General features: G+C 53.4%; 1 protein-coding gene across 1 annotated transcript; it reads right to left on the bottom strand.

Moving 5' to 3' along the window:
• Window positions 1-2,027: 2,027 nt before the first annotated feature.
• HCN4 (hyperpolarization activated cyclic nucleotide gated potassium channel 4) lies at window positions 2,028-97,973 on the bottom strand. The gene is made up of 8 exons (XM_063412717.1): window positions 96,391-97,973; window positions 68,829-69,252; window positions 41,050-41,211; window positions 32,831-33,049; window positions 21,296-21,442; window positions 19,910-20,150; window positions 16,833-16,997; window positions 2,028-6,103 (listed from the first exon to the last, which is right to left on the bottom strand). The coding sequence occupies exons 1-8, from the start codon at window positions 97,086-97,088 to the stop codon at window positions 4,548-4,550; spliced, it is 3,612 nt and encodes a 1,203-aa protein (XP_063268787.1). The 5' UTR covers window positions 97,089-97,973; the 3' UTR covers window positions 2,028-4,547.
• Between the last annotated feature and the right edge of the window lie 23,923 nt (window positions 97,974-121,896).

The raw sequence follows: 121,896 nt of genomic DNA, 5'->3' as shown, positions 1-121,896 counted from the left end.
GTGTTAACTCCTCCTTTGACCCAAACCCTAAAACTCCGCCCCTAAACACCCGATAAAATCCCAGGACCGTGCTCCTGCAGGTTCTATCCCTCTTCCTCTTCACCTTCCTCTCCCTCCCCGGTCCGGGGGCAATCAAGATGGATTCTCGAGCTTAATAAAACAGACTTGTCTCCTCTGTTTCCCTGCCGGCACCTGCACCTCCCTGGACACGATGATTGCTGCTGCCATTCGAGGCAGCAGAGCTCAGCCCCAGGCTGGGGGTGAAAGCTGTCAGGTGTTCTGTATTTCAGGTAAAATACACACTCTGATTGCTTTAAAGGGGTCACTCCCAACTTATTCATGGCTGCCCTGGCAGGGAGGAAAAAGCTGCAGCTCCCTTTTCCTTCTGGGTGTTGCCAGGCTTACCTTGCAGGGTACCTGAGCTTGCTGGTCCCGTGCCCAGTGCTGGGAGATCCCTGGAACTGCAGAGGAGATGAAAGAGGACTCAGCCAGGACATGCACAACCCCAGGCCCAGCATGGGCCTTCCTGGGGACACCCCAGAGGCTGGCAGGGTGTCCCTGGTGGTGGCTGTGACTGGGGGACAGCGCTGAGGCTCCTGCTCTGTCACAGAGCTCAGGGAGGCTGCAGAGAGGAGAAGAAACCCCTTCCCAAGAGCTGAGCCCCAGCCTGCTCCTCCCTGCAGCCCTGACACTGCTCTCCTTCCTGCCCAGGGCTGGCTGGTGCAGGCTGCAGACAGTGCCAGTGCCCTGGGAAAGCACTGCTGGGATTGCCGGGTTCTGGTGGCTCCGACACCCCAAGATCTCCCACAGGGTGCCCGTGAGTGTGGGAGCTGCTGCCTCTCCCAAAGCCAGAGACTGCTCTTGTCGAGGGGCTGGGCAGCCAGGCCTGGCCAGGCTCCCAAGACAAGGCTGAAATTGCCGTGAATTCCAGCCCTGCCAAACTGGGGCTGGGCAAAGACTGCCGGAGCTGCTGCTCCTGCCTTTCCCCCACGCTGCGGGAGGGCTCCTGGGGCTCTGTGGGGCAGGCAGTGGTGATGAGGGGGCAAACCCGCCCTGCTGATGGCAGTGACCTGGCTCTGGTGTCTGGGGATGTTTTCCCCCCCAGCTGGATCACCCCAGTGCTCTCTGAGTCCTTGAAGTGAGGCACAGAGGCACCACCACGTGCTGAACCAGTCAGGCCTCCCAAGTGTGCTTGGAGAGCTCCAAACTTGCATTTTGCTGCAGCCCAACCTTGCAAGTTTACAAATCTTCTGTGAAATTTTAATTTTAAAAGAAATTGGCTTGGGCAGGACTAAATAACAATCCATTCCCTGTGTTATAGGAATGGCACAGAAAACAGCCTGGCCTAAAAAGCTGTTCCAAAAGGCAAACCAAACATTTTGGTGCCTGAATTCCCTCATGGAAGTTCCAGGACAAGGTGATCCAACAGGAACCTTCCAGCAGGGTTTGGGCAGGGCTCTGAGAGGGCCTTGCAGTGAATGGAGCTCAGAGCTGAGGCCAGTTTTACCTTCCTACACCTCCTCAGCTGCTGCCTTGGCATCTCCTCCCGTGTGGTTCCTGGCTCAGTGCCTGTCCCGCTGCCAGGGCTGTGTCCTGTGCAGGGCTCCTTCTCCAGGGATCCCACAGGCAGCCACAGCTTCCATGTCTGCATTAAAGTGAAGGATTTTGTGCACACATCTGCAAAACAACTCCACATTTCTCCCTTGGGCTGATGAAAATTCAGGTGTAGGTGGAAGTTTTAAACTTTTCCTGTCAGTGGCTGAATACAGAGAACGTGTGAGGTGGTGAACCCCCTGCCAAAGCTCCAAAAGCAGCAGGAAAATAGAGCCAGGACAACGCACAGGGCTGGAATGGGATTTTCCTTCTTTAAAGCTCATCTCGTGTTGCCTGGAGCTCACCACGTGAAGCAGACAGCAAATCACAGGGGTGGGTTTTCCACGTTTTTATTTACTAAGGTTTTTATTGTGTGTTTTATATTGCAAACCCCACCCCTAGAACTCTTCCCCTCCCTTCCCCCCAAAAGAAACCAGAAAATAATAGTAATAATAATAATAATAATAATAATAATAATAATAATAATAATAGTAATAAATATAGTTCCACCTACTGAGACAAGCCTAGTGTTGACTGGGGTCCAGTCAGAATAACTCAATGTTGGCTACTGCAGTGCTGAGAGCTGGAAACCCACAGAAGATCCCCGAGGGAAGCAAAGCCAAGGAGGATGTCCCGCAGTGAGGAGGGGTCCCCTGAGGGCTGGGTGGCCCCGGGGTGGCCAGGATTGGGCCCCAGTGCAGCAGCCACGGGACAGGAACCCAGGAGGGCTGGAGGCCTTTCCCCCCTGCCTGCCCAGCCCAGCCCCACATGGAGCCCCCAGGCTCGGCCAGGGGCCCTCTGTCACAAAGGGGAAAGGTCTGCTAAAAACCCAAAAAACTGAAAAGGATATTGTGAGTCTTCCTTCTACCTCTGAAAACATGAGAGGGTCTGTGAGTCTGCTTCGATTCCTGTTTCAAGATGAACCTGTACATATTTGGAAAAGCAGGATCTAGAGGTTATAATTGTCACCTGCCAATCAGCCCTGCAGGAAGGTCAGAACTGACACGTATTTTAAAACTAGGATATACATATATATATATAAATATGTGTGTGTGTGTGTGTGCTGACACATGTGCATAAATAGACTACAGATGTGTGTGACTACCCTACAGATAGAAAAGCAGGTGTGTAGATATAGATACATCTATAAAATCTATACAAACACACACACACACACACTCGCCCTCCCACCACACTCACACAGACAGAGCTGTATGGAGCCAGTAGAAAAAGCATTTCCAGAGTTCCCCTGACCCTTTAAGGAAGACCAAAGCTGATCACGTCTGGATTCGGAGCCACCAAAGCAGGGTGAAGCAGGAGTGCCCAGGAATGCAACATTCAAGGTGCAGGCACGTGGCAGAGAGTTCTGCAGACAACTCGGTATAAAAACAACTGCCAGCCAGGGCGTGGGGGCAGAGGGAGCTGGAGGGGCTCAGGACTGGGGTGCTGAAGTTTTTGGCACTGCTGCATGGAGTCCTGCGTCCCCCTGAGGGCTGGGGCCCGGAGAGCTGGGGACAGCGGGAGGCTGGATGTGTCTCTAACCAGTGTTAGAAAAGTTGAGCACCTGACTTGGACAGTGAGGTGGCCACAGACACCCCTTGGCCTAAGAAAACCCCAAACAGAGAGAGAGGAAGGACGAAGTGACACAAAAGGAGATGTCTGCCCTAGAGGTAAAGGCTGGGGCTTCTCAGTGCTGCTGGCCCCGCTCTGTCCCCGCCCCAGTGTGAGTGCCCCCGGGCAGGGAGCCCAAAGCCCAGCTCCAGGTGCCCCAGGCGTGCCCAGGGACGCTGCAGGTGTCAGGGGAAGCCCACCAGGTGCAGGCTCTTATTGCTGGTGAAATCAAACAAAGGATTTCGGTTCCCCCAGCTGGGGACAAGCACGGACCATGGCTGGCCAAACTTCTGGGCTGATCTGGTTTTAATGGTAAAAACAGAGTTGTAAATCTGGGCTGGGCACCAGAGCTGTCCTGGTGCCTCACACTGCCCTGGGCTGAGGAGGAGGAGGGCTGGGGGCTGCAGCCCACTGCTGAGTCCTTTCTAGCTCTCCTGAGAGCAGTCACCCACGGACACGGAGACACTGACGGGACACAGGGGACATTAAAGCGCTGCCTCTTCCCTCCCGTGCTTTGCACACACCACGGAGAGGCTGGAGCTTGGGGCCTTCTGCCTGGTGTGCTGGCAGAGCCAGGGCTTCTCCCACTGCCCACATGCCAGAGCACAGAGGGGTGATCCCTGCCCTCCCTGTGCCTTACAAGGGATTGCTCCTTGTTCCCACTGGGCCACCAGCGGAGTAGCAAAGGGACAACCTGCAGCGAGGCCTGTCCACCTGCTGGTCACCTTCATCTTCCTCAGCTGGAGTCCAACCCAAGCCTCAGCCCTTGGGAAATCCCTCGAGGGCTCTGCAAGAGTGAACTCGGCCCTTCCCGGCTCCTCTGAGCACAGGAGGTGACCCGGCAGGGAGGGAGGGTGTCCCCAGCCCCAGGGTCACAGCCAGGGCTGCTCTACAAACACCAGCCCCAGGCCTGACCCCACAGCACCTTCTGTGTCAACCTCGGATCTTTGTCTCAACAGGAAAACCTTTTTTGGTGGCTTCTATGGCTGCTCATTCATGTGTTCCAGCTCAGGCACACACCCCGGCTGTGCGTTACCTCGTTGGATTAAATTTGCTCGTATCCTTTTTTTTCCTGTGTATTAAAATATTCTATAAAATCAAGTGACCAAAAATCTATAGCTCTAAGAATACCTGGTTATCTTCTTTTTTTTTTTTTCCCGTTGTTTTTCACGTGTTTTTTCTTTGTTTCTAAGCACAGTTAAACCTAAACAAAAGAAATGGAGGAAAAAAAAAATAAAAAAGCAGGAGTGGCGCGGTGGGGAGGAAGGAAAGGAAAAAACTGCTCGGTGAACTCATCAGGAGGTGAAGGGCAGAGCTGGCTCGAGCAGCTCGTGCAGGAGTCCTCACAAATTGGAGGGCAGTTTGGACCTGACGGGCTCCAGATCCCCCGTGAGCACTATGGACTCCTTCCGCCCGCCCGCGGCCCCCAACACCAGCGGGTGCGGCAGAGAACCTGAGGACATCTGGCGCGGCAGAGTCACCCGCCCGGGGATGGAGCTGCAAGGCCTCCCCAGGAGTCCGCCCCCGCCGCCGGGGAACGGCGAGAAGCTGGAAACGGATTCTCGAGAGGAATGAGGAGAGCTGTGGTGGCCCAGCGTCTGCGCCAGCTCCTGGGGCAGGGAGGGCTGCGACGCAGAGATCAGCTTGATGTCCTGGTTGAGGCGGCCCGGCGGCGCCGCGCCGCGCGCCGGCAGCGCCTGGGCGGGAGGGCTGGAGGGCTGCGGCAGCAGCAGCGAGCCGTGAGAGCCCGAGGCGCCCGCGGGGCCGCTCTGGAAAGTTCTGGTGGCCACCGGGCTCTGACTGGGAGGACTAAGGCCAGAAGGGGTGTAAGAGGGAGAGGCGATGCCGGGCTGCTGGAGCGGGGACGCGGAGGCGAAGGGAGGCCGCTCTTGGTGGAGCTGGGCTATCGTTCCAGTCAGAGATCCTAAAGCACTTGGATGTGTTTGGCACAGGCCTGCGGACGGCCCGCCCGAGGCCTGCGCCAGCTGGCTGAGGCTGGAGGATGGAGAGCTGGAAGCAGGAGGGGCTTGGAAGTGGTTCATTGCCCCCAGGGTCCCACTGCCCGAGAGCTGCTGCGACTGTCCCCCCTGCAGTGGTCTCGTGGTGGGCTGGAACTGGTTCAGGAGACTGGGGGGGGAGTTTGATGAGAGCTGGGTGAGGGATGTCGATGGGGAGCTGGCTGTGGCTTGCTGGAAGTGCCCAAATCCACTGCTGGAGAGGGCTGGCTGCTGCTGCTGCTGCTGTTGCTGCTGCTGCTGCTGTTGCTGCTGCTGCTGCAGGGGCTGAGCTGCGCCTAAGGGTGACCCAGAGGATGCATTCTGCAGCTGGCTCAGCCCTGCCGAGGAGGTGCTGCCGAGCCCCGGCTGGCCGGAGCCCCCCAGAGGGGATCCCACCTGGAACTGGCCCAGGCCGGCGGCGGCCGAGAAGCCGGCGAGCTGCTGGATGTGGAAGGACGAGGACGAGGGCGTCTCGGCGCCCGGCGTGTGCAGCTGGGACGGCGTGCTGGACGGCGAGCCCACGGCCGAGGGGCCGGCGGACGGCGCCAGCGGCTGGAACCTCTTCAGCTGCCTGGGCGTCTGGTTGGGCTGCTGGCCCAGGGAGCCCAGCACGGACACGGGCGGGCGGAAGATGGCCGTGGGCAGCCGCGGGTGGTGGGTGAGCGCGATGGCCACCGAGGTGGTGGCGGCGGCGGCCTGCAGCGGCGCCTGGATCAGCGGCGTCCAGATGACCGGCGTGGGCGTGGAGGCGGCGGCGGCGGCCGCCTGCACGTTGTGGGCGCAGTGAGCCATCTCCCGGTCGTGCTGCACGATCTGCTGGATGATCTCGTTCTCCTGGTAGTTGAACACGCCCGAGTTGAGGTCGTGCTGCACTTTGTGCAGCAGGATGGAGTTCTTCTTGCCTGCGGAGGGAGGGAGGGAGGAGAGAAAGGGTCACTGTGGGGTTTCCTGAGACATTCCCGCCCCACTTCCCTGGAATGCCTCCCCTCGCTGCCCCCCACCGCCCTCGGGGGATCTGGGCACGGCCTCTGCCCCAGCAGCACGATGGCTGAGGGCAGAAATGGATTTGTAGAGGGTTCTCAATGCCTGACTGAAAGCTCACATAGCCTTGTGCATCTGTGTGCAAACTGAGATAAAATACACCGACTTAGAAAGGCCGTGGGATAGGGAGGACATTGCTGAGACAGAAATGGAACTGGAAACAAGTTTCAAACAATGGCCTTGCAAACAGACCAGCTATTTTGGAGAATTAGAACTGTGGAAGATGCATTGTAGCAAGACCATGTGGGGTAAAATAATAGGTGGTTGGTGTTAGAACTATTAGCAGCATTGTGTGGCAAAAGTTAACAGGCTTTTGTTAAAAACATTTATGAGGTATTGTAACAAAGAAACAGTTTGGCTTCTGACAGAATGGCGTTGAGTTTTACATCTCCTGTGTCCCACCCTTCTACAAGATTGAGAATGGAATAAAATCTTTAAAAACGGCTCTCAGTTGCCCTGTCTCTGTAGAGATTGGTTTTTCCAACAGGCAAACTCCACATCTGCCTCTGTGAACAAACAGCCTCAGGTCCCACGGAACTGTGTCCAGCAGGACACCCATCCTTGGACAGTAACAACACCTCTGTAAGCGTGCCAGACTGCAAGAAGCTGATGGATTCAGAAGATTCTCATTTTGCACCTGAGCCTCCATCAGAAAAAGAGAATAAAACCTCAAAATATAAATCCAGTGAAGTCTTCAGCCACTCTCCTTCAGCTTCACCTTCTCCTCACCTGTCTCAGGTGCCTTGGTCACTCTGAAGTCAAATATAGGGGTTCACTTGAAAGGAAATGTCTCTGTGAGTCAGGACTTGATGATCCTGGAGTCTTTTCCAACCTGAATGATTCTGTGGTTCTATTCCATGACTTCATGAGCTGGAAAAGCTCAGCTGGGCCAGGGAGGGCCCTCAGGCATCCTGCAGCTCCCGTCTGAACCCGGCTGTGCCCTTGAAGCCCCAGCTTTGGGGAATGTTCCAGCTGGATTCCCAGCCTGCAGCCAGAGGTTAACTCAGCTCTTTGCCCTTGCAATGGGCTGGAAAACGCTGTGGAATGGTTTGTCCAGCCTGGGAGTGCACCTGGTACTGGGGGGATGCTCTCCTGGTCTCAGGGACAGAGACAGCCAGGGCAGGGCCTGGCACCAGAGGAATTTCCTTTTGATCCCACCCAGCCAGCTCTCAGATCTTTCTGATCTGAGGCACATCTAGATGACATCCAGATGGTTGTTTGGGTTTTTTAGTGCATGATGTAGCTTTTAAATGTGCAGCAGATGAAAGAGTTTAAGGACATGCCTCTTACTGCAGCCAAATGGAAAATCAAACATCTGGCAGGAGTGAGCTGGAATGACACTGAAGAGGGACGGTGGCATCCTGCTCTCCTAAAAAGCCACTCTGAAACAGCAGAGCCGTGGATATAACTCACTGAGTTCCAAAACCACCAGCAGAAAAACAATTCTTGCAGCAATAAAGAGGAAACTGTGAAACAGGAGGGAGATCCCTGTCTCTCCCACCACGATGCTGGAGGGTAGAATGTGTTCAGTTCTTGCTGCAGAGCACGGAAAGTACAGAAAACACCCCGTGAAAAACATCAGTGAGTGAGTACAGCACATTCAGAACAGAGGTGATCTCACAGCAGCTGAGGAGGGAGCTCAGGGACAAAGGAAGCTGCTCCCAAGCGTTCCCTTCCCTTGCAGGAGGAACCAGCAGACACGGATTTGAGCCAAGCCCGTAAAAAAAGAAGGAGCAATCTGACTGTAATTGCAGATACTGCAAGAACACGCTGAAGGTTTTTCCCTCCCTCCCCTTTTTCAAATGGAGCCTTTGTCACCCCACAGAGGACAGGGGGTGGCTCCCAGGGCTCTGTGGGTAAAGCTGCAGAGGGCTGAGTGCACTGACAGGCTGCCAGAGCTCTGATCCTGCACGTGCACCCGGGACGTGGCTGTGTGGGGATGCTCAGTGCTCTGCTGCCCTACCTACTGCCAATCACTGCCTGCAAAAAGAGGCAGAAAGGCTTTTGTTTCCACTCAGAGCAAGATCCGAGCCCGGGAAGGACGTGATCCCAAAGGCAAGCGGAGTTTGGAGCTGCTGAAGTCATTCCATGCTGAAGTGCATGTGTAGGGATTCTCTAATGCTGTTTGTTGTGTGCTGGGCTGGAACAGCTCTGGGCACAGAGAGACAGAGCCCAGTCCTTCCCACGGCCTGGCACAGCAGGGGCAGCACCAGGGGCACCTCTGAACGGGGCTTGGCAGTGACTGGCACAGGAGGTCACTGAACACACACAGAGATCTGCTAAAATCACACAAAATGAGCTCCCAGAGAGCTGCTTAAACACACTTGGAGACACAGACGGCCTGTGGGCAGAGGAGAGGTTGGGAGAGGAGAGGAGATTCGAGGAGAGGAGAGGAGATTCGAGGAGAGGAGATTCGAGGAGAGGAGAGGAGATTCGAGGAGAGGAGAGGAGATTCGAGGAGAGGAGAGGAGATTCGAGGAGAGGAGATTCGAGGAGAGGAGATTCGAGGAGAGGAGATTCGAGGAGAGGAGAGGAGATTCGAGGAGAGGAGAGGAGATTCGAGGAGAGGAGAGGAGATTCGAGGAGAGGAGATTCGAGGAGAGGAGATTCGAGGAGAGGAGATTCGAGGAGAGGAGAGGAGATTCGAGGAGAGGAGATTCGAGGAGAGGAGATTCGAGGAGAGGAGATTCGAGGAGAGGAGATTCGAGGAGAGGAGAGGAGAGGAGAGGAGAGGAGAGGAGAGGAGAGGAGAGGAGAGGAGAGGAGAGGAGAGGAGAGGAGAGGAGAGGAGAGGAGAGGAGAGGAGAGGAGAGGAGAACCTGCCTGCCTGCAGCTGGCAGGTGAGGGAGGCGCTGGCCAGCACCGGAATTCCAAAGGGATTCAGACTGCAGCATTCCAGAGTCACAGAGGGACTCGGACTGCAGCCTTGCAATGCTGCCCTTCCTGGAGCCGAAGGGACAAATCCCAGCATGGGCAGTGTGCAGCTCCTGCAGCACTGCAAGGTCAGGCTGTGGCTGGGGACACGCTGAGCTCCAAGCAGCCAGGGACAAAGCTGGGACAAAGCTGCTGTCCCCAGATAAGCCCGGGCTGAGGGGAAGGAGGGGCCGGAGCACCGGAACGAGGAACAACTTCCCAAAGCTCCACAGCAGCCACGGCTCTGTGCAGGTACCACCACACCTCATTCAGCAGCTTGGGGCTCTGGGCGTGCTCTCTGGGTGAATCCCCAGCAGAAGGATGGGATGAATCTCCCTGGATGTCTCCCAGGCTGAGCTCCCAGCCGCACTCAGGAAGCTCCACAGCCCCTGGCACAGCTGAACACAGACCACGCTGAGGCTTTCCAAATGTGCCTGGTATTTACTGGAAATGGTTTGATCAAAGCTCCTTAGGTTTGTGTCATTACTTCAGCTGATGAAGTAATACCAGTAAAAACCTTGGAATGATTCTTTTGGTTGTTTTTTAAACCAGAACACTCAATTTTCCCTTTGAAATCACATTACACGTCACTGTTTTTCTGAGCCCAGCTTGCATCTATTAACTGTTTCATTAGATCACATTTTTCTCTTCTGTTTTGCCAAGAAAATATCAAATTTCTCCTCCAGAACACTGCAGAAGATTACTGAAAACATTCTTCCAGCCATGGAAGGGGAGAGGAATTTTTCAAACCCATTTTTCAAAATTGTAACTAGTTGGCAAACTGAGAAATTAATTGACTTCCCCATTCTAATGAATTGCCTCATTTACACAATGTTTCCACATGCCAACAGAAGCCCTGTGGGTTGCTTCTGGAGAAGATCCTGCTTGCCACCAGCCCCAGATGGGGAGAGGCCCAGAGCAGGGTCCTGCTGGGATGTGCAAACATTCCCTGGCAGGGCTGACCGAGGTGGGACAAGGAGTAGGACTGGCTTTGCTTGGGCCAAGATTGGTGCTGAGATTATTCCTCCTCATGGGATTGAGGAAGCAGTTCCCAAGCCCTTTTCCTGCTCTGGATTCCTTGTCCCAGAGGAGGGGGATGCAGCTGATGGGTTTGGCTCTGGGGATGGCTCAGGACCCCCTGAGATGAGGTTCTGCCCCCAGCCATGCTCAGTGGCCTGCAGGGAGTCAGTGCTGTGTTGCTGCTCAGCCACGGGGAAGCTTCATCAGGAGAAGGCAAAAGGGCTCCTGGTGCCCTGCAATCCAATCAGAGACGCCGAGCTTGTCCTTCTGGGATGTTTATCCCACAGAAATTAAAGTCCTGAGATAAACAATCCACCCAAAATCACTGCTAAAGGCTCCACACAAACTCACTGAGACACCCCAGAGCAGAGGAACCATCTGCAGCCACCCCAGCCTCCCTGCCTTCAGAACACCCTCTGGGCTCTGAAAACTCCCTATTTGCCTCACTGCAACAATGGGCTAAATATAGGGGGAAAGGAAGATATTCAGAGCCTTGAAGACGTTCAGAGCAAAGCTCCCGGTGCTTTGAAGTGGAGCGGGGTATGTAAAATTATGGAAACGAAGCAAACAGATGTTGCTCCCCTAATTAAGAACTGCAAAGTCAGATTTTCCTCAACTGTAGATAGCACACAAAAGAGCAGGGAGAAAGGCTCATGTGATTTCACAAAAGGAGCCAGCACTCAACAATAATTCTTCTATCAAACAATCAAAATTAGCTTTCTGTTGTTAAAATTCTGCCCAGACACAGGGGAAATTAGCTGTGACTTTCTGTTCCTTTCTCCTTTCAGTTCTCTCTGAGCCCACTGGCTGCACTTTAAGAATTCAGGTCATTAAACTGCTTTCCGAATTTGCATGTATTTGAAATAATCTCATTTTATTCGGCTGCCTTCTGCCCTGGCCTGCTGTCAGCGTGGCTGCTCCCACCACACGGGCGCTTCTCCCAGGTCTTCACTGATTACTGCTGACACCGAGGGCTGGGTTTGGATCCTGCCTGCACATCCCAGCTCTGCCCCGGGGCTGTGCCTGCCCTGCCGGGGGTTCCCGGTGTCCTGAGCTGTCTCCTGCAGGAATTCAGCCCCAGAGGGGGAATCCAGGCAGCGGCAGCGCCGGCACAGACCCTGCCCAGCCTCCGTGTTTGCCCTGCCCCAGGAGTTTCCCGGCTGGGAGGAGCTGCTCCAGCTCCGGCCGAGCTCTCAGAGTCCGTGTGTGCAGGGAGATGAGCCGCAACAGGGAATCCAAAATGATTCTTAACCCCCAGAGTGTGGGCTCTTTCCCTCTTGGAAAAACGCAGGTGAGCCCCCAGTGAGCTGCACTCCCTGCTGCGGGAAGGTTCCTGCTCAGGACGAAGGAGCCCTTGGCAGAGAGCTCAGCAAAGCCGGCTGGACCAGCTCTAGGAGCATCCTCAGAACTCTCCCTGGCCCTGCTGTGGAAGCTCGGAGTGACTCCCCCGAGAGCCTGCCCGTGTGAACCCTTGGATGTGTGAACTCTGCCAGGGCAGCTCTCTCTGCATCCTGTCCTTCCCTTTCTCCCTTGATGGATCCTCTTGACGCTGGGGATACCTTTGAAATGGACAATTCCCTCTCTTCCCTCCCTGTACAGCTCAGGCCTGCCTCTGATTGCTTCCCCTCTTCCATAAACTGAATTATCCCCAAAGTACGTGGCATCCCTGTGCACAGGAGAGCACAGCCACACTGCTGCAGGTCCAACACACACAGAATAATGTTACCTGACGAGTCTCAGCACAGATAAATGATGCTCTTCCCTCCCACTCTTGACACAGAGCCTTGCAGAATGAAAAAAGATGGACAATCTAGAGCTGGGTAGGCTGTGACTCTCCACGGAGGGGTGAGGAGCTGTGGCATTCCCGAGGCTGGGACACCCCGAGGGCTCCTGGCTCACTCATCAGTGCACACTGAAGCCAAGAGGTGCCTTCTCCTCGGGTGGCACCAGTGCCAAGGCCCCTGCAGGCCCTCCCCAGAGCCCTGCTGGAGCTGGCAGCTGTGACAGGACACGCTCTGGGACACTCTGGACACGCTGGCACTGTCAGCTGCTGCTCTGAAGCGTGGGCTGGCTGCAGACAGCTCCTGGAGAGCCTTCAAGGCAGGGAGAGGCCCCCGAGAGGAGAGGTGTCACTGGTGAGCAGCTCCTTCTTCGTGTGATTAAAAAGAGGGTTGGAAATTATTTATAAAGTGCTGGAATGGTGAAATGTTACCTGAGCAGGTGTTTTATCTTGATGCAGACAGCAATGAGCTTTGAGGACAGCAGAGAGCAAGGTCAGGGATGGGGCTCCTGAGGTCTCCTCAGCAGCCCCCACTGCTCCTTCTCCTGGGGTGTCTGGGGCTGTTTTCCTCTGGAGCCACAGCAGAAATGGCATTTCATATTCAGGTGAGCAGGGCTGCCAGTCCCCTTCATTAAGCTGAGTAATTTACAGCCCTACAATTCCCCCATGGCTGGCGAGTTACTGAGCCCTTTCCTTAGGCTAAACACAAAATACTCCGAGTCTGAGCCTTGGCTTCCACAGAAAACTCAGATACTCAGCTCCTGCTGAAGTCCAAGCTCCCACCCTGTGCTAGGGAGCACTTCCAGGTGTGATTCACCTGGGCCACCTCAGGAGAGACCCCGAGTGCCTTCTTCTCTCTGTGGGCAAACCCAGATCCCCACACTGCACTGCTGAAGGGAGAGGGTTTCCAGACACAGAAATGCACGAGTGGCACTTGATCTTTGACTCCTCAGAGTTACATCTGTGGTTATTCAGGTGGTGAGAGAGGACACCACACTCGGGTAGGAACCCCACCTGTGCCAAGGGCTGGGATTTGAAAGGAAGCTTTGTGCCAAGGCACACATCCTCTCCCACTGCACACAGGCACTCTTCTCCTTGCACCACTGGCTCAGCAGCCTCAAATAAGAACTGTTCCTGTATCTCTAGTTGTTTATCTCCTGATGGCCAGATCATCCTGCTCCTCTGAGCAGGTCTGTGGGGGTTACTGCCCTGTCCATTGAACCAACCTGGGACTTCATTTGGCTGAAGTGTAAAGCTGGTGCTGAGCACACACTGCTGGAGTTATTTGCATTCAGTGTCATCTATTCCCAAGATTCCCACGAGAGCAGCCCCGAAACATCCCAGCTCCCCTTTGTGAGGATCATTATCCCTGCAGAAGGGATGAGGAACTGAGGCTGGGAGCAAAGGCAGCACAAGGACAAGCAGGAATGTGTGGCAGAGCTTGGCACGGCTCCCAGCTGCTCTCCTCCCTGCTCACCTGGGCCAGGCCAGCCCTGCCTGCAGGCAGCACAGCCCAGGGGATCTGTCAGGGCCAGACAAGCAGGGCTGCAAACCCAACAGCATCTCAGCTGCACAAGCGTGGTCACCAGCTGGCAGGCCAGAAGTTTGGGAACAGCTATTTTTGTGGTTTGTTTATAGACAAATACCACCACAAATTACCGCTGTAGTATGTTGAACAGGCACTTTCATACTGCAATAATATCATAAATTATATTTAGAGGCTGCATTTGTGTTGTCTTGGCTTTTCTTTGGTTTTTTAGCATCTGCAATGCCTGGAGGAGACTCAAGGCATCTAATCCTGACTTAACCGGGATCCTTGTATCAAAACATATGCAAGTGGCATTCAAAGTATATGCATTTCAAACCACGTGGCAAAGAATTCCTGAGGAAAATGAAAACAAGAACTTCCTCTGGATCCTAGGAGGCTGCCAGCTCTCACCCTGCAGTGGGTGGGGAGGACCTGGGACAGGCATTTCTGGGCTGTGTGAGCCACTGCTCCCTGCTTTGACAGCATTCACCACCGTGCTGGGCTTGCTTTCAATGAGCAGTTAAGTGGTGGTGTTTTACAAGTGCAAATACTTGTGGAAATCTAATTTTAAGCTCCAGTGGTCACTGAAAGCCAGTTTCAAAGGCAGGCAGGAAGAGGATGGTGTGACTTACGTAACGGGGCACGGCAAACTGGGGCGCTTCCCAGCCTGCCAGAGAATCACTCACTGCAGAAAGCACAGCAGCACTGCAAAGCACAAGCACTGCACACAACTCCCCAGCCCGGGCAGCAACAGGGGACAGGGGCGATTTCATCAGGGATAAAATGGACATTCATCAGTGATCAGCCCCATTTCTCTGAGTGGCAGCCGTCCAGCCCTGAGCCTGTGGAGTGTCACGTGTGTGACGTTCTGCAGGATGAGGAGTTCTCAGAGCCTGAAGTTGCTCAGACTTAAGCAGGGACATAAATCTTTGCAGCACCCCAGCCTGTGTCAAGTCCTGGAGATGAATCCCTTCCTGCCCAATCCAGGCAGGACACCAGGATCAATCCTGTTCAAGGATACACCTGAGCTCTTTGCCCAGGGGTCTGTGTGCCTGCCAGCTCCACGCACAGCCCATGTTCCTGCAGGAAGCCACGGGAGCACAGGCTGGGGGGCTCTGCCCTCCTCCTCCCCTCCCCTCTGCCCACCCACTTCTTCCAAACTGCTCAGCCCTGCCGTGGGACTGCCTCAGCCCACCTCAGTCAACCAATCCTGCTCCTGTTGCTGATGGGCTGAGCCCCTGCCTGCTCGTTCTGCTGCCCACACAGCTCAGCCCACGCTTTCCAAACCCCCCTGTGGCCAGAAATCCCACAGACATCTCTCCATGGACTGGATGGGCTGAGATTTTCCTCCCTGCTCCCTCCATGCACAAGGGTAATATTGACTGGATCTTACCCTGGTACCAGAACAGTGTCAGGGCCCTCTGAACCATCTCCTGTACTCACTGTGGCCTTCCAGGAACATTGTCACCCTGGGCTTCCCAAGGACACTGTCACCTGGGCAGAAGGGAGCCAGTGAATGCACCACTGACTTGGGAAGAGGCTTCCATTTGATTCCTCCTTGTGCACAGATCCTGAACTGGAAGGCACAGGAACAGAAATGCTCCTGCTTCTGTTCATCCCTGCTTTTCAAGAACTGCTGTTCCTCAGCTTCAGAACGATTCCTGCGCTTCCAGAGCGTCTCAGCAGAATGCAGTGACCTTGAATTCCTTCAAAAGTCACACGCTGGTACAGAACTACTGCACTGCTCCCTCTGGACAGTGCAATTCCAGAGGAAGGGAAGAAATGCCTTGTTTATAAAGTCAGGGAATTCCATGGGACCTGCCAGCTCCAGCAGGGTGCCCAGAGCTCCCCTGGGCTCTGTGGGGCCATGACAGCCGAGGGGAGCTGGGCACCACCAAGGGCTCTGCAGGAGCCAGGTCACAGGAGTGGAGATGTAGAGTTAAGGGGGCAGGCAGCTCTCGAGGGCGAGTGCCAAGGACAGCAGGGCACAGCAGGACTTCCAGTGGCATGGGCACCAAGGCTGTCTCAGGCCAGAACAGCAGAAGGAAGGGGGGCCGTGGCAGAGCCCTGCAGCAAAGGGCCTGTTGTTCCACTTGCTCTGTGTCACCTTCTGACCTTCTGCTGACATTTGCAGCTGTCTGTGGGAGTTGTCCCTGGGGAAGAGGCACGTGAGGCTCTCTGTGCTGGGTCAGAATTTTCCATGGGTTCCAGGTGCGTGTGCAGGGCGCAGAGCACAGCACAGGAGGAACAGGATGCTCTGCCCAGCTGATCCCACGGGCGCAGAGAGCACCAGGCTGGGAAGCTGAGCACCACTGAGCACCCAGACCTGCAGAACTTTAGATACAGCCAATTGGCCCAGCCCTGCGTTGATTTTACATTTTCTCTGTGGTTTGTACAGCCTCATTGAAATGACCCAAGTGCTGGGCCTGCTGCCACTTCCACCTGGGCCTCCTTAGCCTGGGCTTTGCCAAACCGTGTCTTCAGCTCAGAGACTTTTCCTCAGGGGTGGCACTCGGATTTGCAGCAGGTAATGAGATGCACAGAATCAAATGTTCCTGGCAGGAGAAGCCCCAGAGGCACTGCACCCCTTGCTGGTGTGCCAGCTTAGTCCCTACACCCCTCATCACCCTCCTGGCCCTCTGCATTGTGCTCAGAGCTCCTGAGCTTTCCATGCAGGAAGCAGTGGGAATGCAAGCACTGTGAAGGGATGGATAAGGAGATACAGGAGTTAGACTGGGACCCAAAATGCCCCTCAACTCTGCAGCCTTCTTGCATGGCCTCGCATAAGTCACTTCATCTGTCTGTTAAACACCTCTGGCTGTGACCAAGGAATGTTATCCTGGTCTTTAGCTGGGGAAGACACACCTGGACAAGGATGTTTGCAGCACAGCTTGTGTCTCCCACGGGACAGGGAGCAACCTGGGGTGGGGCACTGTGAGCTGGAACAATCACAGAATCCCAGAATAGTCTGGGTCACAATGGACCTTAAAGGTGACCTGGAGTCCAGGCCCCCTGCCATGGGCAGGGACACCTTCCACTAGCCCAGATTGCTCCAAGCTCAGTCTAACTTGGCTGTGGACACTTCCAGGGATCCAGGGGCAGCCACAGCTGCTCTGGGCACCCTGTGACAGGGCCTTACCACCCTCACAGGGAAGGATTTCTCCCTAATATCCAACCTAAACTTACCTCCAGTAGGTTTATATTGGAGTTCTTGAGGGAGCTGAAGTTGGACAAGGAGGGTCAGGCTGGGATCTCCTTCACTTCCCAACTCAGCACAGACCTGAGCACCAAGCCTGGAGGGGGCTGCCAAGGCAGTGGGTGAGGAAGGAAACTCTGCCCCTGCACTCACCAATCCTGTCCAGCCTGTCCAGAGCCACGGTCTCGAAGGCTCTCCTCATCATGGGGTACTCCTCCAGCACCTCGTTGAAGTTGTCCACGGACAGGGAGTAGAGGCGGCAGTAGGTGTCGGCGCGCACGCTGGCCGTGCGCCGGCCACGCGTCAGCAGGCAGATCTCTGCAAGCAGGGAGAGGTGAGACAGGGCCTGCACACCTGCACCGCCCTGCAACCCTCCCTGCACCGCCCTGCAACCCTCCCTGCACCGCCCTGCAACCCTCCTGCACCGCCCTGCAACCCTCCCTGCACCGCCCCTGCAACCCTCCCTTGTGCTGCCCTCACAGCCTCCCTGCACCGCCCCTGCAACCCTCCCTGCACTGCCCTCACAGCCTCCCTGCACCGCCCTGCAACCCTCCCTGCACCGCCCCTGCAACCCTCCCTGCACCGCCCTGCAACCCTCCCTGCACCGCCCTGCAACCCTCCCTGCACTGCCCTGCAACCCTCCCTGCACTGCCCTGCAACCCTCCCTGCACTGCCCTCAGCCTCCCTGCACAGCTCCCACAGCCCCCCTCCCTGTGCCACCCTCCTGTAGGAAATGGATTTGTAGAGAATTCTCAAAGCCTGACACAAGGCTCACATGGTCTTGTGCATCTGTATGCAAACTTTGAGATAAGAAATGCTGACTTAGAAAGGCCAGGGAATAGGATGGACATAGTTGAGAGAGAAATGGAACTGGAAACAAGTTTCAAAGGATGGCCTTGCAAATAAGACTGGATACTTTGGAGAAACAGAACTGTGAAAGGTGCATTGTAGTAGAACCCACATGGGGTAATTTTAGATCATTGGCTTTAACGCATCAACAGCACTGTGTGGCAAAAGCTGATAGGCCAAGAAACGCTTATAATGTTTTGTAATTAGGAAATAGTTTGCTTCTGATTGTGAAGGTGTGAATTGTAACACCTGCACTGTGTCACCCTTCACATGAGACCAAAAATGCAATAGAAGTTTTTAAAACCCCTCTGAGTTGCCCCATCTCTGGGTCAGAAGGGGGTGCAATCCAACACCCTCCCACAGAAAACGCAGGCAGAGTTAACACTCCATGTGTGCACCAACATTCCAAAAAACGGGGCGCTCACTGGGGCAAGTGCCACCCACAGCTGCCCCTCGGGGTCCTGCTGCTCCAGCCAGGCAGGCAGGGTCTGTTCTGGGGGACCATTAAAGGCAGCACTGTGCGCTCACACTGGAGGAGCTGAGTTTCCCCAGCTCCTCGTGGGCGCTGGGAGCAGAAGGTCAAGCCGTGCTCTCACTGAAGCCAGTTCTCTCTAGGTTTGTAGAGAGGCTCTGTGCTGATCTGTGCCTTTGGTGCCTGGCTGTAGTTTTGATCCCTGGACCTGGAACATTTGTCTTTCTGCAGTTTCCAAAGATCTTCGTGTCTATGCCACAGGCACTGTCAGGGAAAGTACATCAGGGGCACCTCCCAGCTCTGGGTGTATTTCCACTGCTGCCATGCACTCCTCAGTGCTCAGCTGCTTACAGAACACAAAGCCCTGCATTCAACCACAGCTCCCTGAACACTCAACACAGAGCTCCCACACCCTGCTTTTGTGCTGCTCACACAGAGCCTGGGCAGCAGAGACAGGCACTTCAGGACAGATGGTGTGAGCTGCAGAGTGACAGCACTCTGCTCCCTGCAGTGCTGGGTGCCAATCCTCCTGCACCATTCCTTGGATTCCTGCTGAGCCTCCCAAAGCCCTGGCACAGCAGCAGCACAAGGTTATGGGAGTGCTCCTAGGCTGCTTTCCCAAGGAATTGATGCTAGGAGACAGTGCCACGTGTGTGAGGAGCTGTGATGGAATGTCACGGGCAAGTTCAATGCCATCTGTCAGTCAGGGTATCCTGACTCCAAATGCCAGGCTGGGAATCCCTGGACCCACGCAAGGTGCAGACAGGTTGTTTCACATGAACCAGGGGTAACAGGAGAGTGGGAAATGCATAACAGGAATGTTTTAGAGGAAAGGCCTCCCAGAAGGGAAGGCAAGGCAGGTTTTGCTCTGTCTCCCCTCAGATCATCCAAGCTGGTGCAGTCAGAGCTCGCCCTGGAGCCTGCCTGTGTGGGGCTGAGCTCTGCACAGGCTCTGACAGGAGAGGGGCTTTGTGCTGCTCATGAGAGCAATGCCCGAAATCCTTCCCAGCCTCCTGTGGTCCCACTGCTCCAGGGCTCTGCTGCTGAGACACTTTGCCTGCCTGCTGACCCCAGGACACTTTGCTGAGCCACAGGCAGGGCAGGTGAGGGACTGGTTTTCCCTCTGTGTGTATCCAGCCCCTCCAGGCAGATGCCAGGCAGCAGGAGTAGGAATGTGCCTGCAGAACTGAGAACAGGCCATTTTTTATCTTTAGGGTCTCAGCCTCACCAATCTGTCAGAAAGAAACGAACCTGCAAGAACCAAGTTTCCCTGCAGTGTTTTGCTGTTATTTATGACCCAGGTTCTGCAGTGCCCACCAGCCACCTCCCCCTGCACCATCCCCTCTCTGGGAAGATGCCCAGAGATGGAGGAGGAGGTGCTAGGGGTCAGTCCCACATGGATCCAGGAATGCCTGAGTGTGGGAAATGGATTTGTAGAGGATTCTCAAAGCCTGACAGAAGGCTTACATAGCCCTGTGCATTTGTATGCCAACTTTGAGATAAAGTATGATGACTTAGAAAGGCCAGGGAATGGGACAGACATTGTTGAGAGAGAAATGGAACCAGCAACAAGTTTCAAATGGTGACCTTGCAAATAGACCAGATATTTTGGAGAACTACAACTATGACGGATGTATTGTAGCAAGATCCACGTGAGGTATTTTAATAGATGCTTGGCTTAGAAGTATTAGCAGCATTGTGTGGCAAAAGCTGACAGGCCAAAATATGCTGATAATGTATTGTAATTAGGAAATAGTTTGGCTCCTGATTTTGATGGCCTGAATCACAAAATACCTGTACCTGCTCACCCTTCCCACGAGACTGAAAATGCAATAAAAGCCTTCAAAGCGCCTCCCAGGAGCCCCGTGTGTGAGCCAGCAGGGTTTGCCAGCCCCTGGCCAGCACGCACCTCCAAAGTAGGAGCCGTCGGCCAGCTTGGTCTCCTTGTTGCCCTTGGTGAGCACGCTGACCACGCCGTGCTGGATGAAGTACATCTTCTTGCCAATGGTGCCCTCCCGGATGATGTAGTCCCCGGGCTGGAACACCTCGAACTTCAGCTTGGTCAGCATGGAGGTCACAAAGTTGGGGTCTGCGTTGGCAAACAGGGGCATGGAGGCCACCAGCTTGCGGCAGTTGAAGTTGATGATTTCCTGAGCAGCGTGGGGTGAGGCAGACAGAGGAGGAGGAGGGGACAGGCAGCAGAGAGGACACACATATGGTTAGTGAGCACCTGATGGGCTGGGAAGATCCCCCAGCTGACCTGTGCATTTACAGGGGGATGAAGGGGCTGTGCCTTGCTGGCTGCCCTGATGCAGGCTGGATGGGCTCGGGATGCTCAGAGCACGGAGCAGTGCTGGAGCCAGCACCACGCTCACTGCCTTCATCCCTTGCCTCCCCCGAGCAGGGACCACGCTCCAGCCTCCAAACACACCCAGCATTCCTGTTCCTGCAGGAAGCCCTGGGCTCTGAGGGAGCACAGCAGCGGTGAAATGTTGTCTGACAAAGCCCAGGGCTCCTCTCTGGCCAGGTGTCAGAACTCACCTTTTGGCCCCTCATTCTCTGCTACCCTTGCTTGTCAATGAGCTGCTAAACAGCACAAATGTGCCCGGGAGGAGAATGATCCTGGGCACTGGGGACAGTGTCAGGAGAGGAGGAGAGGTGCTCACCAAGCACTGGGCAGAGGCTGCATCACCAGCCCTGGCTGAAGAAAGCCCCGCTCAGCTGTCACCAGAGCGGGCTGTGCCTCCCCTGGGGCTCCGTGTCACTGCCAGGGGTGACAGCTCAGGAGCTGCTCTGTGCCCTGGCAGCTCCCACTCAGGACGTGGTGCTGAGCCCGTCACCCCAGCCAGCTCTCCATGGGAATGGGACAACTGGAGCGGGAAGAAAGAGAGCTGGGGAAGCATCTGCCTCCCCCACGGGGGTTTTCAGAGGGGTGCCCTTTGAGACTTCAGCAAAACCAGTCCTAAATTCTGGCTGGCACTTGCTCAGCTCTTCTCTCTCCCGTGGAGGGACATTGCTGGGGGACAAAGACAGAAGGCAGGCCCCTTCTGGAGCTGGTGGGTGACACACTGGTGACAAACTAGGGACAACCTGGCTTCAGCTGGGAAGGAAAGGGAGCCACTCTGAAGGCTACTTCTTCCTGTGACTCCCCCTCTTACAGCCGGTGGATGGGGCACGGATGAGGCCAGCACTCCATGCTGAGTTTTATCCAAATACACGAGGTGGGAGCTTCCTGAGGAGCTGCACAGCTGCCAGCGGTGCTGAGAGGTGCCCTGCCCGTGCCCTGCCCTCTTACCTCGCGCAGGGGCTCGCTCAGCTCCCCCAGGATGCTCTCCTCGTCGAACATCTTGCCCTGGTAGCGGTGCTCGTAGTAGTCGTGGATGCGCTGCCGCATGTCGGCGGGCAGCTTGTGGAAGGACATGTACTGCTCCACCTGTTTGTACTGGGCAGGGAGACACAGGGACACAGTTACCAGCACGTGCCACACACGGGGCTGCTCACCGTGTGCTGGCCCTGCCTCCTTCACCTCAAGCAGGGCAGTGTGGAGCAGCAGGGAGGGCCTGTCCTGTCCGTGGGGAGTCGCAGATTACCCGGCTGTGTTCCCCAAATGGCTGCCCCATGTTTTAACTCTCAAGCTCACCCTCAGCCAGGTGCCCTGTGGAGATGCCTGCTCATTGCCTGGGTGCTGAGCAGCCTGTGCTCCCCTCCACACAGCCCCAGCTGGGAGCAGGGCTCTCCCCAGGCAGTGCTGAGTGAGGGCTGTGCAGGATGGGAGCAGGAGGGTCCAGGTGCCCCCAAGGAAGGTTTTTTCATGGCATGTGGCAGGACAGGGGCCAGCTGGGCTCCAGAGCTGTCACAGAAGTGCAGCCCCAGGGCCTGCACCAGGGGAAGCACAGAGCGTGCCCTGGGTGTGTGCTCATAGCCAAACAGAGGGGCACACCACGGATCAACAGCCCGGTTACTCAGCTGAAGCTGCACTACCCACCCTGCTGCTTCTCCCCTCTGTGTTCCTGCTGCCCTGCCACGATGGAACCTCTGCTTTCCCATGACTTTCTCCCCCTTTCCTTCATTCCTGTGCTCCATGCACTCACCCTGATCCATCCACATTTTTACCTGATGTTTCTCATTCCCATGGAGTCAGTTCCAGCGGAGTACAAGGGCATGCTGTGCCCGATGGCAGAGCAGCTTTGGGGATGAATGGTGATTTCTGTGAGCAAAGGACACCTCCCCAAGGGCCAGGGCCCTGCTGCCCTGCAGGTGCTGCAGGCCAAGGTGTGTGCAGGGAATGGTCACGCTCCTTTCACTGGTGGCAGTACAGCACACAGTCCTTAGTGAGTACTGCACTAATTGCTGACAAAAGGACTCTGCTGCACCTTTCCCAGCCCTATTTCCCCTCTCCTCCCTAATAAATGTGTCCCTGAGCGTCCCTGTAGTGCAGCTTGAGCTGGAGAGCCTGATTAGTGAAGTTGTGCTTGTCACAGCCCCGGGTCCTGCTGCAGGGACAGCCTGTGCTGGCACTGCCAGCTCCTCTGCACCACGCAGCAGAGGGCAGCCCTCCAAGGAGCCAAGGTGGCAGAGGGACACTCGGGGCTTCCTGGCATTCCCAAAGCACAGGAGCTGCCTGGAAATACTCCTGATCCCTCCAGCCTGACCATGGGCAGGGCAGTCACCACGTCCCACAGGCACGGGCCCCTGCCCTTTGTCACCTGCGTGGCTCAGGCTCTGTAGGGACTGGCTGTGGCAGCACAGGGTGTGCTGGGAGCCCAGAGAAAATGAGGGAGGGAAAGGAAAACAGCAGCTCCCTTGTGGGCAACTCACCCAGGGAGAATTTTGGAGGTTATGGCCTCCCAAGCAGAAAGTTCCAGGGTTTTTGGCTCATCTAACCATAGATGTCCCCTGCCACTGGAGAGGCTGTGCAGCCTGAGACACCCATGGGACCTGGCACACCAGGCATGGGTTATGTGGGGCTCTCATATGGACAGGGAAATCATCAGGCACGAGCTTCTGCTGACTCAGGTTTGTTAAATTCATCTAAAATCCACAAAGAGCTCTGCTTGCTTTAATGCTGCATTTTTGTTGAATAAAATTTGCTGAAAATATCCTCTTATGCTCTCAGCTTTAGTGCCGTGATCGAGCTGGAGCAGTGACCAGTGTCCCCAGTGTCCCCAGTGTCACCAGTGTCACCAGGTGCCTCTCCTCACCTGCTGCAGCCACCTGTCCCTACCCCTGCCCTCTCTTCCACTGGCACTTGCTGTCCATCTTCAGCTGCTCTTTGCTCCCTGGGAAAAACATCCCCACGCTCCAAAAACCCAGCAGCACGGGCTGGATGGGGTGACTGGGACTCTGCTTATTCACCACTGAACGTGGATTTATGGCTTTGCAACAAAGAGCAATAAATTACTGCTCTGCAGTGTCCCCGGGGCCTGTCAGAGTCCCCTGCCACCGCTGTCCCCAGATAAGGCTCCCAGGGAGAACAGGACAAATTTACTTCCCCACAAATAAAGGTGCTGCTTCCAATTGCAAATGAAAATCAGGGTTATAAAAGCAAGCTGTGGGATGAGGAACCATCACTCTCTGTCGTGGTTAAGGAGAGGGAGATCTTGTCTCTCCTGCCTCTGCTGGTGCTCCCTCCTCTCACCATGAGGGTTTTGGGGCCCTCAGCTCTGCCTTGTGCAGAGATGGGGTCAGAAATGAAAGCACCGACCCCTTCTTTCCACGTCTGAGAAAATGCAGATTCACTGGGGCTTTCCCCCTTCCCCTGGAGCTGCTGAAGGCCCCACTCTGGCAGCGCCAGGCAGGTGAGGCCACGCTCAGCTGGCCCTCTCTAAAGCCACTTGGTGTCCCTTTGCTGCCTTCCAGTCGTGGTCAGGCCTTCCCCTCCTCCCTCCTCCTCCTCCTCGTCTGCTCAGCCTCCCACTTGTCTCCCTGTCCCCAGCCTGACCTGAGCTCAGAGCTTAGTGGCCTCTCTGAGTTCAACTAAAAACACTCATTTAGGAATTATTTAAATCTCTCTGAAGACAATTGAGCCCATTTAAATCCCAGCTCATTTTCTTAAGTCTGTTTTTCCTCAAATAGCCCTTGAAGGAGGTATTAATATATCAAAAGGAAACCATTTAGCTGAGTATTTTTGCTTCTATAGCTGCCCACTTTCCTCCTCTCTCACCACTTCCCCTCTACCAAAGCTCCCATCACTCACAGCCCAAAGTGAACTAAATATTTTTAACTCTTCCACGCCCTCAGTATCCCTCAGGAGGGATCCTCCTCTCCCTGGCAGGGATAAATTGCTGAGCAAATCCCTTTCCTTGCCCCAGTTCTGAAGAGGGAAGCCACCACGCACAGAGGGGGATTGCTGGGGTATCCTGTGCAGGCTCCACGGCCCCCGAGGGTCCCTTCCCACCCAGCACATTCCGTGATTCTGGCACTGCTCGGACCCTGCCAGGATTAGGCTGAGATCACCGTGGCACAGGGTTTAATTCCAGTCACACATCTCCAGACCTGGAGCCCATGGAGGTCACCAGAGATGCACCTGTGGAAGGAGGAGGAGGCTCCAGGGGAGCATTTCAGCTCAGGGCAGGATTGGGGTGCTCTCAGCAGGGTATCCCTGGAGGCTGGGGTGAGAGCCCGTCCAGGGCTGGGGCTCTCCAGGTGGATCAGTGCTCCACAGGGGAAGCATCAGCTCATGGGAGTCACCACATGGAGGGTCCTGACAGTGGAATCTTTGTTTGATTTTCTCTGATCTCTGATTAGAAGTCCAACAGTGCAGCTCCCCAGCATTCAGGAATCATCACACCCAAGGAAATGCTCACTTCTGGAGTTTTTTCTCTCCTAAGCCATTCATATTCCCACCCTTGGGATCTGTTCTATCCTACATCTTACTCCCCATGGCCATTCTCATGGAGTCATAGGGCTGCAGGAGGGGTTTAAGGGAAGAACAGTTCTGTGACAAAAAATCTAGAAGCTACCTCCCCCCTGCAAGAGCATTATGTGATGTCCTGGTTGTGAGCCTTTCCAAAGGCTGGATTAATTGATTCCTGTACCGTGGCCCTCGCTCATTTTGCCACCAGAAAATGAGTTTGAAGTGTCAGCTCCTGGAAAACCTGGAACACTTTTTCCCTTACTGCAGGGTACCTTGGGGAATTCTCTTCCCCAGAGTCAGGCTCCTGATCTCTTGCTGTGGTACAGACAATTCCTGGAGCTTTTCTCCCACTTTCTGTCCAGAGTTCCTTGCACTGGGGATGGCCGTGAGTTGCTGCCCCTCGCTGTGCATCAGCTCCTGTCCAGGCAGGGATTTTGGACAATCCCATTCCTGGGCAGGATCAGTAATGAGCCTGGTGAAAGCCTCGTTTGCCTCTGACATCTCTGCTGCTCAGGGCTCTGAGGAAAGCACATCCAGGAGCTGTGGGACAATCCCTCTGCATGGAATGCTGTGGGTGCTATGGTCTAATGCTGTGCATCCCACGGGGAATGCAACATGGACAAACCTGCACATCATGGCTGTGGAAACTGCCCTTTTTCCCTGGGAATGGCCCCTGAAGGAATGCCTGGCTGGGCTGCAGAGGCCACATCCTGCCACAAGGCCAGCACAGGGCACTTTTGGCCATGGTCAGTGCACCTTGGGAAATGTCACAGGACATTGTGGAGATGTCAGTCACTGGATCCACACCTCTGGAATGGGACAGGGAAAAGGGCCCAGCAGAAGGGCAGGAGGGGGGAGATCAGGTGAGATGTGCCCCCAAAGGCTGGAGATGGGGACAGGGCAGCAGGGAGTGTGTGCAGGAGGGACCAGCACTGCTGGGAGCAGCGGGACAGGCGGCCCTGGGGGAGGCTCTGCACTGCAGCATCAGCTCTTCATTTCTTTCTTTATTTATGTACGGCTGGAGTGCCAGCATGAATTCCCAGACTGCTCCTGACATTTGGAACCCCTCCCTGGGCTGGGAGGAGCTGCTGGGGCAGGGACATTCCCTTGCCATGACAGCACAGGCGGCCCCAGCTGCCGCAGGTGTCACCGTGGTGGTCACAGAATGTCCTGCCTGCCTTCCAGGCCCAGGGTGGAGATGTCAGAATTGAGCTGCGAGCTCAATTTGTGACACGTTCTACAGCTTCAGAGGGGGCCTTCTCTCAGGAATGGGCAACCCAAGTTTAAAAAGTCCACCAATGACATATTCTCCTGCAAGAGCAGGAACTACTCGACCCCAGCCTGGTTAAGGCAGTTTGCAGCACAAGACATTCTGAAAAGAAGCCCTCGGGTTTTCATCAAACAAACATTTCTGTTTTATAACCAACCCAGGATTCCTTCAGGGAAAGGATAAAATAAACCTAAAACAACCGACACAATGCAGTTTCTGGCTGAGATGAACACGCCATTACCTGTTCTTACATTCTTTTGACTCTGCAAAGCAGAGACTGCAGAAAAGCAGAGCTGCCCCGGGGCAGTGCTGGCACCCCAGGGCCCACCAGAGGCCCTGGATGCCATCAATTATCAGCCTTGTTATCAACCTCGGGTGTTTTGATTGACAGTAATGTGGCACACAACACTACTCAGGCCATCTCTCCTTCCAGAGGGAAGGAAAACCCAGTGCTGGCATGACAGGATAAAGCCAGGCTCTCCAAACTTTTTCCAATTAGGAAATCTGATTACATTTTGCATTTGATTAAGTGCTGCAAACACCTTTAATTTCTGGAGTGCTGCACTCCCTGCCCTCTCCTTCACACACATTACCCAAGGAGTGAGTGAGCTCTGCAGCTTCCCTGACCTCCACCGTGGGTGCTGCCTCAAGAGGAGGCTTCTCCAGAATGTCTGTGAGCTCAAGGAATGTGGGAACAGTCCCTGAGAGCCTTCTGGTGACCAATCCTCCCGGGAATGTCCCTTCCAATCCTGCCCAGACGGGTGAAGGGTGTGAGGTTTCCCCGCTGCCAGCTCTGTGGCAGGGCAGCAGTGGGAATGGTGGCAGTGTGTGCCCACTGCAGCTCCCAGAGCAGCTGCCAGAGTCACTGCGCTGTGGCCATGTTCCTGTCCCTGTCCCTGGCTGTGTCCCTGTCCATGTTCCTGTCCCTGTCCGTGTCCCTGTCCATGTCCCTGTCCCTGGCCGTGTCCCTGTCCCTGTCCATGTCCCTGTCCCTGGCTGTGTCTCTGGCCGTGTCCCTGTCCCTGGCTGTGTCCATGTCCCTGTCCCTGTCTGTGTTCCTGCCTGTGTCCCTGGCCATGTCCCTGCCATGTCCCTGTGCAGTGTCCCTGTCCCTGGCTGTGTCCCTCTCCCTGTCTCTGTCCCTGTCCCTGTCCCTGTCTCTGTCCATCTCCCTGGCCGTGTCTGTGTCCCTGTCCCTGTCTGTGTTCCTGCCTGTGTCCCTGGCCGTGTCCCTGCCATGTCCCTGTGCAGTGTCCCTGTCCCTGGCTGTGTCCCTGTCCCTGTCCCTGTCCCTGTCTCTGTCCGTCTCCCTGGCCGTGTCTGTGTCCCTGTCCCTGTCCCTGGCTGTGTCCCTGTCCCTGGCTGTGTCTCTGGCCGTGTCCCTGTCCCTGGCTGTGTCCATGTCCCTGTCCCTGTCTGTGTTCCTGCCTGTGTCCCTGGCCGTGTCCCTGCCATGTCCCTGTGCAGTGTCCCTGTCCCTGGCTGTGTCCCTGTCCCTCTCTCTGTCCCTGTCCCTGGCTGTGTCCCTGTCCCTGTCCCTGTCCCTGTCCCTGTCCCTGTCCCTGGCTGTGTCCCTGTCCCTGGCCGTGTCCCTGTCCCTGGCCCTGTCCCTGTCCGTGTCCCTGGCCCTGTCCCTGTCCCTGTCCGTGTCCCTGTCCGTGTCCCTGGAGCCCCAGCAATCCCCAGGGCTCCAGCAGGGGTTAGTTTGCTCTGCAGGCAGGGGGTGCTCATCAGCACGGGCACGGTGCCACACTGGTGGCATCACCAGGAGCCCAGGCAGGCTCTGTGCCCCCAGCTCCCTGCACAAGCTCACAGGGAGCAGCTCAGAGCAGCCCAGAGCCACAGAGGGCTGTGAGGGCTCCTCTGCCCCGTGCTGGGGCTGCTCCAGGAGCCTGGGGAGGAGGAGAAGGACTCCAGCTCCTGCCCACTACCAAAGCAGATCTGGGATTCCCACTGCCAGGGGCTGCACCTGCATCTGGGCACTCAGCAACACCTGAATGCTTTTCCTCAAGTCAATTTGTCTAAATATTCCGAGGTTAATGAGACTCTGGAGCTCTGCTGCACCCTGAAGCTCTGCAGCTCTGGAGCTGTGAGTTCCACAGTTTCCTCATGGATCATTAAAAAGCCCAAATCACCCTTCAAACCTGCTGCCTATAGAACTCCAAGAAGGAGCAAAGCCTGCCTGAGCCCCAGGACAGGTCCCCAGCTCTCAGAGCAGTGGGCAGGCCAAGGGCACTGTCTGGATTTCCCTCCAACAAACACTGGGCCAACACCTCCAACAGGGAGAGAACATTGCAGTTGTTTCATTTCAGCCTTTCCCCTGACTAAACTGTCCCCGGTTCTCCTTGCTGAATTCGGGGTGTTGAAATGTTGAAGCTGCACGATGAAGGGCTTGGATGGGCAGAGCACAGGATGAACCAGGCAGAGGGGCTGTGTGAGGAGCTGAGGGGTGATGTCAGTGCTCTGCAGGGTTTCTGGAGTGATTCTCTCTCCAGTGTTACCTGCCTGCCCCCTGCAATCGTGCTGCAGCACGTGCTGCTTCAGGGTAACGACAAGGGAAAGTGCAAGTGCCTGTCCAGAGTCAAGAGGTATTTTAAGAACAAGAGGCACTGGATGGACTGCTCAGGGAGGAGGAGGAGCGAGGAAGGAGCGTGGAGAGCAGATCCTGAGGGGAGATGAGGCTCTGTGAGGAGAGATCCGGGCTTTCCTGGGCTCTGCAGCGCTCACAGCAGCAATCCCTGCCTCTCACAGCCCCTCCTCGGGGTGTACCTGGGGGGCTGACCCTCCCTGCACCCGCTGGGACGGCAGAGGGAGCCCGGAGCGTCCCTGCCCTGCTCCAAGGAGCTGCAGGGAGCAGCACCAGCACCTCCCCAGCCCTCAAGGTTACAGAGCGCTGGGGAGGAGGAGAGGGTGTGCGTGGTGACTTGACAGAAATACTAATCCAGCTGAGCTGCAGGATTAGGGAAAGAAATTACCAGGAGAACCTGCAAAAAGCATGAAAATAGCTGGGCAGATCTGGCTAGTTTATTCCTCTCCTGGGCAGGGAGCAGTCTTCCTCTGATGTGAGCCACAGCCACACAGGCTGGGGGTAATTCTGTAGTCAGGGATGAAGTTGAGGCTTGAGCTGATCCATGAATACCTGCAGAGGGTCTTGCACTCTGCTCCTGTCCTTGACCCCCTCCACCAGCACCTGCAGCAGCTCTGGCTCTCACTGGGCTCAAAACCAAGCTCCTTCAACCCACTGATGTGGCAGAAAACGAATGTAGGAGAAGAAAGGAGCTCAGTGAGGCTCTGGGAAGCCAGGAGGGCGTGCCCAGCTGAGCACAGTGCAGGAGCTCGGGCGTGTTCCTGGCAGAGCTGTCACATCGATTCACTCACACTGCACAGCAGCACCTCGGGAGGTGTGTCTGGCAGAATCCCCCAGGAAGGACCTGTGGGGTGTTGTCTCATGTGCAGGAAATAGATACCAGTGTTGGGTGCAAGGATAGCGAGGAGTTAAACCCAGACTGAGGTTAAGAGAGGAGATCAGCTCCTGACCCTGCTGCTGACGCTCTGTGACCACGGGGAGCTCTGATGGCACAGACAGGTCCCTTGTCCCTTTGCCTCTGGGGTCCAACAGCCCCCTCAGAGAGCCCCATCCACAGAGCTGTTCCCATCTGAAGCTCTGCACCGTGGCTGTGCCCCCTGCATGTGCCGGGAGTGCTCTGTGCCTCAGGGGACTCTGCCCTGGCACTCAGGAACCTCAGCACCTCCCCGGCCTGGAGGGGACATTCCCTCTGAATCCTCCAGGGCTCCTGCCACCCATGGATCCCACCCGGCTCCCCGGCCTTGCACAGCCAGCACAGCATGATGTGAGGGGCTCCAGGAGGAGATTTTGACAGGACAGAGGTTGAATGTCCTCAGTGTTCAGAGAATCCAAGGCAGAGTGAGACAAGCCTGCTCCTGAAGCCAGCAGACAGCACAGCTTGGCTTTTATTCCTCTTTTCCAAAGCCCTGCTTGTCCAAGGGAAGGACCAGTGGGTTGGCAGAGGTGTGGACAATCTGAAACCTCCCCAAAAACCCGCTCCTGAACCTTGTCCTGAGGGTCCCACACAGCAGAGCCTCCCAGGGCATTGCCAGCTATAACCTTCCCTCATGTTGGTGTTTGTGCTGTTCCTCTCCCTCTCCTCCGTGTCCCTTTCCTTGGCCACTCCCAGCACAGCTCCAGAGGCCCCCGCAGGCTGAGCTGTGCTGAGAGACAGGCAGAGCCCACATGGTGCTCAGCAGAGGTCTCTCAATTGCTGCTGGCTTCTACCAATCGACCTCCAAACTTGTTGAGATTCTCTCTCTAATCTGCTTCACCAGACACTTTGTCCCAGGAGGACTGAACTAAATTGAGTTGCAGGGCTGCAAATCACGCAGCAGCCTCATTTTAATCATGGCTATTCAAGTGCTAAGGAATGCAGAAAGTAAATACATATTTGTTTTGAGGCCATCACTTGTCCCATTTGCAAGAGGAAAATGAACATAGTCAATCCCTGAGGCTTTGATCCTCGGAGGATAACTTGGGAAATGAACCTGCCATAGGAAATGCACCCTTGCTTCAATCCTCTCCCTTTGTCTGTTAACCCTCTCACATCCCCACGTTCTGACAAGGCTTTAACACTTCCCACTGTCCCTGCCACCTCCTCCACAGTCCCTGCTGGCTCCCTGGGGCCGATTTCCTGAGCACTGACTGCAGTCCAAGTGCCAGGGCTGAGCCGTGCCCTTGTGGGGAGCGCAGGCTGGAGCCAGAGCGCGGAGTGCCCAGTGCTGCAGGGGCAGTCTTGGCTGTGCCAGGCTGGCCAGGTGCTGGGGCTTGCAGAGCAGCCCTTGACTCCTGTGCTGCTTCAAACACATTTGAATAAATGCTCTGCATCCCGAGATTTGATCAGCCTGCATTCCCGGTGCTGCAGTGTCCTTCTCTTTGGCGTGCCCTGCTCTCAGTCGGGATCAGCCGTAACACAGAGCTAAAACTCTGGATGCTCTGGATGCATCCCAGGCCTCCACGCTCTTCTCCTGGGCATTCCCCCTCCTTTAGCTCTGGCTGTGGTTTGGGATCTTCCCAATGCTCCAAGCATGAGTCAGCCTCTGGTCTTCTCTGCTCTCCCTCTCTGCCCTGCTCTCCTCCCGCTGTAATCCCTGTGTCTCAAACCTGTTCCAAGGTCATCCCACCACCTCCCTGAACTTAAAATTCACCTGATCGGTGCCTGCTGGTCACAGTTTCCCCACCTGAATCACAGCTTCCTTCTCACCTAAACTGCACCTGGCAGGCTCAGAATACAGCAATTCCTCTTCTTAATCTCCAGATCAAATGTACCCACAAGACCCTGGCCACAGAACCTCCCCAGCGCCCCCAACTGAGGGCAGCTGCTTTTTTTGGATGCCCTGCCCAGCTCACAAATTCAGTGACTGTGGCAGTGGCAGCCTGATCAGATGTGACATTTCTGGCTGTGCCCTCCATTCTGCCATCCAACAATGGTGCCATTAATTCCACAGCTACCTGGGGAACCTGCTCCGAGCTCCCGAGCCCTGATCTGGGCTTTGGGGGTTGTTCTGCAGCTTCACTCAGGAGCACTGGAGTGAATAATCTGGATACTTTCACAGAGAGCACTTGCTAAACAAAAGTTGTTCATTCTGGAACATTCACTTGGGGTTTGAAACAAGATGTGGGAAAGGAAGAAGTGGCTTACAATTTTAGGTACTGGTGACATTGATAACGGTGGTGTACAAAGGCAGGCAGACACAACAATCATCTCCTTGCCCTGCTGTAAACTCATCCTGCTGCTAACTCATCCTGCTGCTGTTAACTCATCCTGCTGCTGTTAACTCACCCTGCTGCTGTTAACTCACCCTGCTGCTGTTAACTCACCCTGCTGCTGTTAACTCACCACACTGCTGTTAACTCACCCTGCTGCTGTTAACTCACCACACTGCTGTTAACTCACCCTGCTGCTGTTAACTCACCCTGCTGCTGTTAACTCACCCCGCTGCTGTTAACTCATCCTGATCCTGTTAACTCACCCTGCTGCTGTTAACTCATCCTGCTGCTGTTAACTCACCACACTGCTGTTAACTCACCCCGCTGCTGTTAACTCATCCTGCTGCTGTTAACTCACCACACTGCTGTTAACTCACCACACTGCTGTTAACTCACCCCGCTGCTGTTAACTCATCCTGCTGCTGTTAACTCACCACACTGCTGTTAACTCACCCTGCTGCTGTTAACTCACCACACTGCTGATAACTCACCCTGCTGCTGCTAACTCACCCTGCTGCTTCCTCCTGAGGGCTATTGGAGTGGATGGATGGGGATGAATGGCTAAGAAACAGCACCCTCTCACATGGACAGTCCAGGCTCCCTCTGGACAGCAGAGACCAACCTGAGCTCCCTCTGGACAGCACAGAGACCACCCCAGGCTCCCTCTGGAGCACAGAGACCACCCTGAGCTCCCTCTGGACAGCACAGAGACCACCCCAGGCTCCCTCTGGAGCACAGAGACCACCCCGAGCTCCCTTCAGACAGCAGAGACCACCCCGGGCTCCCTCCAGACAGCAGAGACAACCCCGGGCTCCCTCTGGACAGCAGAGACCACCCCGAGCTCCCTCTGAAGAGCACAGAGACCACCCCAGGCTCCCTCCAGTGGGCGCAGAGAGCACACCGGCCCCAGCAGGGCTGTCCTTACCTTCTCCTGGTACTGGCGGCGTGAGGAGTCCAGGGACTGGATGAGGGCGGTGGCGTGGCCGATGAACATGGCGTAGCAGGTGGCCCCCACGATCATGCTGAGCATGGTGAGCCACACGTCCGACATGCCCACGGGCGCCTGCTGCCCGTAGCCGATGCACAGCATGTGGCTCATGGCCTTGAACAGGGCGTACGAGTACTGCTTCCCCCACGAGTCGTTCTGCAGGGACACAGGGCACAGCTTCAGCACGGGGCACACGGACACAGGGCAGGAAAGCACCCCTGGCACTGCACCCGAAAATCCCCGCTGGAGCCACCTCGACATGCTGCACAAGAAATCAAATTCTTTGGTGGCTGGGAGGGCTGGGGGTCTTTGAAAGCTAGAAGGCTATGGAGACTCAACCCCCAAACTTCTCAGAGCTCCCAAAACTCCTGTATCCCTCACTAAGCCCCTACACCTCAGTGTCCCCATAGCCCCCAAAACTCCTGAATTCCCCACTGAGACTCTACCCCTCAATGTCCTCAGAGCCCCCATAACTCCTGTATCCCTCACAGAACCCCTACACCTCAATGCCCCCATAGCCCCATAACTCCCACATCCCTCACAGAACCCTACACCTCGATGCCCCCACAGCCCCCACAACTCCCATATCCCTCACTGAGCCCCTACCCCTTGATGCCCTCTGAGCTCTCACTGCCCCACAAGCCCATCTCACTCCTTTGGAAAAATAATGCCAGATTCCGTGATCTGAGATCACCACTTTGGCCCCGGTTTTTGAAGACTCCATGTGCCTTTTCCAGCAGGGAAGGCAGCCAGTCTGCCCCACTTGTAACCCAGCTAAACCGAGATGATGCACTGGGAGATTTTCACAATGACCCTCGTGTGGGAGAGGGAACTGAAGCAAACCATTTCCTCCCCTGGGAAATGGACTAAGTGAGCACTGTAACAGAGAGGCTGCCAGCAGCGGGATCTGAGAGCGGGGAAAATCACTGCCCAGCAATTTGGGAAATGGCCAGGATCTCTGGTCATTACTGGAGAGATGAGAAAGGCAGAAAATGAAGTTGATAATGTCTGGACAGCAAATTCTTCTCAGTGCAAAACTGGGCTTTTTCAGAGAGCTGAGGAATTACAAATGGTCTCATTTGAGAGCAGCAATGTCCTGCCAGGAGAGGTGTGCTGGGACACCTCGTGCTCTCCACTGCAGCTCCCACAGGCAGCACCTCAGCAGAGACATCATGGCACAGGGACACTAAACCAGCACAAGTCCTGGTGATTCTCATTAGCCTGAGCTCACAGAACGGCTCCAGGTGCATTTGCCATCCCGTGGGTATTATTTATCTGCCAGCAAGTTCTTGCTGTGAAACCTCGATGAGTAACTGCTCTGTCACCACACGTGGCTCTTACAAGGATGTGGAAATGCCTCTGCTGGGTGACACTCGTGGCAGCACTGGGCACTCCCCAGCTGCTCTCTGTTCCTGGGAAGGGGCCAAGGTTAAGGATGGAGCCCTGCAGACACATGTGCCGTGGCACATGGAAGGTCACTGCACAGGCCTGCTGGTGGCTGGTCAATAAACAAATTCTCCTGTGACCTCCCTCCAGAGCACCAGTGGCCAGCAGTGCTGGGAGCTCTGGAGTTCACTGGGCACCTCCTGGAGGTATCTCTCAGGTGGGTGATGACCTCTGCAAGCAGCTCTCAGTGCCACTGATGCCCACGGAAACTTTTCACTGCTCTTACGGGGAGCAAGCAGTGACAAAGCTGGCTGGGAGCTGTGGCACAGGGCTGGAAGCTCTGCCGAGGGCTGATGCTTGCTTAGGAGATAAGCACAGGGACAAAGCCAGCTGATAGCATTACCTGGCCAGATTCAGTTTCATTATGCAAGACAGGCTTGATTCCCACTGCAACGAGAAGGGCAAAGCCACACAAGTGACATCAGAGCTGACACGGGAGCAGTGGCACAGCCACAGCCCAGGAGAGACTGCCCCTGCTCCCTGCCAGCGCCAGCCTGTCTGGGCACACCTCCCAGCAGAGCAGGAACCTGGCAAAAACCACCCTGGAGCCAGGAGAGAGGGGCAAGAGACAAAGTGGCCAGTGATGGCTGCTGGGTGTGCCCTTGGCTGGTGTGTGAGGAGCTGCAGCCCAGAGGGACAAAGGACAGGGCAGGACAGGGCAAAGGGGGTTTGTCCCCTGGCCAGGGCACAGGAGAAGGGCTGGAGGTGTGAGGCCAAAGGAGTGACCCCTCATGCCCCTGTGCCTCCAGGCCTGTGCTGTGGCTCTGAAGCCTGGTCAAAGAAGCGCTGGGTGCAGTTTGAACCTGCAGGTTTTGTGGTGTTTTGCAGACCCACGTCTGCTCCATGCGGGCAGCGGGCCTCTCACACAGCTCTCATCCTGCACTGCCAGGAGCCCCCTTCCCACAGCCCTGCAATCCTGGCAGGATGAAGCCATGGCCCTGCACTAGGGCCTGGCAGCTGCTGTGGCCTCCAGCTATTGTCCCTCATCCTGAGACAGCAGCAGGGAGCTGGCACACTCCCTGCAAAGGTGGGCAGCACATTCCCAGCAGTACTGGGGCACAGGGAGCAGTGCAGCTGTCCTGTCAGCAGTCCTGTCTCATCCTTTGCTGAATGAATTCCTTCCCCGTTCCTCACTGGGTGTTGCAGGCGTGCTGCTGCCCTCTGAGTTCAGTGTGGCAGTAGTTTAACAGGGCAGCACATTTCCACCACAGACCTGAGATTAGAACAAAGGAAACTGGGCTGAAATTCCAAAGGGAATCTGGGCAGAGAGAGCAGTAACAGCTGAGCTAGCAACCTGGCTGCCAGGGTCTTTAGTGGCTGTGAACATCTGGGCACCAGGCAGGCTCGAGGTTTAAAAGCCATTCTTCCAGCAACTTGCTGCTCAGGAGTGCTGTTTACGAGGAAGCTTGCCACTGTTTTGTAGGAATTAGTCATCCCAAACTCTTTAACATCCAACATGCTGAGCCCCTGCAGCCTGCACAGACACTGCTGGCTCCCTGGAACAGCAGAGCTCCGAGCCCCAGCCCGGTGCCAGGGCTCCTGTGAGGACAGGCTGAGGGGTGACAGCAGAGCTGCAGGAACACACGGAGCTCTCCAAACAAACCCCCAGCACCGAGCTCTACTGGGAGAGCACGCCAAGGACTGCTCAGAGAGAGGCACTTGTGTGAAGGGGAAGCCTTTCAGAGCAATTACCTTCAGGTACCAACTGTGAAGAGCACTGGATGCTCTGTGATGATTCTTCACTTACAGGTCTCAGTACCTCTTTAGTTTCCAGGCTTTTTGTTTTCCACAGGATGAGCAGACAGGTCAAGCCCACAGCACTTTAGGCCAGACTAGAAGAGGCTGCACATGCAGTGTGGACAGGGGTTTATCAGCACCAGGTGCCTCAGGCTGCCACAGCTCGTTCCCACAAGAGCCATACCCTCTCCAATACCCCACTGCACCAGTCCCCAGGGCAGCAGGGCTGCACCACTCCACAGATACTGGAGTGGCTAAAATGGCCCATCAGGGGAGGGAAATGAGGCCTTACACTGCACGGGGAAAATGACTCCTCTTTAAGCAAATCCCAAAGCAGCAAAAGCGGAGCTACAGATCTGTGCCTGCTCACAGTCAAGAGGGGCTTATCTCAGAGGCACAAAGAGACTTTGCAAAAGGGAGTGAAATGACTTTGAAGCAGTTTCTCAGACTGGTTTGTTTTTAACATCCACACTGGCAGTGCTGGAAGGGCTTCTCTGGCATTGGAGTCTGGCCTGCCTTTGAATACCTGGAGACACTTCCCTGGAATGCTTCAAAGGCACTGCTGGGTTCTGTAGTACCTTACAGAAGCACCTGAAGGCAAACCATGGTGTCTGACAGGGTATTTTGGTTCTGATGTACATGGGAGTGTGTCTGGTGGAATCCTCTGGTTGAATCCTTTACTTGAGATGGGTTAAGACACGGAAAAGCACTGGAAATTCTTGGGATAGGGGAATAATCCTGGGGAATAACGTTATGCCTGACTTACACCACTAACACTTGGAGAACTCAGGAGCTGTCTCTGACCATCCCTGCCCACCCCTGGGACTGCTGGGCTGGGAAAAAACACCTCCTGACCCAGTTTAAAGGATGGGAATAGCGTGGGAACACATGGAGATGAGACAGTCAAACTTCACCTGGGACAGAACCTGCCTGTTCTGGGCTTGTTCCAAGGGAAGCTCCACACGGCCTCCACCTGACAGCAGGGATCTCCTCAGGGCTCTGCGTGCCCCTGTCCAAACTGTCCCAGGCAGCCTTTCCTGGGAGCCCTCCCAGGCACCCTGTGCTCCTGGAGATCCAGACCTGGGCACCCACACCTTGTCCAGGCACCCACACCTTGTCCGGGCACCCACACCTCGCCTGGGCTCACAGTACCCGTACCCAGGCCTGTGTGTGCAGTGTTTCTGCCTCCTTCCAGCCCTGCTGCTGTCCCATCCCATGCTGCTCCCAGCTGGCCTCCCTGGACAGCCCCTGGAGGTGCCTGTCACCCTGGGAAGATCAGTATTACCAGGTATAGGAGTAATAATTACTGTTCTGCCCTGCCCACCCTGGTCTGGACTGGTTTTGGCCCCAGCTGGGGAGGGCACTCCCTGTGCCTGTCACCCTCAGCTCCAGGTTCTCACCCCACTGGAGCAGCCCTGCTCCTGCTGCTCCTGACAGACTTTATCAAACATGGAATCTCCTGCAGATTCCTGTGCCTGCTGAGGGAGCCCAGGAGGGATGTGCTGGCCCAGAGGGGAGTTGGGAATCACAGCAGATCCGTGCAGGATCGCTCTCTTCCACACACTGCAGCCATTCCTCTTCCCCCTTTCCATCAACAACCCTCAGCAAGGTGCTGTGAGCAGGGAGGGGCTGAGCCCCCCTTGCTCTGGAGGAGGGGAGGCTGATCAGAGTTTGCTGGGCAAGTGTCTCCCTGCCCTCCCTGCAGGGTTCATGGCTCAGCACAGCACCCAGGGGAGGAGGCCACGTGTTCCCAGCAGCTCTCAGGGCTCAGCAGAGCTGGGATCTCTTCGAGAGGAGCTGCCAGGCCGGCTCTGGGGGAGCAGCTGACTCACCAGCGTTTACAGTTTTTAATAAAGTGCACTGCAGGAAAGCTAATGCTGAAGCCCCTGGGAGTGGGGCTCATCAATTAATACTGCAAACATCCTGCCCTGCGCTTCAGGAGTCAGCCAGACACCCACTGCTCCCACGGCTGCTGAAGATGGAGCACGAGGCTTGTGGAAAACACCGAGATGAACCAGACTCGGGGATTCATCGAGGCCCTGAGACGGTTTTGGCAACACCAGACCCTTCACAAATCCCCTGGATGAGGATCAAACCTTTAGGGAGCAGATGGGAGGTGATGAATCTTCCTTCCCTGCAGCATGGAAATCGGGGCTGGTTTTATGGAGTGCCAAGTGGTGGGAAACCCCGGAGCAAAGGAAGAGCAGCACCAGCACACTCACGGACAAAGCCTCCAAAGAAAGCATCAGGACCCCAATTCCAGCTCCCCTCAGCTGTAGCAGCCTCAGAAGTTTCCCTTTTTTCCAGACCTGTGTGTAATCAGGGCAGCCTTGCACCAAGGCTGTTTATTTATCTCTTCAGAGCTCCGACCAGGCCGGTACAGAATGTCCCAAAATCCCAGCTCCCTGGCACAGAGGCCATCCTGGCCTCTCCCCTCCCAGCCGTGTCCATCACACAGAGCTTTGCTGGAACCTTCCTTCCACATCCTGGCACCAAAGAAGAGTCTGGAGCTCCAGTTTCTTGTTTCCTGACTCCGTGGCCTCTCTCAATACTCCCCTCTGGATTAGATGTGAATTGTTTCACTGATAATGCCATCTACATCTACCACTGGTCCCACTGACACACCTGGAAATCTTCTCAGCAGGTTAAAGGACATTATTGGGAGAAAAAAGCTATCTGGTTCCCCAAGGACTACTGCACTCTCTGTTAAATATTCTAACCCCAGGCTGTTTTGGGGTTGGTATATTGCTGCAGAGCTTCTGGAGTGGAAGCCCCCTGAGCTATAGGTGGGGCATCTCTCCAGTTCTTCACTTTCCTGAGGCTCCGTTTTCAGAGATAATGATTTTTTTTTCACTTCTTTTAAGTGGAACAACAGAAAAAAGAAGGTGGTTTAGCTGCAGGGAAGAAGCAGAAAGAAACCCCCAAGGCAAGTTTAATTCCCAGCTTCAGAGGCTCTCGAGGCTGGGAAGACAAGGCTGCAGCATGAGGAAAGCTCTGCTCTGGGCAAGAGCTCCCTCCTGGAGCCTGCTGGGCCTTCCTGCCTCTGGAATGCATCCTTCCCTCTTCCCCAGCCTTGCTGCTAAGATCTGCCTTGGCTAAACCTTCTCTTCCTCTGTCCCACGTGCTGCCACTTTTGCAGACCCTTCCCTCGACTAGAGCTGGCAGCTTCATCCCCAGCCTGTGCCTCTTCCCCGAGGGATGGAGGGGACAGCCAGGAGCTGCTGCTGCCATCAGCAGCCGAATGTTGGGGTGAGGGAACCGCAGTCCAAACCTGCTGTTCTGCAGCCACCCTGCAAGGGTGTCATGGCCAAGCCAGCCCTGGGACGGGGCTGGGACCACCTGCACCTCGGAGCTCCCTGGCATGGGGAGCTGAGCACCCCCTGGGCCCTGGGCAGCGCAGTGGGGCCCCAATCTCTGACTGCTGCTGCCACATAAATATGAAAAGGCAGCACGGGGAAGCCCAGGCAGCTGCTGCACGGGCTGCTGTTCTGCTGGAGACAAGCAGAGGGTTCCAGGCTCCAGAACTGGCAGTCTGGCACCTTGCAGCAGCAGGAGATGAACCACTATTGCAGAGAGGAGAAATGAATAAACAAACAGCAAACAGATGACTTTCCATGGATGCTCACTCCTCCAGGCACGGGCAGCCTGTGCCCGCAGCCCTGCACGTGGGAGGCACGGCAGGCTGGCACATCTTCGATACATTTTACATTTGTTCTGTTCTGCCCCACTGCCTGATTATTTCCTTTATTCAAGAAGAAACGGCTGGGGGAATCTGGAGGTTAAGAGTTGCAATAAGAGGCAATTTTTTAAGCTTTGTCAGTTTTTGCTGCTTAATCAACTGGACATTGTCCCTTTGAATAAAAGCTCCTGGATTCTCAGCAAGATGGTTAAAGGTACCATGAATTCACTGTGCCTTTGCCATATGGTGCCAAACTCCCTCCCAGCAGCAGAAGGCACGGCTGTGGATGGCACTGGGCAGTCTGGCTCCTCATCCCGTGACCCTGGCTCACTCTGGTGTGGGTGGGGGCTCACACCGACCCCTCCAGGGGGCACGGGGCAAAGGGAGCAGCAGTGGGAATTATGGATCAGCCCCAGCCCTGTCTCTGGACTCCATAACTCGGATTCCAGCGGGAAGCAGTTTCCACGCCTGCTCCTTGCTGCTCGGTGCCAGGAGAGGGAGCCTGGCTCCTGCCTTCTGCGGCTCTGCCGGGGCCGGTCCTGCTCTGAGCCCCGGGGCTGTGTCCCTGCAGGATCTGCCTCCAAATCCTGGGACTGTGTCCCTGCAGGATCTGCCTCCAAATCCTGGGACTGTGTCCCTGCAGCATCTGCCTCCAAATCCTGGGACTGTGTCCCTGCAGGATCTGCCTCCAAATCCTGGGACTGTGTCCCTGCAGGATCTGCCTCCAAATCCTGGGACTGTGTCCCTGCAGGATCTGCCTCCAAATCCTGGGACTGTGTCCCTGCAGCATCTGCCTCCAAATCCCGGGGCTGTCCCTGCAGGATCTCCCTCCCTGTCCCGGGGCTGTCCCTGCAGGATCTCCCTCCCTGTCCCGGGACTGTCCCTGCAGGATCTCCCTCCCTGTCCCGGGGCTGTCCCCGCAGCTCTGCCTCGTTTCCCACAGCCCTGGGAAGCGATGGGATACCCCGGGGGATATAAGAAGGAACGGGAAGCTGGGGGACGGCTGTGGGTGCTCAGGGATGTCACCCAGGGGCTGGGTTTAGGAGTGAGAGATGGGATTGGGAACACGGCATGTGGGATGCTCCAGAGGGGAGACCCCGCCCACCATCTCTGAGCTGGATATTTATAATTATTTATTATGAGCTCATTAAGGGAATGAAAAATGCAACACCTGCCAAGGGCTCTGCTCATCACTCTTTGGAAAGAGTCAGTGGGAAGAGAGGGGGGAACAGATAAAACAGGGAAGAAAGGAGGGAAGGCAAGCAGGCGCGGGTGTTCCCTGCCCGGCACTCACCACCATGCGGTTGAGGGACACCCAGCAGTCGTCGGGGAAGTCCTGCAGCATGGGCACCAGGAACTGCAGGCAGCCGTCCCAGTGGCACAGCAGCAGCATCATCCCGATGAGGTTGACGATCCTCACCACGGCGCTGGCCAGGTCGTAGGTCATGTGGAAGATCTGCGGGCGCACAGCAGCACGTTAGAGGGCAGCTCCCCACACAGCCCCGGGGGAAATATCAGTGTCAGCCCCCAGAGCCCCCTGAAGGGACACAAGGCTGCACCAGCTCAGGTCAGGCACGTGTGTGACAGAACCGGCCCAGAAACAGCTTAAAAACCAAAACACAAAATCATCACCAGTCACCCCTCCTGCCCTGCGACTTTGCCTTCCTATTCACCATTAAAAGCTCCGTAACTCCTTCTATAAAATAAGCTGGTTGCAAATATTTGTGCACCACCAGCCACTCCTCAGGAATCAACCCTATCATTCCATCTCTTAGCTGCAATGCCCTCTTTGATTTCTGCTCTTGCTGGAGATGTGTTCCACAGTGACCCGTGGTGGCAGCTGCCTTTGTACTGGATGTCAGCTGCAGTCTCTGCACGTATCAAATGCAACAAGGAATGGCCTCCAGCTCAGCAGAGGCCTCTGGAAGAGGATCTGATCCATCTCATTCCTTGTGGTCCTTGTATTCTGCTGCTACACCCCTGCCCAGGTGGGCAAGGAAAAGAGGACCATGGCAGAGAGGGCTGGTTTTCCTCAGCTGTCAGTTCTCCTCATGGAAAACAAAGCTGCAGACACAACTTTCTTACAGGTCACAAGCGACACAGCCCCTGCTCCAGGGGGGTTCAAGTGCCTCACCTGGGTGTCACCTTCCAAGGGTGTCACTTGTGACACAGGGCACAGGCTGTGCGATGTGGCCAAATCCACGCACCTCCAGTCCTGCTCCTGTGTGCCCCCTTTGCCCACACCAGAGATTGGCCTCTCACCCCACAGCTCAAACGGCAGAACACTCTTGTTGTCAGGCAAAGGAATCCCATTTTTCCAGCTGGAATTGCTGCTGTTGGAGCTGGCTGTCCGGTTGGAATGCCTGTTTCCACACCTCATCCCCACCTCATGCCCACAGCGATGCCCACGTGCCCAGCCCATGCCAGGAGGGAGCACAAAGGATGCTGGAAGCCAGAAGGATGAATGATTTGGATAACTGCTGCTAACTCCATTATTTCCCTGCATCCAGGCTGGAGCCCACACTGCCAGAGTGAGAAAGGCCATTTGAGTGATCTTTCAGGGCTGAAAAGAAGAATATCTCCAAAATCCAGCATGAAAGGCTGTTCTAGGAAATCCAGCTCTCGCTGCTGACTCAATAGGTCAGTATGAAAGCTGAGCACATAATTCATACAGAATAATTCCTCCTGGTTTCCTCTTTTTTCCTCCCCCTGCAGAAATGATCATTCTCATTTAGATAACCCAGAGTGAATCCATCCTGTTGGAATGAGAGCCCGGGGCTGTGCTTTTAATGAAGCTGGAGCAGCAGTTTGCAGAAGGATCTTTCGTGCCACCAGGGTTTTTCTGTGCTAATGACTTTTCCTCTCACACCTCCGGGTGTTTTTCAAAGAGCTGCAGCCCTGCTGAAACCCAGGGAACTCCAGCCAGGGGCAGGGAGAAGCCCTGTCAGACTGAGGAAGTGCCTTCCTTCCTGTGATAAATGAAAAGCAGGCAGCGAAGAGCCCGAGGGCATGGACGGCTCAGGGACCAGGTGATGGATATGGAGCTTCTGAGAGGAGGCTGGGATCTGTCCCGGGCAGGACAGGGCAGAGAGCCCTCATTTGGTGCATGAAGACAGAGGAGAAGGCGGATTCAGCTCCTACTCTGCACCTTGGGGTCTCAACTGTAACACCCCAGCCCCTGGATGGGAACAGACTCCCCTGGAGGGGACACACCCGGGCTGGGCACTGAGAAGGAGCTGCAGCCTGGCTCAGGGGCTCAGGAGTAATTGTGAGCATGAAATGCAAATGTCTGAGCTGCAGGTGAGACAACTGCAGTTCCAAATGTCTCAGGAGTTCCCAGCTCCTGGCCTCTCCTTGGAATATTTTGTGTTCCCATGCAAGAGAAAAGCAGGGAGCAGTCCCAGTGCAGCACACAGGAGTGACTGGGAAGGGCTGGGAACAAACACCTTCCACTGAGAAGCTCCTGTTTCTGAATTCCTCCCAGAATTCAGGGAATTGTGATCCAGTAATGTGCTGGGGGTGTTGCAGTGCCCTCCAGCACCTTCTTGGCTCACCAGGAAGAGGAGGGCCAGGAACATTCCAGAAGAGCTGGTCCATGCATGAGCACAGGAACGTAAATGGTAACTGTGACTTCTCTGGTTTCCATCAGGAACACTCGGGACTTTGTGTCCTGTTGTAAGATAACCCAGGCTGGGTCCCAGAGCATCGCAGCTCCTTCCACCCCAGCACTGCCTCTGCTTCCTGTCTTTCTGCAGCCTGCACTGGGAAAGAGGGAGCCAGGACAAGAGCCAAGCATGGATTCACACTTAAAGGATATTCTTGGATAGAGTTTATCCTCGTTTTTTGACAGACCAAAACAAGCTATGGCTTCAGCATCCCTGCTACAAAATCAGTGCTGTCCTTCCAGCCAAAGGACACCTAGCAATTCTTGTGGAAAGGACAGCTTGGGAAAGTGGGAGGACCAAAACTTCCCTCAAAAAGTGATTTCTGGTTATGTAAGAGCTCCATCTTGGAAACTCCACTTACATGGAACGAGCTATTGGGATCCTACCAGAAGGAATCTGAAATCCGGTCAGCCCCAAATCACTGTGCAGCCCTCCTCCATCCTGGACTGCAGCAGCATCCCTCCAACCCCAGCACCCGAGCTGGAAGGAATCAAGGGCACCTTGGAGAACTGAGGCCTGGCTCTGGCAGTGGCTCCAATCAAGGCTGTGTGTTTAATTAGGAGTGCTGGTCTGTGCTGGCACAAGATTGGGTGCTGCCCAAACCACGGCCACCACCATCCCTCTGCTCCAGGATGGAGCCACCACCATCCCTCGGCTCCAGCTGGAGCCACCACCATCCCTCTGCTCCAGCTGGGGCCACCACCATCCCTCTGCTCCAGCTGGAGCCACCACCATCCCTCTGCTCCAGCTAGGGCCACCACCATCCCTCTGCTCCAGCTAGGGCCACCACCATCCCTCTGCTCCAGCTGGAGCCACCACCATCCCTCTGCTCCAACTGGAGCCACCACCATCCCTCTGCTCCAACTGGAGCCACCACCAACCCTCTGCTCCAGCTGGAGCCAACACCATCCCTCTGCTCCAGCTAGGGCCACCACCATCCCTCCGTTCTAGGATGGCCACCACCATCCCTCTGCTCCAGGATGGAGCCACCACCAACCCTCTGCTCCAGCTGGAGCCAACACCATCCCTCTGCTCCAGGATGGCCACCACCATCCCTCTGCTCCAGGATGGCCACCACCATCCCTCTGCTCCAGGATGGCCACCACCAACCCTCTGCTCCAGCTAGGGCCACCACCATCCCTCTGCTCTGGGATGGCCACCACCAACCCTCTGCTCCAGCTGGAGCCAACACCATCCCTCTGCTCCAGGATGGCCACCACCATCCCTCTGCTCCAGGATGGCCACCACCATCCCTCTGCTCCAGGATGGCCACCACCATCCCTCTGCTCCAGGATGGAGCCACCACCAACCCTCTGCTCCAGCTGGAGCCAACACCATCCCTCTGCTCCAGGATGGCCACCACCATCCCTCTGCTCCAGGATGGCCACCACCAACCCTCTGCTCCAGCTAGGGCCACCACCATCCCTCTGCTCTGGGATGGCCACCACCATCCCTCTGCTCCAGAATGGCCACCACCATCCCTCTGCTCTGGCTGGGCCCTGGGGCTGCCCTGTCCATGGGGACATCCCGGGGCAGTGCTGGGCAGGGCAGCAGCTGCTCCGGGCACACCCTGCCAGGCACAGCCCGTGGCACAGCCCCTGTCCCCGGCTCTGCTGGCACAGCTGGCATCTGCCTGCACACCTGGGCTGGGATCTGAGTGCACATCTGGGCTAGGATCTGACTGCACATCTGGGCTGGGATCTGACTGCACATCTGGGCTCCTGATCTGAGTGCACAGCTGGGGTGGGATCTGACTGCACGTCCAGGCTGGGATGTGCCTGCACATCCCTGCTGGCTCTCCGTGCTCTGAGGTGCTGTGCCTGGGGCCCAGGGCCTTTGCTGGGGCTCTGGGGCCCTGGTGCAGACACCCCGAAGATCCGGCTGAGGCAGGGCGAGCCGGCAGCATCCGAGCGCTGCTCCGGCAGCACTCGCTGCCATCCACGGGGCTCCTGAACAGACTCTGCTCCACAGGAAAGCTCTGAAACTGCTTGTTACCCTTCAGTACTGCACTGCCAACGTGGCAGCAGCTCTGTAGCTCCACACCCTGCTGGGCCCGAGCCAGTGCTGGTGTCTGTGCCCACACCATGGTTAATATACAACTGTGATAAATCCCCTGGGGATAATCAGGGAGCTGTGACACTGCTCCAGCTTAATAGAAAGCAAAGAATTCACTCTTCATTTATGGCTTAAAAAACCCACGGACCTGAGAAGGAAATACAAATCTCAAAAGAGAATCAAAACAGTCTCGTATGCTGTTGTGAGTGCTCCAGGGTCAGAGTTAAGGTTGTTCTGCTGCGAGGAAAAATGTGTTTACTTACATTTAAGAAGAGTATTTGTGGGCTGTGGGGAAGAAAGTTGACATGTCTTTCACTCTGCCTTTCTCTCCTTGGCTTTTGAAGATAACAGAGGTAAAGATGTATTTTCCTCACAGAGGCATTGGCTGCCTTTTCAAACCTCAGTGTTAATCTCCCGATAGACTGGGGATAGGTGGGTGCTGCAAAGAGCTTTTCTGAGTCTAAAATCCAGTTTAGCCAGATTACTGAGGGTGGCTGTGCTGAGGTCCTGCCGCAGCAGCTGCTGTGGCTCTGGATCACCCAAAGCCACTCATCCTGTTTAGTCCCAGCCTGGACAGCTCATCCCAGCCAATGTGCAAACTGCAGGCAGCTGAGTGAACAAACAGTGCTTTGGGGGATCTGGGGATCAGTGCCAGTCCCAGGGCCAAATGTGAGCCCTGAGTGACACAGCCCACACGAGGGAAAGGGTTTGGGAGCCCTGTGTGCAGGCACATCCTGGGAGGCTGCAGCGAGGAGAGACAAAGAACACAGAACTGGCAGGGAGGGCTTCCCCAGGGGGACAGACCTGGCCAGGGCTCACAGAGCACTGAGGCACACAGAGCATCCCTGAGCACAGCCAGAGCATCCCTGAGCACAGCCAGGGCACACAGAGCATCCCTGAGCACAGCCAGAGCATCCCTGAGCACAGCCAGGGCACACAGAGTATCCCTGAGCACAGCCAGAGCATCCCTGAGCACAGCCAGGGCACACAGAGCATCCCTGAGCACAGCCAGAGCATCCCTGAGCACAGCCAGGGCACACAGAGCATCCCTGAGCACAGCCAGAGCATCCCTGAGCACAGCCAGGGCACACAGAGCACAGCCAGGGCACACAGAGCATCCCTGAGCACAGCCAGGGCACACAGAGCACAGCCAGGGCACACAGAGCATCCCTGAGCACAGCCAGGGCACACAGAGCACAGCCAGGGCACTCAGAGCATCTCTGAGCACAGCCAGGGCACACAGAGCATCCCTGAGCGTGGCCAGGTACAGAGAGCCAGCCCTGAGCACAGCCTGGGCACACAGAGCATCCCTGAGCACACCCAGGGCACAGAGAGCATCCCTGAGCACGGCCAGGGCACACAGCCAGGGCACAGAGAGCACAGCCAGGGCACACAGAGCGTCCCTGAGCATGGCCAGGGCACACAGAGCATCCCTGGGCACAGCCAGGGCACACAGGGGAGCCCTGAGCCACTCTGAGCCTGCACAGCAATCAGGGCTGGCAGGGAAAGGGCAGCCCCTCCAGGAATTCCAGCTGTGGAGTGCACCCACCCTGCTGGCACACACGGTGTTTCAGCAAGGCAAAGGAACACCCCCACTGGTCCCTTCCGTCTCCTGATGCTGCTCTGGGACACACATCATTCCCCACTCCCCGCTTCTTCCTCATCCTCCCCAACCTCCTATTTATTCTCCCAGTGATGTCACACTTAAGCTACATCAAAATTTAATCCAATTTGACTCCAAGAGGTTTCCTGTCCTGAGCAACTCCTCAGGTTTTGGTCTTTAGGAAGAACGGACATACTTTTACACAATTTTTCTTTGGAAGAACGGACAAAATGCTGTTCTAGCTACTAAATTATACAAAGATGGAAACTCCAAATTTCCAAGGCAATTGTTGCTGCAGACAGTTGAGCTGGGGCAGAGGAAGAAGAAGAAGAATCACATAAAGGAACACAGTTGGGTTGGGATCCCTTGGGAAGGAGCAGTGCTGGCTCAGACAGCTCGGGGCTGTGCTGGTCACACCGTGCCTGGCAGGAGGAGGGAGCTGCACCCAGGCTGTGTGGGGGGCTGTGATGTGCCGTGTTTACTCTGCTTGGTTCTTGTTCAGCAAAAGGAAACTCAGTCCTGTGGGAATTCAGACCCTGCTCACTGCACCTGTCCTGCCTTGCCCTCTATGGTCTGGATCATTCTCCAACTTCAAGCTGATTTAATGACTCCTCACTGCTGTGAAGCCCCAGGCAGCAGCAGGAACCTCTGCCCCCAGCAGAAAAAGAAAACCTGATGGCAGCAGTACTGAGAAATGACCGGGGGGTGAAGCCCCCAGGATGGCAGCACCGATCCCTCCTCACAGCCCCAGCAGGCAGCAGATGGGCCGGAGCCGGGATGGGCTGTGAGCACAGCTACACCTGCAGGCTGTGTGCGCACCCCAGCGCCCTGGGGCTGCTTTCTGCTGCGCCAGCACCCGCAGCCAGCGCCACAGGATCAAGTTCTAGATGAAGGCAAGAGTTTGGGGCCGATTCTCCGTTTCTGCTTGCTTCGCACCGAATGACATGAGCAATGTCAGCAGAGCTGCTGATGCTGCCTGAGTCAGGGCTGTGGCCGAGCGGGGGAAGGGCCGGGCCGTGTGCTGCCGGCAGGGGAGCGCTGCCGGCCCCAGGTGTTGGCACAGATAGCCAAGCACATTTTCCACTCGGCAGACAACAGTCCTGAGTGCTGCCGCGGCGCTTTTCCTCCGCGGGTCTCGGGGGGCTGTTCTGACATCCATCCGTGTGTTCCCAATACCCCAAGAACACCCGAGCTCCGCTGCTCCGGAGCGGCCAAAGGGCAGAGAGCAGGGAAAAGCCCCTGGCACGGGAAGCGAGGGGAAAGTTTCAGCCAAGGCTGGGTGAGCCAGGTCCACGGAGGTGCCTGGCAGAGCAGCACAGGCAGAGCTCCTGCACAGCCCGGCGCTGGAAAGCTCCCTGATGGACCATGCAAGCCCCCACCTCCTCCTGAGATGATTTAACTCTTCCCAGGCAGCTTGCTCCTGGCCACTGCAAGTTCTTCCCCAGGCAGGAGCTCGGGGGAACAGAGACAGAGAACAGCAGAGAGCCTGTGCAAAAGGGAAGGGGGGAAATGGCATTTTCTTGCCTTCTCCCTACGAGATTTGTGTCTACTGGAAAATATTTACAGCAGAGAAAGGTGAAATAGCAGGAGTAATTAGCACTGAGAAGGCTGGCATCACTGGCAGATGTTTATGGATATATATAAACCCCAAAGATCCTGCCACCACCGTCTGTTTTGCTCTTGCACTCTCGGAGTTGAGGTTGTCATGACAGCAGCCCCCCTTCCTCTCCCCATGCCACCATTCCCAGCCTAGACTTTAATCTTCATCATTTTAAGAACTTTTGTCACCACGGCAACGTGACACAGACTTTTAAAAATATTTTCTAGCACAACTCAAACGACTGTCTTTCCCGCACGGTTCCCTTTAAACCTCCAGGAACAAACATTTGGGGTTGGGTTGTGCCACCATGGAGCCGAGTGTGAGACTGCCCTGGGTGTGAGACAGCAGCGGCAGGAGCTGGTGGCACTGTCACCTCCAGGAACAGCAACACGAGGACTGGGGCCAGGGCTTCTTCCAGAAGCTCTGTGACTTTGGAGGGAGCTCTCCTTTGCTTTTGCGTGGGGTTTATGTTCCCACACGCCCCCAGCTCAGGTTTTCCACAGGATGTCTCAGTACAGTAAACTGCCTTTGGCAAAGGGAAGGAAAACAAGCCCCCGGAGCTGTAAATAGGTTGGGTGTCTCTTTCTCAAGGGGAATTAGATCTCTTACCTGCTGAGGCTGCCTCTAATCTCTCGGGGCTCTTATCTGCATCTTTGGGAATTGTAGTCCTTCTGAGAGGCTTGCAGTGAATCACTGCTGGAAATAGGTCACGGGCTTTTCTGGACGTTTCACAATGGCCACAGCCATCGGACAAAAGGCCAGCCTTGCTCAGGAGCTATACATAGATGTGCCCAGGGAAGGAGTGCTCAGGGGAAAGGAGGCTCAGATCCCTGAGAAAGGCACCAGACACACAATGGGGTGGAAACTGGGGCCTGCAGGCCCTGAAATGGCTCCAAGGGGCACTGAGGGGTGCAGGGTGGTGCCAGGGTCCGTGCTGGCTCAGGGCAGGGCTGCCCCTGGAACAGCAGCAGGGGGAGGTGATGGAGGCCTGAGTCAGGGCAGTGCCAGCCTTGGCCCTGTTCAGGCAGTGCCAGAGCCCAGGGCAGTGCCAGCCTTGTCCCCTGCACTCAGGGTAGTGCCAGAGCCCAGGGCAGTGCCAGCCTTGGCCCTGCTCAGGCAGTGCCAGAGCCCAGGGCAGTGCCAGCCTTGGCCCTGCTCAGGCAGTGCCAGCCTTGCCCCTGCACTCAGGGCAGTGCCAGCCTTGCCCCTGCACTCAGGGAAGTGCCAGCCTTGCCCCCTGCACTCAGGGCAGTGCCAGTGCCCAGGGCAGTGCCAGCCTTGCCCTCTGCCCTCAGGGCAGTGCCAGCCTTGCCCCTGGAGCTGTTTCCAGTGGGGATATTCCGAAGCTGTGCTAAGGAAGGATCCCCACCCTGCTCCTCGCAGCTCCCAAACATGGGCAGAGCCTTGGTTCTTTGAGGCTGTTTGAGTTCCACGAAGTGACAGCTTCAGCACAGTCTGAAGGTCCCTGACCAGGAGGCAGAAGTTCCACACCAGTAAATTAAATCACTTCTTGTTTTAGAGCCGTTGTCTTGGAGCTCGTCTGATGCTCCCTGTGCAGCGTTTGAGAGTGGATTCAGTGAAGGTCTGGTGTGCCACAGGTGCCTCCCTGTGCCCCTGCCAGAGCCTGACCTGGGAACCAGGGACTGCCAGCCCTGTTTGTATCCATGAACACACCACCAGGACATGGCACAGACACAATCACATCCACAGAACAGACTCCTAAATGAGAAGAATTGTCTTCTCAAAATTCCAACAGCCTGTAGAACAGCTCTCATTCCAAATTTCAGAATGAAATCAGCAGTGACCTTTGTTTTCTTATTCCTCTCAGTTCAACCTGATTTTTTTTGTTTAAAATTCAGAACAGGTTTTTTCAAATCCAAGCTTGATCCCTAGGGATCCATACAATTAACAGCTGAGATTGAATATGAACTCATTAGGTCCCGCCCTGGAACAGCAAACTTGCTGAAGAACCAAAGAACTCCTGCAGTTTGCTCTTGATCAATTAACATTATTTCTTTAGTGCTACCTGCATTTCAATCACCACAGCAAAGCACACACTTGTTACCCCTCTGCTAAGCCAGTCTGGGTTTCTGTCGGAGCACAGGGGAAGAAGAGAGCCAAAAATGCACTCCCCAGAAGGAGCACGTGCGCGTTTGTCTGTGACAGGTTCTCCCTGCGGGGCAGGGCAGGGGCAGCGCCCTGGCACAGCCCTCGGGCTATATTGGATTATTTTCTGTCCCAAGGCAGGAGCTGTGGCTGCTCCAGGCTGGCACAGCCTGCCAGGATGCTCCGTGCTCTGCAGGGACGCTGAGAGCTCTCACCTAACTCAATCCTGCGCTCTAATTCCATTACAGCCACGGCAACCGGGCACAACTTCCAGCCCGGGCTCCTGGGATGCACTCAGGGGCTGGAACACGCAGGGAGGGAGCTCGTGGCAGGCCTGGAGCTGGGAATGTCTCCTGTGGCAGGGGGCAGGGTGGGCACAGCTCATGGGAGCAGAGGATGCCCAGCACCGCGGCCTGGCTGTCACAGGGGTGAGCCCTCTCCTGAAGGGGATTCACTCCGGGCACTCTTTGCCTTTCCTCATTTCAGAGAGGGCAGGACAAAGCACAGGGGCATTCCCCACCCCAGGGCCAGAATCCTTGGCTGCAGCCCCGGAGGGATTGGGAAGAGCTGTGCCAGGCCGTGGGCACGGGGAGCACAAACTCCAATGGCTTTGTCAGTGCTGGGTTGCTCCTAAATTTCTCTGGAATCACCTCTGGGGGACCTCAGCAGTGACAGCTTCCCTGCCCAGACTGACATAAATGTATTTTAATGCAGTGTCACACATCACGAGTGGCAGGGACACAAATGTCCTCTCACTCTGCTGGGGAAACAACAGCAATGCAACCTTTTCCTGCTGCACTTGAGAGAGGACAAATCCCACGGGAACAGCACCGGGAAAGTGAATCCTGAGAAGCTGCACTTCCATAACCTTGGGACACACACCCGAGGCTGCTCCAATCCCAGCAGGACAGCCAAGGGGGAAGTGCTGGGTGAATTCTTTATTTCCTTGAAGAATCTAGGGCAGGGAAAACTGGTTTTTAACTAAGAAGCAGCCTAGATGATATTTATGAAAGTATGAGGGATTAATTCCTGCTGTGGCTGTACATAGATTTCACAGATAATATAAAAAATGTACTCGGGCAGAACAAAGACATTGAAAAGCAGTATTTAAACTCTACCTAAAATATTCTAACCCTCCATTAATATATGCTGGGCAGGAGGAGAGTCCCCAAAGGCTGCCATTTTAATTAGAAATCCAACAGGAAATGCTGCCTGCTGACAGCTACCATGGCAGGAATCCCAGGAGTCACAGCCGGGGCAAAGGAGGAGATCCACAGGGCTCTGTGAGGGGTGCAGCACACCAGGGTCCCCACAGAGATCCACAGGGCTCTGTGAGGGGTGCAGCACACCAGGGTCCCCACAGAGACCCACAGGGCTCTGTGAGGGGTGCAGCACACCAGGGTCCCCACAGAGACCCACAGGGCTCTGTGAGGGGTGCAGCACACCAGGGTCCCCACAGAGACCCACAGGGCTCTGTGAGGGGTGCAGCACACCAGGGTCCCCACAGAGACCCACAGGGCTCTGTGAGGGGTGCAGCACACCAGGGTCCCCACAGAGACCCACAGGGCTCTGTGAGGGGTGCAGCACACCAGGGTCCCCGCAGTCACACACAGCAGTGACAGCTGGGCAGGGGCACCGTGGGGCCAGGCACAGTTCAGGGGTTACAAACCACCCCTGTGTCTGCAGCCGTGCCTCAGGGCGGGACTGGAGAGGACAGATCCCCTCCAAACGCCTGGGAGTGCCCTCCTGGAGCTCATCTTTAAACAAAACAAATCAGCTGGGCACCCTGCTATTGTAGCAAACCTACAGCATCCTCCCGAACCTGCAGCATCCTCCTGACCCTACAGATCCACCCCAAACCTACAGATCCATCCCGAACCTACAGATCCATCCCAAACCTACAGATCCATCCCGAACCTACAGATCCATCCTGAACCTACAGCTCCATCCCAAACCTGCAGATCCATCCCAAACCTACAGATCCACCCCGAACCTACATATCCATCCCAAACCTACAGCTCCATCCCGAACCTACAGCATCCTCCCTGAACCTACAGCTCCCTCCCAACCCTACAGCCCCCTCCACCTCAAAAGCCCAAGCTGCAGGAAGTGCTTTGGAAAGGCCACACCTTCCACGGGCAGGTTCCCATAATTTCCCCCAAAGAAACAGGAATTCTCTAGCACATCTGTGCGTGCTGGAACAGACCCAGCCACCAGCAGGGCATGGCAAGGTGTCCCCACAAATGAGAATGAAGTCCTAACCAAACCTTCTCCTCTGGCTGCACCACGTGAGCAGAAAGCTGTCATTGGTGTTTGTGTCCAAAGAGAACATTGTGGGACAGAATCACTGCAACCACGCTGCTCGCTTCCACCCAGTCCTTGCTATTTTCCTTCCAAAGTGCCTTTGCTGCTGCACCTCCTTGAGTTCTCCTTTTAATCCTGCTGGGAATGGGGTCCTGATTCACTCCTCTCCTGGCCTGACCCCCCTCACCCAGCACAGCCAGGGAGAAATTTCTCTTGTCTGTGTGGTAGCCCTGATACCTCCCAGGAACCCCCAAAGCGTCCCTGGAAGGAGCTCCCATGGCTGAACAGCTGCTGTCTCAAGGAGTGTTTCCTGGACTGCTTTTGGAATTTGCTGCCTTTTCAGTTTCATTGGCTGCCCCTATCTTTGCTGAATATAGCAGGAAAAATAATACAGAACTCATCTTTTTCTAGCTGACTTATTACTTTACAGAGTTGTGGGTTTTTTTTTTTCTTTTTATCTCTTCCCTTTAAAGGAAAGAATGCCAAGCTTTTCCTTTCTTCCAGGTTGTTCTCATCAAATTTCTCTGAATTCGCTTTACTCTCTGGTGTAGAAGTAGCCCAAGTAACTAAAATTGGAATATTTTTAGACTCAGGTAACCTACAATGGCCATTTATATTATTTTTAGTGCCTGTCTCCACCCTGTGCTCCCTCAATCCCTGTTCTCTTTTCATCCCCTCCAGCAGAGGTGCAGAAGGGAAGAAGTAATAGAGAAGCAGCTTCTATAGAGAAGCTCCACTACAAAACACAAACAGAGCTGCTTTGTGTACTCGTGTTTACTCTGCTTGGTTCTTGTTCAGCAGAAGGAAACTCAGTCCTGTGGGAATTCAGACCCTGCTCACTGCACCTGTCCTGCCTTGCCCTCTATGGTCTGGATCATTCTCCAACTTCAAGCCAATTTAATGACTCCTCACTGCTGTGAAGCCCCAGGCAGCAGCAGGAGGAACCTCTGCCCCCATCAGAAAAAGAAAACCTGAGGCAGCAGCACTGAGAAATGACCGGGGGAGTGAAGTCCCCAAGGACGGCAGCACCGATCCCTCCTCACAGCCCCAGCAGCTACCAGGGCCCAGCCCGCCCTCAGCACCTCTGGGGGTTCACCCACAGACATTCCAGGGGACAGGACAGGCTGCTGCAGCTCCGGGCTTTGCAGAGCCACGCTGGCTGTGCCTCCAGGGGCTCCAGGCTGTGCCCACACGGCTGCATCTGCCCTGGAACACAGCCAAGGATCCACTGAGCCCCGGGCATGTGGAGCACAGCCCGCCCCAGCCCTGGCACTGGCTGCAGCATGGGCTCACAGCAGCAGCAGTGGAGCTGGGAGGGCTCAGGCTCTCAGGGAATCGCCCCTAGCTGCAGCACTGGAGCTGGGAGGGCTCAGGGTCTCAGGGAATCGCCCCTGGCTGCAGCAGTGGAGCTGGGATAGCTCAGGCTTTCAGGGAATCGCCCCTGGCTGCAGCATTGGAGCTGGGAGGGCTCAGGCTCTCAGGGAATCACTCCTGGCTGCAGCAGTGGAGATGGGAGGGCTCAGGCTCTCAGGGACTCGCCCCTGGCTGCAGCACTGGAGATGGGAGGGCTCAGGCTCTCAGGGAATCGCCCCTGGCTGCAGCCAGACTCAGTGCTGACCTCTCCAGACCCGTGAAGAGAGCTGTGCTAAGGAAAGCACTTGGCCCATTCACTGTGGGAGTGCAGGTGTCCTGCCCAGGGCAGGGGGGTGGAACTGGATGATCTTTAAGGTCCAACCCGAGCATTCTGTGATTCCATAATTCCATGAAGGCTGTGGGCTGCTCCATGTCTGGGTTTGTCCTGACACAGTGCAGATCCCACACAAGCTGGGACTCAGCAGAGGTTCAGACCACAGCAGGAACTGAGCAAGGCTGGTGCTGCCCTTTCTCCCCCAGAAAAGCCCTACTGGAGTGGTCAAACTGCAGCAGGGCTGGATCTGTGCCCTTGAGAGCAAGCCCTGCTGGAAGGGGGATGGAGAAGGCAGCAGTGCAGTGCTCCAGTGCTCTGCATTTCCCATCATGGGTGTCTTTTCCAAGAGCACTCTGAGCCAAGGTGGGATTATAATTCAGTGTCAGATGGGTATGAATGAAGCCAGATCCCCGACCCCGGAAAGCTCTGGCAGGGCAAGAAATGGGAGCAGCTGCACCCTAAGGGATAAGGCAGCCAGCAGGGCACGAGGGACACCTCCCAGGCAACATGAAATACTCCTTTGGGAAAGCTCTGGCACTCAATGATTTCCTGTTTCAAACACCACCAAGTTCTCTCTTTGTACTTAGGTGCTCTTCCCTCCAGAAACAGAACCAGGACTGGAGTTCTGCCAGAGCAACACGGGGTGAGCAAGCTGGGCTGTTCCAAAAGCCAGAACTTCAGGGTTTCCCAGCAGCCTGTGAAGGCCCTGAACATCAAACAGAAAAGGTTAAACTGAGCATGGGATGAGGAAAATGCCGGGCACTAAACCTGACCTCCTCAGATTTCCAGGCCTGGATGGGAGACCCCAGATGTGAATCTGCCCTGAGAGTTTAGGGCTCAGAACCCTGAGATCCCAGGTCTGTGTCCCACACCCTTGAAACCTCACAGAATGTAAGAGTTTGCCTCCTCCTGGATCCACAGCACCATCATATTTCAGAGTTTAGGGTCCATGGTGGGTGAGACTTGGGAATTCAGTGAAGTTTCTCTTCATGACTACCTAGGAACTGGTGACTTCCTCCAGGGAATTTTCTCAGAAGCACGTGGATGAGTGTGGGCGCTCCCAAGGGCAGAAAACAAAATAATCTGAGGGATGAAACTGTGCAGCCCTCAGTGGGAAGACTGAAAATGGAGCCAGGAACAGATGTCTGATATCCCAGTTATTAGTCTGGATCTCCCTAAACCACCAGGAACCTCAGGCTCTGGAAGGGCTGGAGTGGTGTTCAGATGTTTAATGAGTGATTGGTGTTTGAAGCTGAGCTTTGTAACTCCCTAGCACAGAGACAAGAGATGGTCTGAACATCAGGATTTCATTATGGATTCCAGATGTGCTCCAGATATTGTGGGGGATATCACGGACTTCTGACAAGACAAAGGATTTGGTGATTGTCTCTTCTTTAGATCTGCTGGATGGTGAAAGGGAGGTGAGGAGGGAAGTGCTGAGGACCATGAAGGATGAGGTGAAGGAGTAGAATGTATTAGGATGCAATCAGAGAAAACCCTAAGCTGAACTTCAAGGGAAAAAAATGACTGGAAGGGTGTTTGCCCCATCCCTGGCAGTGCCCAAGGCCAGGCTGGACAGGGCTTGGAGCACCCTGGATAGTGGGAGGTGTCCCTGCCCATGGCTTTAAGGATGGGCTTTAAGGTCCCTTCCAGCCCAAACCAGTCTGGAATTCCATGATTCTATGACAAGCAGCATTGCCTTGCTAAAGGAAATTCAGGAGCTCACATATTTAGGGCATCAGGAATCAGGGCTGCTGGGGAGCACAGGAGGCTCCTGTGGGTCTGCCCAACCCAGCACACCCTGGCTGTGGCTCAGTGCAGCCAAGGTGACCTGGCAAAGCCACCAAGGGAAGGCCAGCTGTGACAGCAGGGCCAGCAGGGCTGTGCTGCGGGGTCAGCCCCTCAGCAGGCAGCACGTCCTGCTCTCAGCTCCAGGGAGCAGCAGGATCTCTCCTGGCCATCCCGGGAAGCGCTGGCTGTGTCCCTGCCACGGGAGCTGAGCCTGGCACACCTGGCTCCCGCTGGTGCCAGCAGGAAGCAGGGGAGGGAGGGCACAGCTTTGCTGTCCTGCTCCCAGGAGGCTCCAAGGACTCGGACACTGCAGGGTGAGCTCGCAGGCTGCACCTGGGCTCCCACATTCCCAGCCCTGCACCGGCAGTCAGGCACTACCCGCTCTCAGGGGGCTGTCCCCGGCTCTGCCCCTGCTTGTTCCTGGCCCTATGTCCTGTCACTGCTGTGATGCCAGTGCTGGCAGCCGAAGCTGGCAGCTGCCTCCCATCCATCAGCACATCCCCGGCTCCGTGCCAGCTGTCAGTTTAGCTGGCACAGGGGTGCCACCTTCCTGGCTCACAGAGCTCGGAAGCGCCAGCCTCGGGCAAGGGGTGGCTGTTGGCTGGGGGGCACAGCAGGCTCTGCACCAGCTGCAAACCAGAAATGGCAGCAGGAAGAAACCCGTGTGTGCTGCTGATGGCCAGCCCTCCTGCTGAGGAAGTGCCTTGGCTGGGATAAAATATTCTCCAGCCCTTTCAGCTTGGGCTTTCCACTTCAGTCCCTGGGGAAATAGCCTCGCCCCACAGAATGGCTGCTCCCCACTTCCCAAACAGCAGAAGGAGTTCTGAGGGGGTATCCAACAGCTCACGTCTCCCCCAGGAAGGAGGGAGCACGAGGGAGCACAGGCTGGCAAATTTTGTTCTCCAAATGACCAGAAAAATTGCTGGCTAATCACAACAGGCACTGCTTCGCTGATTGTAGCACCGGCTGCTCTCCCTTCCCAATGCCACATTAGCTGATCAGGGTCAGCTGCTGGGCTCTGCAGCTCTCCCCCTCTGCCTGGAGAGCCTGCAGAGGCGGGAAGGGAAGGCTGGAGGGGCAGCCCATCCTGGGGAGCCGCTCCTCAGAGCCCTGCACCCCTCCTGGAGCCCGGGGTGTGCTGGCACCAGGAGCGGGAGGGTGCAGGAGGCCCTGGCCGTGCAGGGTGTGACCTGCTCCGGTGTCTAAGGTCCGTGCTGCGATGTCACTGACACCCAAAGGGACACAGATCGGTTTTCCGCAGGCTGGGGAAGCTCCAAAAGCAGCAGGGATCCCTCTGCCCTGGCAGTGCAGCTGCACACGGGCTGGGAGCAGGGTCCAGCGAGCTCCCGCTCCCCAGCAGCGCATGGGAACTGCTGCCAGCAGCTGCAGCTCCCCAGTCAGCACTCCGTGCAGCACGGCCAGGCTGGAGGCTGCAGATAAGGGGAGAGTGCTCTGAGATAAGGCTCCTTCCAAAGGCACGGGCCCCTGGAGGAGTTTGCCGCGTGCTGTGGCTCAGGGAGGGGAGGAGGGAGAGGCTAAAGGCCAGAGGAACATGTTCCAGCCCGGCTCCAGACCTCACCGCCTGCACTCCCAGCACTCACAGCCAGCCAGGATGGAACTGAAGGGGTTTTTCCATCTTCCCAAAGTGGGTTGTGTTCCTCCTTCCCTGCCAGTTGCTCAAATGACCTTGAAGAGGAAAAGGAGAGGGGCAAAAAATCCATGCATGAGAAGCACCATCCCTGTGTACTCGTACCTCATGTCCAGCAATGTTCCTGCCATGGGACACGAGAGGAGATCCAGGGAGGACCTCTCAAATTCCCTGGAGTGTAGCTGCACTCTTCCCAGTGAACTGCAGGATGGACAGCCCCAAAAACATTACAAATACTGCTGCTTGGAATATCTGACAACAGCCCCTAAAGATCAAACCATCCCATGCCAGGACACATTGGGGGATGCCACAGGCCTGCCCCAGCTCTCCCTCTCCTGTCTCCCTTCACAGGAGCCTCCCTCATCCTGCTGCCCTCCCCTCCTGCATCTCTTTCCCATTCCAGAGCTGGACTAGCTCTGCCTTATGCTCAGCACAAAATACCGACGTGTCTTTCCAGTCTGGAGGGAAGAGAGCTGAAGTGGAAGTTGTTATCTGTCCTTCCCACAGCCTGAGGTGATTTATCAGCTGAAAAGGCTCCTGGTGGGATGTCTGTGACTGCTGGCAGGGAACAGGCTTGGGGAAGGGGTGCAGAGGGACAAGGCTCACCCCATTCCTGTGGGGAGGAACACTGGAGAAGGAACAACTGCCCTGGATCACAGATTTTTCACGTGAATCATGATGTTTTTCTCCTCTCTCCACCTGTATGCCAAGGACAGCCCTTGTCATCCTTCCTGTGCATGCAAGAGTAGATGGGAATGGAGAGGAAGGTGCTGGCTCCACTTTGCACCTCCCATGGATGCTCCAGTGCAGCGCAGGGACACGGGGAGATCCAGGGAGGGGGAAGTGCTGGGCTCACACGACACTCAGAGTTCAGCAGCGCATTCATTTACTGCAGGCCACCAGAGGAACATCCCCCCAGCTGGGCAGAGGGCCTGACAGAAGCCTCTGGACTTTGGCTGCCCCAAGTTTGTGTAATTAACTGCACAATTCCAGCCTAATTCCCTGCAGCCTCAGCAAGAGGCACACAGTTGGGATAAAGTGTGATTAGAGGCTGTTTGGGTGATGCACACTGGAGAGGAGGCTAATCAGCCCTATTCCAGGGACGGCCTCTCCAAACTGGGCTGCACTGAGCAAATCAAGAGGAATTAACACCCGGCACTTTGCTGGGTGAAAAAAATATATAAATGAAGAAAAAACAAACACAGCTGCTGCGTCTTAACCGCTCTGTGTCCTCTCCAGGGACTTGAGGAAAAGCAGGCCTGTCAGCTACTTTAAGGGACACCATCCTCACAGTTTCTCTCACAGCTTGCAGGGAAGCACTGCTGCTGCTTGTTTGAGTGCTTGTCAGTGCCAGCACAGAGAGAGGCTCTCCCAAAGTTCACCCTCTGGAGCTCCTCCGTGGGGGAGCAGAGCTCAGGTGATCCTAGGGGAGGGCAGACTCCAGCTGCTCCCAGGCTCTGCTGTCTTCAGCCACCTTCAGCTCCTGACTCACCCCTTACTCCAGATCTCCCTCAGACCAGCCTCCTTCTGCTCCGAGTCCATTTACACACACACAGACCCCGATTCTTGAGCCATCCTGGCTGGACCCCAACCTCAGAAACACCGTCTCCAAATTTCTGCCTCTCTCCAAAGCCGCAGGAATGGGACTCCCAGAGAAACCCCGATCCCACCCTCACTCTGCTCCTGTACCCTGATGACCCCAAGCCCCCTGGGCACACCCCAGACTGATGAGCTGAGGTAAAGGTGTGAATGTCCCACCCTGGCTCTGGGCTCTGCTTCTAGTGTCACCCACCCTGGGGACAGAACCTGCCCAAGGACACCCTGCAGAGAGGTGTGTGGGTGTCACAGCTGGCTGGGATGGCTCAGGGTGCCTGGTGGCTCCTCGGGGGTCAGTGAACTGCAGCTGAAGTGGTTACTGTCCTCATTCCATGGCAGGGGACATTGTGGCACTCCAGGCCTGTGGCTCAGCCCGAGCCCAGAAGGGAGCCATGAGAATTGTGGTGTTTCTGTTTTCAGATCACATCTCTCACTTTCTCTTTCCAGCTGTCACCAAAGGCAGAATGTTCCCCCTGACGAGGCCTTCCCTGATTCCTGGCTTCTCCCTCATAAATACTGGATGAGCAAATGGCAAAGATACCATCACCAGCAGCTCAGCAGGGACAGGACTTTGCATGTGTCACTGACACACTCCGTGTGAGCTGCCACCCACGCCAGGCAGCGCCAGGGATTGGACAGGGGGCACCTTCATGAAAAGCAGGGCAATTACCCTGCTCGCTTCAGTTTTATGGCACAGCCTTGATGGGGAGCTTCTGGACAAGCATTACCCAGCTCTGGCAACTGCTGCTCTGCAGGACCTCTGGCTTGGGAAGGGAAGGGAAGGGAAGGGAAGGGAAGGGAAGGGAAGGGAAGGGAAGGGAAGGGAAGGGAAGGGAAGGGAAGGGAAGGGAAGGGAAGGGAAGGGAAGGGAAGGGAAGGGAAGGGAAGGGAAGGGAAGGGAAGGGAAGGGAAGGGAAGGGAAGGGAAGGGAAGGGAAGGGAAGGGAAGGGAAGGGAACACAAGGGAGGAACAGTGCCAAAATACCCCTGACCACGTGGGAGCAGAGGGTGAGAGGCACTGGCATAACAGAGAACAGGGGCCGTGCACTCCTTGGAGTGAAAAACTGGGGGGGAAGATCAGCATCATTAGAACCCTTCCCAGGTGAAATGGTGCTTGGATGAAATTAATGAGAAAGTGCTTGTATTGAAGTTCTAAATGCACTTCCATGTCCTTTTCCAGAACGGAAAATTTTTCCATGCATTGCAAAGAGATTTCAGAAACATTTTCCATTCTAATGTGACTCTGGGCATGTGGAAATTGCCTCACTCTTTCCTTTAGCCCTTGGAGTATTCCTGCTTAAGCAAAAGCGGGAGAGGGAGGAGTTACAGCACAAAATGAGGCTTAAAAATATGCCTCCTTATGAGAGAAGCAAGAATAAAATGTCATCTCTTAGCCTGAAAAAGTTACCACATTGATTTCTGCTTCATAAAAATGAGGTTAAGTTGAATGCATTAAGCTGGCAAACTGGATAATTGCATGTCCTGAAACTGTCTTCCAAACAGCTCTTTTCACAGCAGGGCTCAGAAAATAACTTCATCAATGAGGCTGCTGCCCATTAAACCCTCACACACCTCTCGGGGTCGGGCTGTTGTCCTTCCCGAGGAAGATTTCTCCTTCCTTCCCCTCAGACTGGCGGGGAACGCGAGGCTGTTTTCTTCCATTGCCGTATTTGTGGCAAGGACAGAAGTGGGTCAGGAGCAATCCTGTCCTCAGGGCTGGGGGTTTCCAGCCCTGGCTCCCCACACACACACAGAGCCTGGAGCTGTGGAGGCGAGAGCTGCTCAGAGGCAGGGCCTGGCCTCTGAGGGGATTTGGTGCCCTGTGGAGGAGCATCCCCTCCCTTCCAGGCTGAGGGCAGGAGGAGCCCAGGCCTTTCTGTGGGGCTGGCACTGCCCAGAGCCCCTTTAGGAGGATGCCCTGAGGGGACAGCAAGGAACTGACTTCAATCTCTCCTGGCAGAAGGCAGCTCCCCACTGCCGTGCTTCTCAAAATCCCCTTCTCCACCAGCCAACTTGATTTTTGTCCACGCTGCTATCTGGGCCAAGCTCCTGCCTCATTCACACAACTTAGAGATCTGGCACGTCCCTCTCCAGCCCTGCCTTGCTGAACACAAGCGAGGCAGGGAAATGCTGTTCTCTCTGGCTGTCTCATTAAAGTTTCCCACTTGATATGAATGCAATCAATAGTGCCTTCCTGGAAGAGCTTTGAAGAGGAGCCATTAATTTGCACCCACGTGCCAGGGCTAATGTGCCTCAGACAAACTGGCCTCCAAGTCTGGGCTGAGGCTGGCAGAACACGACTCTGTGGGACAAAACCAGACCTGGCATGGGATCAGGAGCCTGAGTGGTAACAGGAATCTCCCTGTGGAAGGTTCAAAAGCTGCCTCAGCTGTCCCCAGCACCAGCACGGTCTGTGTGCATCACAGATGATGTGCTGGCAGCAGGCTGTGCGGGCTGGGGGCACAGACACACCCTGGGCTGTGTGAAGCCCTTCCAGAGGCCTTCACAGTGCTCTTTTTACAGAGCACAGCCCTACCGAGGGGCACATCTGTGCTCCCACACATTTCAGGGAGCGGGCACTGCCCTTGCTGCTTCCTGAGCTCACAGCATTCGGATGTGACTTACAAGTTCCCTCAAACTTTGCCACTGGAATAGACCCCTGTCCCTGTCCCAAACACAGCTGCTGCCCCTCTGCTCAGCCCTGGGGTGCTGTGTCCGGCTCTGGGCTCCACGGGGCAGGAGGGACATGGAGCTCTGGAGGCTCTGGAGATGAGGAGGGGCCTGGAGCACCTCTCTGCTGGGATGGGGCTGCTCAGCCTGGAGAGGAGCCCCAGCTGAGAGGGGCCCTCAGCCCTGGGTGTCCCTGGGTGTCCCTGAGTGCCCCTGGGTGTCCCTGAGTGCCCTTGAGTGTCCCTGTGTGCCCCTGGGTGTCCCTGTGTGCCCCTGGGTGTCCCTGTGTCCCCCTGGGTGTCCCTGGCTGTCCCTGTGTGCAGGGAGGGCAGAGCAGCCCCAGACTCTGCTCCAGGCCCAGCAGTGGCACCAGAGGAATGGGCAGGGGCTGAGCCCAGCAATTCCCCAGCACAGGAGGCAGAACCCCTGCCCTGGGCAGTGCCAGCCCTGAGCAGAGCCCAGAGAGGCTGTGGAGTGCCCTCCCTGGGATGTTCCAGACCCTCTGCCTGGGTGGTGCCTTCCAGGCTGACCACCCTGTGACTCCGGGGCAGGTGACAACTCCTCAGCTGTCCCCCGTGTGCCACCCCAGGGCAGGCTGGGGTTTGCAGGGCTGCAGCTGGAACAGACCCCATCAGCAGAGCTCCATCAAGCCTTGGGCAGTGACAGGGGCAGAGGAGTCCCTGTGCCAGGCTGCAGCACGTCCCCTGTGAGAAGCCTCTGTCATTGTCACACAGCAGTGACAATGAAGCCTCCAAACACAATGGCACAAGGCAAATGCCAGGCAGCTGGCACCACGGGCATGGAGCTGAGGCAGCTGGTGCTGGCAGAGCCCAGGGGACGTGAGCAAACCTACAGAGGCCAGGGCCCAGCTCTGGGGGGATTAGGAGCATCAGGAGAGCAGCCTGTGGCTGCAGGAAACCTCCACAACCCAGCCCAGCAGGAAAGCCCAGACTGAGGGACCCTGTGAGCCCGAGGCACAGGCAGCACCCTGTCACTCCACTCCTCACCCTGGTCAGTGGGGATTCACTGCAGAAGGGAGGGTTTGAGCCCACTGCTGCTGCCTGGGGCAGTGCCCAGCTGCTCCTGTCACACGGGCACCTCTGTGCTCAGAACACACCAGGGCAAAACCACCCCCAGACAGCAAACAGATTTCACTGCCACAGACTGCCCCTGAGCTCCTGTGCTACAGCCAGACTCTGTGCCCTAATCCCAAACCAGGCACTCCTACAGACCCTCTGTGCCCTAATCCCAAACCAGGCACTCCTACAGACCCTCTGTGCCCTAATCCCAACCCAGGCACTCCTACGGACCCTCTGTGCCCTAATCCCAACCCAGGCATTCCTACAGACCCTCTGTGCCCTAATCCCAAACCCAAACCCCAAACCAGGCACTCCCTGCTCACACCCTGCTGCTGCCACAAGACACACTCAGCACTGCTAGAAGGTGACTGTAGAAAAAAGAAGCTTTTTCCTTTTCATGGCATGCTCCGTGGCTGCACAGCTATTCAAATATTTGCCTGGCTCCTTATAATTCATTAGAAGCCATTTTTGATGATATTCTCTTTGAAACTGTATTTCCAGTGCCCAGGTGGAGAGCTGGATTTGCATTAGAGCAGTGGAACTTCCCACCAAAGAGCAACTCCTCCAAAAAACCTTTTCTGCGTGTCTTTCTCCTGGCACAGGGCAGGGGATGGAGCACTGGAGACAGCCATGGGCAGGAGAGGGAAAATGCAGTGTACAGGAATAAAGAACATCCATCTCCTGATATTGTCTGCTCTCCCCTCACAAGGATGTTGTGCTGCATACATGAAAACAGTTCCATGTGAAAGGCTGTGGTAAAATCTTGAAAAACCTCTGGCTGATATTCCAACAAGAGGGTTTTGCCATTTGTTTTAGGGCAGCCAGGTTTTCTGTGAGAGGAAAAGATGCCTCAGATTTGGGGTGACTTTGTGCAGTGGGAATGAAAATTCCTGTATCTTGCATTATGGTTTTAATGAGCTCCTGCAAGCGCATTAAAGACCAGTGCTTAATAAAGCTTCAGAAATGAGGTGATGCAAATTTGGGAGGAAGCCCAGCCCCCAATCCCCCTCCCGGCCACACTGCCAGTGTTTGTAGAGTCTGATTTTACCCACGGGTGGCCAGAGGTTTAATGAGTTACTCTCCTGGGCCTGCCTTGCTGTTTAACGGGGCAGAATTGCAAATGCTATCGATGAAGGATGTGTTCATCTCCTCGGAGCTGGGACCCTGCGGTGCTGCCTGGGAACAGCCACTTCTCCCCTCCCCTCCTGGGAGCCACTCACGGATTTGGCCTTGCATTCCATCCCCCGGGCCACTAGCCACGCCATTGTAATTGAATTTGGGAAAGGCTACTGCCAGGTCAGAAGAAACGAAGGGAATTAGCAAATCAAAAGGAGACTCAGTTGGGAGCCACATTCTCAGAGTTTCTGGGAGCTCTTTCCTGGTCCTTCCACACAGACCCGCCAGCCTTGGGTCCATCTTCTACACAGTGAAAGCTTCTGAAAAGTGACCTGATCACTCAGATGGTCTGGTCTGTGCCCAGCTGTCACTGGCAAGTTGTTACTGGGACCTGAGGGGATGCATTCCCTCCCTCCTAAAGCTGCTCTGTAACAAGGAAACTCGAGAGAAGAAAAGGACAGCACTCAGGCAAGTTTGCAAGGTTTCAATAACATAATAGCCTGAAAATCACCAAATTGTCCTTTGCTTCAGGTTTCAGCTGCAAAACCCAAAAGATGTATTTTTCTTCCTGAAAGAATCCTCACTTATGGTAATATTATCATTGTGATATGTATCAAACCCAGATAGTTCCTTTCCTTCCCATCATAATCCCTCCCACAGAGTCTGCAATCAAAACATTTTGGTTATCTTGGCCTATGTGCTATTTGTAGACCAATTTCTAGGAGCAGAATTGTGCTGTTGTTCCAATGAATGTTCATAAGTTAAAACAGTTTGATGTTAAATACAGGTTACTGTGCCCCAGCACCAACCACAGGGTAGATGCTGTGCATACAGCAGGGAAAGCTCAGAAAATGGAGGGGTTTTTGACTCCTAGTCTGACCTGGATGGTTCATCCTGACTGAATCCATGGGTTCCGTGGTGCTTCTGCTGTTCCCTTTCTGCTGGGGGACCCTGGGATGAGGTCTGTAGGATGTTCATGTTTGGATTTCCTTCCCCAGGACACGCTCTCAGCTCAGCAATGGGGAGGCCCAACTCCCTCACCCTGGGACAGTGGGACAGTGGGACAGTGGGACAGCTGACCCTGGGACAATGTGCTCCAGGCCCAGGAAGCACTGATCAGGCTGCTGGAGCAGCTCAGAGGCTGAGATAAGGAGCTTCTCTGGGGGAGGACAAGGCCTGGCTGGAGCAGCCCTGTTTGCCCTGCCCCTCCTGGACCTGTGCTCCTGGCCTGGGGAACTCCCAGGCACTGGGGCTGGTGACAGGGATTTGAGGGAAGCCAGGCCCCAGCCAGTGTGAGTGCAGCTGCCTACATTGCAATCAAGCTCCCAACTGCAGGGGAGACACGGCAGACACTTCAAAAAGACTCTATTTATATTCTGCCCTTCTGGTACATTCATTTGTGGGACCACTCATGCAAAATGCATCATGCAAATGAAACCGCTACATTTGGAATTAAGCTTATTTTCGTACTCGAGTGAACACGAGTGCATTCCTGCCTTCTGCCTTCCTGTTCTCTTCAGGTTGTTTGCCCGGCTGTATCCCCAGAGCACCTCTCTGGGCCGTGGGGAGGATCCCCAGGCAGGTGCCTGCAGCCCCAGCCCCGGAGCCCTCAGACTCCTGAGCAGCGCTGATGTGGAACTGATGAGTGCCTGGCTGCTTTACAGCACTGCAGCCCTCGAGAAGGCTGCTCCCCGCTCACTGCAGCCTCGGTGATAAATTCATGCAGAGCATGGACAATTGCAGGGGAACGAAGGGAGAGGCTGCTGGCAGCTTGGGAAGGGCCCCTTACCCCTGGGGAGGAGGCTGAGTGAGGAGGGCGCTGCCTCCAGGGGAAGGGACTGCCCCGGCTCTGTGCGGGGAGGGGCGCTCTGCCCACACACAATGGCACGGTGATGCCTGTGTCCATGCCCTCGGTTAGCTCTGCCCTGCACACACACCCCAGAGCACACACCCCTCTCCAGAGGCCCAGCATGCCTGCTCACAGCTCCTTTCCAGCTGATCTGGTCATAAGCAAGAGCTGGAGACACCGCCAGCTATGAGGCATGGACTGGGATGGGGGGGACCACAGAGACCAGACCTGCAGCACCCCCTCTCCCAAGTCCTCCTCCCTCTTTAGCAACCTCGTGTACACCCAGAGTAACTCTGGCCCAGCCCTGCTCTGCCCTGGCACTCCCAGATCAGCACTGATGGGTGCAGGGAGGACAGATGAACGTGGCTTTTCAGACAGGGATCATCTGTAGGCACTTCAGAGGAAGGGAGAGCTGCCAGCGTGGCTGCAGGGAGCACCACTCCCCGCAAGGATGAAGCAGCACTGCCCTTCGCTGTCTCCCCGCTGCTCTGTGGCAGGCACTGCCCCAGCGACAGGGGATCACCCCTCCCCTGTGTGGGAGGTGGAGAAGCCCCCAGTTCCAGCTCTGTGCAGGAGCTGCAGCCCGGGCGAGCCCGGTGTGACACAGCCGGTGGTGTTTGGTGTCCGGGCGCTGCAGTGCACAGCAGAGCCTGCATTGCAGTCCCAAACTGCACCCAGCACCGTCCCTGCCCTGCCATGCCTGCCCTGCCTCACCCTGGGGAGCTGTGCCCACAGGGCACCCAGCCGTGCTGTCCCAGGGCCCAGGACAGCAGCACCCCACTATGAGACAAGACAGGAATGGCTGCTGGGTCAAACTGCGAAAAGTGAGAGAGGGAAAAACACTGATCTGCTTCTGCCTCATCATTTTTAAACAAATTCAGTACAATCAACAGCAAATGTACTTCAGTCCTCTTCAAGCGCCTCCTGGAAGGGAAGTCAAGGAGCAGGGGAAACAAGCAGGGAGCTGTGCACTGCTGTGGGTGCCTGTGAAAGTGGGTGAAGAGCCTGAGCCACCACCTGGCCTTTGCTGAGCTGCTGGGATTAGAGATGGAAGCAAAGCAACTACAGAACAGGCCAACACACCTGGGGAGGTTTCAGTGCTCTGCTCAGCCCCTGACTCACTGAGTCACCCCAGAAGGACACTTCTGCTTTGTTCATCTCCACCTCTCCGTGCACTCCTGCCTGCACCACGAAGCGATGAACACAGCAGTGAATTCCGAGGGCTGTGCCTGCCTCTCCCCAGCGCCTGTCCAGCACCTTGCCCAGTGGCATCCCACACCTCAGCAGGGCTCTGCTCTGCCCTGGGTGAAGGCCTGACAAATGACAGCACCACAAGGATGAAGCCTGAGATTTGTGAAGCGCGCCCCAGTGCTGTCGCTGTGAGTGTGGGCTGTGTGGAGCAGGGAAGGGCTCAGCTCTATCATGAATTAGTGTTGTGACAGCTCGCTGCAATCAAGCCATGACTTGCATGGCTGCTTCCCCTTCACATTCCCAGGAGCACGCTCTGCATTAGCTCATGCTCTGCAGCAGGCTCTGCTCCAAAGCACAGCACAGAGTATGGGGACGAAGATGAAATTGCCCTGACCAGCTTTCCTTGTCCTGAAAATATGTTCCTGACATGTGGAGAGAGATGCAGGGAGCTCTCTCTCTGCTTTGGAGAGCATGGACACAGGAGAAAAAGAACTGATTTTCGAGCTACTTGCAAGCTTGTGGCTTTACCTACACTACTCCTGACAACTCACCCTGCATCCTGGAATTCCCCCTGGGAGCAGCACAGGGTCCCAGGCTCACAGAGATCTTGCTTTTCACCAGACCTTTGTCTGCAGATTGTTCCTCCTTCCTTTTTCCCTTAGCATAGTGTCAGAGAGTATAGAAATAGAATTTCTATAGAATGTAGAAAGGGTTCTAACACATGCCCATGCTTATCTCTTGAATAAAGAGATAAGCACAGAGAAGCAGCAGATGGCAAACAGATGCCACAGGTTCTGCCATTCAGCTGTCTCCAGCCCTTTCCTCGGAGCTGTTCCTGGACCTCTGGGGGCTTGCAGAGGGCAAGCCCTCGCTGTCTGGCTGATTGCTCTGCTCACCAGCTACACAATTCCTGCAATCCCACCCTCCTGCCAGCCCACGCAGCACCTCCACAGCTCGTGTGGGTGCTGACCCCAGAGCCCACAGCTCCGTCCCAACAACCTGCAGAACTCCCCTGCTCCAACAAAGCGTTGGGTGCCGACACAAGGGGCAGGAAGGAGAAGGGGCATTCAAGGCAGGCACTCGTGGGAGAGCAGAGCTGGCAGAGCTGTCTCACCTCCTCCCACTGGTGGATGTAGCGGATGAGGCGGGACAGGCGCAGCAGGCGCAGCAGGCTCAGGATCTTGGTGAAGCGCACGATGCGCAGGGCCCGCGCCGTCTTGTACACCTCGGAGTCGATGCGCGTCTCCACGATCAGGAAGATGTAGTCCACGGGGATGGAGGAGATAAAATCCACCACAAACCAGCTCTTCAGGTACTTCATCTTGATCCTCTGCGGGTCCAGGATGATCTCGGTGTTGTCCTCCACCACGATGCCTGTCCGGAAGTTGAGGACGAGGTCGATGAGGAAGAAGGTGTCCGAAACCACGTTGAAGACAATCCACGGGGTGGTGTTTTCATCCTTGAAGAAAGTGATGCCCACGGGGATGATGATCAGGTTCCCTACCATCAGCAGCAGCATGGTCAGGTCCCAGTAAAACCTGGACAGCAAGACAGACACATGTGAGATGAGGCACAGAGCAGGAGGTCGGGGAGCCCGGGTTGGCTGCACTGATGAACTCATCCATCTCTGCTGTCAGTCACCCCCTGGGCCCTGCCGCTCTGCCTGGGCACGCACACTGCACAAGCTGCTAATTGACTAATTAATATCAGAGGAGCACTCCTGCTCTGCCTTCGAGGGCTCACAGAGGAGCTGAGCCAGGGCTGGGCATGCCTGCTTGAACACTTTCCTGGGACCTGGGAGCTGCCCGGGGAGAGACTGAAAACCCTGTGGTGACTGCAGGGACTGCTGGATGAGGAGAGAATGAGGATTTGGGAGGCCACAAAGTCTTGTGTCAATAAAGCCATTGGGGGTTAAACCATCAGGCTTTGCCCCTGCTGTCTGATCCTTCTCTAGAAGCAGCCAGCACTGACAGCTTTGGGATCAGGATGGAACTGGAGCCTGTGCTCTCATCTCCAGCCTTCAGTTCAGATTCCTGCCCAGCTTGGACTCCAGGAGTTCAGCCCACACACTACAGGCTCCTCTGTTGTACAGAAACAATCAATAAAGCTTGGAGACACGTGCCTGGAAACACCTATTCCCCTGCTAAGGACAGTAACACCAACACTTAACTCCTGTTCCACGAAGCACAGCCTCCAGGAAGCTTATCCTCACTCCAGCTCGGTGTTATCCAGTGGACCTTACTGTAACACTCAGTGCTGTTTTGAAGGCACACAGAGCCTGAGTAGAACCCCTAATTTGTTTGGGGTTTTTTAAAGATTTTCCACAGACAATCAGACAATGTGGTCACAACTCCCGCAGAGTGAGGACTCAAACCCTTCCCAGTGCCAGAGCTTGCTGAGGAGCCTCACTGCCCAGCACACTGGTGCTGCAGTCCCTCCAAATGTGTCACATGCAGACGCTGATGCGCTGTGGGCTCACACTGCCAAGGTCCCACCAGCCCCACACAGTGCACTGTGGGTCAGCTACTCCAGTATTGTTAGTTATTAATGCAATTATCCCCACTTTGTCACAGGAGAGGAGCAATCACAACAGCAGTGAGAGCATCAGTGTGACCCTGGATTGACACTGATTTGTCAGAGGGAAGTGTTGGGCTGTTGAAGGACATGCACATGCTGCTCCTGTCTAACCCTTTACAGCCAAAATCCCTGAGATGTTTCAGAAGAGCTGGATTTGCTTTAAAGGCCCTCAAGCTCTACCTTGCTCAGGCTGTTTGGCTGGAACCTGGACCAGGCTGAGCTGCTGCACACCAGGACTTCCAATGCAAGGCAAGGACATGGTTTGTTAAACCCTCAGCAGGGAAACCAAGAGGGCAGAATGTGCCTTAAAAGCTTTCTCTGTCTAGAGCCTCTCTCCCTGGTAAGAACACTTTACAGCACCTAAAAGCATCTTTAAGATTCCAGCCCTTGCCCATGTACAGACAGGGTCAGCAGCCAGGCACCCCACAATCATTCAGCACAGGCTGATGGGAACTGATTTTAGAATAAGAAACGTTACTCACTAACGAGCTTTCTAAAAACAACCTCAACTCTCTCTTCCTGGCCCTGAAGGTGCTGTGAGGGAAGGTGCCAGGAGCCCTCCCCTCAGCCTGCAGGTACAGGGGTGCTGGCAGCACTCAGCAGTGGGATTTGTCCATCCAAGAGCAAGGCTGTGGCACCCAGCAATATGCATTAATATAAATCCGTGTTGTGAGCTTCTTTAATAAGGGCCTGAGATGATGCTGCAGCTTTCCCAGGCAATTAATCTGGATAATCGCACAATAGCAGGAAGTCTGGAAGCAGTGTGTGCATTATTACCGAAAATAAATAACCTCCCAGCCATCTTTCATTTGCCTTAGGGAATGCACAAGGAGATAGGCACAAAGAAAATGAGTTTTCCCAAGTTTCAAATTAATGGCATGAGCCTGGCACAGCCAGGTTTGCAGTGCTGGGAAGGCAGGTGCCTTTCTTCTGAGATCTTTAGATTTTTGTGCCTCTTTTGCAGGCTGGGTGGTGATTTCTACCCTCGCTGTAAGAGGGGGCACTGCCAGCAGTGGCAGGATGGCTCCCAGTTCAAGGCAGAACTGCTGCACACACACAAGGCCAGTGAAATTCCTTCTCCTGACTGCAGCAGCCCCTGCTAGCCCGGCCTGTCCCTGCCCAGTGTGGTCAGCTGTCCTGCATCCTGACTTTCAGCAATTCCTGCCAAGTGCTGAGCCCCACTGCACTGTCCCTTACAGCACAGCTCTCCTCAGGGCTGCACTGCTGCCTCCAGATTATTGTCACGGCCCCTCAGCTCCCACCTTTAAAGCCATCACTTAAAACCACAGAAGGGAACTTCTGTAGCTGTGATCCCTCTGATGAAGGTGGCAGGGAGGAGACAACCTTGGGGCTCTGTGAAGGAGGCAGAAAAAGCTGGAACACACCAAGAATTCGGCCTGCACACCAACTCCAGCACTTGCCTTTCCAATGTGAACTGCCTGGGAGTTCAAATTCCCCTGTTAGGATTTGCAGAGCTCCTGCACATTTTCATTTCACCCACATAGGAAGCAGGATCTGCTCAGGGTGGCATCAGTGCATTTAGACTTAATTAGACTCTCTGGGCCCGCAACACCTCAGAGGTCTGATACCATCCAAGTGTCATTTCGCATTTGCTCTGAGGAACATCTTTTCCCTCCCTGTAAATTACTGGCCACAATGACTAACGGTGCATGTGATGTATGTAAGGGCAAGCACCAGCTATTAATAACCCATGTTTTCTGGATTTCTGTTGTTCCTTTCACCCAGGGATTCCACGGAGCTGACAGTGATGAAATTGGCTCCGCTGCACCCAGGAGAGGCAGAGTTATTATCCCTGCCTTGCACACAGAGGAGCCACATGGCCAAGTGAAGAGCGTGGGATTTGTCCATGCAAGGCTGAGGCTAAGCAAGGGGTAGGACCTGAATCTGATTTTTGAGTCTAACCAGACCTGAAGCCATTTGTGTGGCTTGCAAAAGAGCCTAACAGAGATGCATCTCTGGGATGTCTCCCTCTGATAGCCTGCCTTCTTCTCACTTCTCTTCCTGTTTCCAAAAGCCTACATAAAAAATTAATAAATATGAATGTATTGTTTTATTACAGTTGACTCAGTGCAACTGAACAGCTCAGAGCACAGGGAACAGGCAGCACTATATAAACCAGATGTCTTGTTCAAACACCCTTGGTTTTTATACCTCATCCTACTCTCTGCACACTCCATGGATCTGAAAATCACATTTTAACATGCACCACTACCTCGGATCTCTTAATTCCTGATATATTATTTAAACAGAACATATCTGAGAATTATTGTGGCACAGACACTTCAGGAATACGTTCTCCTTAAGCACTGCTGTGTCACTCAGCTGATGGGACAGCCTGGACACTGTGTAGGTATTGGTTTGTGGGCTGGAAATGCTGGACATCTTTCTGCTCTGCCTAGAGCACACTGTGACAGCAGGCTGGGAATATTGCTTTTGGAAGGCATTTTTTACGATTAAATGAAATTTCTTTTTTCGAGACCATTCCATGGTGCAGTGTGAGCAATTCTAGAGCATGAGCTCAGGAAGTGAGGAATTGGAGAGAAATCCCAGAGGTGAGAGGCTCAGCAGCATCGCTGGGTCACATCAGTACAGAAACCCTGCGCATTTGTGGCTTCTGAACTTCTGTTCTGGCTCCACAGTGCTTGCACAGCCCAGAGAAAATGGACTTGAGCAGCCTCACCTCTGAATTAACAAAGCTTTTGGGTTTTTCAGCTCCTGCTGAGGGGCAGAAGCGAGGCTCAGAGTGAAGCACAAATAACAATGCACCTGCCTGGCAGTGCCAGGGCCCAGGAGATTCTCCCCAGCAGTGGAACCGAGCTCCAGACGTGGCCAGCCCTGCTGACCTCCCAAGAACAGCTCCTTGAAGAGCACGGCTCGCTCAAACCAAGCCCAAAGCCAAGCCCAGCTCTGTCCCAAGGCTCGGTGCTGACTCCAGAAACAGAGTGCCACCTACTGAGTCCCACCGGGAATCTCCATCCCCTGCCCGGTGGGGAGGAACTGCTCCCGAACTCCTTCCGAGCTGGAGGAAAGCTGCGCTGCCCTCCGGAGCTGCAGCTGCCTTCCCTCGGCCCGGACTGCACACGGGATCAGGTGGCCTGGCAGCAAAGATCGTGCTGCAATTCCCACGAGTGCTGAGGGGCTGGAAATAGAAATCGCCTTTTGGAAAGAGCATTGCCGGAGCTCAGGGTGGCTGGGGCCACAGTGGGAGCAAAGCGCGCTCCAGAAACAGCCATTCAGAGACAGCTGAACACAGAGAGAGCAGGAGAAAGAGCAGGAGGAGATCCTCCCCTGCCTCTGGAAGCATTACTTCCCCCAGATAGGAGCAGGCTGTTTCTACTGGAGAGTTTGCTCTGCCCCAGAGATAAAGGGAGGAACACGATGATTCACTGCTCCCAAACACACTAAAGGACATTTCACCAGCTCCGACTCCAGCAATTCCCTTGTGGGAAGAATTCATTTATTTACAGGGAGTTTACTCAAAGACCTGCACACTTGGAAACCTCCTTGCCATGAATACTCACCAAAAATAAAAGTCAAATGAGTTACAAAAATATTCTGAGTGCTGTTTAATGGGAAAGGACCCGGCTAAAGGGAAAGACAAACAGTTTTAATTCCTTCTGACCGATCTATGCAAATACTCTGCCATCCTGACTAAGCCCCTGGGAGCACTGCTAATTAGCCATGCATTCCGACAGCACAGGAGAGCCTGCTGGGTCCCAGCTCCTCCAGAATTCCCTGGACGCCTGCTTCTTCTGGGTGCCTGCATCTCCCGCAGCCCCGCGGCTCCCGGCTGCTCCTGGACTCGGGGGCACCAAATGCAGCGGCACTGCAGGCACGGAGCACCAACAGTGGGGAGGCAGCTGGCTGAGAAAGCGCTGCACGCACAGCTGCACCCCTGGGTGCTCCAGCACCTCCTCCGGCAGCAGGAGCTGGCAGGGAGCGCTGCTGCCCCCGGACACTGCGGAGCGCAGCCGGCCCCAGGGCCAGGGGACGGCACAGGATTCCCGTGGAGTTCCGTGCCCTGCACAAGGCCTGGAGAGCGATGGGCTGGAGTGCTGGCACAAGCAGGGGAGTGACGGGGAGAGCTCCCAGCACAAACGAGCCGTGGGCCCGGCAGCACTTTGCATCTGGATCCCTTAAAGCTCCTGTGCTGTGCCTGCCAGAGCTCCCAGCGAATTCAGCTGGCAGTTTTACCCGAGGCAAGGTATCCTCCAAGGTTTGCGCTGAGCCTTTGACTTAGATTATCTTCAATCTACATAATTGCTCACCTAATCTCCTCTGAGCAGTGCCCAATTCCAAACCGTGTTTCAACTTTAGAACATATGCTCATATTACTACCTTAAAATATAATTACATGGAATTTGATAAGTGGAAAATTAAGGAAGCTATTGCTTATGTAATACTTGGAGATGGCATTTGCAGTCCAAGCAAGGAAGTATTTTCATTGCTTCTCTATCATTAATTTTTAAATCTAACACTACATTATTAAACAATAATCAACACCCTACATTTTATAAAGTAATGTCCAAACATTAATTAAATCTCGGCAGATATAATTAGGAAGGTATTATCATCCTATATTACAGACAGACTATGAGATACTAAAGATTAAAGAAACTTATTCAGAGGTAGAAGTACCACCCAGCAAATGTGGTTGTCTAGACTCAGGAGAGGTTTCCAGCCATGTTATAATCTATAATTTGATCAGTAGCAGCAAAGGGAAAATTTCTGCTCTTTTCTACTGTAAAAATATAAATATACACATTACTTAGAGGTATTTTGATTCCAGCAGTAATAGCTGACAATTTGCAAACACCACGTTTGAGGCACTGATGGATTTAGGCAATTATAAGCAGGTACATTGTGAATGCTGCCCTTTCTTTAACTCACAGCACACAGGGCACTCTGTCAGTGTGAGGAGCTGAGCTGCTGCCCCTCTGCTCTGCCCCCACTGCTGCCAGGCCTCCTGCACAGATGGACACCTGGGTGACATTGGGGGACCTGCACAGGCTGCAGAGGTGGCTCTGTACAGATCCAGACCCAGAGCAGCCCTGCGAGAAAGGGACCTGGGGGTGCTGGGGGTCAGGGCTGCAAATGACCCAGCCCTGAACCCCCCCTGCCCTGGGCTGAGCCCCAGCGTGGGCACTGTGGAGGAGGGGAGGATTCTGTCCCTGTGCCCCTCAGGTGAGACCCCACCTGCAGAGCTGCTTCAGCCCTGGGGCCCAGCACAGGAGGGACCTGGAGCTGCTGGAGCCAGGCCAGGGGAGGGCACGGAGCTGCTCTGAGGGTGGAGCCCCTCTGCTCTGAGCCAGGCTGGGAGAGCTGGGGGTGCTCACCTGGAGGAGAGAAGGCTGCAGGGAGAGCTCAGAGCCCCTGGCAGGGCCTGAAGGGGCTCCAGGAGAGCTGGAGAGGGGCTGGGGACAAGGGATGGAGGGACAGGACACAGGGAATGACTCCCACTGCCACAGGGCAGGGTTAGATGGGATATTGGCATGAATTGTTCCCTGTGAGCTGGGCAGGCCCTAGCACAGGGTGTCCAGAGCAGCTCTGGCTGCCCCTGGACCTCTGGCAGTGCCCAATGCCAGGCTGGATGGGCTTGGAGCACCCTGAGCTAGTGGAAGGTGTCCCTGCCTGTGGCAGAGGGTGGCATGGGTGACCTTTAAGGTCCCTTCCAACCCAAGCTGTTCTATGGATCCATGTGACAGCAAATTTTGCTGGAGAATCCTGAGGACCAGGGCTGATGTCAAAGGCAATCCACCAAGCAGTGGGTTTGCCTGAACAAGGGAACAGCTCAGTGCTAAGGGCTCAGTGCCTTTTTCATCAAGAATTCCCTCAGGAGAGATGGCAACGCCTTCCCCTGGTGTGGGCTCTGCAGGGAGGGAGAAGAAGCCACATGTGGGACACTGAGCACTGCCCAGGGGAGCTGCCAGGGGAGCCCCCAGAAGCTGCTGGTCCTTCACAGAAACCCATCACCGACACACAGACACTTCCCTGGCCTCCACCTCAGTTTGAAAGAGGCTTTATGAATCAGCCAAGATGGACAGTCCTGACCTTCTGCGGCTTTGCTGGAACATCTTCCTTGTGTTTGCTGCTTTCCTGCCTCAGGAAACCCAGCACTCTGCATTATCTCTGTGCTCAAGTGCACCAGCCATGAACCACACACACACAAAGTGTTGTTCAAGCACGTGAAAATAACAGGAGGGGATGCTGCCAGCCCTGCTCAGGAGTGTGTTCACTTCCAGTCAGCTGGGAAGTGAGGACGGGACTGAAGTGCCAGGATGGGACAGCAGCATTCCAACTGCGAGATGGATCCTCCAGGGGGAATGAACTCACATCCTAAGCTTGGTTTCAAGGACTGAGCAAACCACATTTGCAGAAAGGCTCCTGGAGGCTGGAGTGCTGCTGCCTGCCTTGCATCTGTCCTGGGGTAACGAGGGTCCATCCGATCTGGGAGCACCTACCCCTGCAAGGACCTGGATAAGCATTTCCCAGGGATTTATGTTCATTTGATGAACAGCTGCTCCCAGTCCCGGCTCTGCAGGTAAACTGGACCACCCAGAACCAAGAGGCTCTGCCCTTCCATTCCCAGCCAGGCTGAAGCACAGCCATGGCACAAGGCTCAGGAAAGTCCCTGTGGATGGGGCCCCACGGAGTCAATGCCCACTGTCCTCAGCTCCCGCTCCTTCCTGCCTGCAGATACCAGCCTAACAAATTAAGGCCTATCTTACATCTATACTTAGAACCCAATCTTCCCAGAAAGGTAAAAATAAACAAGATTTCATTTCTCTCACAGAACCAGAGATAGCCACAAGAGACTCGGTTTGTTCCGGCTCTAAATTTGGAGCACGGAGGCCAATAGAGCACACATCCCATTTCCGACTAAAGCAGCATTATTAATATTTTCTCACTTGCTTGGACACAGCTATTAATATCTCATGGAGAATTCCCCTGCAACGAGCTGCAGAAGCAGTGAAATTTTTATGGTGCTACTCGTAGGAAAGCTTAGCCCCTCTCTGTCTGCAGGCCCAAAGGAGCAGCATTTACACAGTGAACCCAATTTATTGTCGTTCTCACAGCACCGCCGAGGTGAGCACGGATATAAATTGTCCTGCAGTGGGAATTCACTGCAGCAGGGGCTGGAGACACCATGTGAGGATGGAACGGTGCAGATTCACTGGGAGGTTTACAGGATTCCTTGGGAAGGGACACAGGGCAGTGCAGCCCATGTCTGGAGGACTCCTGTCCCCATGGAAGGTCAGACCATTTTGGGGTCCCTGCTGAGGGAAGGTTCCCTCCTCATCCACACCACTGCACAAGGCAGGTTTCACTCCATGGCTGGCTCACCAAACCCCAGCAGAAGGAACCCCCACCCCACACCTCCACGGGCAGAGAATTCAGCTCCAGGTTCTGTTTGTAGCATTGAGCCAAAGCTGCACGGATAGCACAAAGCAGAGTTAACCTCTCTTCATGCCCCACCCTACTGCACTCACAAACATTTGTGGATTCCCCTGTCCCTGCCCACCTGCAGCTGGCTCCCAGGGGGCTCCAAGGTGTTGGATGTGTATCGATTGCAGAGTTCCCAGAATACATTATGCATGAGCTGCCATGCTCAGGGCCTGGCAAGTCCGCATTGTTTGATCTCCTGAAATCTCCTGCTTGTATGAATATGGAAGAGTTCCTCTTTGTTTGCTGCCCATTGATCCAGACATTGACCCTTCTCCTGTGTGCATTTATCTCTGATGATTTAATAATGAAAAAGACCAATACAGTGAGGAAGGGAAGGAAGCCCCTTCAGGGGGACCTATTGCCATGGAAACGTGCCATATGTTGCTGCTGTAGAGAAGGGATGGATCAATAGGGGCTGCAGCCTCCAAGCCATCGGGAACATGTTGTGGAATGTGAAGGATTAAAGCCTAAAGACATGCATAAGTTGTGACATGATGAAGTTCAGGCCCTGGCCCTCATCCTCCATCCGTGAGTCAAATCCCAGCGCTCGGAGGATCTGCACCAGGGAGCTCTGGGCTGTCTCAAAGAGCAGCAGGGCTGGGGAAGGGCTGGGTTTGTACACAGGGATGGGAAGGAAAATGACTGTCTATAGATGCTGTAGATATCTATCATAGCTATCACATCTATGATACCAGTCATACAATCACAGAATCACAGTGGTTTGGGTTGAAGGGTCCTTAAAGCCCATCCAGTGCCAGCCCCCTGCCATGGGCAGGGACACCTTCCCCTAGCCAAGGGTCCTTCAACGTGGCCTTGGGCACTGCCAGGGATCCAGAGGCAGCCACAGCTGCTCTGGGCACCTGTGCCAGGGCCTGCCCACCCTCCCAGGAACAATTCCTTCCCAATATCCCATCTAGTTCTGCTCCCTGGCAGTGGGAGCCATTCCCTGTGTCCTGTCCCTCCCTCCCCTGTCCCCAGTCCCTCTCCAGCTCTCCTGGAGCCCCTTCAGGCCCTGCAAGGCCACAGTGAGGTCACCCCAAAGCTTCTCCTCTCCAGGTGAACAATCCCAGCTCTCCCAGCAGAGCTGCTCCATCCCTCTGCTCACCCTGGTGCCTCCTCTGGCCTGGCTCCAGCAGCTCCAGGTCCCTCCTGTGCTGGGCCCAGGGCTGGGGCAGCTCTGTGGGTGGGGTCTCACCTGAGCAGGGCAGAGGGGCAGAATCCTCCCTGCCCTGCTGCCCACGCTGGGGCTCAGCCCAGGACAGGGCGTTCTGGGGACGTCTCTCAGTTCAGAGCTGCTCCAAGAGTGGCACAGGACACTCAACACCAACACCAGGGACATCCACACTCATCTCCTTGGGAAGTCACAGGGATGACAGGCTGGGTTCTAAACTATTTTGTGTTGACGTGTCTGTCTTGACATAAAATGGGTTTATGTGAGCTCAGGATGTCACTCTCACCACTAGGAAGCCAAATTTACTAAAATTAAAAACCAAAATAAGGCAGAGAAGTGACATGAGTCACACAACTAGGTAAGAATCACAGTTTGGGAATGGGGGGTGTGGAGGGGACACTGCAGTGCTTTCTGCAAGCTGTTGGTTTGCCTTGCACTGACATATTTATGCCCTTATACTCCGCAGTTGTCCCCAAGGAAGTGACAAACCCTGCTAAGTCATCTGCCAGAGAGGAGAACAAGACTTCCCACCACCCAAGATGCTAAAAACGTTCCTCCTGGGCATTGCTGTGCCCCAGCTCCTGAGGGGTGGGACTGACAGCTCCAGGGCCCCCAAAGGAAAGTGGGGTCCCCTGATGGTTTCCCACTGCCAGAGGCAGGGATAGATGGGGTAGTGGGAAGGAATTGTTCCCTGGGAGGGTGCCCAGAGCAGCTGTGGCTGCCCCTGGATCCCTGCCAGTGTCCAAGGCCAGGCTGGACAGGGCTTGGAGCACCCTGGGCTGGTGGAAAGTGTCCCTGCCCATGGCAGGGGGTGGAACGGGGTGAGCTTTCAGGCCCTTTCCAAGCCAAGCCATTCTGTGATCATTCCAACATCCAGGCTTCTCCTCGAGACTCCAGAGCCCAGGTTTGGGATAGCTGCCATAACCTTTGAAGCATGCAGCACCAGGACCACCATCCCCACAGGTAACTCCCCCAGGTACAACCTCTGTGTGTGCCCAGTTCTGGGGCCAGTCACACCAGCCACCCCCAAGGAAAGCCCAGAAAGCACCGGGAGCACTCCCCGTGCCTGAGCATGGATCAAACCTGACGCTGCTGTTCAGCTGCAGGATTTACTCCACCTCTGCACATGTGCCCTCAGTCTCCTTCCAGCTTCCACGGATGCCAGGATTTATGTCTGAGACAGGCAGCAGCATCTGCCAGGCCTCAGCACCGTGCACACATCCCCGCTGCGTGAGCCCTGGGTGCGCCAGATGGGGCAGGAGGAAAGTCAGACCTCTTTCCTGGGTCATGGCAGCACGGGGATGCTCAAAGCTGCCAGAAAGAGGTGACAGAAAGCAGTCTGGGCTCTTCCAATGGCCTGCTGGAACGATCACATTCAAAGCTGCCTCCCTCTAAAGGCTCCAAACTTCCTGAAGCACATGTTCAGTGAGGGAAAGCCAGAGTGACAGAAGGTGTTGGCTGCATGTGGCTGTCACCCCTGGCAAGGACAGCTCACCACAGCCCTGAGGGTTACACAGCACAGGTGAAGAACTCCTGGATGAGAGGGGTCACTCCCAGTGAAATCCCTTCTATCCCGAGTGTGGTTTTGGGGTTAAACACACTCTGGCCAGATTTTTAGTGTGGGTTTTCTGCACCCAGTGCCAAAGGAGCAATGTTTGAGGAGCGTGGATTGGGTTGGATGGAGCACATGCCGTGTTGTGTTTTGGACCCTCAGCTCCCATGATCCACATTACTTTCTGGCAGTCCTCACTGTTTACATCCCTGCTTTAGCCCTGGGGGGAACGACCCTGCTGGCACCGCTGTTCAGACAGGGTTCACACCCAGTGATGCCACAGCCTCCTTCCATGGGGAAGGAGTGTGGTGGAAGGAGTAAGGCACCTGAAAAGGAAGAGGACTGCCTGTGTGTACTTCAGCTTCCAAAGCACAAAATGCTTCTCCTGCCCAGCTCTCCTGCTGCTCACATCAGACTCTTGTTTGTAATGAGTTATTCAGGCTGCAATGGAGCACAATGAATCCTCAAAAAGACTAATGCTGCTGGGATCTTGGGGCTATTCAGGTAGCCCAGACCCCAGACAAGAGATGAATCACCTTCTAAAAATGCAGCAGTTAAGAAAAAAAACCCCTCCAATTGCTGCTGATTATTTTCAGTCTCAGAAGAAACATACTGTACTGAGGCTGTGCTTACCTAAGGCAGCCACGTGAATCCACTATCCCTCCCCCTGGAATGGCTGCTGAATTAATTACTGCCTGTGCTGAAACACCGAGGAGCTCCCCAGAGACCGGCTCCCTTTTGACCTCAAGCTTTTCAGGGCAGGAGGCTGAGTCTCCCAGCTGGGGAAACTGAGGCACGGAGGGGCAGATATTCCAGAGGGCCTCACTCCCTCAGCAGAATGGAGAGAAGAGACCAGGAATTCTGACATGCAACCCAGTGTGTGAGGGGCACTCAGCTCTGAGCTTAGATCCTCCAAAGCCCTTCCAGTTCCTGAGGAACTGTAACTGTGCCTCCTGCTCCTGCCTGGGCTGAGTGAAACGAGGAAACCCAGCAGGAACTGAGGGAGAAGGAGACTGAGGGAGAAGAAGCAGCACTTGGTGCACACTGTGGGACAGCAGAATGAAAAACTCACACAGTGGACGTGTAAAATCCATTCTCCCCAGAAAGGACAGCGTCTCACACCTGCCCACAGAGGATGCTCTGAATCACAGTTAGACAAAATAGAAAGAATTCAGTGGCCACATTCAGGACATTTAAGGCCTTTCCCCTCCTGTCAGACTGGTAGGAGGAAATCAGGCTTTTCACCTGCCTGTGTGGCACAGAATGTGCTACACACACTCCTGGGAAGGAGCACAGGAGCACATGCTGGGGATGCAGGCACTTCCACTCAGCACCTCCCTGCCCCTTGCCAAGACCTGGGATGCTGCTGCATCTCTCCTGCTCCTTCCAGGACTCAGTGCTTATTTTCTGCCTTGTGGTGTGGTGGGGATTCCCAGGGCGTTCTCCTTTATCAGAAGCTGCAGCGTCTGTGACCCACAGACTCCTCTCCAGCTATTTGTTCCCATCAAGAAACCTTCCAGAGCCAGCTGGAGCTGCAGCCTCTCCTCTCCTCGGCATCCCAAATCCCCACTGGGACAGGGGGTTCTGTGAACTTGCTGTGACTGCTGTGCAGTGCAGCTCCTCCAACACCCAGAGTGCCAGGGACAGGCAGACAAACAGTGATGGGCACCATGAAAAATGCTCAGATAAATCTTTTCCACATGGGCTGGACTTGCCCTGCTCTATTTAAGTCAATGGAACAAAGCCATTGAGCCCTGGGGGAGCAAGTGCCAACCCTAAATCATTTCTTTGATTAATTGTTCTTGGGAAGGAAGAATTCATTAAGCATTCTGCTCAGCAATTAGAAATAAATATATTTTTAGAATGAACAACCTGCCAGAAACAAGTTGTTTCAGAAGTATATTCAGCTTGATGCACTTTCCATCAATACAGAAGGAAGAGGCTGCAGCCTGCCAGAGGGACGGGCTGGGAAAGGGACACTGCAGGGACAGGCAGGACAGGGCTGCTGAGGAGCTCCTTGTGATGTCTGCACCACTCGGGGTTGGTCTGCATGAGCAATCTGAGAGGAAATAAAGCAGTTTTTCTCTATATTCCTATTCCAGCCATAAGCTGGGAATATATCTCCCTGCTATTTCACAGGAACATGACAAAGCTGGGGCAGAGCAGACATGAAAGTCATGAAAACCCAATAAATAACAACACCCCCCTTGTATTTCCACTCTGGCATCAGGCTCAAACAGGCTACAAAGGCAATGTGAAATAACCACCTCAGTAAGGAGTTTGGGACACATCACTGCCACAGCCTTTAGATGTGAGACTCGCTGGCACAGTAAATGGTTACCACAGGGACTGCAGGACAGCAGCCTGCTCCAAGGCACTGACAGCCAAACCCTCCACTGGCCACTGAAGGGACACATGCCACTAAATGAGGTGTAAGGGGCTATTTTCAATTTTAAATCCATACTTCAAGGCAGGAACTCAGCACAGGCTCTGCTCATGCCTGAGTCGAGAACCACATGGAATTGTGAGATGGGCACTTTGCCCTCCCCACCAACCTAAAAATAAATCTACTTCTGGTCCTGAGTGCAGAAGAGGAAACCCTAAAAGAACCTAAACATGCTCTGGGATCTGAGAGTCACAGCCACAAAAGACTATTCCAGGCTTTTAAGTTTTGTGCCTTAAAAGAAAAGACAAGTCTTATCCTTTGGTTGTGGTGCCTAGAGGCAAGTCTGTTCCCTGCCCTGTTTTGGGAATGTGGGATGGCAGCAGTGTCTCAATGAATTCCAGCTTTTCCAAGAAGAACACAGTCTCAAAGGGCCCTCTTCCCTAAAACATGAAACATCCTTGTAGTTTTTCCTTCTGCACACACAGGACCCAGTTTCAAGGCCACTGCAGCAGGCACTGGCTCAGCCTTTGTTTTCAGCAGGGATGTGCTGGGATATCACATCAATTGGCTGGGAACTCGTGCACTTCCATCTGATTACATGATTTCTACGGTTTTCTTCCTTTTAGTTAATCCAGTCCTTCTGCTTAAACTCAGAGTAAGGCAAGAGCCAGGGTTTAGCTCTTCCATGGCAGCAGAAATGTCTGTGCTGTGCCTCAGCCTAGCTGGGAGCCCTGGCACTGGGAGAGGGCAGGGAGGCTGAGGAAGAGGAGGAGGAAGAAGATGGGTCAGTGGTGAGGGCACCTGGGGAAAGCCCTCAAGTCACGGCAGTGACTCCTGTGGAGAACAGCAGAGAGTCTCTGACTGGAGGCCAGGGAAAGCAGGAAGCAGATCAGCTCTGCTCTCAAGTGCATGCAAACCCAGACTAGCTCATTAGCTATTCAGACAGGAAATTAGGGGTCTCCTTCAAGAAAGGCATCCTTGAATCAGAGATAGCTGTTCTGTGGGCAAAGAGCAGGAAATTCAGGGCTCTGAACCACTTCCACTGCAGCAGGAGAGCCCCAGGCTGCCTGAATGCTGCCTCGAAGAGCCACTGCACAAACACCAAGCTGGGAGGGGAACCTGGGATCAGTGGCAGCAGTGCAGCACCAGCAGGTCCCACCCAGGGCCAGCACAGGGCCGGGATGCAATTTGGGGTTCCTGTACAGGACACAGGGCCTGAGGTGCCTCCAAGGAGGAAAACTCATTCCCAGGGCCATTCTCACCCAGGAATTTGGCTCCGTATATTTATTAATGAACCTCATTTCACAGGAATGATGCTCAACCCTCCTGCATCCACAAGAACCCCGGTGTGTGGAGGAATGATCTCACCCAGCCCTGCAGCCAGGCTGCGCTGAGGGAAATGCAGCAGAACCACTGCAGCTCCAGGGCAGGGGCTGAGCAAAGCTGGAGCATCTGAACTGCACAGCTCTCACTCACAGTGTCACCTGCCTGCTGCAAAGGTCACGAGCTGCTCTGCCAAAGCCATGGGGTTTTATGATCTGGGGAGTTTATATTGCTACAGAACTCCTTTATAGGAATATCCTCCATTCCTCTCCCTGAGCCAGCCAGGGCCATACTTTGCCTAGGAAAAGCAAGTTTTAGAGGAGCTTGTGAGGAATTCTCTGCCCTCCTCTTGTGCTCAGTAGGAAAGCCACGCTCCTCTCTGCACCATACCTCTAGAGGAATAGCCAACCCTATTCTTCTTCCCTAACTGGGCTGCAGATCTTAGGATTCCAGTTTGGGGCAGGCACAAGTTTCCACTGACCTAACTGGAAAGAGGTGCCCTTTCCCCAGAAAAATCTTGTGCACAGGGGTGTGGAGAGAAAGCAAGGCTGCAAGGTTTGGCCAGGCTGAGGAAACGGGAGGGCCTAACTCCTGGCACCTTGTTGAGCTCCTTCACAGCCTGTCTCTGCACCTCTTACCTGGGAGCCTGGGCAGAAATGCTGCTGGCCTGCCCTTCCTGAGCGTGTGTGTGATGATGGCTCTGGAGGAGGTGGCTGAGAACAGCTCAGCCCTGTGAGAGCAATACCCCAGAGCAGCTGCCAAGTCCCAGAGGGGTTTCACCCCTCACTTCATCCAGCAGTGTCTCCACAGCCACACTCATGGATCGCATTGTGTCCCATCCCCACAGACACGCCAGCACCTCTGGCATCTCCTCTTCACCTGCAAAGAGGGTTGTGCTGACAGGGGGACTGAGCTTTGGAGGAATTACACTGCTTTTTGTCCTGCTTTTACATCTCAGCTATGAGAAACACAGGGCTGGAAACACCTCTGAGGGGGTTAAAGAAGAGGTGGTGATGGTCTGGAAGGGAATGCCCATGCTGTGGTAGCAGGCAGAGGGATCTCTGAGGGGCTCAGCTCTGGCTCACACTGCTCCCAGCCCCAGCATTCCCAAGGCACTTTATTATCAGCTGCACCCCCGGTGTTATGCACTAATTTCCACAGCAGACTCATTCACACACACACAACACACCCACCCACATGCAGCAATGGCTAGACAGACACAAAGCATGCAGCAGCCAATTATTTGGGGTGGGAACAGCTTGCATGAGCTCATGATGAAGCTTAGCCTTAATTCTGCTGAGCTGGAGAGGCTGGAGCTGTGCTCTGCTCTCCTGACTGACTGCGGAGCGCAGAGCAGGGCAGATGATGTCAAGGCAAATCTTTTTTTGTCTGCAGTGCAGATTTGGCTGTGTGAATTTACTTGCAAATGAGGCTTCCAGATCCCCTGTTGGAAGGCAGGAGTCCTAGGCCATACCCACAGCTGCCCCTGCTAGCCCAAATTCCTGCTTGTGCTGCAGAAGGGGTTGCCTTGGTGTGGAAGGCTTGGGCCCAGCTTCCCTCCAGGATCTGCAGGCCATGAGGAGCCAGCAGGATCGGCAGAGGGGATGGGGGAGCAGTGCCTGTGCTGCAGACACAGCAGAGGAGCCCAGCACAGTGGGAGTAAAGGAGGGGAGACCCCAACAGAGCAGCTTCCCCATGGTTTCACAAACTGAGCCCCAAACACCGTCCAGAAGCACTCAGGGCTCAGCCAGCAGCCATGGACACTCTGGAGTTGGACTGAAGCATGTCTGTGAGGCAGGGTTTGCTCCGTTCCCAGCTGTGCCAGAGGCCGGGGTGTTCCAGCCACAGCACACACAGGGAATTGCCAAAGGCTGGCACGGGGCACACTCGTGTTTGCACTAAAAGCCAGGGGTCACAACAGGTCACCTGCAGATCCAGCCCCCACCCAGCCTGGGGGAGGTTTTCTAGAGCTGCCACACCACAGGACAGACACCTTGTGCCAGACCTGCTGTTTGGGAGTGTTTACTGGAGTAAAGAGTCACATATTCCCGAAGAAAAGGGGAGCACACCCTGCAGTACACATGACTGGTGAGGGAAAGATGGAACATTTTCTTCTTAGAGCATCTCCAAACCCCATGCAGGGGCTGCACAATTCTCATTCATGGACATAAAAGGTAAAATCCATCTTGTCTGCCTCTCCATGCAGGCTTTTTTTCCTATCTTTTCCCAGCCTAGTTCTAAACCTGCCAGACAATAGAGCACCATACATGGAACTGGAGAGTATTGGTGATCTCTTCCCTTATCAAGACAAAGGAACCAATGATTCAGAAATCCCCTATCAGTACATGGATCCACTGCTTTTTGGGGTCCTAATAAAAGATGGACAATAGGTGAGACCAAATCTACAGAAAAGGAGAATCCCAAAGAAATCCTCATGAAACTGCCTGGTAGACACCAACCCCACTTCTGCTGGTATCTCCTCTGTTACATTAAAATATTATAGAGCCCCCTGGCATCTTCCATGGCCCCTGGCAGCACCATCACCTCTTTTTATAAAGCTGGAGACATCAAGGCATGGAGAATTCAGTTTGGGATGGCTCACAGGTCCAACCTGCATGCCTGACATCCCTTCCAGCTTGTCCTTCTGTCTGCTAGGCACTGCTTGTCATTCCAAGTGCATCCACAGCTAAATGAGCACGATACGAGTGCTTTGTATGGGCATCAAGGAGAACAGACCATCATCTGCAGTCTAGACTGGTCCCTCCTCCTGCCCTCCCCACGATTCACAAGGAAATAGGGATGGAAAAATATATTCCTCTTGTTATTAATAGAAGTGTAACTTGTGCATGCATTAGTACTTTGAAGTGAAGGGGGAAAGGTCAAGCATCGAGAATTTGTGCTTAATGAAAGTGGGTTTGCTATTGTTAAAAAAGCTGCAAGGAGCCAGGCATCATTATCTCTTCTCTCCTGGGCTGTGGGGAGAGCTGGTGCAGGACAGGCAGGAGTGGGGCGGGCCCTGCCCTGCTGCTGCTCTGCAGCTCCCATGCTCTGCACCCGCGGGGCACAGCCAGGGCCCCCTGCCCCAGTGCCCTGGGGGCACAGCTGCCCTGCTGAGGGAGCCCCTGGCCCTGGCATCACTGGCAAGGAGAGCATTCGTGGAGTCTTCCAGTCTCTGGAATGCGGCTGTTATCTCCTCCCCAGCGCTGATAACTGCCACACGTTGCTTTCCCACAGCCGGCTCATGCAAACGCACCTCCCCGGCCTTTCCAGGGCTTTCCGTGCCCTGCCCATGCTCAGGTGGGATGAGGATTGCCCTGTAACAGGGCCCAGGGTCTGACCAGGAGCAGAGTTCCTGTGCTCCCAGTTACTCCCTGCACAGCTCCTGATGGGCTGCCACTCACAAACACCCTGAGCACAGCTGGGACAACGACAAACCAGGAGTTAGAGCTCCTGCACTGGAGTCAGCTGCCAACCTGCAGCTCCTCTCCTGCCTCTGAGCTCTGCTACAATGGATGCACACACACAGACAACCTCTCCCTCCAAAGAGGCCGCGAGTTAAATCCTTAATTAGCACATTTGGACGAGTCACCACAAATGAGATTAGCTCCTGTGCATCGCTGGGGAAGCTGCTGTGCCCCTGGAACGTGGAAGTGGTGGGCCCTCAAGCTGACCTTGGAATTCCCCCTTGGATGCTCATCTGCTTTGCTCTCACGGCACTGTCTTCCCCTGCTGCCTGCAGCATCTCCTCAGGAGATAAGAGCCTGGTTTCCCTCCAGCCTGGTGCTAACACCAGGCACAGGGTGACCACATTTGATACTGCACGCAATGAATAATTCTGGTTTGGAAAGGGACTTCCCAGCTAGCAAAGCATTCAGCATGGAAAAGGGGCAGGAAAAGGTCTCTCTAAGAGCACCTTGCTAGCCCAGGACACATCTGCTCCCTCTGCTGTGTTTGTGGAGCCCCGAGTGCCGTGTCTGCTGACAAACCGGGGCTGGTGCTGTCAGCACTGCAGAGCTGCGTGGAGCCGAGCTGCGTCTGCCCCGCGCCTCCCCAAACAACCCCAGCCCGCTCGAGGGCACCTGAGCACTCCTCACTGTCCTGGACAGCAGCTTGGGTTCTGGATGTGCAGAGCTGCTCAGGCAAGAGCCCCTGTGCTGCCCTGCAGGCTCAGCAGTGACAGGTTTACAGCCAAGGAGCGCTCAGCTCTGTGGGGATGAGCTCTGCAGTGCTGCTGGGGGCAGAGGTAACCCAAACGTTTCAGAAAGGAACTTCAATCAACCCCCTTCACCATAATGACTCTGACTCTTCTGCAAGGGAAGCGAGGAAATCTTGTGATCTCCATTCAAAAGGCAATGATGTCACCAGCTGGGGCTGCCTGCCTTGAAAGATGGCTGTGGACACCGCACCTGCATGCACAGCCACAGGAAAGCACGTGGGACACACACCTGTAAGGAGGAGGACAGCACCTGCATCCTTCCTCGTGGAAATAAGCCCATGCTTCATTAGACACCCAGCAAGGGATACAAGAGATTTGTGATGTTCTGAATTCCTCCTCCTGGCCTCGAGCTCTGGGAATGGTCTCATCCCTCCTCAGAGCCTGGCCTGTGTTCAGCCACAGAGCTCTTGGTACAAACGTTTAGGGGGCAAATCTCAAGTAGCCACTTCCCTGCGGCCTGACCTTTCCCTCACACTCAGCACTGGAAATGGGCTTTTTGAAGTTCTCAAAAGGAGCTGGCACCTTGCTTTTTGAGTGACATTCATCTGTAGGTAAATTGATTTAATAGCTTGTTAGAGTGCCAATTAGAACCAACAATAACTCAATTGACCTATAACTGCCTTGGCACCACCACAGCTTTCAAAAATAAGAGAAAGGAGGAAATCTCTGCTCTGGCAGAGATGAGAGCTCAGATAGTTGGTTTTGAGAGCAAACTGAGGGATTCATGGCTTGCTAATGAGATGCTCATAACACATCAGAAACAAAGACAAATTTCAATGGTTTCAAGCTAAAATGACACTATGTTATCTCCAGACAAAGATCACTCTTTTATCTGTATAATAAATGGATTTCAGTGCAGCAGCAGTGACTCTGGAGCAGAAAAAACCTCATTGCCACAGAAAGCACTAGCACAGTTACCTAACCAGAAAAAGACTGGATTGAAACCCCAAGTTTACCTCCTTAAAATAGTGCTGCAAAGTCCTACACTGGCTCTGTGGGTTTTACCCTCAGAAACCACCTTTTTCCTTCAAACAAAATCTGTTTCATTCTCCTGCAGTGGAGATTGTGCTTCCAGACAAATTCATCATGTTAAATGCTTAGGTCTGAGGATTGAGATCTTTCAAGTTTAAGAAACAGAAAATAGGAAGCTTTTGTCTAAATATTGGTGGTGCCCAAGGAGAAGAAGAAGGATAATGTGGAAGGGTTTTAAATTACTGGGAAAAATGATCCATTCTAAAGTCAGGAAGGGGAAGGAGAAAACTGAGATTGTTGGAAGGGTTGGAAGGACAACAGCAGCTAAGAATGTGTAGGAGGAGAAGGAACTGATTCGGAGAGACCCACCCAGAGAAAAAGGTGAAGGCTAAGGATGGAGACTGGAACTGGAGTGAGTAAATGCCAACCCAACACACTGGAACATGGCAAGGGGTGAGGGGGAGAGGCATCACTGAACACAAGGTGGAAATCAGTGATCAGATGAGAAAGAAGCTGGATTTTGGCACCTAGGACTGGCTGGACAAGACACCTGCCACAAAGAGCCTAGAAAGGAGAGATGGCACTGGTGGTATGAGAAACACAAACTTCAAGTGAGAGATGGGGAAGACGATGGGTTGGAGAGAGTGGGGCTGAAGGTGAAAGGAGAAAACAAGCAGGGAGTTTGTAGCAGGCAGAGTGTGTTTCCTTTGGGGCCTGCAGAAGCCCTGGAATGTGGTGCAGCATCTTTCCTTTGCTGTAGCTCCCTGCTACAGCCACTGCTTCATTCAGAGCAGAGGGCAGTGCAGCACAGCCTTGAACAGCTCCACACCTGCTAATGAACCCAGAGATGTTATTGTGTCAAGGGGAGAGACTGAGTTGTTTTTAAAACCCCAACAACTGTACAAAACACTGCATTAAAAATCAGACGGCAAAGTCAAGAGCTCGGGGTAGGAAACAGCAGACAGGAGCTCGGCTGTGTTATGTTACAGTCAAGGCACGGATTGAGCTTCCCAGAGAATCCCTGCCTCCTCCAAGGTGGGGGCAGGCCTGGGGCAGGCGTGGGTGGGAGATTTGCTGTAGGAGCCCATTTCTTGCCCAGCCTGGCAGGTTTGCAGCGGCAGGGAGAAGGAGCTGCAGGTGGGGTGAGATGGCCAGGGCAGGTGAGCAGAGCCCCGGAGCCTCCCTCTCTGCCAGAAAGCTCCTGCAGAAGTGTCAGGCAAAGAGCCCAATGCCCAACTGTAACTGCAACAATACTCTGAGATGCTGATGGGAGAGAACATCATGTCATTGTTTACAGCAGCGATTGTTTTTTGCTATAACAACAGACAAACCAACAAGCAGCAGAGCCTTGGGAAGAGGGTGGGAGGGATGGGCCCATTTCCCAGTCTGGCTGCTCACAGAGCCAGCCCAAGAAATGGTCCAAACCAGAACGTGCCCAGTCCTCTCAAGGCACCCACGGCTCCTCAAACGGGTCCTCCTTAGCCCTGCTGAGTGCCAGGGATGGCCCATTCCCTGCAGAGACCCCAGGGCACAGCTCTGACCAAGGGGATGCTGTCAGGCCTCCTGCCCGGCACAGCTGGGCCTCAGCTCCACCACACCCAGGTCAGGGATGGTTTTACCTCAATCCCCGCCAGTCTGTGCCAAGTCACTATAACCTGGGGATGATATTTCCAATTCCGTATTTCCAATTTCCTTGCTGTCAAGAAGTGAACTGAACATTTATTGTTAGCATAGTGAATATTTTGTAAAGCCATGAGAAAATTAACCTCTTTTTTTTTTCCACATCAGGATCTGAATAAGATATAATAAATAATATATGTTATCTTACGAGAAGAGATGGAGAAGAAGCTAAATTGTTTTTCCCAAAGGAGCCATCCCTGAGTGTACTAAGGGAGGAGCTTCTGTGGGAGAGATAATATCTTCATCTGTTGGCAGAGATTGGTATGAAGGGCCTGGCTTAAGTTTATGCAAAAATCTTAACCATAGCTTTGTCAAATCTCAATTCTTGCTTTACTATTTATTTATGTTATTTTATGTCATTTTCTCCATGTGAAACTACCGTAATATTAGTCCTGAAATATTTTACCATGGTGACACGCTGAGGTGTTGCCTTTACTGAAGCCTTCCTGTTTTCCAGCTCAGGCATGTGAACATGTTTCCTACAAAAAGCTGTTCTCCTTCACAGATTGTCTGCTGTGGGATTATTTATCCTCTGCCTCCTGACAAGTGGGGCACGAAGCCTGACTTGCCTATGGACATGGGAAGTATGGATGCAGGAGTTTCACTCCCTCAGCTCATGGTCACAAAGCCAGGGCTCTTCTGCAGCCTCACTGAAAGTCCACTGAAGACAACAGAGACCCAATCCATGTGTTCAGCAGAAGTTGGATTATCCTCTCTATGACTCCTGTTGGGATCCCCTCGTTCTGCTCCAGCAAAGTGCCCTGGGAATTGGCCAGGCAGTTCTCTGCAGCAAAGGCAGCGGGGTCTGTCTCCAATCTCCACATGCAGCGTTCCCCTGCTACTCCAGGGACAAACCATCGCCACAAAGAGGAGGACAGAGCCAGGCCTGGGAGCTGCTCCTCCAAACCCGGCCTGTTGGCACTCCCTGTTGGATTCCAATGCCAGGCACAGGCCACCACTCCCTGCCCTTTCCCTGAGCCGGAACTCCCTCGTGCTGCACATCCTGCCCCATGCCGGGCACTTGGAGCAAAGAGCGAGTCATGGACTCAGCATTGCCTGGGTGTTGGCAGGAACGGAGGGAGGGCGGCACGAGGAGCAGCACTTCGGGCAGGAGATGGACAAAAGGACATTATTGCCACCCGAAGGGGCTGCCAAAGTCAGGCAGCACTGCTGGGCTCTCCACAAACTGTTTACCCTTCTAAAGCACGGGGAAAAGCTTCCCAGTGAGAACAGTATGCACAGCCAGAGCAGCGCTCACAGAGGCACTGGAAATCGGGTCTGCTCAGGACAGTGGGAAAGGTAAACACACATACCTCCCATTTCTGCTCCACCCCACGGTGCTGCTGGGTTCAGTCCTTAGGACTATAATTAGTAAATCCCATGGATGGCCCAGAGAAGGGAGGCTGAGGGACACTGCAGCACGGAGGGAAGCGGTGATTTTGTTCTTTCCCCTTATACCTCACACCTGAGCGCCAGGTTTTTGCTGCCACAGAAACCTCCCCAGGGTCCCAGCAGCCAGGGAGCTCTGGCAGAGGAAGCAAATGAAAGAAAGGATCTGTTTGCACACAAGTATTACCAGCAATGGAGACCAGTGAAAAGAAGAATTCTAAAATCTGTAGTTGGGTCTGCTATCGAGCGGAATGTTTGCCATTGTTTTCAAAGAGACAGCAGCTTCTCTTCACAGTGAGGAAGTTAATAGATTACTGGGCAGTGAATAATGTGCAGTTCTATTTACATCCACTGCTGGGACTATTTTGGGCCCTCAGATAGTGTATCTGTTCTCAGGTCTTTCTAAAAGCAGCATGCTACACTTTTTTTTGCAAGCAATTCTGGGCAGCGGCTACAACCCATATGCTTCAGTCAGCTACAAACTAGACAGATCATTGTTTGTCTGGAATTTTTTTATTAAACCAATTGTACTGGATCAATGCTTCCTCTAAGCAATAAAATACAATTCTGTCTACCCAGTGGAAGAGCTTTCAAAGTCACAGATAAATCTTGATCTAGGAAATACGGTGTGGCTCTGCACTGATGTGCAATCAACCACAGATGCAAATGAACTCCAGCTGCCAGCACACGCATCTGCACCTCAGAATGGGAGCCAGGACTCTTAATTTTCATTAGAAATTGCTAAGACACCTTTTAAGTGTTTCTAGAACCAGCCCACTGCATTAGTCAGGAGTACTCAGGGGCACCGAGCTTGATTTTTATAAAGGTCATTTGATGTCTTTTCCCCTCACAATGGACTAAAAGCAGAGATCAACAGAGCCTGAATCTATATTAATTTGTTTTACTCTTGGAGGGTCATAGATTTGCCACTGGAATTAGCCCTATTAGATGCTAAAATGATAATTTAATGAGACAATGATGAAAGCCTCTGTTCTATTCTAAATCAGGAACTCCTCTGGAAGCAGAGCGCGAGGGAGCAGCGGCTCCGTGGAGTCGGAGAACCGCACCAATGTCATTTCACAGCAGTGCATCGGCCCGGAGTGTTCCGTGCAAACTTCCCGGCTCCAGCTGCCCGAGCCGGCAGTCACGAGGGCTGGAGCCCCACCAGAGCCGGCCTGGAGACGCACCTCGCTCGCAGAGGGGAGGCAGCTGCCCCCACAGGCACACAGAGCAAGTCGGGCTCTAAACCTTCCTTCCCTTGAAACTGGACCGGCAAACGCTGCTGCACTGCCTTGGTGCCAGCGAAGGGCGGGACAATGGAGCCTCCAAAATCCTGAGGCTCCAGGATCTGCACCCGGCTGGAACACGGAGCAGTCAGGAATGGCACTGCGTAATTCCCCAAGCACACAACACCCTCCTTTGGGGCACGGACACGGCACTTGCAAATATTTTGATAAGATCTGCTCTTTGGTGCAATCTGCTGCATTCCAGAGGTCAAAAAACGTTAGCCATATTCATGGGACTTGTTTCCAAGAGAGATGGCTTTAGCAGAGGGCAAGAGGGAACGCCAAGCCCAAACACAAGGTGGGAAGGCTCCCACTCTTCCCCTTCGAGGCAGCCACTGTCCACAGGCCACTTTCCATGGACGCCCAGGCACGTTCTCTAAGCAGCATTCCTATCCGAACAGGTCTGCTGCAGCTGACCTAGAAACAGGGGTGAACAAAGCCTGCCTGGAAATATCCCCCCTGAGCGGGCAGTGGTGCATCCAGCTCCTCCCAGCCTCGGCACACGGCTCCACACACTCGCCCCAGTGCCCCGGCCCGGGGGACAGCAGGGACACAGCCCGTGCTGCTGGGCTGGGCTGGGCTGCTACACCAGCTCAGAAGGAAACCAGCCCACCTGGAATGTGCCCCAAGGTGGAGACATGCGGCTCCCTGTGCCTGCCCTGCTCGGCTTGCCAGCTTGGTCAGGGCAGGTTCTGTCATTAACACCAGGAGTCACCCATGCACCCACAGAGTGCACAGACAGCTCAGTCCAGCAGCTCCGTGGCATCATCTGGCTCGGGGAGCCAGGGCTTGCCAGCAGACTCCTATCCTTTGGGCAAAGCTATGAGTGGCCCCACAGCCAAGTGCCTCAGGAATGAAAAGTTACCTCATCATCTTACTGGTTCTGTAGGAACCTTAAAATCCCGAACTGTTGGGACCATCTCACCTTGGGCAAGGTGGCTACCTCAGCTCCTGCTGCTTGAGTTTGCCAGGCTGGTTCTGTGCTGAAAACAGGCACAAATATGGAAGGGAATAAACCCTTCCCATGGAAGGTAATAAACCCACCACAAAGACAGAAGGATTTGGAAGCTGCTTTTGCCTAACTCCAGATACAATGCACACACTGAACCCCAAATTTCCGGAGGGTGCGACACGCAGAGCATGCCTTGCTAGAATAACCCAAGAAAACACAGCAGGTAAACTCCGGACTCACAGCAAACACTGCAAATACAGCCAAGAGTATGGAACTGGTTTTGTTCTTTTGAAAGCTCCCATTCTCACATTTCAGTGTTTGAGAGCTGTTCCTTGGTCAGTGTCCCTGGGAGGCAATTTTCCCCTGGTTCCAGTGTGGGATTGGGTAAGGCTGTGCTTGCAAGGACTCTGCATCATGCTGTAGCTGCTGGAAACCCTCCTAAGCTCAGTCAGCTGTGTGCTTGGGACACTTGAATGCACTGAATTTAAATGACAGTGCAGTCCTCCAACTCACAGAGCCTTCTAATAACATTTGTTAATCCAAGCAAATATCAAGGAATCTGGTCAGTGCCAGTGCTGAATCCGCTAAGCATGTGGGCTGCTTGCTAAATCCCTAATAGCTGGTGTCAAGAGGTTTGTCATTCCTGCCTCTCAGAGGCCAAATCCACCCCAAAACTCCTTCCTGCAATGATCCCACTAATGATCCTGTATTTTTGGGATTCATGCATGGTTCCTTGCAGAGTCCACAAATTCAATAAAATCACCTAGTGTGACAAAGATATGTTTGAATAATAGTCTTCTCCTGTGTGCTTTTAAATGTGACATGTAAGCCTGTTGTAATTAAAGTTGAAGCAATAAACCTTAGCCATTGATTGCACTCAGTAATTAATTATTGATTGCAGTGCTTTACATACACATTGCAGAGGACAGTTCACCTGTGCAGCAGACGATACTTTGCTCAGAAATACCCAAACACAGCCCCTCTGCTATACAGGACTTTACAAAAACTGGCTTTGGGTTTCCATGCCCATTTCCCTATTAACCTCCACGGAAATGCTGCTGTGGAGTGACAGCAAGCCATTACTTTGGCAAAGTCAGTGTTAACTATTCTCAATCCAAAGTGATTTTGCAAATGAGGGTGTGCAGATGCAAAAGAGGCTCTTTCTCCGTTAAGAACCTTGTTAATGAACGCTGCCATGCCCTGCACATCCCAGTCCCTGACAAGCCGTGCTGCAGTAAGACGCCTACACAGCAGCAACAGTAGCAACATCCCTGCCTAACTCTTGGGAAGGGGCAGGGAGAGGACTGGGAGGTGTGAAGCATCAATCAGGCAGAGCATCCATGGAGATGCAGGACTAGTTAAGATCAGACACCACACTTCTAGTCTAGAGTTGTGCATCAGGTGGGAACAGTTTTTCCCCATTTACAACGAACTTAAAGAGAGCCTTTCCATTATAAAAAGCTAAAGGCAATTGGTTTAAAAACAATTTAAAATCACTAAGAGTGTGGGGACACTAAAATTAAGGTGAAATGTAAATGAAACCTGCAGCTTGTGTGAGTGGAGCAGATCTTGGCTGTGTCCTCCAGCTCCTCTGGCTAGGAAATGACCCAGGAAAGTTCTGTCGGGGTGGGTGCCCTGTGCAGGAGGTGCATAGGAAGGGGCAGGCCAGCTAGTTTGGAGCGAGCCGGGAAAGGGGGGGTTGTACCTGAAGTCGCTGTAGGGATGGATGATCCAGAACCCGGCAGACTTAACTCTTTCCTGCTCCCTCTCCACGGCCTTCTGGCTGCCAAACATCCTCAAGGAGAATTTGTTGACCCCCGGCTGGAGCATGGCCCCGAACTGCCTCTGCATGAAACCGGCCTGGCCAAGCCTCTGCTCCTCATCGGGGGTGATCTGGTCGCACCCTCCACCTCCCTCCACTTTGATGGAGGTCGAGGAGCAGGCCCGGGGGGGCGGCTGCTGGGGCTCCGGGGGGGAGGCGGGCGCTGGGGGCAGCCCCTGCTCCAGCTCCCCGCTGCCGGGGGGGCTCTTGTCCTCCCCGGGCGAGGCCGGCTCCCCCTCGCCGCCGATGAGCCGCTTCTCCTCGGCCGCGTCGTGGAGGTGCCTGCTGGTGAGCGAGGACAGGCTCCCTTTGAAGCGGCGGCAGTCCCCGTTGGTGCTGGTCTTGGCGCCCTTGCCGCCGGCCTCCGTCTCCAGCAGGCCGGGGTCGCCCCCTCGGCCGGGGTCCCCCCCGAGGGCCCGGGTGCTCCCGGCAGAGGGCGAAGGCAGCGGCTTGAGCCTGATGCTTTTCCTGCGGGTGTCCTTGTCGCTGTCATCCTCCTCGTCCATGATCGACGCCTTGGGTCCGATCTGCTGGGGCAGGCTGTAGAGCCTCTTGCGCATGGAGGGGGGCAGCTTGTCCATGGCCGCTGCTGCTGCTGCTGCTCGGGGACAGGGAGAGAGCCCCGCTCTGCCCTGCGAGGGGAACCGGCACTGCCCCAGGCCCCTGCCCCCGGCTCACGGGGCACGGGGGAACAGAGACTGGCGTGTCATCTCCTTACCGGGCTGTGGCATCCACAGGCTCTGCATCAAAACACAGCCTCTGCATCCAGAAGGGAAGGGAAGGAGGGGAAAAAAAAAAGGAAAAAAAAAAAAAAAGAGGGAAGGCAAAAAGCTCCCCCTTCTCCTCCGTTGTCCCGATTTGGCTACTTGCTGCTTGTCTCCCCTTGGTGAGTGTTACTGCAATCCCTGTCTGCTCAGATGCTGAGCACTGGGCAAGAAGTCTAGAGGAGAGCCACACACTTCTGGCTGGAAGGCGAGGGAGGGCGGCAGCGGCGGCAGCAGCCGCCTTGCCATGTTGGCTTCGAGATGCAAATGTGCCGTGGCTCCCGGCGGGCAGACATCATCCGGAAAGCGAAGCTCAAGCCGCAAACTCCTCAACCTGCCGGCCAATAACACAATGAACTGCAACCTGCAGCGGCCACTGCTTGCTTACATCACTGTCATCACTTATTCCTCATGCAGCCCCTGCTCCTGGGAATATTCATGAAGCGATCCCATTCTATTGGGTTGCCATAGGAGCGGCTACAGCGCACAGGCTCTGCCTACCTGAGACAGCACCCGGGCTTCTTAAAGGGGCAACGCCCGGCAACCGCGGGGCTCCGCCGCCGCCGCCGCAGGCACCGCGCCCCGGGCGCTGCGGGCACCGCGCTGCGGGCACAGGGCAGCGCCGGGCCCCGGGCCCGCCCCGCGTCAGCGCCCACGGCCGCCGGGCCGCCGCCAGCTTATCAACAGCAGCATCGTAAACATGACAAAGTAAATAAATACGAGCGAGAATGTTCCTTTTTCTCTTGGATGCGGGCGCTGCCTGCTCCGCCCGGAGGTGTGGCTGCTGGGGGCAGGTTTGCTTGTGAAGGCACGGGGGGGTTTTGTGGGAAGGGGCGAACCCAAATCTGAAGGAAAACCAGCGGTTCACCTTGAAAATCTCACTTGCATGCAAAGCAGGGGCTCGGGAGTGCCTGTGTTCTCTAGCAGAAGTTTGCCTGCCGGGAACACGCTGCCTTTGCCCCCGTCTGCAGCGTCCCGGAGCCTTGGTAGGACCCTTTTTCCCTGGCTGTCGGTATCATCGCTCTCCTGCGGGGTTGGATGTGGAGAAGTCATTGCAAGCCGAATAAATGCGAGGCGGCGGCACCGGGGCGAGCTCCGCCGCTGGCTGCGGGAGGCTGGGCTGGCAGCGTGGGCTGCGTGGGCTCTCCCCGCGGCGGGGGAACCCCACTTCCCAGGGGGCTCCTGAGTCAGCACTGCCCGCAGAGGCTGCTCCGGGAAACAGCTCCGGCCGGGAATGCTGCTGCCCCTCACTGCTGCCCGCCAGCCACCGCCTCTGACAGAGGCCAAAGCACCGGGGACAAACGGCTACGATTAGGCATTTCCCTGCCTTTTGATATTTGAGAGGGGTTTTCTGGAGAAAAAGAGGGAAAGAGGTGGCAATCAGCTCTGCCTGTGCTGCTTTGGGAATGGCTGCTTATTCTGTTTAAAAGCTCCTACACTGATAAAGTGGCTCAAATCGTTCCTAGTGCCAAGCCCCTGAAACCAATGGAGTAAAATGAAGAATCTGTTTGGCCATATGAGAGATTTTGGTGTGTCTTTTTGCAGAGATTCAGCATCTGAGGCTTTCTAGAATGTTTGCTGTTTCAGACGCTGCAAATCCTACCTGCTAGAGGTTCAACCACGTGAACTGCGCAGGCACAGGCAAGGAATGCCCACGGCAGGCAGGGAGGAAATCCCCACCTCACCCCCTGCTTCTGCTTTCGGGAGCAAATATTTCCCTTTTCCCTTTGCAGGAGCCACTGGCCAGAGGTGACTGTGCCATGTGGAGCAGCAGGATATTCCCGCAGCTCCACGGCAAGGAAACGCTGCTCAGCAGTGACTTCACCAAGCACAGACACAGCACATGCTTCCTCATCTTTGCCTCTCCCCTGCTCTCTCCCGAATCCTTTCTCCTGTGTGTTCTACCTGCTTCTCTCCTCCTCCCACCTCCTGGCACAGCCAGACTGCCTGTGACTCATTCCAAATACTCTACAGTGCAAATATCATTTAATATTATTATTTTCATCACAATTTCTAATAGAACGAGCTTTGCTGGGGAAATAAACATCATTTTTTCCAGTGGTCCTGTAGATTAGATAATGTGAACTAAGCCAGGGAGAGCACTAAAGGTCTTTTCCCTGTTTTTCTTCCCTCCTCCAGGCACTAGGGATGCTGAGGTGTAAGCACTTCTGCGCCTCAGCTGCAATCAACTGCCTTCCAAAAGGATGTGTTTTGATTAATAAGGTGCACAACATCTGAAACTGATGCAGCTTCTTAAGCACAGTCCCTCGTGTTCCCAGGGAATGACAGAGCAGGAAAGGACGTGCTCAAGGAACCAAGCTGTTTGTCCTCTCTCAGCTAGAGGTGTTCTGGCTGCCACTCAAAATGCCCCACCACTCCCTGGCCTGGCTGGGACTGCTGTGCCTGATTTGGTGATGGGGTCAGGATCTGCCCGATTTGGTGATGGGGATGAAGTTCTGCCTGATTTGGTGATGGGATCAGGTTGTGCCTGATTTGGTGATGGGATCAGGTTGTGCCTGATTTGGTGATGGGGTCAGGATCTGCCCAATTTGGTGATGGGGTCAGGATCTGCCTGATTTGGTTTTGGGGTCAGGTTCTGCCTGATTTGGTGATGGGGATGACATTCTGCCTGATTTGGGATGGGATCAGCTTCTCCCAGCCCTGGTACGGGGGGAGAAGACCCCAGGGCCCCCAGCAGAACTCTGCTCCAGCCCTTGTGAAGACAGAAATGATGGGGGCAGAGGCTGAGCAGGCTGTGGGCACACACTGCACCATTCCAGAGGGATGGCTGTATCCCTGTGCCCGCTGGCCAGTCCCTACATCACACGTGAATTCCTCACCTACAGCCCACAGCTACCTTTACATCTCTCTGTAATAAAGATGAATCCAAGGAATCTGTGGGCTCACGGAATCATCCAAAGTGCTAAATCCAGCAGGTGCCTCCCTGTGCACCTTTGTCTCCAAGTGTGGGTTCCTAAACACTCCTAAAAACTTGGCTCCAGCAGTCCCAGGTAACCAAACTCGGAGGAATTTCTCGACTCTTTAAAATGCAGTGCCAATTTTGTGTTGAGAGAACTTCAAAGTAATGGCATTTTACTTGAGAGCCTTCCAAGAACTAAGTGTAGGGGATGGGAATTATCCTTGTCTAATGGTATGAAACCACTATCAGAGATGGAATTTATTGCCAGCATTGTGGCAGTGCTTTCCATGGCAGCAGATGCACCTTTAGAGGGAGATTTTTACGATATTTCACTGTCTGGCGTATCACTGGCTGCACAGTACATTCAAAGGGGGCATGGAGAAGTCACCTGTCAGGAAAAGGCAGAACTGGTTTGAGGGAAATTATCTCCTTTTAAACAATATTTGTCAATAGTGCTCCGAGGGACTTGGCATAGATATGAAGGGAAAGGATTTAATGGAGAGAATACAGGTGAAGCAGCCAATGGTTCATTTGTTTCTTAAGGAATTTTGCCAGCTCATTTTTGTGGGTTTTTTTATATATTTATATACTTTCTATCTATATATATTTATATATACATACACATATATATGGCATTTTGATAAAAATCCTGTGCTACACTGCAAATGTGCAAAATCCCCTTCCTAATGAGCTCAGGACTGCAGAAGAACAGACTGAGAGCTGTAAGAACTGACATCCTGTGGCTCAGGGTACAGAAACAGCAGTGCAGGCTGGTCTTTTAGGCCCACCTTGGCTTGGGTGAGAGTTCCCATCATCACCCTTGAGCCTCGGGATTCTCAGGTAAAAAAGGAGTCACTAAACTCAATGTGGCAGGGCTTGGAAGAGTGGGAGCAAATCCTTTCAAAGCTGCCTATTGTTCCTAGCAGGCAGCAGGTAACTCATAATTGGCATTTGAAACTCATGAAATATTCAACACTACAAACCAGGGAAATTCTACTTTGGAGTTTTGGTGGGAGAGGCTGCACTCGCTGCCTCTGGAGCTTCTGTCATAGCTGGGAGATAACGAAGAAATAATCGTGATAAATACACAAATCCTCGCTCACCCTTGGCCCTGTTCCTTGCCCGGGTGTGCTGTCACACTGCTCTCATTGAAATTCAGCCTGGGCTTTCCTCCTGCTCTCCGTGTTCCTCACAGGAGCTGCAGGGTGGGGACTGGAACACACACCCAGGTTGATTTAAGGCCCAGGGGGCACCAGGCTGGATAAAGGCACCAGCTGAGCCATGGGAAGGGAGATCCGTGCCTGGGTGCCGGGATCTGGGCAGGGGGACAGACAGGAGGATCCCGCAGAGCTGCTGCCAGGGTGGAAGAGCTGCTGTGGGTTTTGAGGCAGAACGGTTCAAAGTCCATCACTGGGAGCACGGGACACTGAACAGATCCCCAGCGACGGCGGATTGCGGAGCCTGGCACGGGAGGCAGCAGCGGGAGCTGAGATACGCAACAGGATGGAAAAGCTGCTCCCAGGAAGTGCTTGGAAAGCAATACCAACTGCAGCTTGCAGGGGTAAATAAACCCAGAGCCAGCCTGCTCTCCTCACCCTCCAAACAGAGATCAAAATGTCAGTACTTGTCTTAGGGTGTGAGGGGGTTGCTGGGAATGTGCTGACAACCAACAAACAGCTTTGCCACCCCACTGCAAAACGGACACGTTATCCAAAAATTCATGTTGGTGGCTGTAGAAAGAATTCCCAGACTCTGCAGCAAATAAGCCCCTGAGATTTTCAGGATGTTTTGCAAAAGCTGGTAATCCTCCCTGGAGCAAGCAGCTGAAAATCCCAGCTAGGAACAGAGCAGTTAGCATGAGCATCTTGCCACCTGACCTTTCATATTCCCCTTGGAGAATAGGAACCTTCCCACAAATAGGAGAACAGAGACAGGTAACCACGGATGGAGCCGTAAGGAAGAGAAATGACAGCGCTCAGAGGAACTGCTGAGATCAGAGCAGCTGCATGATTTAGTCACAATTAGTTTACAAAGTTCCTGTCTAAACTCTACCAATGAATTCTCCAATACTCACAGTGAAATGCTCATATTGAGCTTGTGTCCTGGACTTCAACAAAATTTGCCTTCCAAATATATATTCTATCAAATTTCCATGTGAAAACAGCACTAGCTTATTTTTCTCCCCTGATCTGGAGTTATTCAGGAGAGGGTTCAGACAGCATGGAGAGGGCTGCTCCAAGTGCATCAGCTCGGTGCTTATCCAACAAGTCCTTCTCCAAACAGAGCCTTTCAGCAGCGCTTATTGAGCTGCAGCCTCCCAGACAATAAAGGGTCCCTCTCTGGAGCCTGTCCTGCTGTATCTCCTGTCTACACCCACTGTGCTGTTCTGGCTGGTCAGGCAGTGCTGGGTTGGATGGCCAATGTGCCACTGCTCCCACAGCAGCCATGGGACTCTGCTCTAGGTGAGCTGCACTCTGTCTGCGCTCACTTTAAACCTCTGTTTTTCTCAGAAGTTAATCCAACTCAACATCACATTTCCAACCCAAAGTTTTCCAGTCATAGCCCCCAGTCAGGCACTTGTACAGCTGTGATTCAGGAATTCATAATCCTCAGGGATGTACCTTAGCATTGCCTCTCTTCCTCCATTTGCTGGAGCCAGGCAGAAGATTAAAAAATTTGAAATAGGAGACTAATTTGAAACAAGATGCTCTGCAAGCAAAATGGCCATAAAAGAAATTCCTTGTGAGTGGAGTCTCCCATACAAAATGTGCAGGATTCAACACAAACCTTCTCTCCATAATTCACAGCCCATGGATTCTCCACTGTCTGCTCATTTATTGATGCTGGTGCCATAAGCAGCAGCTTTGAGCAGAAGACTCTCAGAGATGCCTTCCAACCTAAATTACCCTCTAATTCTATAATGCTATGACTCAGGAGGAATTCTCTCTTTACTCCAGCCACCTACTTCCATAAATATGTAGGACGATAACTCCCTTTGAGACAAAATCCTTCTGTCAAATTTGTTTAAAATTATCAGACAGGTTAAAATATTAGTGGGGGGAACTGACACAGTGATGGATACCAAGCATGACTCTGCAAGATTCACTTCTTCAGGCAGGCAGTGAGAAGTCAGGCTTTGGGAGAACAACCTCAAGGCATTTCCATTCTGACTCAATATCCCTGGACTTGTGAGAACAGCCAAACTGCAAACCTGAGCTTGGTCAGCACGACTGAAGGAGAAAAGCTTCAAGCAGATGCCTGTAGATCACTGCCTCTCCTAGGGCAGACACCCTGCCATGGTGCCCACAGAGGGATTTATCCCATGCAGACACCCTGCCATGGTGCCCACAGAGGGATTTATCCCTCACAGACACCCTGCCATGGTGCCCACAGAGGGATTTATCCCATGCAAACACCCCTGCCATGGTGCCCACAGAGGGATTTTCAGCAGTTATCCCACACAAACACCCCTGCCATGGTGCCCACAGAGGGATTTTCAGGAGTTATCCCTCACAGACACCCTGCCATGGTGCCACAGAGGGATTTATCCCATGCAAACACCCCTGCCATGGTGCCACAGAGGGATTTATCCCTCACAGACACCCCTGCCACGGTGCTCACACAGGGAGGGATCAGGAATTATCCTTCCCACTCCTTAACTTCAGTGGAGTAGAGCTTCACTGCCATGAAAACACAGCCAAAGGACACAGAGTATTTTTTTCTGCCTGCATTTTGTTCTTACTGGCACAAGCACATCCTCTACAAACAAGCAAACAGGTCAGGCCAGCCTGAGTCCTCCAGACATCCCCATTATCCTGCAGGGAAAGGAGGATTTGTGCCACCACCCCGTGTGTGGCTCAGCAGCAATGTCAGCAGTGCCCAGCCCCTCAGGAGCCACAAGATAAGGAGAGGAAAGGGAAAAGGCTTCACTTGATAAGGCTGAAAATAATTCTGAGATTAAAATAAAGGCCTGCTCTGTCTGGGTGTTGCTGTAGAACCCCACCCTTGGGTGGCAGTGCCTGTAGCCCACTCAGCACAGAAAGGTCTCGTGGTTATCCTGAATCCGAGGTTATTCCCTGTGGTTTGCTCCTGCCTGTGTCTGCACATGCACCTTTGTGCTTGTGCGGACCAAACTTTGCCTTCAGTTCTGGATCAAAAATGTCCAGTCTGGGCCTCTGTGTGTCATTTGTTGCTGTTGTTTAATTACAGGGGTTACAGAAAACCCTGCTGGTGTCAAAAGCCAGCAGAGAACAGAATATGGCAGCAGAGGAAAGACACTCGAGGTCTCCAAATGCCAGCTGAGAGCTGCTTCCTATTTGCTTGTTTAGGTTCAGAGAAAGCTTTGGTGAGAGAAGCTGAGCAGGAAAAAGACAGAGAAGGGGGGATCCAAAGCAGAAGAGGAGGGCAGAGCTCCATGAGAACATGGGAAGAGGACAGGGGGAGAATTGTCTGTATTGCATGATGAAGTTGTGCTGCAGTGCCACTGTTAAGGACAAGCTGAACTTCCATTACAAGGTGCTTTGTGGTCATTCTTCATCTCAACTATCTAAGCTGACATTCTGAACCCCTTATCTTTACCAAAAAGGGAATTTCCTTCTTTTGAAAGATAAAGTAAAACCTGCTGGCTTTGTAAACAAGAAGGTTGTATGTGAAGAAGAGGGGAAAAAAAAGAGAAAATGTGCTTTTCCCTCTTTTTAAAATGCTAGTTTAGGAGGCAATGTATTAATGAAGTGGTTAATAATAAAATGAGATTTGGACTTCCTAATAAAAGAGGGTGCTGGTGCTGTTCACTTGGCAAAGACCAAATACCCAGCAAAGCCAGGAGGAGGGAGGCAGAAGGTTCATTCCACGTTTCCTTACCTGTGCCTGCCCCTCCTGGATGCCCCTCGCCTTGTGCTAATTCATTCTATCCTGCAGGCACCTCCCTGGTTCTCAGGCCAAGGACAAACGAAGATTTCCTCCTCCCCAGTGCCATCCTGGTTAAACAATGCCAAATTCTGGGATGCTCCTGGAGCTGAATAGAGGAAGCAGTGCCCAGCCCTGCCTCCCCCCCGCATTCCCAGAGCCCACCCAGGGACTCCCCACGGATTGATTTTCACAGCCTGTGCTTTCATTTGTTTTCAACACTCTGCTGACCTTTGTGTGAGGGTTTACACAAAGCTCTGCAGACCCTTGAGACTGTTGCCTCGACAGTATCAGTTCATCCCTGTCATAAATTTGCCCGTGTGGATGGCAGCCTTGTGTGTGTTTTTGTGCGGGGGAGGGATCCCCTCACCTGGCTCCTCTGTGGGTACTGAAGCTTTTTTTGGTGAAATCAATGCGAAACCGCAGCTGTTACTGCTCAGAGCTGCTGAGTGCAGGGACAGGGCAACACCCAGCAGTTCCAGCTGCTGCTTCCAGGGCTGTCTCCAGACAAGGCTGTGTCCCCTGTGAATTGCAGACATTCCTGGGAGCAGGACAGAAGACAGGCCTTCCTGATTTCCCCCCGAACCATTAGCTGACAGAATCATATTCCCTCCTGTGCTCTCCTACTGCCTGATGGTGCCTTAAATCTTCTGTTCAATGGAGCAGCTTCACCGAGATGCTTCCTGTGGGACACCAGGCAAACAGGGAAGGGGCATTTGCTTCACCAGCTGCAATTAAGGAGAATGAAAATGCTTCTGTTCTTTGGGGTTTTTTAGGAAAAAAGCTTCAATCTTTCTGGCAGAGCTCTGGATGATGCGACAGCACATGCAGCCCCACACGTGGCTGATGTGTGGTGGCACGATGGGGCGCAGCAATTTGTGGTTACCTGGTTTTGGCAGCATTTCCCTCGTGGCTCAGCTGCCCCCTGCTTGGCACACAGGCTGGCCACGGTCCCTGGAGTGCCACCAGTGCCCGGAGAGGTTCAGTGTCCCTCTGGCTGGCCCCCAGGACCTACACACTGCACTTCCACCCTTCCCTGGGGCTGGGTAAAACCTTGCCAGAGGTGGCACAGGCCGCGTGCCCACGCAGTTTCCCAGGATATCTGTGTTCCCACAGTGTCTGGCACAAAACATTGATTTCTGTTTGGATCCATACTTTCAGAAAGTAGCTGAGTGAAGCACACGCAGACACTGCCACCATCCCGTCCTGCTCCCATGGAGAGATGTCAGGCTGAAGAGCACTCAGGAGCGGGGACATCCCAGGGCACACTCCAGCCCAGAGGAAGCACTTCCAGTTAAACAACAACAAAGCCACCGCTGTCCCCCTTCAGAGCAACTTCGTGTCACAGCAGACACTTGACAAGCTGTGATCAAAGCCTGTTCCAAGAATAATTGTGTATGTTATTAGCCACTTCTGTGCTTGTTAATTCTTTGTTTTTCACCCTTCTGCAAAACCTTTTGCAAATCCTCATTTCAGTGAACGAACAAACTTCCACTTCCTTGGATTTGCAGGCTCCACTTAACAGGATTTGGTGACAGGATTCTTTGGAAATGTGTGGTGATGGAAACACCTCGTTCATGAGTAATGGGGGTTTGCTTCTAGAAATTCAAACTTCCCAGGAGGGGAAAGGGTTCAGAGCAGGTGTTTGCCCTTTTGGTATTAGGGAATGCTTAATTTATCCCAGCAGGGACCAGACTGGAGTGGGATGGACAGAGAATGATCCTGCCCTTCCCTTGGCTGGAGGGGTGTCCACATGCAGGAGACCCTCACAAAGGTGGTTAAAGCCCACCCAGGACTTGTGAGAGCAGGTGTTTGCACCAAATTCAAGATGAGGATCCTGCTCAGTGGAAAAGAACTGGAAGACAGACTTTAATAGAAAAGATCCTGGGAATGTAATCTTTTCTGGTTAAGCAAAAGGAAGTGTAAGTAATTATTTGATAATCATCTGTAAGTACCCACATGGAGAGGTGGAGACCTGAACACGGAGGACTCCTCACACCAGCAGATGGAGTCGCAAAAGAGACGCTGCCTGGAAGCTTCACGCCTCCAGGCCAGAATTAAGTTAATAATTTTTCATGTTGAGGGCAACTAACCTCTAGATTGACACGATGAAGTTCTCGTAGATTCTCTGTCACGGGAAATTTTAAGAAGAAGATTAGATTTTTTTCATAAAAGGTCTGCCTTAGCTCAATCCCAGATACTAGATTTGAATCTGCAATCAATTTGGGTTTGTCCCAGCTCATGTCACAAAGGAAGCCAAAGTAAATGTTAATAATGTTCCTTTCTATATTAAATCCTGGAAAACGGAAAGGCAAATGAACAGGAATAGTGACTAGAATGCTCACACCCTTTTCTGAGTCACTTGAGAATATGCTCTCCTGCTTACATCCTGCACAAACCCTAAGGAGCTCCTCTGGCACTAGTGTGGGGCTCCATCACTTTTACCATCCCTTTCTTTTGTCTACCCATGTTAGCACCTTCTCTTGCCCTTTCTGGCTGCTTAGTCTCCTCAAAAAATGGATTTGCCAAAGCCTTTTGAAAATTCCAATGGACAGTATAAATCAGATCTCGTTATTCCATTTATTGATGACTCCTCAAAGATGTCCAAGAGATTCGTAAACTCTCAGGACTCCTTCTGACCCTTACCAAGTGAAACAAAGTAGATCCTTTTTATCAAAGTTCTTGTCCTGTAGGTTTGTGGTGCTCAGAATTCAGGATTCTGGGTTTGGTTACAGTGATCTGTTTGACCACTCTTTGGGTCTGCTTCAAAGGAAGACTCCCAGTGAATTCTTGGCGATTGTGTCTTTGCTTTTTGCAAGGATCTTGCTGGTGAATCCAACCTGAAACCCACAAACAGTAAATTCTGTTGGTGCAAAATGTTTGTTTTCCTGGAAAAACTGAAAGCAAAGTAATGAGATTTCCAGGCCTGGGTGATTATATTGCATGGATTTCCAAGAGCAGTGAAGTCAGCTTCAGCCTTCATGTTTTATTAATGCCTCGTAGCTCAGTAAAATGAGTAATAAACTGGCACTTTGGAGAACTGATGGAGCCATTCCCAAGGCTGGATGACAAGTAACCATTCATTTACTGAGCTCCCTCCAGCAGTTTTGCAGGATACATACAAAGAAAATCACAGAGCCGCTGAAATAACTGCTTTGCACCAAAGGTGATGCTTAGAGTTAGGTGCACAAATTCACTTCAGCACCTTGTGTTGGTTTCTGTGTAGGGAAAATGGTTACCCTGGCCAGATTACCACACTGAAATCAATGTTGGACTTCAGGTTAAAAACCTGCAACAGTCTTGCTGTCACTTTCAAATCATTCCTCACCATTCTGTAGCAAAAACCCCAATTAGTTGAGGGGTTCTTTCCTCATAAATCCACTCTTTTATTCTAATTCCTCTTTATAAAGGGACCAAGGAGAGAGGATCTGAAATAGGAGCAAACAGACAGAAGTGCTCTTAGATCTGTGTTTTCCTCCAGTGAGAACAGGAAATTCACAGATATTATCACTCCCATGTGTACTCCTGGGACAATTTTCCTCTCTACTAAAAATTAAACCAGAGAAACCATATGCCCTGCTTAAATTTTCTAAGCAAGGCTCATTTGTAGCATGTCAAGCTGCCAGCCTTTGTGACTGTTCACTGAAGCAAGTTTTATTGCTACAGGAGGTGAAATAAGGAAGATGCTCACTAGAGAGAATCTAAAAGATTTCACCAAGGCCTCTCAGCAAAGCAGTGGCAGGAACTATAATGCAGGATTTCCAAATTCCTCATGCTACAATCAGCCCACTGGAACAAGCTATTCCTTTCCACCTGTGCTTGTTCAATGCTGCCTCTCAAACCCAGAATCCAGCTGTTGCCACTGAGCTGAAAGCAGCTTTTGTTAAGCATTTCCCTAAATGCATTCCAAGGCAGGTTTGTTTGCACTCAACCTGCTGAGCCAGCTGCCACAACTGGAGGGAGTCACTTCAGTGCCCAGCAATGTCCTGAGCAGGTGGCCCTGGCCAGGAGGGAAAGCCCAGGCTGCAGTTTCACCACTTGACAGTCTCACGTGTTTTTCTGTGGGGGATAAGGGAAGGGATAACAGCACACAAGAGCTGGCACTGCATTACTCAGAGGACCTCCTGCACCTCCCATTCCAGTGCTGCAGATTCCATGCACTGGCCAGTGGATCACTAGGAACTGGAAATTTTCATAAGGCAAACGGAGTACATGGGATTAACAAAAAAAACACGACAAGGTTTGTAGTCAGAAAAGGAGAAGGCCCTGCTGTTCCAAGGTTGTTCTGCATTTCAGATCAACCACAGTGAACCCCCAGGCAGAGTCAGCCAAGGGCTCTGAGCCTCCAGCATGTCTCTCTGCCCCATCCACCTGTGTGCCCCATCAGCCTGAGGTGAGGAAATGGGGCTCCTCTTTGGAGAACTGAAACTCCTGCAGTCCGTGGGAATCACTGTGTTGGGAGACAGTCCTTATCTTCCTGCCCTTGGCAGAGGTCAGTCTGGAAACGCTGGAGGTGAGCGTGTGCTTCCCAGAAGGAATGGCAGCACATGCATGCCATGGATTTATGCTTGCAATTCAATAAGTCTGCCTGCCTGAATCCAACCCTAATTGTAGTATGTCTCACTGATGATTTAGAGCATTTGATTTACTGATCTGATTTTACTCTTCCTGCAATTTCACCTCTTTGAGCAGATCTTGCCAGCAGGTTTTCATTACCAAATAGGTGGGTTTTTTAAATAGCACAATTGCAAGTCATAATCATAAATATCAATCTTCATAACTCATCTAAGCACTCCATGTTCTTGTAATGTCGTGTGTCAGGATTCTGCTGCAGAGATAAAGCCCCATCCGTGCAGCTGCCAGCCTCTCATTCCTTTATTGATTCTGCCCTAGTTGCTGTAATTGAGTTTTTATACTTACCTTGCTCTTCAGTGTATAAATGCCCATCAGAGACAGGAAAAGAGACAGCCCAGGGAGTTCCACGGCTCAGCTCCTCTCAGCAGAAGAGGGTGCTGTGCAACTCTGATTAAAATGGATACTTCAGCAACTGAGGTAGTTAAGCTGAGGATTGCCTGTCCAGGTATCAAACCATGCCACTCACACGTCAGCAGATGACTAGGAAAAAGTTTATATCCCTTATTTTCCACTGGATGGGATGAAGAAGAGAATAATCTGCAATTTTCCAGTACTGACTCATCTGTTCTGAGTTGCCTGTGTTAAAGCAAGCCTTAAAGGGAACTTTTTGTTTAGTTTACAATCCAGGACACGCCACTGTTCTGAAATGTTTCCATGTTTAAAATCCAGATTCAGTTTTCATTTCGTTTGGACTCAACTCTATTTATAGGTGTGTTTGCAGGTGTGAGTTTAAGGACTGTGTCCTCAGCTGCCAGGCAGCCAAGGAACCTCTCTGCTATTATAATTTTTATTGCAAGTGAACTGAGTTACCCACTCCAGCAAGAAAGGCAGGGAGCTGGGCAAGGACTTTACTCTTTAAAAAGTTTCAAGAATGCAGCACAACAATTGCTCTGCCACTCTCAAGAAGCACCATGCACACAGACAGATACTGCACTGAAGTATCCCAGCCTGGCATTGGGAACCATTTCTCGGGGTGTGCAGCAACAACGAGGAGATGTGAACGTGTGAGTTGGCTGGGAAGAAGCAGAACGCTTTTGGCCTTTTTGTGCTTCTGCCACTAGAGAGCAGGAGAAGGTTCTCCAGGGTGAATATGGAGCATGACAGAAGAGCCTGCTTGCAGAGTTACAGGTGAAGTTCTGACAGCAATACACCGCCCTGTGTTCCACTGGAACAAGCTAATTCTGTTTTTTTTCTAGCCCAGACACCACCCAAGGAGCAGAATATTCACTATTAAGGGTTGCACTCTGCCAAAATGTACCTAGAATGAAGGACACTACCTTCATGTGCCTTGTGGGCTGTGATAATGATCCTCTAGGTATTTTTGCATCATTAGGAGAGACATCTCTCTGAACCATGAAAATTGGTTCTGTGTTTTCAGCTTTTCAGTTCTTCCTGATATTTTAGAAAATACAGGGTGAAACTACAGCTGAAACTACAACTTTATCAGCTGGCAGGTGCTGAAAGTGGTCTTCACAGTCCAGTTGTCTCTCTTCCGTTTTCTCTGCACTCACAAAACTTTCACAAACATTTCTAATTCCTAAAAATTAGAGTTTTCTGTTTTGCTTCCTTAGTTGCCTGACAGATTAGAAGACTGCCTCAGGTTTTAAGATGCAGTAAAAGCAGCAGACTGTAGGAGGTGGCTGGGGAAATGCAGCTCCCCTCCTTGAGCAGCAGTAACCTTCGCTTGGGTTCATTGTGACACACAGAATAGCAAGGTGAGGTAGAGACGCCAGGAAGGGACTCCTTGCCAGGAAAGCTGCTGGGATGTTTTGAGAAAGAAGGGCTGGGAGCCCTGCAGAACACTGTCCTGAGCTCTGCCCGGGCAGTATCAGATGGCACCTTCAGGGGAGGCTCGGGACTCTGGTTTCAGCTGTACACGACACTGCTGGGAAAAAGCACAGAGCTCTGTGATCCGCCTCCACCTCGTCACGGGAGAAAGGACAAAGCAGTGAAGGCACAACGAAGGAAGATCCCAAACAGAAACAATGGATGCCGAGTGTATTTCCCAATCCACATCCCGGGCAGATTGCTCTGCCTGCCACTCACGTGGTCCTGCAAAGCCTCCTGGAAGAGGATGCTGCCAAACCGGCCCTTGCAAGGAAGTGATGCCTGGGCCTGGAGGTTGTGATTGGACGTTTGCATCCAGCAGCCCTGTCAAAGCCATGCCACCGGCACAGGAGTGACACTGATCCGTTCAGGCAGAATTCCTGGCATTTTACACTCCAAGGAGCTTGTTCTGCTCTGTATTTTAGAGCACATGCACAAGTAAGGACAGGGGGACAAAGGCAGGCAGGTACCAAGTGGAGTTTCTCAGCTACTCTCAAGTCCATTCAAATTCCTGTCTGCTTTGTTCCTTCACAAAAGTAGCTTTTTCCACTGAAGTAATCTTCCCCACAGGTTGGATCAGCAGCTCGTGCTGAAACCCAAGCCAGCACTTTTCTCCAGGGTGATAACCAGCTAAGGTTCCACTTTCCACATTGACTGACCTAGTTAGGACACAGGCACGGCCTGCAGAGCTGCAGAAACCAAAGGTGGCAGGCCGGGGAGCACAGCCTCCCTTCCTGCTGCTGGGGAAGAAGGTGCATCTCCTTGCACACTGCACACTTCCCTAAGTGCACTGCTGCAATCAAGGAACAAATCATCTCCATTATGGTAATGTGATTCAGACAAAAACCCTGTTAGAAGTCTTCACGAAGAATCCACAGCTTCTCAGGTTTAGAACGGACAGGTAGAACCCTCTGATCCTGATCTCAGCTTGGTTTATGAATTTGTTTTAGACTCTTTTTCAGGTTAACTAAAGGAAATACTTGGTGGGAATTAAAGATAGAAAATAACAAAGGAAATGAGGATCTGACATGGCTTTGAGAAAGGAAGATGTGGAGTAGGAATCTGTCCCTAAACTTCATTAGTTGCCCATGTTTTAGAGTTGAAAGGGTGTTCATAGTTAGTACAAAAGGTTACGTCATCTGCAACATCCTTAGGTGGAAACTCTTCCAGAACATACCTCACTTGATGCTCAGAAAGTTCTTCAACTTTTCAGTCTAAATTCACTTGTGGTGCACTCACAGCCATGTACTCCTGTCCCAGTGTGTGTTAGCTCACACACAGAACCATGGAATGGTTTGGGTTGGGAGGGACCTCAAAGCCACCCCCTGCCATGGGCAGGGACACCTTCCACTGTCCCAGGGTGCACCAAGCCCTGTCCAACCTGGCCTGGGACACTTTAGGGATCCAGGGGCAGCCACAGCTGCTCTGGGCACCTGTGCCAGGGCCCCAGGCTGACCACAGCCCACAGCTCGGTGTCTTGGCAAAGCTGCTGAGGGGTCACAGGATGCCACTGTCCCTGTCACTGACAAAGACGTTCAACAGCCTGGTACCAATCCGACCCCTGGGGACACCACTGGTCACCTGGACACTGAGCCACTGACCACAGCTCCCTGGGTGTGACCATCCAGCCAGTTCCTCCCCACCCTGTAGTCCACCCATGAAACCCATGTCTCTCCAGTTCAGAGACTGGGAGCATGCAGGACAGTGTCTGATGCTTTGCACAAGTCCAAGCAGATGATTCAGTTGTCCTTCCCTCACCCCTCAGCACTATAATCCTGTCATAGAAGGTCATCAAATTTGTCAGGCAGGATTTGCCCTTAGTGAAGCCATGCTGGCTGTCACCAATCACCTCCTTATTTTGTGTATGCGCAGATCTGCTCCATCTTGCTGGGTCCTGAGGTGAGACTGTAGCTCTGCAGACATTCCTTATTTCCCTGTTTAAAAATACATGTATTACATTACTGAAATTCCCTTGCTGCCAGCCTTGTCTTTAGCAGATTGAGTGGGATTTAGTCCTGCTGCAAGTCTAATAACTTAGTGAGGGGTTATCACTCTGCTCTGCTTTTGTTTGTGATGGGCTTCATTAGAATGATTGAGAGAATCTAAACCCAGCTAAACCAAGGCCCCGCTGTTTAGGCAGTGCATAAAAAAAGTCTCAAAGCTGCTGTGAGAGAGGGCTGATGTTGTAGAGGAAGGGTCAGGGAGCAAAGAGAGGCCAAGGGTGGGCAGGTGCTTCAGTCATGTTCACACAGTCATGCCGTGGGGAAGGCAGGTGCAGGGCAGGGTGTCCCGAGCACCAAGGCAGGTCAGTGTACCCACGCCGAGTCTCTGCTGTGACACTCTGAGAGGTCAACTCATGTCCCAAAACCTTCCATTTCCACAGCTTCCCCCATCACTGCTTTGTAACAGATCACACCTAAAGCAGCTCCAGTCTCAACAGATCAGTTCACACGGCGCAGCAGGAGCAGCAGGAGTGTGTGTGGCTGCACTGGAGGATCGCCCCGCTGTCCCTGCAGGGCTGCAGCTGCCCAGCTCGGCTGTGTGCAGACACTGCAGGGTGCAATGCTGCTGCTCAGGTTGCCAGGGGCAGCTCAGAGCACGCACTCCAGATAGGGGCTGCTCCCCCGGCCTGTGGGTCTGGGCTGTGAGGGCAAAGGTTGAGGCAGAAAATAGCAACCAGAGTTCCTGTCTTGTGTCCTCAGCTCTGGCTGTGACTCATTACCTGAATTCTGTTTAAACTGCTGTGCCTCAGGGGACTCCTACCAGCACCTCTCCCCATCCTGATAAATAAGCCCACCGTTCTTCTCGAGTGTCCTGAATTTAAGGCAAATAGCTTCCCCACATCCTATGCACTATGTCATCCTGGGCAACACTTGGGGCCTTAGGAGAAACTGGTGTAAGTTTTGACCAAAATACTTCAGCAAAAGGGAAGAGACAGCAAGGGAATTCTGAGGGAGAATCTGCAGTGGCACTGCATTAGGGAAGAAGGAAACAGTAAATTTCTTCTTTGCCTCTGCGGTGAAATTGCCTCTATAACGTGGTGTTCTGTTATGGGCTCCTTATTGACAGAGTTTGTAGGCGGTTCAGAAAAAATGGCACAAGGGATGAGGGAGCTGAAAGCACTGACTTGTGAATAAAGATTAAATGAACACAATTAAATGTGTACAGCTTGGCTCACCAATGACTGGGGGTTCTGAAAACCACCTGCCAGTGGCTGAAGGGTTTGAGCACAGGAAGGGCAATCCAGCTTGTTACAGAGTGCTGTCATGAGAAGAGAAAGGGAATAGAGTAAAGGCAGCAAGGCTGAAGCCTGGGAGTCTCCTGCCAGTGATGTGTTGATGCTACATGAACCGTGCAGCTAAGAGAGACATGTCCAAGAGTTGAGGAAATAAAAGTCTGGAGCACAAATGCTGGACCAGCTCTGATATCCAGAACTGGAACACTGGAAGGGAAAATGCCCTGAAGCCAATGTAGAAGTTCCTTCACCTACTGCAAGCTCCTGGACAAGTGTTTTGAGCCCTGAGTTGGAAGAGGCACTGAGAGAAAGGAGGCAGTGGCCCCTGTGAACCTGGGCAGAGTCACCTAACGACAGTGCTGGCATCAGCAGAGGCCTGTGCACGCACGGAGGGACAGCAGCCCTGTGGGGCAGAGCTCATGGTGACACTGAGAAGGATCTCCAGGAGAGGACACTTGAAGGAGTCCCACTGTTCTGAGTTTTCATGAGCCTGTCCCTGAACGCAGCCGAGGAGCAGAGTCAAAACAGAGGGAGGCATCTTCTCTGTAAGTGCAGCTTGCAGCCTCACCCCTCAGTTTTCTTTTGCACACGCATTTTCAGTCTCAGAGCAAACCGAAACTGGTCCAACACTTGCTAATTGCCTGGTATCCCACAGAGCTCTCACAAAACTGGGGACTAATCAGAGAGCCAAGCAGGGGAGTGTGTGTGTGAAGCACAGCTACACCTGTTAAATTCCTGCAGGCAGCCTTCATAACTCTGCTAGAAAGCATGATATTGCCCTAATGCAGGAGAGAATTTCACCTTGTATCTGTAAAATAGGGAGCATTACAACCCCTGACCTCCTCACAATATTGTGAACTTGATAATCTAGCTGCAGAAAAAGAACTCTCTAGATGAAAGAGCAAAGGGCTGATGCTTGTCCAGCTTTCCAGAACATTACCAGCTCTGCAGACAATCCGCATTATGTTATGGACAATGGGTAAAAAACCTCACCTTTCTACAAATTATCCTGCTGCCACTAACTGATACCTCCCAAACCAAGCACAATCAGCCCAGTTATTCCCAATTCCAGCTATTTATTCTTAGGTAGTCAAGGTCTATATCCAGTCATCCTGTCCAAGCTGTAGACACCCCAAAAGGAACAACGGCCCAAGGGTCAGGGACAAGTTTTCCCCAGAATCTCCTGAGACAGTCCTTTCCAGCAGATCTGATTTGCAAGCTGCTGGAAGATCAGCTCAGAGTATCTTTGGAAATTACAAAGTATTGAGTGCACACCTTGGAGAAAAAGCAACACAGATAAGATCGGGATATCAGTTTCAGCTAAAACGTTGAGATTGTGCTTGAAAGAAATCAAATGCTTTCAAATTACCGAGCTTATCTCTTTGCCTTGTGTTTTTCCTGTGCCTTGAAGACGTCTGTGCTCAAAGCTTCTCCCTTTCTCTGGATAATGGGGGCTGCAAAGGAGCCTTTTCAGTGTGTCAGGTCAATAGTCCAAAGACTGAGAAGGATTTGTGCTATAGATAGTAACAGCATCAAAGAGGCCATTACATCTTCAGCACCAGTAATCCCCATTTTAAAAACTCCATTATCTGACTGGTTCTTCATTTGCTTGTCACGTAATCCTTGTTGTTGTGGAAACTCAGGAACGAGTGCTGGGAGCTTAACAGAGACAATGATGGAATTGCCTGTCCCTGGATTTAGTCAGGATGGTTATGGGCAAGGCAGAAAGAAATCAGGGACTAATGGAGAGTTCAAAGATGATAACTGAGCCAGGAATACAGTCTGGGAAGGTGCTGCTGCAATTCTGAAATACTTATCAGACTTTCTTGGGGACTGACCTTTTTTCTGATTTCCATGAATCATTCAAGATCAAATCCCTGACTCTATTTTTTAGAAAACCATTCAGTGTAACTCATAAATAGTGAACAGGTCTGTTCTCTGGATCAGAGATTGCTGAATTTCTACAGAAATCAATGTCTGCTCCTGGGATGATGGAAAATGGGTTCTTTTATTAACCAGAACAGCAGTTATTTGTTAATATTTATATCCTCTTCTAGAAAATTAGATGTCTTGGGAGAACAAGAAGATGCAGCACCTCTCTGCTGCAGGGCTGCCAGCTGTGGTTCAGTTCAAACTGGTACAAAACTCAATGTACTGACCTCCACAGGAGCGTTTGGCCTCTTTTGGAGGACACGGGCTGTAACTCAGGCAGCTGCCTTCTCTTTGATCGCTGCTCTGAAGGCAGAAGGGGGACTCATTTCCATCAAAACCAAAAAGGAAGCCCAACAGGTCTGTAAACCCATCACGGCTTAGCTGGGGAAGAATCCCCTACTTTCAAAGACACTTCTCAGTAACCAAAAATGAGTCACAAAGAAGAGGGTGAGGATCAGCGTGATCAACCCTCTGATCTGGAGGAGTCCATCAGGTGTAAGAAAGACCACGCTGCCAAGTGCATCTATATCCCAAGTGCAACCTTCCCTCACCAGAGCCCTCGGCAGCCCAGCAAAAACCAGGTTTCTGCAGGATTAGGGAGAGATTATCACAAACCCATCTTCCTAAGAACCTGCTAAAATAGGGAGCACAAAGAACAGTAATGGCACTGAACATTGCCAGATCATCTTTAACTCTCAGGAATCTGATGCCAAGTCTGTTTTAAAACAGCTTTTGTAGAGACAATGCCTCAGGCAGCCCCAAGGCACAGGACCTATGACTAAACAGTACCAAATGACAAAATGTGGCTTCTCCCTTAACAAGTAACCTCTGTAGTGCTTTTCTGTGTGGGATTGAAAGGGCTCAGCACTCAGCTGGAGCTTCCCATTGAAATATGGACTTTTGGGGAACAGCCTAATATTTAGCCTTGAACTGGAGCAAAGTGTCCTGTGGAGCAGAGGCCAAGCTGCCGTGTCTAAAAGGATAGCTCAGGAGCTGTCCATGGAAGAGTCTGTAAAATATGAAGATGCTGAAAGTTTTTAGGAAATAAGGCAGCTATTGGGTTGCCTCAAAATTAAATAGTTAGGAATTAAGGAAAAAAGATACCCCCATGTCAAGCTGCTGTATGTGTTAAGGAGGGTAGGAACAAGATGTTTGCTTTAGGAAAGGCTCCCAGTGTTTGGTCAGTAAATCAGATGTGCTGGGGATGGATGCAAATTCTCCAGTGCAGCTTAATGAATGGCAGCTGGCACACATCAAGGGCTGGAGAGTTATGATGGCTGGGATCTCCTGCCTGGCGCTGAGGGAGGGGGCAGCACCATCCTTCACCGCCTCCACTGTCACCACGGCAAAGGTGTGACATCTCTTTCTTCTGCAGGGTTCGGGCACCAAGCAGCCTCAACAAGAGTGATTTATTACTGTGTGCTCTTCATTTATTCAGTGCTGTGAATTTGCAGGAAACAGCCGTTAAAGAAATGGGAAGATAAACCCGGTTTTTAAATAGCTTTGGTGTGACACTTCAGCAAACAAGAGAACTGCTTTCCCATAAATTGCTTGTGATGGTCAGGCTGTGACTGGCTTTAGGAGATTCATGTCATTGGAATGAAGGGAACAGCAGCCAGCATTCCCAGTGCCAGGCAGGCTGCAGGAGAAAGGGAAGGGAGCACTCATCTTCTAATGACAGATCTCTCTTCAAGTTGTGGAGTGGGGATCCTTGGTCCTGCACCCAGTCCTGCCCTGAGCTCTGTTGTTTCCATGTTTGTTCCTGAGTTCTTTGACTGTCCTGGACCTGAAATGGTCAGCAGCCCTGTCCTGCTTGCCCAGCTGAGGTGCTGTGGGGCTGTGCTCCCCTGGGAGGATGCTGGCCCTGCCTGTGCCCGGGTTCCCTCAGCTGCTGACCTGCCTTGCCCTGTGAACAGCCCTGCTCTTCCTGCTCCTTTAGCAATTCCACCTTTTCCTGAGGGCAAGGGGTGTGTGCGTGAGAGGGGTGGCATGCCTGGGGTGGAATGGAAGGAGAAATTCTTCCATGATGTCCTTCTCATTTGTAGTTCTCTCCTTTTGCATACATTCATCATGGAATTCACTGTCAAATAAAATAAAATAATGGTCTCAGGACTAACTAGGGTGGGGGATATCTCTAAGGAGTGTTTCAGGAATTTGGGACAGGGTTCAGAAAAAGCCACTGGGGAATGGCAATGGCAACCAGAGCCTCAAGAACAAAGCCAGCTCACACTGCTCCACCTGCAGAGAGCCAGAACCAATGTCTGCACCTGATGACTGCACTGAGAGCACTAAATGATTCCAGCTCTGCTCCCAGACTAAAACTGCCTTGCCTATTAAGAACTGAATGAGCCATGGAAAGCAAACTTTCTCCATTTTAGAGTGGTGCATGCAAGGATAGGACAAGGTTTTCTGCTTGAATCATTTGATAAATATGCAAAAGTCTGGAATTCTTCAGGGCTGTTAAATATTTATCATTATGAAAACCATACATTTTCAGTGGGAGTGTAATTTGAAAAGAAGGTACAAGCTTTTGGGCAGGTGAGTAATCTGAAGGATGCATGCCTCAGTTTCCCAGATTAAGCTTTTCACAACATAAGCACAAACTACTTCCAGTGGGATGTGCCCCTGTCTAAAGATATTAAAGCATGAGTGGATGCACTGAAGTATGCTTCTATTCCACAGATGGATTTGCCTTCATGTCCTATTCAATTTAAAGTAATGAAATTATAAAATCTCAGTACAACAGAATGAAGAAAATGCTGCTCATGCTGCAGAGCTCACAGCAAATTGTACTCATGTCTCACTCAAGCATGTGAATTGCAATGATGCTCATTTCCCAGCAGTCTGCCTCCTAGGGAACTTAATAGACTTCTTCGTGCCCTTCTTCAAGAAGAGGATTTTAATATCCCAAACTTGCAAATAGGGTTATATGCAATTCCATGACTCCCCCAAGGTTACACCATCTCGGTTTGCAATCCAAGCACTAGACAGTTACTAAGCAAAGTAAATTTCAAGTGCAGCTCCCACACTGGGGAAGATGTCCAGGAACAAACCTGCCTCAGAGCCAGAGAAGAACCTGTCTGTGAGGATGATTTGTCACACACTCAGGGGCTCTTTGCCTGCCTTGCTCTAAAGTTTATCCAGAGAAAACAAAGGTCAGGATTCGTGCACTGAACTCCAGGCACTTCCAGCTTCTAGAACTGTTGGATGGTCAATGGAGCCTGGTTCAAACTTGCTGTTTGAACACCCCCCAGAAGACACGGAGCCCCCTATAGCAGGATTGCCTGGGGCTCTGGAGCGGGGATTACCCCGATGGGATTGTGGCCCTTTGGGGCACTCAGCTCATCGGTGCAGTTAGAAATGAACGCCTTTTCCCGGCGGTTCAGGACGGCGTTAACTCGGAGCATCCCTGCTCCTGAGCAGCGGCTGTGCCTCGCTGCTGCCGCTGGCAGCCCTCCACAGCAGAGGGAGCCCGCGGGCCCTGCGCGGATCGCGGTGTCACATCCCGCAGGAACGCGGCCAGGCCGAGGTCGGAACTGGGGCAGGGAGCGACACGGGAAGAGCCTTTCGAGCTCACTCACCCAACGCCCATTAAACAGCGGCAAGGCACGCACGTCTGTCCAAAGGCTCTCTGCCTGCATTGTTACAGGTTTGTGAGAGGTAGATGGATGGATGAGACCAGTGAATAAGTGGGACAGAGGGAATGCTTCAAAAATAGCATCCCTCCCACTAATAGATCCTCTGTACCTGAAGGGGAAAGGGCCTGTTTGCTGAGCCTTTCTTCTTGCTGTTGTTGCTACTACACAGAGCTCTGAAAATAGATCAGTAAACAGCTCTGGGGGAAAGGTGTAATTGATGATGTCTTGGACAGAGGCACCCTGTTGATAATCAGACTGGGATAAAAAGGCATTTTCTACACCACTTATTTTCACTTTTTTCCCACCAAAGTGACGCTTCTGAGGTTCTTCTGAGTCTGTCTGAGGTATATATTAGCCATAAAGTATGTGATACAGTACCACCCAGCCCTGACCATATTTTGTATACCCCCCCTGGCCTGACTCTGATACACATTTCCTTTTGTGCTCCTTTACTAGCAAATACTGATTTCTCTAACTTGGTCCTTTGGTTCAAGCTGAACTTAGTATTGGTGGTCCAATGTTTTATCTTGTCAAAACCAAGATGGGGATATGGAAGCAGAACTCTCAGAGTCTAAAGTGTGATGTTCATTAAACAGCAAACACATGAGAGACACAAAACCTTTTAAATAATGTCTGCCTAACAATTCACTCAATGTTTTTCCACATCTACAAATGTCATCTTTCACCACTACCCCCCAAAATAATAACACAAATCTGTGATGTTTGCCTTGTACTCCCCATTTGGAAGACGCTGCATTCAACAAGGACCAAATACAAGAATCAAAAGAAAGAAATAATTGGGATGTAAGTGTTGTTGGAGGAACTATATTGTCTTTAACCTGCCACAGCCGACAAGCTCAGCCAGAGAGGCACACTTCAAACACATCTGATTTCTCAGGGTGCTGTTGCTTACAGGGGAGAAATGATCCAGGCGTCCTCTCCAGGTGGCACCCGCAACTGGAATTCCTTCTGCCACCACAGCGTGTGGATCCATGGATTGTTCAAATTCTGGTTTAATGGGAGGTATGCTGCAGTATCTGCACTGATGCACTGGGATGGATTCCTGGCTGTTTGCTCAGTGAGCCTGAGAGCAGAGCTAAGCCCATGAACCCAAAAGAAGCTTCACACAAATGGCTCTCACCATTGCTGAGAGCAGGAAAAGAACCCCATCCAGTTCCAGATTCCACAATGACATTCTTATAGCAAAAGCACTGATTAATTAAGCTGTAAAGCTTCCACTTCCAGACCTCAGAGGCAAAAGGAATGATATAACCAATTAATATACAAAAGCAGAAATAAATAGAGTAGGCAGCTGCCTGGAATCCCATTAAATTCTAAAATAAGCACAATGCTGAAAATAACATTTAATTTTATCAACTTTTTACTTGGAAAAAATCTTACTTGATCAGTAAGATCTATTCAAGTAAAATGATGATTCTAGGACTTTACACTAACAACAACAGAAACAATAACATAATTTACTTGACTTATGCATTTACAAGGTTTAATTAGTGGCTACTGAATAATTAGTGA

The sequence above is a fragment of the Prinia subflava genome, chromosome 15 (genome assembly GCF_021018805.1).
Source record: "Prinia subflava isolate CZ2003 ecotype Zambia chromosome 15, Cam_Psub_1.2, whole genome shotgun sequence".
NCBI classification, from domain to species: Eukaryota; Metazoa; Chordata; class Aves; order Passeriformes; family Cisticolidae; genus Prinia; species Prinia subflava.
This window is presented reverse-complemented; position numbering and strand designations above follow the sequence as displayed.

What these genes read in the sequence shown, in the direction of transcription:
- HCN4 (XM_063412717.1), bottom strand. Translation starts at nt 97,088, where the DNA reads ATGGACAAGCTGCCCCCCTCCATGCGCAAGAGGCTCTACAGCCTGCCC. An exon ending in CATCCCTACAGCGACTTCAG is followed by an intron (nt 69,253 to 96,390) that starts GTACAACCCCCC and finishes CTTGCTGTCCAG; the next exon opens with GTTTTACTGGGACCTGACCA. An exon ending in TGTCCCTCAACCGCATGGTG is followed by an intron (nt 33,050 to 41,049) that starts GTGAGTGCCGGG and finishes GTGTCCCTGCAG; the next exon opens with AACGACTCGTGGGGGAAGCA.